This window comes from Meles meles, chromosome 7 (assembly GCF_922984935.1).
Source record: "Meles meles chromosome 7, mMelMel3.1 paternal haplotype, whole genome shotgun sequence".
Taxonomy (NCBI): Eukaryota; Metazoa; Chordata; class Mammalia; order Carnivora; family Mustelidae; genus Meles; species Meles meles.
In genome coordinates, this window is record NC_060072.1 from 104,878,386 (window position 1) to 105,015,856 (window position 137,471).

Sequence of the window (137,471 nt, forward strand, 5' to 3'; positions counted from 1 at the left end):
AGCCAAGCGTGCAGGGAGACCAAGGCTCCTGAAGTTCACAGAACTGAGGATCAGAGACAAGAAGGCCACAAAGAGAGAACTCCAGAGATCTGCAGGAGAGCCCTATGATTTTCTCACCCATATGTGAGAAAATATTCAAGGATAGAGGGAAAAAGCTGTATGACACGATTATATGGAAGGGTAGCAGGTAATCAGCAAGGGGGGGTGGGAGCGGGAGTGGGGAGTGCCTGATCCCACCAGCCAGACTGAATTCATGGGCATTAGGTAGTGGATACAGAAGGGTATTGCCTCAGGGGTAGGAGACAATTAGCCCCTAGATTAAATGCTACTCTGGTCTAACAAATGTCAAAAGCAAGACCCAAAAGGACCAAACTGTTTCCAAGTAACTTAACGGAGTCCCAGAACAACGCTCTAGAATATTTATAGAATTACAAAAATATCCAGCACCCAACAAGATAAAATTCACAAAGTCTTGCAACCAATCAAAGAATATGAAGCATATAAAGAAGCAGGAAAATATGATCCGTAATGAGAAGAAAAATCCATCAAAACCAAGCAAAAACCAACAGATGTAAGAATTAGAAGACTGACCGGACATTAAGACAATTGCTCTAATTTCACTGTGTGTGCTCAGAAAATAAATGTCCATTAGACACCCAAAAAGAGATGCTGAAAACACTATCTGATGTATAAATTTGGAGTTAAGGGGACAGGCCTAAGCTAAAAATGCAAAGTTTGGTGTCATTGGTAGGTATATAGATGGGTGTTTAAAGCCACAGGGGTCCAATAAAGGCACCAAGGGAGTGAAGATAGAGAGAGAAAAGAACCAAGGCCTATGCCCTGAGGCATACCATTATAAAAGTCTGGGAGAACAGGAAAAATCAGCCTAAGGAGGCTCACAAAACGTGACTGTTACAGAATAAATGTGAATCTCAAAATTCATACGTTAAAGCCCTGATTCCAAACATGAAGGTATTCAGAGTTGGGGTTCTAGAAGGTAATTAGGTTTAGGTGAGGTCATGAGAGTGGGAGAAGAAAGAAAGATCTCTCACCTCACACAGGCACCAAGAAAAGGCTAAGTGAGTGTGCAGCGCGGCCGCTGTATTCAAGCCAGGAGGAGGGACCTCACCAAAACAGAGTCTGCCAGCACCTCCTTCCTGGACTCCCCAGATTTGAGAACTGTAAGACGCTGCCACGCAGTCTTCCATCATAGCAGCCTGAGCTAAGACAGTGACCACCGAAGTAGGAGGGAAACCTGGAGAGTTCAGAATTTTGTTTTTGTTTTTGTTTTGTTTTGTTTTGTTTTGTTTTATAAACATATAATGTATTTTTATCCCCGGGGTACAGGTCTGTGAATCTCCAGGTTTACACACTTCACAGCACTCACCATAGCACATACCCTCCCCAGTGTCCATAGCCCCCTCCCCCTCTCCCAACCCCCCTCCCCCCAGCAGCCCTCAGTTTGTTTTGTGAGATTAAGAGTCACTTATGGTTTGTCTCCCTCCCAATCCCATCTTGTTTTGTTTTGTTTTTTTAAAGATTTTTTTTATTTTATTTATTTGACAGACAGAGATCTCAAGTAGGCAGAGAGGCAGGCAGAGAGAGAGAGAGAGAGAGAGAGAGGAGGAAGCAGGCTCCCCGCAGAGCAGAGAGAGCCCAATGTGGGGCTTGATCCCAGGACTCTGGGATCATGACCTGAGCCAAAGGCAGAGGCTTTAACCCACTGAGCCACCCAGGCGCCCCGAGTTCAGAATTTTGAACCCAAGAAAAGAAAATGCATCAAGGCAAAGGACTGATCAATTGATTGAGTGAGCAAATGGCACTGATAGGTCAAGATGAAGACTGAGGACTGATCCTGGGCTAGAGCAATGCCAAGGTCACCAGAGAGCTAGAAAAGCACAGTTTGATGGAATGATGGGGGCGAAAGCCAGACTGGAGTTGGAGAGAGAGTGGAAGAAGAAGAACTAGAGACAGAAAGTATAATCAGTTATTTTAAGGAATTTGTTGCAGGAGCGAACAAAGAAACAGGGGAAGCTATTAGAAGAACGGGAGCCAAAAGAATGGTTTTTTTTTTTTTTTTATTAGTTAGAGAAGTAAGAACGTGTCTATAGATTGATGGGAATCACGTAATAGAGAAGGGAAATGACGATGGTGGGTGGAAGTGGGGGAGAGACAGAATCCAGTTGGAAGCATGGGTGTGTTACCCACGCCAACAGACAGGCAAGCAGAGTCTAAGACGTTGGCATTTCACCATGGGTTCTTCTCTAATTCTTCGTTTGTCCTGGTGAAGTAGAAAATAAGGTTACTGGCTGAGAATGTGCATGCAGGATTTGGGGGTTTGAGGAGAGAGAAGAAGGAATGAAATAATCACCAAGGGGAGTGGGAGAGAGAACACATTAGGGAATTTTGGTTCCTGGGAACATTAAGGATCCCCTTGAGACTCATGGTCATGAATTAAAATGAGACGGTTCTTCTCACCCTTGTGAGACAGTTGTAGGAGGTGGGCTGTGTGCTTTCACCCTATCAGATGCACCAATAAAGGCATAGAGGATGCAGGTTTCATTTTGCCATGCGAATATATTGAAGCCATAGAAGGGCACAGGAGACCGGGTTGTATGCAAGAGAGCTATTCTATTGAATTTAAGCTGGGTAAAGAGGAGATCAAGTACAGAGAAGGTAATGGACAGTAAATATGCGGTAGGATTGATGTGTTGAGGGTTCCGGTATTGTAGGATATAGGAAGGGTAGACCTATAGGAATTGACCTGGGAAAATAAGAGGTGGTGGCAAAAGAACGGGGTATGCAAAGCTGGGGTAATAGAAGAGGTTGCAGTTACTGGTAATGAAAAGGTCTATCGAGGCATGACCATGGGGGGTTGTGGCTGGGGTAAAGTGGAAGACGAAAGCGTTGGAGAAGAAGATTTGTGGAACTATAAAGCCAAAGCTTTAGAAGGCTCACCTCTCTGTATTTTGAAATTGCCAAAAACTATGACAGGGATAGTGCTAGAAAGACAGTGAGTCAGGAACCAAGATCACTGAGAAATGAAGGGAACAAGCCAGGTTCCAGGAGACGGCTACAGCCATGAGTAGATGTAAATGATACAGTCTGGTGCCCTGAGCTTCAGCACTCAGAGGCCGGGAAAAGACGAGAATGGTCTGTACATGGTAATGAGGCCGAAGGGGTCACACTGCCAGGCCCTATAGAAAGGAGGCTTTGGGGGAAAGACAGTCCCCAACTGAGTAAGCTGCTAAAGGGTATGGTAGCTCAGGGAATTCGCTCTTGTGTCAAGGGGCCCGGTGTCTTTCTACCCATGGTAACTTAGCAAGCTGCTTAACCTCTCGGAGCCTGTTTGTCTCTAATAGTATCATTAGAGACAAACTAATGTATATTTAGTATATGTGTATATATATATGTATATATATATATATAATATATGTATATTTAGTACACATAAATATAAGTACATGAAACAGACTTCACGAAGTGCCAGGCATTATTGTAAGCTATGCTGGAAAGACGTCCTTCTGGTACCTTGCTGCTTTAACTTCCATAACCAGAGGGCAAAGTCTTTCTCTGTGACTGTGATCTGAGAATCACGCTTTTTACCCCTTTACCCTCTCAACACACCTTTCCCTCAGTCTGATATAATGCACTAAAAATTACTACTACCATTAAAGGTGTAGGAACAGGGAAGTAGTATGATTCGCAGGGTCTCAAGAAAATTTTGAGTCCCAGTGGGTTAAAGCCTCTGCCTTCAGCTCAGGTCATGATCTCAGGGTCCTGGGATCGAGCCCCACGTCAGGCTCTCTACTCCACAGGGAGCCTGCTTCCTCCTCTCTCTCTGCCTGCCTCTCTGCCTGCTTGTGATCTCTCTCTCTGTCAAATAGATAAATAAAATCTTTTAAAAAAAAAAAAAGAAAAGAAAATTTTGAGTCCCCCACATTCAAGAAATCCCTCCCATTTCTGGCTGGCAGTTGAAATGTCATTAACAAGGAGCAGAAGTCCTTCAAACCTTTCGATAGAGGTCAACCTGATGAGTTGATGTCCATCTATTTGCACTGAAGGATAAAAGATGGTAGTGAGGACAGTGCAGGATGCCTGAAGGGGATCCAGCTGCCGAGGACCAGCAAAGGAGGTTAGGGTCACCTAAGACAAACTAACACAACTTCATAAATTGCTGGGGGAGAGGGAATGTTTTTCATTCACAAGTAGAATGACTCCCCATCACACACCCCCAAAGTGGAAGTAGAGTTCACGTAGGCCCAACTGACATGATTATTGTTTTCTGAAATCTCTCTCTGAGTTCCTCTGGCCAGTCTCGAAGGTTCAGCTCTTCCCCACACTCACACCTGTGCTTGGTTCCATGAGAAGATTAGAGTCTCTCCTTTGGGAGTTCTTTGGGACATTGGCCTCTAGTGATTGCAGGATTTTTTGTTTCTTTTGTCCTGGGTTTTTCAACCATGTACTCAAGGACTATTTGCTTTTTTTTTTTCCTGGCGTCTATACATTTTTATTCTAGACATTCTCTCTCTCTCTTTCTCTCTCCCACTCTCTCTCTCTTCCTGTTGGAAAGCTTAGATTCCTCTTGTTTTTTATCTAAAAGAGATCAAGAAACCTTTTCATTTTACTCATGAATAGATGGATACTCAGAAAAACCTGAGCATATTATGCCAAAAATATTTCACAGTCAGTGCCAAAGAGCGAGGACAAAAAATAATAATAATTAGCTTACACGCTAAATATAAAGGGAAACAGAGATTGCAAACAGTCTGTTTAGAGTTCAGACTGAATTAAGTGACTAAAATTAGAACTAGTGCCTTACTGGCATTGTTGCTATCCTGTGTCCTTTATATTCCCTTGTAGTAAAATAGGCCCTGCACTCCAGGAAATAAGACCCATTAGGGAACTCTCACTCTAAGTTTCTGCTCTCCCCTTTGGAATTCCACCCACCCCCACCCCGTGGTTCCTGTTGCCACAATTTCATTGCCTTCCATCATTTATCTCGTTGCCCTCTCCCTCTGGCTGAAGGGTGGGCACACCAGAAATCCTATTCCTTTGGCTTCTTAGCACAACTGAGAAAGTCTGAATCTTTCAAAATTGTCTTTTTAATTGAAGAACAAAATTGAAAATAAAAGAGTGTGACTCTAAAGCGGCAGCCTAAAGGAATTCTTTGTGGTATGGAACAGTTCTGTATCTTGATGACACGGTGATTATGAATCTCCTCAAGTGACAATGTTATAATTTTGCAGTCTCACACAAGACTACACACACACACTTTGTGCGAATAAGTTTCCCAGGTTTGATATCCTGCTATAGTTACACAGAATGTAGCCATTAGAGGAAACTGACGGAGGCTACACAGGACCTCTGTATGTTATCTTTGCAACTTCCTATCAATCTATATTTCAAAAGAAGACGATTTTTTAAACCATCATTAAAATATAATAGCAGAGTTCATGAGTTTGGCCAAGATAAGTAAGTTTCTCTATCCATTTTCAACAACAGATCATCCCTAAAGAAAATCAAGAGGAAACATTAGGTCAGATGCATCCAAAAGACATTGACAGAACAACCCATACAACAGCAACAGGGTACACATTCTTCTCAAGCACACATGGACCATTTTCTGACACTGATCACGTGTTAAGTCACAAAAGAGGTCTTAATACATTTAAGGAGATTAAAATCAGGGGCACCTGGGTGGCTCAGTCATTAAGCCCTGCCTTCGGCTCAGGTCATGATCCCAGGGATCCCTGGGATCGAAGCCCGCATCGGGCTCCCTGCTCCCCAGGAAGCCTGCTTCTCCCTCTCCCACTCCCCCTGCTTGTGTCTCTCTCTCAAGTAAATAAATAAAATCTTTAAAAAAAAAAAAAGATTAAAATCATATCAAGCATCTTTATGACCACAATGGCAGGAAACTACAAATCAATGACAAGAAGAAAATTGAAAAATTCACAAATATGTGGAGATTAAACAACATGCTTCTGAATAACCAATGCGCCAAAGAATAAGTCAAAAGATAAATCAAAAAATACCCCGAGACAAATGACAATGGAAATACACCATGGCAAAACTTACAGGATGCAACAGAAACACTTCTAGGAGGAAAGTTCATAGCGATAAACGCCTACATTAAGAAGCAAGAAAGGGCTCGAATAAACAACTTAACTGTATGCCTCGAGGCACTGGAAAAAGAATAAACTAAGCTTGAAGCTAGTTGAAGGGAGAAAATAACAAAGGTCGGAGCAGAGATAAATAAAATGGAGACTAAAAAGGGCAAAAGAAAATGAAACTAGGAGCTGGTTTTTCAAAAAGATAAACAAAACAGACAAGCCTTTAGCTAGCTTTACCAAGAGAAAAAGAGAGAGGACTCAAATAAATAAAATTATAAATGAAAGAGGAGACATTACAGATGATTACAAGAACAAAAGATTGTAACAGACTACTCTGAACAATGTCTCGCAACAAACTGGACAGCCTAAAAAGAAATGGATACATTCCTAAAAACATGCAATCTACCTAGGCTGATTCATGAAGAAATAGAAGATAGGAATATACCAATTACTAGTGAAGAGATTGAACTGGTAATTAAAAAAAACCTTCCAACAAAAAAAGCCCTAAGACCAGAAGTCTTCATTGATGAATTCTACCAAACGTTTAAAGAAAATTAACACCAGTCCTTCTCAAACTCTTCCAAAAATAGAAGACGGAACAGTTCCAAACTCATTTTATGAAGCCAGCTTTACCCTGGTACCAAAGCCAGATAAGACAGTATAAGAAAAATTCAGACCAATATCCCTAATGAAGAGAGATCCAAAAATCTTCAACAGAATATCGACAAACCAAATTCAGCAGTACATTAAAAGGATGATACACCATGATCAAGTGGGATTTATTCCAGGGATGCAAGGATAGGTCAACATCCACAAACAAGTGGAATATACCACATGAACAAAATGAAGGATAAAAATCATATAATCATCTCAATAGATGCAAAAAAAAAAGCATTGATAAAATTCAACATCATTTCATGATAAAAATTCTCAAACTGGGTATAGAGGGAAGGTACCTCAAATAACAAAGGCCATATAGGACAAGTCTCTAGCTAACGTCATACTGAACAGTGAAAATCTGAATGTTTTTCCTCTAAAATCAGGAACAAGACAAAGATGCCCACACTCATCACTTTTATTCAACGTAGTACTGAAAATCCTAGACAAGGTAATTAGGCAAAATAAAGAAATAAAAGGAATTCATATTGGAAAGGAAGAAGTAAAACTGTCTCTATCTGCAGATGACATGAAATTATACTTAAAAACCCCCAAATCCCACCAAAATAAAATTGTTAGAACTAATTCAGTAACGTTGCAAGATGTAAAATCAACATACAAAAATCAGTTGTGTTTCTATACACTAACAACAAACTATCAGAAATTAAGAAAACAGGGGTGCCTGGGTGGCTCAGGTGTTAAGCATCTGCCTTCGGCTCAGGAATGATCCCGGGGTCCTGGGATTGAGCTCCCTGCTGAGGGGGAAGCCTGCTTCTCCCTCTCCCATTTCCCCTGCTTGTATTCCCACTCTTGCTCTTTCTCTGTCAAATAAATGAATAAAATCTTTTTAAAAATTTAATTTAAAAAAATAAATTAAGAAAGCAATCTTATTTACAATATCATCAAAAAGAATAAAAAACAGGAATAAATCTAACATACACTAAAAACTATAAAACATTGATGAAAGAAAATAAAGATACAAATAAATAGAAAGCTATTCCAGGCTCATGGATGAGAAGGATTAGTATTGTTAAAATGTTCTTACTACCCAAAGCCACCTATAGATTCAGTGTACTCTATATCAAAATTCCAATGGCATTTTTTACAGAATAGAAAAAAAAATCCTAAAATTTATATGAAACCACAAAAGATCTCGAATATCCAAAGAAATCTTGAGAAAGGAGAACAAAGTTGCAAAACCACTCTTCCTGATTTCAAACTATATTACAAAGCTATAGTAATTAAAACAGTTTGGTAGTGGCATAAACACAGACACAATGACACAAAATAGAGAACCCAGAAATAAACCCACACATATGGCCAATTAAGCTTTTAAAAAGGAGCCAAAAAACATACAACGGGGAAAGGATGGTCTCTTCCATAGATGATGTTGGGAAAACTGGATTGCCACATGCAAAACAATAAAACTAGACCATTCTCTTACACCATACACAAAAATCAACTGGAAAAAAGGTCTTTAATCCTAAAGATGAACATAAGACTAAAACCATAAACCACCTAGAAGAAAATGTAGGGGGTAAGCTCCTTGACATTATTCTTGGCAATGACTTTTTTCATTTGACATTAAAAGCCAAGACAACAAAAGTGAATATAAGCAAGGGGGACTACCTCAAACTAAAAATCTTCTGCTCAGCAAAAGCAAGCATCAACAAAATGAAAAGGTAAACTACAGAATGAAAGAAAATATTTGCGGGTGCCTGGGTGGCTCAGTGGGTTAAAGCCTCTGCCTTCAGCTCAGGTCATGATCCCAGGGTCCTGGGATCGAGCCCCGCATCGGGCTCTCTGCTCAGCGGGAAGCCTGCTTCTCTTCCTCTCTCTCTCTCTGCCTACTTGTGATCTCTGTCAGGTGGATAAATAAAATCTTAAAAAAAAAAAAAAAAAAATATATATATATATATATATATATATATATATATATTTGCAAGTCACATATCCAATAAGGGATTAGTATCCAAAATATACAGGGAGCTCATACAACTCAAAAGCAAAAAGGGAAGTAACCTAATTTTGAAATGGGCAAAGGACCTGAATAGACATTTTTCCAGAAGACATACAAATGACCCTCAGGTACATTAAAAAGTGCGCAGCATCACTAATCAGGGAAATGCAAATCAAAACCACAATTAAATATCACCTCACATCTGTTAGGATGGCTATGAAAAAGAAAAGACAAAAGATAACAAACACTGGCAAGGATGTGGAGAAAAGGGAACGCTTGTACACTCTTGTTGGGAATGTAAACTGGTACAACCACTATGAACAACAGTATGGAGTTTTTTTCAAGTAATTAAAAATAAATATACAGGGCACCTGGGTGGCTCAGTGGGTTAAAGCCTCTGCCTTCGGCTCTGGTCATGATCCCAGGGTCCTGGAATGGAGCCCCGCATTGGGCTCCCTGCTCAGTGGGGAGCCTGCTTCCTCCTCTCTCTCTGTCTGCCTCTCCGCCTACTTGTGATCTCTGTCTTCTGTCAAATAAATAAATAAAATCTTTCAAATAAATAAATAAAATAAAAATACACCTGATCAAGCAGTACCCCCTCGGGGTATGTATTCAAAAGAAACTAAACCATTATCTCAAAGAGGTATCTGTACTCCAATGTTCTTTGCATCATTATTCACAATAGCCAAGGTATGGAAAGAAGCTAAGTGTCTGTCAGGAGGTGAATGGATCAAGAAAATACGGTGTATATTACATACAATGGAGTATTATTCAGCTTTTCGTTTTTTTAAAAAAGATAGTATTTATTTAAGAGAGAGTGAAAGCCAGAGAGAGCACAGAGGGAGGGGGAGAAGCAGACTCACCACTGAAAGGAGAGCCCGATGCGGGACTCAGTCCCAAGACCCTGAGATCATGACGTGCGCTGAAAGCAGATGCTTAACTGACTGAGCCGCCCAGCATGCTTATTCAGCTTTTTAAAAAAAGAAATCCTGTCATTTGTGACAACATGGACAAATCTGGAGCGCATCATGCTAAATGAAATAAGCCAGACAAAGACAAATACTGCACAGTATTGCTTATATGTGGAATTTCAAAAAACTTCTTTTTCAAGTTAAGGTCATAGAATCAGAGAGTGGAACAGAGGTAGCCAGGAGGGGAGGTGTAGGGGAAACAGGGAGAGGCCGGTAAAAAGGTAAGAGCTTTCAGGTATAAGATGAATAAAGTCTGAGGACTCATGCATAACAAGGTGACTACAGTTGATAACACCACATTGTATAATTGAAATTTGCTAAGGGACTAGAACTTACAGTGTTCTCACCCAAAAAATACTTTTAAGCATGTGAGGTGACGAATTAATGTGATGGGGGGATCCTTTCACAATATATGTGTATAGGATATCATCACATTGTACTTTAAATATTTTACAGTTTTGTCAATTATACCTCAGTAGAGCTGAAGAAAAAAAAGCAGTTTTCTCATATTTTTAGTTAAAAAAAAACAGGCATGCAGAAAGTGTAACATCACATTTCTACTGAATATGTTGTCACAATAAAAGCGACTTTGGAGGGTCCCAAAATCCTGCCAGCGCCTTTTGTGCTGGTCCATTCAATTCCTTCCATTAAGTCCTTTGGCGCCTGGGTACCATCTTTTCTCCCTGGCATGAGAAATTGATCCACCAGTCCATTTTCTTCTGACCAAAGAAAGGTAACAATTCACCCGCTTTTAAAAGTTGTCTTTTCCTAAGTTTCAGGTGAAGCAGACACACATTGTTTTCCCAAGTGAGGCGTAAGGCCACATGATTGATATCCTTCAAGTCACAATGAATGATTCTCTAGCCCTTCTAGGCCTTGGTGATGAGTTCTTCCTGGCTCTGAAGTCTCTGATGATGATTCATTGAGAACCCCTCTCCGCCATTCACTCAGGGAAATGATCCTGTAGTGAAGTTAACCTTAACCATCCTGCTGCATAAGGCAGTATCAATGAGGGGATTCTGTCACTAACGCCCAGGTCATCTGCAAAGGAGTAACGCAAAGAGACTGAAGATCCTGGCATAGATGGATTTCCTTTATCTGTTGCTTGTCTGATTCCAGGGTATTTTTTCGTATTATCTCAATTATTTAAAAAGAAGGACAGTTTCTACATCATGAGGAAGTTTCTTACTATTTTTCCAATTCTTTTCTCTAGAGGAATCACCCTTCTCCCACCCAAAACATTGAAGTCCAGGTTATTCTGTCAATTCCATTGCATATGTAATGACAGGCAAGTAGACAAAGGTGGTTATGAGGTACACAGTCAAGGAATAATGGCTTTAGGCTCTTTGGTTGACTTGACACTGTCCTTCCAAGGTTCCTTATTATAATTCTCCGTTGATTCTTCAGACCTTTCAGTGACAGTCCTGTTGACTTCATCATGTGTTAACCGCCAGTCTAAGGTCAATCATTGAATGTAGCCCTTTTGGTTTACTAAAAATCAAAGTCCTTTCCTGATGGGCCCCAAATACACACCTCTTGGCTTCTGATGAAAACTGCTCTCTGAAAGCCTCTTGCCCCATTCAACAGACCAGAGAGAGTCCTCCTCTCACTCCCCATCCATGGCTTCCAGAAGACACCCTGTTGGGGGAACTGCCACCCTAGAGAGGCTTCCTATCCATGGTTCAAGAACTAATTAGCCTAATTATGTCATCATTTTTCATTACTAATCAATTTGTGGTGAAGAATAAGTTTTGTTTTGTTTTGTTTTTTTTAATTTCCATTCCCTTGGAAAAAAATAGAAGGGAGAGGCTTTGGGTGCATCCTCACCAGAATTTTCAGCTGTAACATCTTGGCACAGAGTTTAACTCAAAGAAGACATTGTTGTCTGATTGACAAATTGATCAAAACCACGAGGAAAGCAGATGAGAGCATGTTCAGTTTCTTTTATTTTTTTTCATTTTACTAAGTTGTAATACTGTGTTATGCAAAAAATATTGTATTATACAAATGTATTAAAAGAAAATTAATTTTCAAGAGACTTCAAAAGAACTTATACCTCAAAATTTTACACTTAAAGATCTTTTTTTATATACACTATTTTTTATTAACATATAATGTATTATTTGGTTCGGGGGACAGGTCTGTGAATCAGCAGTCTTACACAATTCACAGCACTCCCCATAGCACATACCCTCTCCACTATCCATTATCCACCAGCCCATCCCCCCCACACTCCTCCCATCCAGCAACCCTCAGTTTGTTTCCTGAGATTAAGAGTCTCTTAAGGTTTGTCTACCTCTCTGGTTTTGTCTTGTTTCATTTTTCCCTCCCTTTCCCTATGATCCTCTGTCTTGTTTCTCAAATTCCTCATATCAGTGAGATCATATGATAATTGTCTTTCTCTGGTTGACTTATTTCTCTCAGCATAATCACCTCCAGTTCCATCCACGTCGCTGCAAATGGCAAGATTTCCGGGGTTTTCAATGGCTGCATAGTTATGCTTAAAAATCTTAAACAGCCAGTTCTGTATGTGGACTTCTGAATGAGGCTCAGGTTTTTTTCATGAGCTTCAAAAGCAAACTATGGCACTTGTGTTGATGGTGTCCATGCTGATCTCATAAATCTCAGCTGGAAGAGGGGAGGAAATCTGAACTCCCTGTTTTCATGACAATGCAGTACAAGCTGCTAGATGCCTGAACCGCCACAACACAACAGTCTTTCATCACCCTTCTCTGTGGCTCAGGTCTTGATGCGGAATAAGACAAGTCAGCCAGAACTGGGTTATAACCATGATTTATTACAAGGAGATAGTAGACACTGAGTATAGTAAAGTAAATGGAACTTTGAACAGATAAAGGGGAAACAAAAAATCAAGGGTATGCCCAACAATAAATTTCAGAGTCAGAACTGTGACACCAGACAGCCATCAGGAAAGGGGAGTCCTTATGGAACAGTGTAAGATAGGAGCACCCTTCTCATGTTGTTATCCATAGTTGGTACCCAGGAGAGAAGACCCCACAGATTCAACCACACCAAATGACCCACACGGTGTAATGACCAAACACTACTTCCAGCTAGGTACCCCAATAATCAAGGTCTATTTAAATCATACTCCCAAGTCTTCATTCATTCACGGAGAAATAATGGGAATGTTGAAAAGAACGGACACCAACAGATTGGTCATAGCCCTTGGAGGGCCATGCAGCACATCTATGCATTAGTCCGTTCTGGGGGTACTATTTTCCTGTATTGTCTTCGTTATCCAGTCAATGTAGTTCTGCACTCGGGTATAGATTCCGTACGTTCCACACTGGGGGCCCCAGGACACCAGACCAGCTATGTAGAATTTGAGGGTCTCTTCATTGGGAACCCGTACAGCAAAGGCTCCGCCACTGTCCCCTTCACAGCTATCAACACCCTTCTCCCCTCCAGCACAGATCATGTTATTCGTGAACACATAGGAATTTATATCCACTTGGACATTTTTACCTTTAACCTCCCGGCACTTTTCTAAGGGAGCGATGGGTAACATTGCCCCTCGGAGCAGGATCACATGATCTCTTCCCTTTGTTCGGCCCCACCCTGAGATCAGTCCCAGGTCTCCCACTGAGGGGTTGTACTCTGAGGAGGTGCCTGGCAGGCAGATGGGGGAGACAGTGGGTCCCATTTTCACTGGCTCTCTAAGCTGCACAAGAGCAATGTCATTGTTGAAGTTCCTCCGCGTTTCGGGGGCATCCAGGAATACCCAACCTGGATGAATGATCACACGCTCAGCTGTGAGCATCTGGGCTTTTCTCAGTTCTGAGGTGACCACTGAGGTGGACCCAACGTACATGACCGGGTCACGGTTCCCCTCCACGACGTGGGCAGCTGTCAGCACCCAGTACTCATCGATAAGAGCCCCCCCGGCCCATGGGTTCTCAAAGAAGACTTGCCAGGGGAAGTTTTGAATCTCTGCGACGATTCCTCCAAATATCCTCTGTGTTCCTTTAAAGGGCTTACTGGGAACACCACAGACTAGGAAGGAAGAAGAACAAGGCGGAGAGAGAGCAAGAAATAAATTGTTGGCCTCCTGCAAACCCTCCAATCACTCAAAAACCTGCCAGGCTTCCGAATTCCCTAGCACCATACAGCCAACCTTGTATTCGGTCAGCTATCTCAGTATCGGATTCATCCCGAATGTAATCACCAAACAACTCACTTTTCCAAAGCCACAGGCAGGCCTGTGGGAGAGACGTGTTTAACCGAAGCAGTGTATGACTTCCTGAGTCCAAACGAGCTAGGGCCTCAACACTATGAATGGTCCCTCTAGAGGCACACTTCGTCCTAGCTTTGGCCCATGGGGACAGGGGCCCAGCTAGAAACAGTGCTAGGAAACTCTTTGCTCGCACAGACGGTGGGGGAGGCAAGCATGCCACCGTCTTCTGATGCCCGGATGGAGTGTTTACCGCCTTCTTTGCTGAAGTCCTAACGGCAGCTGAGTGCCTCCCAGCGATCCAAAGGAAAGAGGACAAAGAGAGGGTTCTCTTCTCTCCTCTTTCATCTCATGCCCCCACTGATTCCAGGTTTGATCACCTTGCCATCGCCAAATACCACTAAAATTGAATTTTATTCCAGAGGAAGTCAGCTTCCTAAAATCTCTCCGTAGTCAGCCTGGATAGACTCTGAAGTCAGCATAAAAGGCTTTGGACCCAGACAGACCTGGGTTCAAAGCCCGTTCCTGCCTCCTGCTAACCCTGTGACCTTGTATTCAGTTCACTCCTCTGTGAAATGGGGCTACTCATTTCTCAAAGGGTTGTTGCAAGGACTGGGATGAGATAATAAATGCAACTAACTAGCTCAGCCCTGGGTCTCAAGAACACTGTGGTTACTACCACGATCATTATTATTATTCCGGCTTTGCCCAAAAGCCTTCTATCCAATTCTGATCTGTCTGCAACTCCTTGTTTCTTTCATTGCTCCATATCTGGGTGCCAGATAGACATGCACATAATAACTGGGCAAGTCGGGCGTCTGGGTGGCTCAGTGGGTTAAGCCTCTGCCTTCAGCTCAGGTCATGATCCCGGGGTCCTGGGATCGAGCCCCGCATCGGGCTCTTGGGGAGCCTGCTTCCCCCCATCTCTCTCTGCCTGCCTCTCTGCCTACTTATGATCTCTCTCCCTCTCTGTCCAATAAATAAATAAAATGTTTTTTAAAAATAATAAATAACTGGGCAAGTCAGCTGGTCTCATTTCTGCGTGTAGATTCCTCACTCTCAATTTTTAGGTCTTGTTCTTAGGGATTACCAAACCTAACCCGCGCCAAATCTCATACCAACTGTCACTGGCTGATTTCCTATTTCCCGTCCGTTGGCCTGACTCATTGCGATGGAGGAATTCCCCAGCTCCTGGCAGGCCCACTGCCCAGTGCCGTCTCCACCTCACTGAGCTAGACTCTGTTAGGTCCAGATTGTTAAGTCCCTTCCCAAGAAGATTGCAGCGACTTTCATAGAGTAGCCCCACACACCAACCACTGTGCCCACACTCCCTCCCTGAGACAGGGCCCTGATTACCTGGAACACACTTCGGCAGCTCCGTGCCCAGCAATGTGTTGACCCAGCTCCCATTGCCAGCGCAGCGATACTCTCCTGGAAAAGCGCGAGAGACACAGGACACACAGTCACCACCACATCTCCGCTTTTCCATCCCCACTTTCATGCAGAGCCCCAGCTCCTCTGGGATCTGAGGAGGGGACCCAATCAAGTCAGCTAGAAGAGAATCTTAAGAACAAGTAAATCTTTAAAAAATAATAATAAATTACAAGCAATGAGGCGGTAGATATCTTGTCTCATCTGGGCCTTCATCTAATCCTGCCAAGGCCTCTCCCTTAAGAAGGCCAGTCCCACAGTATGGTGACTTAACACTGGAAGCATTGTTCCTGTAAGTTCTACGTTAAATAGTTGGTGAAAAGCTGGGTAACCACATGAAAATGGCTATTGGAGGGGGGGAATTCCCACCACAGTTGGGAAGCTGAGCTCAGTGACCTCTGTGGATTCCCTACGGAGGATCCTATATCCATCCCCATAGGCAAACCGTATCTTTAGACAAGAGGATAAACAAAGTCCATCCCATCACCTCCATTTCCCTCCAAACTCTCTCCCAACCCAGAAAGACTGTTCTGTTTCCTCTCCAGCACTCTTATTCTTTCTCCCCTTTTCTCTTATCAAAGAAACCTACCGCTTTCTTCATCTTCTAGGTAGTAATATGGCTCCTCACAAGTGTAATGAATGACAGAGCCATATAAAGTATGTTCTGGATCTTCGACTTTACCATTCCGAATGGGTTCAGGAGAGCCACAGTCCACGGCTAGAAGAAGAATGCAGGCAAGTGATGATCATGATAGCCACTTCCTTCTTGGAAGAGTCACTGAGCCAGCTCCATCCTCCCAGCTGCGTCCCTCACTCCTTCCCACACCCCACATCTGCGAGCCCACCTTCAAGGAATCTCCCCAGACCACTGAGTCCTGCCAGTTCAGACAGCCCCTTGAAAGCGACAAGGAGGAACCTGCTTCTCGGCGGTTGGTGGAGGCCTCTGAAGAAGCCAGGAATGGACTTCTACGGTGCTCCTAACTCTACCAGTCCCCCAGCCTCTTTCTTTGAAAGAAACCTGCTAATCTAGCCAGTCTGGGACCAGATCTGGGCTGGCTTCCCTTAAAAAAAAAAAAAAAAAAGTCCATGGGATGCCTGGGTGGCTCAATTGGTTAAGCGTCTGCCTTCAGCTCAGTTCATGATCCCAGGGTCCTGGGATCTAGCCCTGCATTGGGCTCCCTGCTCAATGGGGAGTCTGCTTCTCCCTCTCCTGATTCCCCTGCTTGTGATCTCTCTCTCTCTCTCTGTCAAATAAATAAATAAAATCTTAAAAAAAAAAAAATCCAACCCACTCTCTCACAGGCCTCAGAGGAAAACAAGAATTTGAATCTTAATGAACTGATCTTTTAATTCCCACCAAAGGGGGCAGAAAAGGAGTCCCATTTTTTAAAAAAAAATACATACGTTGACATTTCAGTTTGGAATTACTCCACTTTCCGTTGCTTTGACAAGTAGAATAGAAAGATGTCGAGCCAACACTTCCCTGGAGAATAATACACATCACCATTAATTTATAAGGAGAGACATGGGAAATCAAAATCAAAAATGATTGATCTCTGGCCTTGGATCAATGAGGAGTCCTGACCACAAGAAGCTTGGGGACATCTTAGCAGAATGACCCAAAGCACCCAGGAGTTGAGGCTAAAAGACAACTCTGCCCCACATATCAGAGCCCCTTCCCTAGGAAGACTGAGGTAGAAGGAGAGTGTCAATCTGGCCATGACTCACAAGGAAGGACTAAAGATCCTGAGGGGTTCTGTTTACAGAAAAGGTGTTAAATTGCTCAAACAAGGACATTCAGTAAACCATTAGACAATTCCAGTATGCTCATCCTGATGTAGGGATTAGGGAGAAGACTCTAATGGTACTTTACCTGTACAACTTCAAATCCTTCCAGACAGGTTATCTTTACCACATCTTTGAACACATATTTGGGTTTCTCAGGCTCCCAGAAAGAATTGGCAGTAACTTTTTTGGGACAAGGGATTGCTTGGAAAGGACAGGGGGGAAAAAAATTACCAAAGAGTTGGAGAATCTCAATTCTATTTATATCATCCTCATACTTTCTGAAATCATTCGATAGTCCTAAATCCTGGTGCCTAACATTCCAAAGGAGATGTCTAAAATAATATGGCATGACGTCCTCCTGGAAAAGTCACTGAGCCATTTCCATCCTCCCAGTCATGTTAGTACACACTAACTAGCCACCCCAAGTTGTCCGCACCTGCAAGCCAGTTGAAGGATTCCTAGAGTTTTGGGCATTTTTACAACCACTGACAGGTTTAGATCTTGCTGAAGAAGTTAAGTCTCTCAGGATACCTAGCCATATAACAATCTACCTATTAGGATTTTTACGTCATCCGAGGACTTTGATAGCACCAAAGAGCAAATTCTGGGTTACTCACGATCTCCACGGTAACGAAGTTTCCAGCCCTTTTTTTGCCCTGTTTGGTCAGTTTGGAAGATGACATTAAGAGTGTTACTCTTAGTTTCAATATTTAGTGGCTCAGGGAATCCATTTCCACAGTAGGGACCAAATTGCTTGTCTCTTGCAACAAACTAAAAAGAAACGAAATGATGAAATCAGAAGAGAGAAGGGACTAAAAGAAAGAGGTCTGATGGAGGGGATAAAAGTAAAGGAGGTAATAAAAGAAGCATCAAATAAGAAGGAGGGGAAGAAAAGGGGACAGAAAGAAAGAGAATTTGTCTTTGAGGAGAAATCTCTGCGTAAGATGGGAGGAAAACTAATCACTCATCACGCACAAGTAAACTGTCAGGGCAGTGGCCCCCCGAATCAGCTGGTTCGACATCAAAATCTTCCCTCCGCATAGTCACCACCACTTGGTATCCCTCCTCCAACAGGATCTGATATTCACACCTTGAGTTCTCTGGGTATGGATTGGGATAATTGGGACTTGCAATCTCCCCAATGAGTGTAGTGAATACATCCCCACTGCAATTGACTAAGACAGAAAAAGGAAAAAAGACAAATCAAATACAGAGTCAAGCAAAGGAGATCCTGCCCCATTCTATGACTGTTCTCATGAACTGACCATCCCAGACTGGAGCCCACACGCCACAATTACATACCCAATATGAATCAATAGAGATACCCAATGCCTATGGGGCTTCCATCACATTGCTCGTGATAGAGCCCCTCAGGCTTAAGAACAGTCCCAGGCAGACTCTCCACAGACATCTATCTCTCCTCTCCAATCATTTAACTTGGCCCTGTGGGCTTGTCTTCCTCCACTCTTGTGGCTCCTCCCTAGCTTATGGGTAACTAAAGATAGTGCCAAAGCAAGGCTGAGGCTAGTGAAAATTGGAAGGGTCAACAAAGCTGTAACCGAAGCCTCAAGCCACTCCAGATCCCAGGGACATGCACTCCACTTGATGCCAAGGTCACCTCCGCAATTCTTCATATCATCATGGAGGAAGTATTCTGGGGGGCAGGAGCAGAAGTAACCACCAATGAAGTTGTTGCAGAAGTGGCTACAAGGGGCATCTGCGAAGTCTGTGCACTCATTTATATCTAGGAAAAGTAGAGAAAGATTGAGGTCAGGAACAAAGACCTAGAAGGAAGAATGAGTTTCAACCCAAAACTACAAGGGTAAGAAGAAGTAGGAAAGGCCTGTTGCTAACGTGAATGGATGAACCACATCTCGGGATGGTATTATATTCTACATTACGCTTCTGAAATACGATTGTGGAGCTGTGCCCTGCCATCGCATGGCTATAAGGGATCTCTCAATGGGAGAGGCCCTTGGCCTTTCTCACAAATGGAGCATTTCAGCTCCAGAGACAACACTCCAAAGGCTGAACGTGATGAGATGCCTTCTGAGGGGAAGAACAATCAGTACGTTCACCACTCTAGAGGATTTGGGCATTTCCATCAAATCTAAACAATAGTTAGGCCTTATGAGATGATCTAACTTCACTTTAACCTGCAGTTAGGGGTAGAAGCACACCAAATTTAAAGGTTTGTTTACCATTGGGAGAGTTTGAATATGGTGCATTCCCCGTGTGATTCTTGGCAAGTTATTTAACCTCCCTGGTCCTCACTTTCCTTATCTTTAAGTGGAGATCATTACACTTACTTTGAAGGGCTGAGGTGAAGATTAAGTGAATATAGGTAAAATTCCTAATACAGTGCCCAGTGTATAGTGGTTCTCCATAAATTACTATTTATTTCCTATTTTTACATTATCATCATCACCACTGACATAGGATCTTGTGTTGGAATTTCACAAGGGCAATTCATAGACCCCAGTCCAGTCAACACTTCCTAAGAGTTACAATGAACAGAATTCTTATTCATGGAATCACTCAGTGTTCGTTCTGCTTCTAATCTTTTGGCTGGATCACTAAGGCACATAGAGAAGGCTGAGCCTTACCTACAGCAACATAGTAGGCAGCAAACCCAGTGAAACGCTCTTCATTGGAGAAGTCTGACTTAAAGACCACCTGGAGTTTGTTGTAGGGGACTTGGAACTCTTCCACAATTGGGGAGCTGGGATTCTTGCTGGTCCTCTGCCCACAGAGTTTCCCTTCTTCAAAGTCTCCTGACATTATCTAAGAGAAGAGTCAAAAGGAAGCTAAGAAAGGGTCATATTTCGGCATGGAGGTTGGAGAAGGGGACAGAGAGAATGGAACATTTCACCGCCACCACCCCAGCCCTGTCCTTTATGTGCTTATCATAATATACCTGCACTGAGTCATATGCGCAGTTCTCTGACAGCTCTATGTCCAGATGGGTGAAGTAGAGATGGATCCCATACCCTTCGGGAACTTCTATATCCCAAGATTTTTCTATCTCATTGGGGTACGCCTGAGGATAGTTAGGGGACAGGATCTCCCCATACATAGTAGGCTCAGCATAAACTGATGCCAAAAGGGAAAATATGACAAAGGACCTGGAAAAAAAAAAAAACATACATGGAGAGGGGTGACCCAGGTATTACTGGCAGACTAGTGTGGTGCCCTAGCATTTGTCATGGGTAGAAGGTGGGGCAAGGGAGGGAACTAGGTAGAAGGGAGCATGGCAGCAGCACACCGGAGAATCTTAGGCTGGGATAAAGCAAAAAGACCTAGGTCAAACCAAAACCTGGGCTTCAGATATGAGCTGTTTGCTTGAGAAGATAAAGGGAGTAGAGACCATGGACATCTCTGTAGGCTCGTGATCACTTACCACATCTCTGGAAATTTGTTCATCCCTGGTGAACAGCACGTCTCTAGGTCCTGGCTCTCTGCGCCAACGGACTTTGGAGCACAGGGGCGGTAGGGCTAGCCGTATTTGTCAAACAAACACAGGCACTGGCTTTGGTGGTGGGGGTCACCTGGGGTTCAGTGTCACCTTCATAACAGTAACACACAAGTTAAACAAAGCCACACACCGATCACCACATAATGCCTGTCCTCTCACACCCTCCCTGGTTCTACCTCAATTCATTTTCTAGACTAAAACTCAATCTTCTCCTTCTCACATTGCTTCTCTGGATCTTCTCCCAGTTTTTCTCCAAAAAAAATGAGCGCATTCTCCCAATTTTCTCCTCGTCCTCCCTCACCCCCACTGGTGACCCCTGTCCCCTCTCTACCAGTCTCTCTCCCACCCTCACAAAACAATATCGCCATTTCCACTCAGGTTTTCAGGAGTCTTTCCCCATCATGACTATCCATCAAGCACATTTCTCCCTCCTCTTTTGGCAAAGATCCCCTTCATCACTTCACACCCGCTCTCTTTACTACATTTATGATGGTGCATTTCTGTGGGCGCTCCCAATGACCACAGATGGAGGGATGAGCTGCTTTTACTAGGGGAAGGCAGTGACCTTGGGGAGAAGTGGTCTGAGACAGGGTTGGGTGGGGAATGAGACAAAGGGCAGCTGAATGACAAGAAACACAAAAGGAAAGGAAAGGTATCCCCTCAATTTCCTACATTAATTTTCCAGGGTTTGGGGTGTTTTCCTTTACTAAAAAAAGATGAGATATCTTTCCACAGTTCCTCAAAGAGTCTTGCCAAAAATGTTTCTAAGCCTGAAAACGATGGTAAGTAGTGGGGTAACAGCGACAGAAGGGAGGGGCAACCTAAGAGAAAGAGGTTGCCTATATTCTGCCCCTTTTATTTTGTTCCTTCCAGCCCTCCGTCTTTGCCCAAAACCTTCCCATGTGAAGTTCTCTGCCTTTCTTTTTCCTTCCATCAAAGCCCTGCTCTTCAATTTTTAAGGTTTTTACCTTCAGAAACGGGCGGTAACAAGTGGGTAGGTCCCTTCTCTCGTGCCAGTGGGCATGCTGGGCAATCCTGCCAGCTCCCAGGGAGAGCAGCACCGGGCCTGGACGCTCCCTCTGCAGGAACCACCACCGGCCTCTCAGTCCTGGTTCTGTTCCTATGATTCTCTATCCCAGTGTGCATGTCTGAAATTCCCTGATCTAAACAAAGAGGGGGCTGGGAGACCATGATAAGGGAAAGGGTAGCTCAGCCTTGATCTTGGAGCTCCCTCTGCTTTTGAAACAAGAACTGCATATTTTGGTCGTACCGAGGTCCCTCCATCCGGAGCTCCAGGGACGGAAAGGAGTGGGGAATTCCACCAATTGCTCAATGTTCTTTTCTAGCCAAAGGGTGTGTTAAGAGTTTTCAGGGAAGTCAGGTGATTTGTGGGAAAAGGAGGGGATTAGTACTGTGGGGGGGAAAAACCAAACCCAGAAAGTCCAACCCTCCAACAGTGTATGAATCATGACTTAAGGGAGAGTACTTATAAAAAATGCGGGTCATCTCTGCTCCTAAAACACACTTAACGGTTGGATAATGACTGAGACCTAGACCCACATCTCCAAACATCTAAATTCTATCTACCAGTCAATCCCCGGTTCAGATACAATCCAGAATCCCTTACCCATAACCCTTGGGTCCAAATGGGTTTCAAAATTCAGAATTTTACAGATTTTAAAAAGACATTGCAGTACGTGGCCCCAATATTTGGTAACACCTCCTCCCCTCTCTCCCCTCAAGGGCTGGAATAATGCTCCATTATCAAACATTAATATTTCTGCAGCTAGGGCGCCTGGGTGGCTCAGTCATTAAGCGTCTGACTTTGGCTCGGGTCATGGTCCTGGGGTCCTAGGATGGAGCCCCACATCCGGCTCCCTGCTCAGCAGAGAGCCTGTGTCTCCCTCTCCCACTCCCCCTGCTTGTGTTCCCTCTCTCGCCCTCTGTCAAATAAATAAATAAAATTAAAATTAAAAGTATTTCTGCAGCTATACATATTGATCTTCATGGTAACTAGAATAATTGAAATTATAATTTGGTTATAATTATATATTATATTTTGTATCCCTTATAAATTACTTCACATCAGTTTGGATCAGGTTTTGCTGACAAATGAGTTTTGGTGCCACCCTTGGGGGGGAAAAAAAAGCCTTTTGGAATTCAGACTTGTAGAGGCGACCAAGGGATGGGGGGCTGCACAATTCCCCCACAAAGTCTTACCTGATCTCTTGGATCACCTTAGGGCCCTTATTACTTTACTTCCTACTCCTATCTAATGACCGCATTCCAAGGACTCTACACCTTATCAATGGAATCTCTTAGTTTACATACCACTAGGAATAAAGAGCTGCCAATTAAACTATGATATACCATTGATTATAAGTTGCCTCCCGATTTGGGGAGCATTAAAATATCGGGAGGGAAGGGCGCCTGGGTGGTTCAGTGGGTTAGGGGTGAGCCTTCTGCTCAGGTCCTAGATCCAGTCCCTGAGTTGGGCTCCCTCTGAGCCTTCCCCCAATCCCTCTCTCTCTCTCTTTCAAATAAATAAATAGAATCTTTAAAAAAAAAAAAAAAAAAAAGTGGGGAAACCAGATGCCTTGGAATTATTTGCTGGTTGACTCACCAGCACTGGGCCTGGAATCAGAGGACTGGCTCCTTACCTAACTTTTTAGCTTCTTCAAGTATAAAATAGAGATAACATCCATTCTGCCTGCCTTACATGGCTGTCAGGAAAATAACAATAGTGAAAGAGCTTTGCAAACTACGGTGCCAAATAAATGTGCACATTAGAAGGAAGAGAATTATGAGTCTGTAAGGTCTCCGAAGGGTCTGATTCATCTGTCTTCACCAGGTGCCAGAACCCTGGGATCATGACCTGAGCCGAAGCCAGAAGTTTAACCGACTGAGCCACCCAGGCGCCCCAAGGCAGCCATATTCTGACCATTGTTCCTGCTGTGAAGCTTCCAAGCTTGGTGCTCCAGTGCTCCCGGCATGTCAGTGAACAATCAGTCCAGGATCCCTCTAATAAATTCCTCTTCTGCTCAAGTCTACCAGAGTTGGTCTCCGTTGCCTGCAACTATGAACAATAATGGCTGATACAACACACTCAATGAGGACCTGAGAAATGACTGACCAAATGAGTCAATGAGTTCTGACCATTCACTGCTGCTTTTGGGAGTGTGACCTTGGAAGAGTTACTTAGTCCCTCCGAGCTCCAGCTTTATCATGTGTAAAATGGGGATAATACTATCTTTCTCAGGGACACCTGGGTGGCTTAGTCGGTTAAGTGTCTGCCTCGGTTCAGGTCATGATCCCAGGGCCCTGGGATCGAGTCCTTCATCGGGGTCACTCCTCAGCAGTAGGACTGCTTGTCCTCTGATCTGCTGCTCCCCCTACTTGTAATTTTTCTCATTCTCTGACAAGTAAATAAATAAAACCTTTAAAATATATATGTATGTATCACTTCCCTCAGACACAGCTATCATTGTCAGTGAGTAAGGGAAGGGTTAAGGTCTAGGCAGGGAGACACAGGAGGCCCCTGACTCCTGACTAGGCTCACAGAAATCCCAAATGTGGAGAAATGCTGAGGTGTACAAAACCAGAGGAAAGGGAACCAACAAGCCCACCTGGTCCTGGATGTTAGGGAGGGTAGTTTTTTTGGGGGGGTGGAGCGGTTGCCAGCTTCTTTGTAATCGCAGAAAATGACCAGACCTCAGAGAAGGGAGCCATTAAGGACGTTGTCAGCAGTCCTTGCTCAAACCAAGACGGCACAAAAATTTCAAGGCCACAATCTTCCCAGTCAGCTCTCCATAAAAGACTCCAGCGACAGCCCACGGTGACCACCCATTCGGGACCCCTCTCACTCTAGGGAGTTCTTCTCTTTCCTTTCTTTTTTTTTTTTTTTAATTTTTTTTTTTCTTTTTTACAGATTGAGAGAGAGAGAGAGAGAGAGATTACAAGTAGGCAGAGCAGCAGCCAGAGAGGGGAGGAAGCAGGCTCCCTGCCAAGCAGAGAGCCCGATACGGGGCTCGATCCCAGGACCCTGAGATCATGACCTGAGCCGAAGGCAGAGGCTTAACCCACTGAGCCACCCAGGCGCCCCTTCTCTTTCCTTTCTGCTCTCACCTTCACTTAACAAACTGTCACTTCACTTCCCCCTTTCGTGTCTGTGAGATTCATTCTCTGACTCCATGAGACAAGAACCCTGCAATTCTGTAACAACAGGACCTACGGTAGCCATGACTAGATGAGAAACCTGATATCTAGCATATAGACATATATCAGTATGTATCTAGTGCTAAGTAAGCTCTTCATCAATAAACAACAACAATGTCATCTCCAAGCATCACCAGAGCAGCAGCAACAGGGGTCTCCTCAAGAGCTTCCCAGCATGCCTCAGTACACAGCAGGGGGCAGGGGGTGGAGAACATCTTACCAAATTGTCCAAGCTTGCTTCTCCTTTGCCTTCTGAATTCAACACTCACCATAAAAGTCAGTGACTCCCTCTCCTCACGTGTGTTTTGACTTCACCTCTTCAATTTTGCTGTCCAATGACAATATTTTATTTTTCTCTTTAAATCTCAAGAAGAGCGGCACCTGGGTGGCTCAGTCGGTTAAGTGTCTGCCTTTGGCACAGGTCATGATCCCAGTGTCCTGGGATCAGGTCCCATATCGGGCAACCTGCTCCGTGGGAAGCCTGCTTCTCCCTCCCGCACTCCCCGTGCTTGTGTTCCCTCTCTCTCTCTGCCTCTCTCTCTCTGTCAAATAAATAAACAAATAATATTTTAAATAAATAAATAAATCTCAAGAAGACAACAAATCACACATGAGATGGCATCTCTGGGCCTGGCCACCTTCTCCCATTCAGCAAAAGCACAAGCCAAGACCTCTCACAGTGACAGCCTTGAAACCGTTACATAACCTGCTCAGTATCATTGGGAGTCACAAAAATGGTGTTGCTCATTGTCACCCTCAGGGTCATCTGAACCCCAGCTGATGTGATAATGCGAATATACAAAGAAAAGTTAGAAATTTACATGTTAGTATTAAATGTGTATAAACATGAAAAGGACTTTTTTTTAAGATTTTATTTAGTATTTATTTATTTATTTTAGAGAAAGAAAGAGAGCAGGGGGAGGAGTAGAGAGGGGGGACAAGCAGACTCAGCACTCAGGTTCAATCCCACAACCCTGAGGTAACCAATGACCTGAGCCAAAATCAAGAGTTGGACACTTAACCAACTGAACCATTCAGCCACCCCAGATTTTCTTTTGTCCTTTCTTTCTTTCTTTTGGGCTTGAACTCACAACCCTGGGATCAAGACCCGAGCTGAGATCAAGAGTAGAATGCTTAACCCACTGAGCCACTCGGGAGCCCTAAGGAAATTTTATTTTTTTATTAATATTTTTTATAATGTTGTGTTAGTCACCATACAGTACATCATTAGTTCTTTATGTAGTGTTCCAAGATTCAATTGTTTACGTGTAACACCCAGTCCTAAGGCTATTTTAGAAAATAATCACTAGTGTTACTCAGAATCATAAATACCATATTCACAATGTCAGTTACCAGCCCTCTTTCTGTTCCAAGTTTTACAGAAAGTGAGAAATCAAACAAAACCAGCAAATGGAGCTCAAAATATTATCTTTAATAGCAATAAAAGCCAAGATAGATTAAGTAGCCTAGTGTAAAAGACAAATGATGGCTAATTAAACCCCAGAATTAGAATTACCCTTCTAGACACAGACAGTACTAGGCCAGGGAAGGCTTTCTCAAGCAGAGAACATATGTTCCCTGTGGGCAGCTAACTCCCAAGAGGAAGAAGGACCAAGGTAAGGGCAGCCCCCCCCCCATTTATTCTTCCCATCTTTACCAGTTAAATAAGCCACTCTTCCTCCCAGGGGCTAAGTGAGAGATGGAATGGAGTGGCCACAACAGTCCTATCGTGGAGCTCTCTCCATCAGGAAAGCTCTATCACCCCAACACTTCCACGGCATCTCCTCTTTAACCTGTTAGATTTGACAATTAAGCATATCATCAACTTAGGATGTGGCAGTCTACCCGGAAGAAAAAAGAACAGGAATCTAATTAGGGTTCCATAAACCCAGGGCCAACTGCTGTTCCTCTTTTGTGCCCTCCAGCACCCTGGCCCCAGAAGCCCCCAAAATTATTCTGAGCAATGCACTAACGTTAAATACATTCTGCACCCAAGATCGAAAATTCATCTCTTCCATTCCCATCTGCATTACATTCTTGTCAACCAAGATAGCTCTCGGAGTTCAGCAATGAGATTAAATGACAGTATTAAGAAATGCCAACAATGGGGTGCCTGGGTGGCTCAGTGGGTTAAGCCTCTGCCTTCCGCTCAGGTCATGATCTCAAAGTCCTAGGATCAAGCCCCGCATGGGGCTCTCTGCTCAGTGGGGAGTCTGTTTCCTCCTCTCTCTCTGCCTGTCTCTCTGCCTACTTGTAATCTCTCTGTCAAATAAATAAATAAAATCTTGGGGCGCCTGGGTGGCTCAGTGGGTTAAAGCCTCTGCCTTCGGCTCAGGTCATGATCTCAGAGTCCTGGGATCAAGCCCGGAATTGGGCTCTCTGCTCAGCAGGGAGCCTGCTTCCCTTCCTCTCTCTCTGCCTGCCTCTATGCCTGCTTGTGATCTCTGTCTGTCAAATAAATAAATAAATAAAAATCTTAAAATAATAATAATAATAATAATAAAATCTTTTTTTAAAAATGCCAACAATAAGCACTCCGGTCCTACAGCCCCCCCATCCCCCACCCCCCCCCCACCCTGTGCGCAGCTCAGCTCTGGGCTGTGGCCCCTAGCTCAGTGCAGGCCGCCTCTGCGCGCCCACTGGCCAGCGCGGAACCCAGCAGCCTGGCCTCCCTGCGGGACACGGTGCTGAGAATGTGGCCTCTCTCTGAGGCACAACAGTCCGGGACTCCGCCCAGATGGCCGAGCTGCAGCCGGGCCTTTGGCTCGTGGCGGGGGACTGGTGGTGCTCAGCTTCCCGGCTTCCAGTGCAACCAGTTCATGCATCAGGAGACGCCAGGAACGAAGAGATCCTGAATCCCCTTGAGTACGTCCCACCTGGCAGCGGGTTAGAGCCCACCTTGACACTTTTTGAGACGTAGAGGGGAACGGCTCACCGCGTCCTTGCCTTCCTGCGGGGACTCTGCCCTCCCCCCAGTGATCACACCACTGCGCTCAGAAGTTCATCACCTGGTCTCCCATGCACCCCAAAGAAGGCGCCTGGAACTTCGAGAAGTTCCTGGTGGGCCCAGAGGCGCAGGTACAGCCTCCCGCTTTCTAACCAAGGACAGTGAGCCTGACATCGAGCCCCAGCCGTGCTTTAGGGCACCGTACCTATCCCCACTGCTTGGCGGTCACAGCTTTACCTTCTGGGTCACAGCTTTACCCTCTGGGGATTTCAACGGCGAGGGCGAGGGTGTGAAATCTGCGTGAGTTAGGTCCTGCAAGATTTTGGAGACTGTGCTAGCTCCCAGGCCAACCTTTCCCGAGTCCAGTTTTGAAATGTCCAAAGAGTTCATGAGGCGCAAGAATATCACACCACCAGCCCCACAACCACAAAATGTCTAAAAACAGCCAACCCCAGACCCCAAAGCAAACATCCCAGGAAAAATTACAATTATATTTCCAAACCCATACTTAATGTTGCCAAAGACTGACGAAGAAATTCATGTGTATCTGAGGGTAGGAGAAAATCTTTTTTGACCTCACCTTAATGCCCTTAGGTTTATGCAAACCATTCAGAATCCATAGCTGGTGAACTTAAGCACAAGGGAAAGAAATCATTTAGACAGAGGTTAGTTTGGACACTCTATACTTACCATATGCGGGTCTTCCTGAATGGAACATTTCATTTCCAGTTTCTCCCTTGGTTCCAAACTTCTGGTGCCCAGTGTTGCACTGATAGGTGAGCTCTGCCTGCAATCCAGACTCCACAATGTAGAGGACAGATGGTTTCCTTTCAGTGGTTTTTGCCCCTTTTATGGAATCTCTAAAGACCTAGTCCCCATGTTTGTTTCAGCTAGAGAAAGGACCTCTAGTAGATTCTTGAAACCATAGTTCCTCCTGAAGTTTCAGAAGCCTGTGCCCTTAGTTTAAGGACCAATACCTCTGCCAGAGGCCCTGATGCCAGCTTTTCTTCCTCTTTTTAATTTCACTAACAGATTACAGTGACTTCACAAATTAGGGCACAGGCAATGCCACCAAGCCTACCTGCAATATGTATATGACCTTGAAACCCACCCAGCAAATTTTTGAGACTCTGCCACTCTCCAGCCTGTGAACAAGCCATCTCAACTCCAGATCAGTCAGTCTCAACGATTTCCTCCTTGGTCCTGAATATGGAATGCCATTGGCCAAATTAGCACTGCCTCCCTTAGCCAAGCACTCAACTCTGAAAGCTACAATCTCCCCCAGGGCTCTGTAGCACAAGTAGATTTCAGCTTTCTTAGAGGAGGATTCCTATAAGGAAGCATCAGGAGTCAGGAAGAGAATTCCATCACTACAACATACGGGGTATCAGCATTATTGTCAAAAACTCTTAGGGTGCCTGGGTGGCTAAGTGGGTTAAAGCCTCTGCTTTCAGCTCAGGTCATGATCCCAGGGTCCTGGGATGGAGCCCTATGATCAAGCCCCATATCGGGCTCTCTGCTCAGCAGGGAGCCTGCTTCCTCCTCTCTCTCTGCCTGCCTCTCTGCCTACTTGTGATCTCTGTCTGTACAATAAATTAAAAAGAAAAAAAATCTTTAAAAGCTCTAATATAAACAATGCTTGGCAAAATACCAACTCACTTATTGTTCAGTAAAACCAAACAGTGAAAAGTCCTGACATAGAAAAACCCTAAGAAGGGGTGCCTTCTAAGGGTGGGCTTAGTTCTCTTTTAAAAGAGCCCTGGGGGTGGGGAGAGACCCCAGATGGCTCCCCAGCCTTATGTGAGAACACCAAAAATTCTATAACACCAAAGAGGTCCCCCATCCAACCATGCTGGCACCCTAATCTTGGACTTCCAGCATCCAGAACTCTGAGAAGTAAATTTCTGTTGTTTGTAAGCCACCCAGTCTGTGGTATTTTGGTATAGCAGTCCAAATGGACAAAGACAGAAATAAAGTAAAGCCAATTTGGGGGGGGGGGGGTCCCTCTATGCCACCTAAACTGCCCCATTAAAGATACACATACTTATGGCTTTATAAAGCACAACATGCTATATTCGTTCTGTCAATATAAATTGATCCGAAAGAACCCTACTATGAGAAGAAAGAAGAGAGTTTTATTGGAGCCCAAATTAGGACAGCTGCCCGGAAAACAGTCTTCACAGGGGAGAAAGTGCTCCAGGGAGTGAACGGTTTTCACAGGGTTATATACTTTTTTTACATAAAGAGCCATAAATCAATATGTCAGAGGTACCATCTCTCAAAAAAGTTATAGATTACTATGTAGGCATAGAATATAGAAATAAGCATTGATCGACTTCGTAAGGACAGGAGGCTTTCCTTCAGGCTGCTCATTTGTAAAGTAGACGCTTGGCAGGCCTTAAATCAGGCTTTTGGTTTAAACGAAGTTTAGATAGTCGTGTTGACTTTGAAAGAAATTTTAAAAATGGCCTCCCTTACGTCAGGGCCTTTAGACAGTTTTTTTCTCATTGCTTCCCCATAGCACCCCCCCCCCAACTTTGATCAATAATCTTCTGGCAGAGGGGCGCCTGGGTGGCTCAGTGGGTTAAGCCCCTGCCTTCGGCTCAGGTCATGATCTCAGGGTTCTGGGATCGAGCCCCGCATCGGGCTCTCTGCTCAGTGGAGGGCCTGCTTCCCCTTCTCTCTCTCTCTGCCTGCCTCTCTGCCTGCTTGTGATCTCTGTCAAATAAATAAATAAAATCTTTAAAAAAAAAAATCTTCTGGCAGAAAGCATTGATGACCATTATTTTGTCCCTTAATGTCAGGGTGATTCCTTATCTGCCATGGGTCCATCATGTCCCTCGATGCTAGGCCTGATTGAGGTGGCCTAGGAGTCTATGTAGGGGTAGGGACAGGGTTAACAATACAGCTTTTAATAGGAATTATTACAGTTGATTTTTTTTTCAATGAGATCTGTCATGCAAACATTGTACATGTGCTTTGTGGTGAGTTTTTCCCTTTGCCTTTTTGTAACATTCATAACATAGCTATAGAAATAGTAATAAAAATCCAATTAATAATATTTGAAGCAACCAATAGGGAATAGGTACAGGATTAGAAAGACAAAAGATGAATCAAAAAAAAATCCCTTCCCGTAATTTCAATAATTTTTTTTAAAGATTTCGTTTATTTATTTGACAGAGATCACAAGTAGGCAGAGAGGCAGGCTGAGAGAGAGGAGGAAGTAGGCTCCCCACCGAGCAGAGAGCCCAATGTGGGGCTCTATCCCAGAACCCTAGGATCATGACCTAAGCTGAAGGCAGAGGCTTTAACCCACTGAACCACCCAGGTGCTCCGATAATCTTGAATTAATTTGAGTATCTTCTTTATCTATGGTTATGATATATTTGAGTTGATTGGCTTAAAATGGTAATTAAATTTTCTGTTACCTGTAACGATTTCTCCAGCCGGTTAATTTCCATAAATATTACATCTTGTGGTGGTTGTAATTCTCTCTCCCAAAACACTTGGTCATCAATATCATATCAGTATAATTTTTGCTAGCATCAGGTAATTCTGTTTGAGTTGCAAAGCCATATTATACCACATAACAGTAGTCTTATGATGAAAAGTACTCTTGTTACAAAATAAATCAAGGAGTACTACAGAAGTGTTCTATAAACCTTCCCAACACTGTAACTGTAAAACTCAGCTATCACCTTGACCAATTCTGTGCGGCTGGGGGATGACAAAATTGCTCCTTAAACCAGAGCATGCCCCCTCTATGGGATTAACTATGGACTTGTGGAGGTAATGGATGATCCCACTTTCTTTATGAATGGGTTGGATTATGCCCTTGGGAATGCCCTTGTCTCTTGAGATGAGTCTTCTCCCACTTGCCAGTGATTCCTCGTAATTAGGGCGTTGTTAAAGCTGGACCTCAAAGAGGGCTTCTCAATGATTTTATCCCTAGTCATGTTTATCCTGGAAGTCACCTCCGTTGATATAAAATTGCAAGTAAAGGCTTTAGCCAAGCATAGAGGAGCCCTCCTAGTAGAAAGAGCCTCAAAACTCACTATGGGACAGTCCCTGACTGTAATGACTTCACATAAGGCCAGAGTGTCTTAAAGACCAAAGGCCAACAATGAATGATTGGAAGTTGACTTATTAAATACCAGTCTATACTTATAGATATGCTTGAAATAGGGGTGCCTCAGTGGCTCAGTGGGTTAAAGCCTCTGCCTTCAGCTCGGGTCATGATCTCAGGGTCCTGGGATCAAGCCCTGCATCGGGCTTCCTGCTCAGCAGGGAGCCTGTTTCCCCCTCTCTCTCTGCCTGCCTCTCTGCCTATTTGTGATCTCTGTCTGTCAAATAAATAAATAATTTTTTTAAAAAGATATGCTTGAAATAATACTTAAACCTGGCAAACTTTTTTTTTAAACATTGTATCTATTTATTTGACAGAGAGAGAGACAGCAAGAGAGAGAATACAAGCAGGGGGAGTAGGAGAGGGAGAAGCAGGCTTCTTGCCCAGCAGGGAGCCTGAGGCAGGACTCGATCCCAGGACCCTGGGATCATGACCTGAACCCAAGGCAGATGCTCAATGACTAAGCCACCCAAGCACCCCAAAACCTGTCAAACTTTAAACCTAGCTACCTTATGCCTGGACCTGACTACCATATGTCTATAGAGCATAACTCTTCAGAGGTTATTGATCTTGTTTATTCTAGTCAACCAGCTTTAAAAGATAGCCCCATTTGAAAATGCAGATGGTTTACTGGCGGCAATAGTTCCATGGAAAAGGGAATAAGAAGCACTGGGTATGCTCTAGCACTCACTTGTGCCTTGCAATTGCCAAAGCCTTAAAAATCAATATTTATACTGACTCCAAATATGGCTTCCTGGTCCTATAAGCCCATGAAGCAATTTGGAAGAAAAAGGGATTATTATCAACCCATAACTCCCCAATATGGGCCTGAAATTATGACTCTTCTTGAGGCTGTATACTTACCTAAGGAGGTAGCCATAATTCACCTCAAAGGACATCCAAAGGATATGACCTTAGACTCTAAAGGAAACAATTCAGTAGACTGTGCAGCCAAGAAGGCAGCACAAAATCAACAAATATTAAGTCTTTTACCAGTCTTAATTCCAGTAAAGTCCATAAATCCAGTCTATTCAGACCAAGAAATTCACCTAGCCCAGGAAAAAGGATATTCAAAAATGCACAGGACTGACTTGTAAATAATGAAGGAAAGATCTTTATACCTAAAAATAAGCAGTAGATGGTAAGACAGGGTTTACACCAGGAGACTTATTTGGGTAAAAAGGCCACAGAGGTGACAAAAACTTTGCTAAGAGAAATTCCCTAGATTTGGATTCCCTTGGTCCCTACAAAGTGGCCATGGACCTGTCTTTTACTACACTAATTCAAAAGATGGCCCTCCAAAACAGAATAGCCCTTGTTATCTTGGCTACAGTTAAAGGAGGCCCAGAATTGGATGACTACTGTCTCCTAATGGGACCCAATGACTATGTGGCTCTAACTTGTGTCCACAGCTTCCCCCAGGCTGGATAGGCCACTGTACCCTGGGTTTTGCCTTTAACAAAACCCGTACTTTAATAAAACCACCTTTTTGCACCAAAGACGTCTCAAGAATTCTTTCTTGGCAGTCAGCTTCGAACCCCATCATCTTTCCTACATCAATTCCACCAGACAAAGAACCACTACCAACGGAGGTGCTTGCTGAAGGCAAAGAGAATACAGAATAGATAACAGAAGGTAGTTACAAATAACAGCTGTAACCATGTGAACCAGCTACAGAAACAAAGACTGTAATTGTCATGAATATTCCTGCTTATTTTATTATAAATATATACATATCAAGTATCTTTGGTTTCTTCCTTCTCTTATATCATAGTTTTTAAGTATTTTTAATTTTACATCATGTGTTTAAGTTATGAGATATCAAGGAGAAGAGTAAACATCACTCAATAACTTCACCTCCTCTTCTGGTGAAGAGGTTGGTGTGTTCTCAGTAGTACAGAGGACTGTTCTATTGTGTTAGGTAGAAATATAACCTTGCCATTGTCTTTATTTGGAGAATAAGTATGGTTTAAGGAGATGAATATGGATGCCAAGTGGACAAGAGATAGACTTGTGATGGTTAATTTTATATGTCAACTTGACTGGACCTAGAGGTGCCCAGACATTTGGTTAAACGTTAACCATAAAGGTGTTTGGAGTCCATAAAGGTGTTTCTGGATGAGATTAAAGATTGAATATGTAGACTGAGTAAAGCAGATTGCCCTCCCCAAAGGAGGTGGGTCTCATCCACACCTTTCAAAGTCTAAATGGAACAAAAGGCTGAGTAAGGGAAAATTTGCCCTCTCTGATTGTCTTCAAGCTGGCACATCAGTCTTCCCCTGCCTTCCCACCCACACTGAAACTGGAGGGGACGCCATTCACTCTCCTGGTTCTCAGGCCTTCAGAATCATTTACCATTGGCTCGTCTGGGTCTCCAGTTTGCTGACTGCACATCTTGGGACTTTTCAGACTCCATATTCACATGAGCCAATTAGATAGATAGATAGATAGATAGATCAATAGATCCTACTGGTTTTGTTTGTCTGTAGAACAGACTAATACAGCTGCCTAAGCATGTTCTTTAAAGATCTAAAACTATTAGAAAAATAGGTTACCCAAAAGTGTTTTTTAGGGGCACCTGGGTGGCTTGGTCGGCTGAGCATCCAACCCTTGGTTTTGGCTGGGGCCATGATCTCCATGTTGTGGGGTCAGCCCTGTGTGGTCATCGGTGCTTAGCGAGAAGCCTGCTTGAGATGCTCTCTCTCCCTCTCGCCTTGCCCCTCCCCACCTGCTCTCTAAATAAATAAATAAAATCTTCAAAAGTATTTTTTTAAGTAGGCCATCTAGAAAAATATTTTTTTATCTTTTTAAAGATGTTATTTATTTGAGAGCAAGCGAGCAATGGGGAAGGCGCAGAAGGAAAGAACCTTCAAGTAGACTCCCCACTGAGCATGGAACCTGAGACATGGGGCTCAATCCCATGACCCATGAGATCGATCAGGACCTGAGCCAAAACCGAGAGTCAGACATTTAACCACCTGAGCCACCCATGCATCCCAGAGAAAAATATTTTTAAATCAAAGAAGGAGGCTGCTAATAAAAATGGCAGATTGACTTACTTAAGATCCTGTAAAATAACAGTGAAGGATACAAGGGGGAAGATATAAATCTATAACAACAAAGTGAAGATGAAAGAGGACTTCAGCTACTTCCATTTTAACCTCAAACTTTCTGATTAAGTTCTTCTTCCCAGCTTATCTCTTAACTCAGACAAAAGACCCTGCGAACAATACATCCTGTGATGGGAACCAAAACTACCCCCTCAAGCAAAACCCCCAACCATCAGTGATTGACCCCAAGGTAATGACTGACCTGGTCTGCTCACCTGCGTGTACCGACCGACCCTTGTCCCACATTTGCCTTGTATAAGCCTAGAAGTAGCTTCAGCACTTGGGACACTGTCGTAGAACATTAGCCTGTGTCTGACTAGCGCTGGTCTCACTGAAATAAATTCCTTTCCGGTTTCACCACCACTCATCTCTGTGCCTTTGGATTTTGTCAGCTGCAGGTGGCTCAACCTGGTCTGTTTGGAACCCCCAGAACCGGGTGCTCTTGCAGCCCTGCACCCCAGTTTCGGGTGAATCTTTTAAATACAGTTTTGGAGAATGGAAAGATGGTCGGGGAGGGGAGCTAGATGATACAGCAGAGGGCAGTAGTTGACCAGGAGCCAAGTCGGAGGCCTGAAAGCCTAGACTCAACCCCCGTCCCCGACCAATCGCCATTAGGTAAATACCTAACCCCATCAGTAGCAGGCAGATAACTGATGGTATAATCTGAGAAAATGGATATGAGAAACTCTGGACTCTGGAACAGTAGGCACTCCAAAGAACAAAGGAGAGATATGGAGCTAAAAACAGGAAGATGCCTTCCTGGCAGAAGGCTGGCCAATTCCTCTGAAGAAACTGTAGAATCCTAAAGAATAAACCCACCACATGCTGACATTTGGGAGTTTCTCAAAGGAAAGGAGGGCTCCCAGCCCAATCACATATATACAATCCACATATATATCAGTCATTCCTATACCCAGTCAACTTTGTGATTCCTTGCTTGTATATGGAAGGACAGTCATCACCATAAAAGATATGAAAGAAACAAAGAGAAAACAAAATCCAGAGGAAAAAGGAAAAATGCAAGGAATAGAAGGGTAATGACAAATAAAGAAAGGAAGGAAGGAAGGAAGAAAGAAACAAAGAAAGAAAAAGAGAGAAAGAAGCGGGGTGGGAGGGAGGGAGAGAGGAGGAGAGGAAGGAAGGAAGAAAAGAAAGAAAGAAACCTTCCTCCAAAATCCCTAATTATGTTCTCAGGAGGCTAAGATAGCAGATTGTGTACATAAAACAAGAATGCTGGGAACCAGCTGGATCGGTCAGTGGAGTGTGCAACTCTTGATCTTGGGGTTTTAAGTGTAAGCCCCACGTTGGGTGTAGAGATTACTTAAAAATAAAATCTTTTTTTTTTTAAAGATTTTATTTATTTATTTGACAGAGAGAGATCACAAGTAGACAGAGAGGCAGGCAGAGAGAGAGGAAAGCAGGCTCCCCGCCGAGCAAAGAGCCCGACGCGGGACTCGATCCCAGGACCCCGAGACCACGACCCGAGCCGAAGGCAGCGGCTCAATACACTGAGCCACCCAGGCGCCCCAAAAATAAAATCTTTTAAAAAGAAAAAAAAAAAGAAGGCTGGAAAGAAAGAAGTTATTCCAGCATTAAAAAAAAGAAAAGAGGGGTGCCTGGGTGGCTCAGTGGGTTAAAGCCTCGGCCTTCGGCTCAGGTCATGATCCCAGGGTCCTGGGATCGAGCCCCACGTCGGGCTCTCTACTCCACAGGGAGCCTGCTTCCTCCTCTCTCTCTGCCTGCCTCTCTGCCTAGTTGTGATTTCTCTCTATCAAATAAATAAAATGTTAAAAAAAAAAAAGAAAAGAAAAGAGCTCTTGGAAATTAAAAATCTGAGACTGAGTAGAGAAAGTAAATATAACTATTAAGGAGTAGTTGGTGGTCTTTGGGTGATTAGTTTCATAAATGGTGAAAATGAATACCAAATTTTAATGAGAGCAAAAACTGGTGGGTTAATGTGTTAGTTAGGGTAAGTTGAAGCAGTAAATTTAAACCTTGGGGTTTAACACCACAAGGGTTTCTTTCTTTCTTTCTTAAGATTATTTATTTATTTATTTGTCAGAGAGAGTGAGCACAGGCAGAGAGAGTGGCAGGCAGAGGCAGAGGGAGAAGCAGGCTCCCCACCGAGGACGCTGGGATCAACACCTGAGCCGAAGGCAGCCACTTAACCAACTGAGCCACCTAGGCGTCCCAAGAAAGGTTTATTTCTTACTCAAGCTGAGTCTAGAGCTCCTTCTTCTAACAATGCCATACAGAACATACGGCTTCTGCAAGGAAAGAGAAGCAAAGGAAGAGAGAAATTTGGGAGTCACTCTGGCTCTTTACCACCTTGGCCAAGAAATGACACTTCGTTTCTACTTATAGTCCATCTGCCGTAACTAGTCACATGGTCCCAAGTTGCCTTCCAGGGAGTCGAGAAGTCGGAGGCACATGCGTGGATATTGAGTAAATACCAACCATCTCTGCCATGATGAGAATGCAAGATTGTTTTCACAAAATTATGGTAGGGAGGAAAAAGAAAAAGAGGGCAGTAACTTCAGAAAAAGCCAAGGTGTTCTAAGATGAGAAACCCTACTGATGATCATAGAGATCAAGGAGCCAATGGGAAGGAAAGAAGGAAGGGAAGGAGGGAAGGAGAAATAGAAAGACATACCACCAAGACTGCAGTAGAGAGAAGGGAAGGAATGAAGAGAATGTGGCTAACCAGACACTTGAGGAAAAAGGAAAATAGGCACCTGTTGCGTCAACATAGACACAGCCTCTGTCCCATGCCCACCCTTCTCTTGGAACACCAGAAGCCCAAGCAGGGGCAGACATGTTATCCAGTTGCATGACACAAACAAAAAACAACTTTCTACATTTTTTTAGACTTATTTATGTATTTGAAAGAGAGAATGTGTGCATGTGTGTGCAAGTGGAGAGAGAGGAGAGGGCAGAAGGAGAGGGAGAGAAAATCCAAAGCAGACTCCCCTGCAGAGCCCTATGGGTGGGCGGGTGGGCGTGGCTCAATCTCAGGCCACTGAATTCATTATCTGAGCTGAAATCAAGTCAGTTGCTTAAGCGACTGAGCCACCCTGGCATCCCACAACTTTCTACATTTTTAGACAAGGTCCAATTGACTAGATGCTTTAACAAATATATTTTACTTATTCAGCAAGTCAGATATTTTAAGGATCTTAAATAACATCTACCCAGACACTTCAATTCAACAAAATAATAAAGTTAAAAGTGTGCATAAGCTACAACCCATAATTCCCTTCCTGATTATAAACACTAGGGAGGTCTTTCCTCAGTGAGGATCATGAACTACCAGTAGGTATTGATCAATTTAGTGGATTCTGATCAGCAATTTTTTAATGAACTAAAATAGAGTAGAAAGTATCAGTATGGCTGTGTGTATTGTGGGTATGTTTGTGTGAGTATTATATGTGTTTGTTGTCTAGTGTATGAATATGTGTGTTTACTGGATAGCAATGTGTTTCATACAGGAGATCTCAATTAGTTAAAAAAAAAAAAGGTATGGAGTCACAGTCCTAGAGAAACTCTCACTCTTGCTTAAAGAATGCTCACTGCAGCAATGTTTGTCATAAGACAATACACAAATTAATAGGAAATGACCCAAGTATTCCTCAACATGACCATGAAAAGCTAAATGTAGTATGATCATACAATGGAATATTACATCACTGTAAATGAGTGGATTCGAACTACACGTGAAAACACTATATCTCAATAGATATTAAGCATAAAAACAACCTGCAAAATTATCCATTCACTGTAATCCCACTGATATAAAGTTTAAAAGCATACAAACTTACTGTATATTCTCTCTAGATGTACACATTATGTAAAGTATAAAAATAGGCATGGGACAGATAAATACCAAAGTCAGTAAAGTTTTGACCTCTGAGAAGGGAAGGAGGAAAATGCCACGGAGTAGGCATATATTAGGCTCCTCAATTGTATGTGAGATATTTGTTTCCTAATTTGGAGGGGGGTGTATCTTATTCTCAGCTGTTCTGAATTTTTTTTCATATTTTTAATTTTTTTCCTAAAAACGGGGGAGAGGAAAGTGAAATTTAACAGATTTCAGTTTAAAGTCTGTCTCTGCCACTTACTGGAAAAGGAACTTAGCAAGTTCCTTAATTTCTCCAAGCCTCTGCCTATGAGACGGAATCATAATAATTAACATCCTGTTTCACAGCCAAATTAAGTGAAACAATATGGCTATAAATGCTTTGTGAGGAGCAAAGGGCTAAAGAAGTATAAGCTATAAAGTACAAGATTGTTTCGCAAATTCCAGTTATTACAAGAAACTCAGTGTTCTTTTGTTACATACTCTTATAGCACCCTGCTCCTTTGCTTCAGAGCACTTACTTTTGCTTTCAATTACACATGCATTAACACTATGACCGTGCAGCATGCCCATTCCATTGTTTTGGGTTCATCATTATATTCCCCGGAGCCCAGCACAGTCCCAGGCACACGCGAAGCGCTCGGCACATTTTTGTTAGTGCAGTCCGAGCGGTGTTTACCCGTAGGAAGTAAGACTGGGAGGAAAGAACTCTTATTTTATGTCTCTAAACTGTTTGAACCTTTACCATTAACCTGCACTACTTACATAGTGACAAACTCGTTTATTATAAATGAAACCAACAAGGACTAAAACGGCATACGTTGGTTTCCTCGCCTCTCGGGAGAGGTGAGGGTTTAATTGCGCGAAAAGGGATGCGCAGTGAAGGCGGCGTGCTAACGGTCTGAGAACGGCCCGAAGGTGCCGTTAGGAGGCGCTCGCGAAGCCGCTCCAGGAATTCCCGCCCTCTCCGTTACATGCCCCAGTAACCCCGGCGCGCCGGCGACCGAGAGTAACCTTGCGGTCGGGTGACGGCCCCCCCCCCCCCCCGTCCCGACTCTCGCCTGCTCCCGCCTCAGCCAATGGGAAGACACCGCACGAGCCGGCCGGACACTCGCCCTCACCGACTCCTCCCCCAAACTGTTAGAACCGAGTTGTACAATCACCTCGCCGCCGGCTTTAGACTTTTCCAATCGCAACTCTAGTTCCCGATTCCAAGCCCCGCCCCCGGCCCGCCCCGCGCTCATTCTCGGCGGGAGTCACCTTTGCTTTACAAACGTTCAGACCCGCCCTCTGCCTACCTTGCTGCCCTAGGCCCCGCCCCCCTTCTCAGGCCGACCAATAGCCGGGGGAGTCTGGAGCCACTGGGCGGGCCCGCAGCCAATGCGCACGCCGTGGGCGGGCTCCGGGCCGGAATTGGGGGTGAAGCTACAGCCTTGTGCCCACATTCGGGGCGCTCGGAGCTGGGGGGTCCCTGGGGGACGCCCGGAGCAAAGATGGCGTCCGCAGCTGAGGGGGACGTGGGAACGGTGGCGGAGCTCGCGAAGGTGCTGCGGTGGGGTTTCGAGGAGCTGAGCCTTAACAAGTTGGCGACGTCCCTGGGCGCGTCGGAACAGGCGCTGCGGCTCATCATCTCCATCTTTATGGGTAAGGACCCTCCTGCCTCGCTCCGCCCCCTCGCGGAGTCCCCGGGGAATGGGGACGTGACCCCCCCCCTCACTTTCCGGAGCCACCCAGGAAGGCTTTGTGGGGTGCGGATGTGAATCTTCAATCACGCCGACCAGCTCTCGAGAGGAAGACAAGTCTTTCCTCGAGTCTGGGGGCGCCGTGCCCTCTGAACCCCTTTACCTTTCTCTGTGACCCCTGCCGTACCCTTCTGGCCCCTCATTTGGCGCCACCACCGTCTCATCATGCCATGACCTCCCCTGTGTCCCCACGACCTATCCTTATTTGTCTCTCTCTTGAGTTCCCACTCTTTGTCCATGTGTACTGCTGTCTGTTATTAATATCAACTCTCACACATGCGCGCTTCTTGTCGGTAGGGATAGGCTCCCTAACTTAGGTATTAGCTTTGTGGGCCCCTAAGCCCCGTATTCTGTATTTGCATGTTCGGAATCTTTTTCTGCATTGCCAGCTTGTATTACACTTACTTCTCTTCTCTCTGTTTCTGATGTTTTCTTCTTATACCTTGTTGCTTTTCACCCCCCCTCTTAACTTTACTCACCTGTCATCTATCCTGGAATATCATTTTAATACTGGGCTTGGGAAACAGGACTGACAACCCCCTTTAAAAACTATGCTACTCCAAACGTTTATTATCCATGTGGTTCAAAGGATGTGATGTGTCTGACTTTATGTCACAACAAGCTGTATTATAACTGCTTTATAGGCTTTTTTGCTGCATCCTTCCTCCTTGGTTTTTTAATACAAGGAAGCAGCATGGCACAATGAAAAAAAAAAGTGTGGACTTGGGAAGGCAAGCAAGTCAGACCCAGCCCTGCTGCTGCTGGCGGACTGTGGGACCCTGGGCCTCAATTTGCTTATCTATGAAATGAGGACATTAATGCCTACCTAAAAGGACAGCTTGTAAAGTCCTGTAGGAATTCAAAGGTCAAGAGCTGATGCATAAATATTCAGAAGGTTTTATGAAGGTTATAGGACTTCCAGTTAGGAGAGTAGGGGTAGGGAAGAATTAAGCAAACAGGACTAGGACAGGAGCAGATTAAAAAGATCAGAGTCATGAGAAGTTGGGGATAAAAGTTAGATGTGGGATGCCTTAAATGCCAGAAAGAAGTTTGGAATGTATCCAGTAGTCAGTAGAGACATTGAATATAATATCACCTAAGGGTGTTAACTAGATCTAGATAATGTGAGAGGCATTAATTTATATTTAAATAACCTTAGCAGCTGATACAATTGTTACTTGTCTTTTACATATAAAAGCAAGCTGATCGGGGCGCCTGGGTGGCTCAGTGGGTTAAAGCCTCTGCCTTCCGCTCAGGTCGTGATCCCAGGGTCCAAGAATCGAGCCCCGCATCAGGCTCTCTGCTCAGCAGGGAGCCTGCTTCCCTTCCTCTCTGCCTGCCTCTCTGCCTGCTTGTGATCTCTGTCAAATAAATAAATAAAATCTTAAAAAAAAAACCAAAAACCCAAGCTGATCTTCCTTTCTTCCAACTAAAGGTCCCCTTTTCCCTCCCTTGTAAGAAGTGTAAAACTTTCGAGGCAAAAGGCACCTCAGTATCTCTCAGATATAACCCAGATTTATCAAAACCCCCAATCCAGAGTTCTTCACACCACAGCAGCTTTGAACTTCTACTCCTTGAGACTTGTTTCTCACCCAGTTATTTGTTGGGGTTGTAATTGGGGTTGTAATTGGCAATTAAGAGTGTTTACATTCATTCATTTGGAAGCTCTCTGTTGATTTCTCGACTATAAATTGAGAACGTAACATAAGTAGCAACAAATTATTAGGGGTAACCTGTTGAATGGAGCTAGGGCTGAAATTAGGGCTTGGAATTTGTCCGTTTTGTGCTAATGTGATCGAATACTGCCAGTGCACTCCTGGAGAGCTACTGCTGTGCTATCGTGGAGCATAGAGCTGACTGGGAAATTGTTTTCTCCATATCATTCCCCTCTACTCTCCTCCCATTACCATCAGTCATCAAGCAATAAACACTAGGTGTAAAACATCTACTGTACTCCTGAACCCCCTTGCCATTCTGCCATTTCCCAGATCCCCCCTTCTTATCTCCCAAGTGCTGTTGCCTCCTATCAGGCATAGCTATTCCACATGGATATGTGTGGATTAAATATCTACATGCAGACAGAAACTGATAGGCTTGACACGTGCATGGAAGAAAGAGTGCACTCTGGTTGTAAATGTTTTCCTTACAAAGGTATTACCGTTTCTGTGTATTGTAACCTAGAGATCCGTAGCCTTTCCGCAATGGAGTTCCTGGAGTTCCTGGTTCCAGAACCCCCGCTGTCTTGGGTAATGGGGATACTAGAGGAAATCCTTGTCAGATGTACCAAGAAGCCCTGTAGTCCAAAATGATTCTGACCCACTTTTTATTAATTCACGATTAATGTGGGTTAAAGGCACTTATACAGACACCCCAAGGGAAGTTAGGTATATCAGACATTCACGTTTTAAAGTGAATTTTTTTTTTTGAGAGTTTTTGTTTTTTAGAGAGAGAGTGTTTGGGGTGGTGAGACGAAAGGGGCAGAGGGAGAGAGAGAATCTTCAGCAGACTCTATGCTCTGGCGAGAAAGGGGCTTGATCTCACAACCCTGAGATCCTGATCTGAGCTAAAAATCAAGAGTCAGATGCTTAACAAACTGAATCACCCAGGCACCCCTAAAGTGTGAATAACTTTTAATTAGACAGTCTCATTGCTATTTTCTTTTTTTTTTTTTTAATTTTTTTTTTTTTTAGATTTTATTTATTTATTTGACAGATAGAGATCACAAGTAGGGAGAGAGGCAGGCAGAGAGAGAGAGGAGGAAGCAGGCTCCCTGCCAAGCAGAGTGCCCGATGCGGGGCTCGATCCCAGGACCCTGGGATCATGACCTGAGCGAAAGGCAAAGGCTTTAACCCACTGAGCCACCCAGGCGCCCCTCATTGCTATTTTCTTAATATCTTATATTTCCTGCTCAAGTTCTGTGTACTGATCTTGGGGTAGGCAGTAATTCATTAATGTGGTAGCTTTCAAACCTTTGTGACTGCAACCCATGGTGAGAAATATTTAATCATGACCCAAATATATATATATATGTACATATATATATATATGTACATATATATGAAACAAAAGTTTCAGGGAACATTCTTTATTCTTATATAAGCTGTGTGTAGCTAGTTTCTGTTTTTTTCAGCACTGCTTATGTCCCACTAAATTAGTTTCAGGACCTATTAGTCAGTTACAAGTAGTTTGAAAAACCTGAGTTAGACGCTGTAATTTTTTGTATTCAGAACTTCAAGGAAAGGATAAGTTTCTGAGTACCGCTGCCTTGGATTACTTTAAACAGCCAGAAAACTCCATTAAAGGGATGCATGTATGTTTGTCTTTTGTAAGATCACAAGGAATTTGACAGAAGGTCAATTTTGATATGGTGTTTTGCTATGGTGTTGGAAATAACCTCCCCTTCAACACCTGGGGTCTTATTACTCTTTAGGATACTTAATGATATAGTTCTGGAATGTTGGTGAGGTCTGGAGCTAAGGGTCAAGAAAGCATTCTTGGGACATCTTTGCGCAAAAGGGTGTTTTTATCAAAGCACAGGGACAGGACTGATGGGCGGAAAAAACTTCCGCACCTGGGCTGTGAAGAGTGGCCAATTATATACTTGGGAGTTGGGAGAGGTAGAGAAAATGGGAGGTGTCCAAAAGGACTTTGATATGCTAAAGAAGACCCTCAGGTCACTGGATGCATTGCTATTATCAAGCTAAGACTGTTTTTCCCTCTAGGAAGCATTAACATTAAGATAGCTGGAAGTTTCCTGGAGGAATGTTACACCTATCCCACCCAGGAGTGAGGCGGGGGAGAGCTTGAGGGGTGTCTGCTTGTGCTTTGTCCTCAGCTAGCCTTCTGCTCCCTCATCCATAACACGAGTTGTTCCAAGTAAATTCAAGCAAAGGTGCCTACTGGGAGTTAAACCCTACAATGGGCCCTGCTGTATGAGTAATCAGAGCCAGGCACTCCAAAGTATTGTCTACAGTTCGGGGGTAGGGAATGAGCCGGAGATAAGTACTCTAACAGCCACAATAAAAGACAGAAATCTAAGTGCCATAAGAGAATTACAAATCTGTATGAGATTGAGAGATTGGACCTTTAATGAACTTTGAAAGCTGAATAAGGTTCCAGCAGACTGAGATGGTGAGACAGAAGGGAATACCGTGAACAAGGGCGTTGGAGTGCTGGACAGGGAGTGGACATGGTGGAACAGGAAGTAGTCCACAGGACTTAAATAGAGAAGTGGTAGAAATCAGACCGGAGGGGCATCTGGGTGGCCCAGTCGGTTGAGGGTCCAACTTTTGATTTCTCCTCAGGTCATGATCTTGGGGTCCTGGGGTGGATCCCCACGTTGGACTCTGTGCCGGTCATGGAGACTGCTTGGGATTCTCGCTCCCTCTCCTTTGGCCCCTCCCCCCCCATAAAAAAAAAAAAGAAAGAAAAGAAAGAAGACTGGAAAGGTAGATCATAGAGCCTGGAGAGCCAAAGCAAGGGGTTCATCCTTAATTAAGTCAGTGACAGGGAACCATGGGAGGTATCTGAAAGAGAAATAATGTGATCAGAGCTGTATTGGGAAAATAATGGGGTGATTATCAGCATGGGGTGATTTGAAGCAGACACAGACAGGAAGTAGGGAAGCCAATGAGAAAGAACAGTGATCCAGATGGTTATACGGACTGGGAGACAAGGTGGTTGCACCAAGAGGGGAAAATAGGGATCTCGTGAGGTATTTTAAGAACACGGAATCTTTTGAAAAGTAGCTTCTGCATACACTTGCATCTACAACTGCTCATGCCAGAAATCAAAGACTCAGCCTTGCACCTCCCTTTCAGCCTCTCCCCACATCCCAGTCCCCAAGTCCTGTCAATACCACCTCCAAATTGGGTCTCTAATATATCCCCTTTTCTCCATCGCCACAGCCACTGGCCATCTGTCACCAGAACCACACGAGTAGCCTCCCAACTGGTCTCTAATTCTGTTCTTGCCCCCCTCCCTCCCCAAGCAAAGTGGTCGGACCCGGTGCCTCTCCAGCTCAGAACCCTTCTGTACACAGTTAGTAAGCCCCTGCCTGCTTTACCAGCCTCATCTCAAGCAAGCTCACAACTTTTTAGCCACACTGCCTTCTTTTCAGTTCCTCAGAGAAAGGCATTAAGTGGTTTCCTACCTCGGAGCCTTTGTACCTGCTAATGTAGCTTCCCAGAATGTTCTTCATTCATTATTCACCTGACAGACTCCTTTCATCTTTGGGGTCTCGGTTCAGATTGTCACTTCCTGTGATCTGAGAGTTCTTTCCTGACTCTTTATGTTATTTTTTTAAAGATCTTATTTATTTATTCGACACAGAGAGAGAAAGCACAAGTAGGGGGAGTGTTGGGCAAAGGGGGAGGGAGCAGCAGGCTCCCCACTGAGCAGACAGCCAGATGTGGGGCTCCATCCAGGGCCCTGGGATCATCACCCAAACTGAAGGCAGATGCATAACCATCTGAGCCACCCAGGAGCCCCTGACTCTTATTTTAAATGATGTCCCCTATTGCACTTTCTCATACCCACTGAAATTTCCTCCCACGTGTATATTCCCATTGGTGATTCCGTATTTGTGGATGAGAGCAGAAACCATGTCAGTTATGCCCACCACAGTATTTCCCAGAGTGGAACACCATACCTGGCTTCTGAAAAAGGCAAGAAGTATTTATTGACTAAGTGAACATGTGAGTGTATGACTTGGCCGCTGATTAAATGGAGGATGAAGAAGCAATTGGTGGCTCAGTGGTTTAAGCCGCTGCCTTCGGCTCAGGTCATGATCTCAGGGTCCTGGGATCGAGTCCCACATCGGGCTCTCTGCTCGGCAGGGAGCCTGCTTCCCTCTCACTCTCTCTGCCTGCCTCTCTGCCTACTTGTGATCTCTCTCTGTCAAATAAATAAATAAAATCTTAAAAAAAAAAAAAAAAAAAAAAAACCCACTCAGTCCTTCTGCTAGAAAGATAATGATATCTCACAAATGCAGAGAGGTCAAGAGGAGCGTCCCATACTGTGCCCTGCCAGGCAGTGGTCTTGTTTTGGATTTGCTCTAGGTTCCCAGGCCACCTCCAGATGTCTTAAGAGTTACGAAACCCAAGCTTGAGCTCAGGAGAGAAGTTGGAATACAGATAGGGTTTTAGGAGTCAGTGTTGGTATCATAATGGAATCAGGGAGGGCTTGAAACACCATGGAGAGGCTTGTACAAAGAGCAGAGAACACAGTTCTTGTTGATGGAGTATGTTAACATTCACCACACCTGGCCTACAGTAACAATTGCTGACGTTCATGAAAGATTTGGTATGCCTACGACATCATCTGAAGTACCCAACATACCCCACCTACGCCTGCCAGGTTTCCCAGGAGATAATTAAAGTACTGTTATCCTCACCCTTATGTAGATAGGAAACTGGGGCCTTCAGAGGTTAAGTAACCAGTCGGAGGTCAAACCTGTTTCTACCCTGCTCTAAAGTCCCTGCTCTTACTCACACTGGGATTTCAAAGAGAGGGTGGGGTGGAAAAGATAAATGCCCCTGGTGTCCTGTTCTATTCACTTATGTGGGTAAGCCAAGATGGAGTCAGCACATGAAATACCTCTCAGCGGCCAAAGCCGGAGCTGGCCAAATGGACTAGATGGCCACGTGCTTAGTATGAGTGGTCTCCTCTAGTATTGGCCATGATTGTGGCTTGGCTGTTAGACTGAACAGAAATTGCACCTGGGCCGTGTCTGAGTGGTTCCATCGGTTAAGAGGCTGATTTTTTTTTTTTTTTTAAGATTTTATTTATTTATTTGACACAGAGAGACACAGCGAGAGAGGGAACACAAGCAGGGGTGTGGGAGAGGGAGAAGTTCGGCCCAATGTGAGGCTCGATCCCAGGACACTGGGATCATGACCTGAGCTGAAGGCAGATGCTTAACGACTGAGCCACCCAGGCGCCCCTAAGTGTCTGATTCTTGATTTCATCTCAGGTCATAGTCTCAGGGTCATGCCATTGAGCCCAGTTTTGGGCTCCCCATTCACCAGGGAGTCGGCTTCAGGATTCTCTTTCTCTCCTTCTGCCCCTCCTCTCTCTCTCCCTCAAATAAATAAATAACTATTTTCTTTTCTTTTCTTTTCTTTTTTTTTAAGAAGGAAGAAAGGAAGAAATTGCACTTGGTGGGGTAAGGATTCATTCCTCAGAGGTTCAGGTTAGCATGACTAAGGTTAATAACCTTTAAAATCAAAGTCGGTCCTGCAGTTCAGTTCCTCTTGGACCAAAGTCAGGTCTGGCCCTTCGGAACTAAATTTGTTATTCAGTGTAAAAAGCTTTCTTCAGGTAGCACTGAAATTATGATATAAAGAGACCAAAGCCAAGGTAGATGGAAATTAAACAGCATTAACTAAACAAATGTGAACTTCTGACCATAATACAAACGGGGTCCAGAAATTCTACTACTAGAATTCTACTAGAAAATGAGGGGGTAGTCTTAGATGATATTCAAGCCTTTTTCCAATTCTCAAAGTCTAGGTAGAGTCTACATTTTGAGACTTTATTCTAATTCATAGCCACAGATTTTATCATAATCTAAATCTTTCTCTTTGAAGATTTTTTTTTTTTTTTTAGAGAGAGAGGAGTGGGGAAGAGGGAGAGAGAGAATCCTGATCAGGCTTCACGCCCAGTGCCACATCTGACGCAGGGCTCCATCTCATAATTCTGAGATCAAGACCTGTGCTGAAATCAAGAGCCAGACACTCAACCGACTGAGCCACCCAGGCACCCCTGGCAATTTCTTTTAAATACATTCTTTCATCTCCTTTTTGTCTACACTCCGATATCTTACATTGCACAAAACTTCATGCTCTGTTTTATTTTTTGGTTTGTTTGTGTTTTAAAGATTATTTATTCACTTGAGAGAGAGAGAGAGAGAGAGAGCAAGAGCAGGGAGGAAGGACAGAGGGAGAGGAGACTCCCTGCTGAGCAGAGAGCCCAAAGCTGGGCTCAATCCCAGGACCCCAGGATTATGACCAGAGCTGAAGGCAGATGCATAACCAACTGAGCCACCCAGATGCCCCAAAACTTCATGTTTTGAATGCCATTGTAACTTTAATGTCAAATAGAATCATTCATTTACAGAGGCATGTGGAAATTTGGGCCCATGAGATTATATGCCCAACCTAATACTACAAAAATAATTATACACCCACTGACCTTAAATCTGTCTGGGCAGCCATCAGAACTCACTGGAGGTGTTCAGTGCAGCAGCCTTTCAAAAATGGGACTGGTCTTCAAAAAGGAAATGGTATTTCAGCTGGACCTTAAAGGTTATAGAAGATTCTAGTAAGGTAGAGATGAGAGAGGAATCTTTCTAGCTACAAAGAATAATGAACATACATGTGGAGATCGGGAAAAGTGAGAGAATCTGAGGAACAGCAGGTGGTCCAGTTTGATTAGAACAATAGAGGACCCATAAAGGAGTCAGAGAGAAAAACCCGATAGACCTTTCAGGTAGGTGGGGATAAAATGGCAGAATAAAAGAGTGGGATGTGCATTGTCTTCCAACACCCGCTGGCCCAGGTAGAGACTGTGTTCAGATTAAGTGTGTACTAGTTGCGTCACCATAGACTAATTATTAAACTTCAGCCATCCATTTCCTCGTGTTCCCGAAGGGCAGTTTCACTAAAGGATTGAGGTTAAGCATTAAGCAGTTTAATAGTTATTTAAATTGGATTTAATTCATAACAAGCAATATTTGGAAAGAGTGCGAAATATACGTGAATTTTTAAAAATAGTGTAGTCATCCAAGAAATGCCCGACTCCCAGAGAATCACTCAGTCATACCCGTGGCGCAGATGTGTTCATTCTCCTCTGCCCTGGAAAAGTAGGGAGAGCAAACTGGGAAGCTTAGTGGGACTGAGCGAGGGAAAATGTGTAAACCTTTGACCCAAAATAGTTTTGTTTCTTAAGATTTTTGTTTATTTGATAGAGAGCAAGTGAGCACAAGCAGGGGGAGCAGCAGGCAGAGGGAGAAGGAAAAGTAGGCTCCCGACTCAGGGCTCCATCTCAGGACCCTGGGATCATGACCTGAGCCAAAAGCAGATGCTTAACAGATGGAGCCACCCAGGCGCCCCCCGCCCCTGAAGTAGTTTTAAATAATTGTAATTAAATAATTGTTCCTTCCTTCCCTTAATAAATACTTATCCCTCCCTTTCCAAGCATGGTCTTGGGACCAGCAGCATGGGCACCTCCTAGCATCTCCTGGCTTGCGTCCTAGGAACTTGTTAGAAATGCCATTTGCTAACATCACTTGTTCTTCAAATATATTCTTCTTACTGAATGTTACTGTTAATATTATTATGTCAGTTAGATATCATTGTCATCTCTACCGTCTAACTCATATCTTTACCTCCACTGTCTTTCACACTTTTGATGAGAAGGTTAAATATGGAGGAATTTTTTCCATAAGGGGGTGGGACTCCTAGTTCCATCTTTCCCTTTCTGGCTTGCGTCACCTCCCTTGAGCACTCCAGCCTTCTCTTCATCGACTGACTCACATTTCTGAATACAGTTAATAAACTGTGACTTGTAGCTTTAACAAAAATGAGGTGGCCTAGTTGCAGCTGCCAGGAAAAACTGTTCTAGGCAAACTGCCCTTCTCAAGCATAGTGTTTAAGGTAGGTGTGTGTGTGTGTGTGTGTGTGTGTGTGTGTGTGTGTGTGCATGTTGACATTTTTCCAGCAACTGCTGAAGTCGGGGGCCAGGAGATTTAGGACCCCCCACCTGGAGTTCTCATGGTGAAGCCTCAGTAGTTCCCTAGAGACCTTCAAAGCCTGTCCATGATTCATGCAGCCCAAAAAATGTTGCATGTGTCTTTATTTCTGCCTGTTTTCAAAATGAGAAGGGAGGTAGCGAGTAAGGCACTAAAAATAAAGATAAGTAATTTCTGGGTAAGAATTGCCTTTGGGCTTAAAATGGACTGGTTTTTAAATCCAAGTTCCTCTCTATTCAGGCACTGGCTTTGAAGATAAAGTGAGATTCATTAAATTCCGGACACCTTGAATGAAGTATTCTATCTAAGCGCCATATGTACCAAAGTTGTTAGTAATAGAGGCTTCTGGTAGAATGTTACTGCTTTCTAGCTATAAGGACATTGGTCAGAAAGCAGGGCAAAGATCAGGCCAAAAAATGATCAGACCCAGGTTTTGTTCTTGGCTCACATGAAGTCATCAAGTTGACTATGTAAATACCCCACTCTGGGGCACCTGGGTGGTTCATTCAGTCAAGTGTCTGCCTTCTGCTCAGATCGGGGTCCTGGGATCAAGTCCCACATCGGGCTCCCTGCTCATTGGGGAGTCTGCTTCTCCCTCTCCTGTTCCCTCTGTTTGTGCTCTCTCTCTTTCTGTCAATAAATAAATGAAATCTTTTAACAACAAAAAAATAAATAAATGTCCCCAGTCCAAGCACAGGCTAAGTTTAAATGCAAAATAAAAAGCTTTTGTCCATTAAAGATGCTTTCAGTACCAAGTATTCATGTTGCTATGGCATTTTCATAAGAAAAGCCTACATGGTCATTGTGCTACATAAAATTATAAACAGTGAGATAGTAATTTTTCAGGCAGTTCACTGTAAAAGAAAAAGGATTCATGCGCACATATTGCGTGCAGATCTGAGGAGGATATGAGATCCCAGAAGGTTAAAGTTCTGATCACTGAATAGTTGTGTATGCTGTAATGAGACGTGGCATCCACGTAGGCATGGTAAATGCCTTCTAGCTCCTAAAGTGTCCGATTTCTGCTGTGGTAGCAATTCTAAACTCAGATGGACTTGGACTCCGCTCTGGATTGCTGTCCATAAATATAAAACTTCAGTTTGGAAGCCAGCAAGCAGGCCAGCTGGAGTTGTGCCTTGTAAGGCTCCTATGGTATCTACCTCTGACAAAAGGGGGAAAGATTGATTATAGTTCGAGTACCAGTATACTGGGGCCCTGAGAAAAAACGTTGAGCTGTAAGTGCTTCTAGAAATCCTCATTCTCTAGCCAAAGGATAATCTGACTCCATTTTTAAATTCTTCATTGGTTCTTCTGAAAGAGTAGTAAACAGGGGCACCTACCTGGCTCAGTCAGTAGAGTATCCAGTTCTTGATCTCAGTGTTATGAGTTCAAGCCCCATGTTGGGTGTGGAGATTATTTTTAAATAATTTTTTTAATGAAAAATGAAAGAGTAGTAAACAAAAGCAAAATTAGGAACTAGGAGCGCCTGGGTGGCTCAGTGGGTTAAAGCCTCTGCCTTCGGCTCAGGTCATGATCCCAGGGGCCTGGGATCGAGCCCCGCATCGGGCTCTCTGCTCCGCAGGGAGCCTGCTTCCTCCTCTCTCTGCGTGCTTGCAGTTTCTCTCTGTCAAATAAATAAAATATTAAAAACAAAAACAAACAAAAAAACTAGGAACTAGATGGCATGCATTTATATTATTTATACTAAGAACCTGACATAATTATGGGGACCTAGGTCATCAGCTCACCAAAAGTTCCCAGTTTTTTTTCAAATCTTACCCTTTTGTTTTATAAAGTATTTTTTTATTCTAAAATGTGTAATTTTTAGGGGTGCCTGGGTGGCTTAGTGGGTTGAGCATCTGACTCTTGACCCAGCTCGGGTCTTGACCTCAGGGTTATAAGTTCAAGCCCAGCATTGGGCCCCATCCTGAGTGTGGAGCCTACTTAAAAAAATTTTTAAAAATAAGGCTCCTGGGTGGCTGAGTTGGTTAAGCGACTGCCTTCAGCTCGGTTCATGATCCTGGAGTCCCAGGATCAAGTCCTGCATCAGGCTCCCTGCTCAGCAGGGAGTCTGCTTCTCCCTCTGACCTCTCGCTTCTCACTGTCTCTCAAATAAACAAATAAAATCTTTAAAAAATAAAAAATATATGGGGCGCCTGGGTGGCTCAGTGGATTAAGCCACTGCCTTCGGCTCAGGTCATGATCTCAGGGTTCTGGGATCGAGTCCCGCATCGGGCTCTCTGCTCTGCGGGGAGCCTGCTTCCTCCTCTCTCTCTGCCTGCCTCTCTGCCTACTTGTGATCTCTCTCTCTGTCAAATAAATAAATAAAATCTTTAAAAAAAAATAAAAAATAAATAAAAAAATAAAAAATATATAATTTTAAAATGTTTTTTAAATTCCTCCCAAATCTTCAAGTAGTATTGAAATGCTCGATATAGAAAGAAGTAGATCATTTCCAACTTTTGTACATCAGAGGATACTACCAAGAAAATGAAAAGATAACCCATCGAATTAAAAAAAATTTGTAAACCATATATCTGATAAGGATCTAGTATCCAGAATCTGTCAAGAACTCTTATAATTCAATAATAAAAAGTCATAACTCAGTTAAAAAATGGGCAAAGGATATGAATAGACACTTGTCTAAGCAAGACATACAAATGGCTTATTGCACACAGAAAAATGCTCAGCTCATTAGTCATTTAGGAAGTACAAATTAAAATCACAGTGACATACCACTTCATACCTGCTGGTATGGTTATTAAGAAAAAAACAAATGGAATAAGCAAGTGTTGGTGAGGCTGTGGAGAACTTGGAACCCTCGTGGGTCGCTGATGGGAATGGAAAACAGTGCAGCCGCCATGGGAAACAGTTGAGCAGTGTCTCAAAGTTAAATATTTTTTACAGCGTGACCTAGCTGTGCGACCCCTACTTCTGTACTCAAGAGAATTGAAGGTGTGTGTTCATACAAAAACATACACAAATGTTGATAGCATTGTTATATAAAGGCCAAAAAGTGGAAACAACTATTTGTGCTCCGACAGATGTTACCCTAATGTTTTTGTTATGTTAATGTCACGCTGAGAAATGGGCACATTTGGTATGATTCCATTTATATGAAATGCCCAGAATAAGCACATTCCTTTTTTTTTTTTTAAGATTTTCATTTATTTATTTGAAAGATCACAATTAGGCAGAGATTGAGGGGGAAGCAGGCTCCCCACAGAGCAGAGAGCCCGATGCGGGGCTTGATCCCTGGGATCATGACCTGAGCCGAAGGCAGAGGCTTTAACCCACTGAGCCACCCAGGCGCCACCCCCCCTTTTTTTTTAAGATTGTATCTATTTGTCAGAGAGACTGAGAGAGCACAAACAGGGAGAGCAGCAGGCAGAGGAAGAGGCAGGCTCCCCATCAAGCAAGGAGCCTGTTGTGGGACTCGATCCCAGAATCCCAGGATCATGACTTGAACCCTGAGCCAAAAGCCACCACTTAACTTACTGAGCCACCCAGGAGTCCCCGGAATAAGCAGATTCTTTTTTTTTTTTTTTTTTTTTTTTTTAAGATTTTACTTATTTATTTGAGAGAGAGCATGAGAGGGAGAAGGTCAGAGGAAGAAGCCGACCCCTGCTGAGCAGGGAGCCCAATGGGGGACTCGATCCCAAGACTCCTCGCTCAACCAGCTGAGCCACTCAGGCTACACCGGTGTAGGAAGATTTCTTAAAGACAGAAGGTGGGCTTGTGGTTGTGGTTGCCAGGGGATGAAAGGAGGGTTGAATTGGGAGTGACTGCTAGGAGGGGTGGGGTTTCTTGTCCGGGGAATAGAAATGTTCTGACATTAAGACACTGGGGATGCTTGCACAACATTGTGAGTAGACTAAAATTCACTGAATTCTACACTTAAAAAAAGACTAAAGAGGGACACTATGTATGATCTCAGGTAGAGTAAGAACCCAACAATTACACCTGTTCAGATTCATGAGGACAATTATAGGGTGTAATGCTGTTATCTTTCTTCTTGTTAGAATCTTGGCTGGAAGAAAGCATTTATTGTTTCATTTGCCAAAATGCCTGTTAAGGAAAAAGTCTCACCTTGTTTGTATTTACAAAGATAAGATTTGGCAAATCTAAAAACAAGAGAGAAATTCTCATGACAAGTATTTGGGAGGGTTGGAGAAAGAGCAGCTAATTAGCCACTTGGCAATGGGACAGGGCAACCCTTGGGCAGCCCTAGGCCAGATCACGTCACAACAGGAGCAAAGGGCCGTTTCTCCACTGAAGACCAGTGCCATGAATTAAAAGGGGAGGAAAACCCACGGTACTGCATACTAGCTAGACATTACTGAGAGAGAACCCATAACGTGTAAAATCCAGAAAGCATTAAAAATGGGGGAGAGGGGGCACCTGGGCAGTTCAGTGGGTTAAGTGTCTGCCTTCAGCTCTGGTCATGATCTCACGGTCCTGGGATTGAGTCCCTCAAGCTCCATGCTAAGCTAGGAGTCCCTCTCCCTCTGCCCCTTCTCCCTGCTCATCCTCTCTCTCTCTTTGACTCTCTCCCTCACCATGTCAAATAAATAAAATCTTTTTTTAAAGGGGGTTAAGATACTTCAGGCCTGTACAAGTGAAGGAAGAGGAGAAAACAGGAACGGAAAGGGCAGAAGAGGAAAAGAAGAGGCAAGAGGAGGGGCAGACCCATCAGAGAGGAGGGGAGGGGGATATGCTGTGGGAGCCCAGCCAGCCCACTGCTTCTCACTGTGTCCAGAAAGGGCCTGTTTTCCCAGGTGATAAACATCTCTGCTGGATGATTTCTGCAATCCTCTCCTCTCTCTTGGACTTAAACAGTGCCCCTGCTGTCTGAAACACACTACTTTAGCGTATGCAATATGGGCCACTTCATCCCACCCCCACCCCAGGGTCCCCCCCTTCCCTCCCTTCTCCCGCCCTAGCTCTGGCGGCATTCCCTTACCTCCTGTAGTCTCTTGATGTACACTGCATTTCAGCCTCTGTGTGTCAGACTGTTACTGAGCAAGGAAGAGGGGCTGTAGGCACTCCGTTACTCCACACACTCGCCTGGGGGTGACAGTGTACCCAAAGTCTACATTTGACAGTCTTTGTGCCCCTTCTCTTCCACATTTGCTTCCCACATACCACCCTTGCATCCCACACCCCAGCTGGTCTCCCTGCCTACCAGTCTCAATCCTGTCAGAGCCTTCTCAGCCTCACCCCTCCTCAGGCCTGTGCAGCCACCGACAGCCAGGAACCCCCTGCTGCCAAATGCCCCACCTCCACCCAGAACCCCCACTGGAACTTAGTTGGGGAGTATGCCTGTCATTTGGAAGACCTTGGTTGAAGCCCTGTACCCTGGATCCTGGGAGTAGAAGGCTTTTCTGACCAATGCCTCGTTTTCTTATGGTGGTTGTTTGTTTTTTTAAATCCCAGATCCAAATCTTGGATTTGGGACCTGAAGCTTATATAATCATGGGGACCTTTTTTAGGAAAAAGGATACAAAAATAGCTTATAAGTTTCACGGATACATATGACCACGTGAACTGGTCCTTAGCTCCTGCCTGCACCACCGCCCCATCCCCCGCCCCCCAGGGCCTTAAAAGGGACCTGTGCAAAGGAAGGGCCTTGAAGCAGAAGCTTAGTAGCTTTGTGGCCAATGGGCTTCTTCCTGGGAGTATGAGGTGCAATTTACAAACCTTTATTTTTGAAACTTGGTGTAGGTTTAATTTAGTTTAATCATAAGGTGGGCAGTGACCAGGCCAGTTAAAAGAAGCCTCGACTAAGTTCGGTATAGATAGGCTTATATAAAATATTTGCTCAAATGTCAATATTTTTAAAGTGGCCTCAAGGACATCCATGTGTGACACTTTTACAGGTATTTTCTCTTTTAATCTGTACCACAGCCTGCAGATAGGGCTAGTACTTTCCCTGTTTCACAGGTGAGATCCAAGAGATCTGTTCACCCCAGCTGCAGAGCTGAACTTCTGAACTAGATGACTTCTCATTCCTGAGCCCAGGGATATTCTGGTTGATCAGATAATCTGGCTGGAAGTTGTCACCATGTGGTGTATTAATTTACAAAGAATTAAAATGTGATAAAAGCGGACTGTTGGGACACGTGGGTGGCTCAGTCCGTTAGGCATCTGCCTTCAGCTCAGGTCATGATCCCAAGGTCCTGGGATCAAGTCCCATATTGGGCTCTTTGTTCAGCAGGGAGCCCGCTTCTCCCTCTGGCCTCTCTGCCTGTCACTCCCCCTGCTTGTGCTCTCTCTCACTGACAAATAAATAAAATCTTTTAAAAAAAAGTTTAGGGGCGCCTAGGTGGCTCAGTGGGTTAAGCCTCTACCTTTGGCTCGGGGCATGATCTTAGGGTCCTTGGATCGGGCCCGCATTGGGCTCTCTGCTCGGCAGGGATCCTGCTTCCCCCTCTCTCTCTGCCTGCCTCTCTGCCTACTTGTGATCTCTCTCTGTCAAATAAATAAATAAAATCTTTTAAAAAAAAAAAAAAGTTAAAAAAAAACTTTTTTTAAAAAGTGTACTGAATACAGGCGACAGGAGTATCATTTTATCTTTGCTCATTAAGGCATTTTGGTATCTTAAAGCACCTCAGAGTCAGTCTTGAACAGCTTTTGTCCCTGTTCCACTGAAAGGGAGAAATGCCAGTCAGCAGACTCTTTGAGCTTTAACATTCCTTCGGTCTAGAAATTTATGTAGATTAAGATTTAGGAAAAAACAGTTCTCTAAAGTAACTAACTCCATGACCATTCGAACAAACTAGGAGTACAGAAAAATACTATAACCAGATGTTCAGACCTGCAGATCACGTGCTTGATGTCCCTGTTGCCATCTAGTCAGACTTGAAACGCTCAAGAGGGCTCGCCATGATGGACAGCTAACTCCGGGACTAAGAAGCTAGTGACAACCTCTGTGTGTCTCATTTCCTGTGGCATGACACCAAACAACACTGGTGACATCAGAGTCAGTCTTGCATCGTGTCATAACTTTTCAGCTCCTGTAGTCGGTTTTACTAGTCAGTCAGCGTAGCGTGTGTGTCTGTGAACTTCAGCTGGCCTTGCTTCTTACTGAGAGCATTTGGCTTAAATGGAGCAATTAAAGAATTACTTTTGGTGAGATTTTGGGGCAGCTCTTTTAGGTGGTTTGGTTAGGTTAAATGACTAAAAAACTAGTATTTCTTAACCTTCATAGAAAACCCTTTTTTGTTCTTTCTCACAAGTAACAGCCATCCACTCATTTACCTTTGAAATGCCCCCTCTGTTCTTTTATCCCCAGGACATTTTGATCACTTGTCCCCGTTTTCTTCAATCCTGTGTCAGAGTTGTCAAAATATTTGAGATACTCAGCAGGAGGAGCCTTTCAGAAAGGAACTGCTGTATTCTTACTGTACTGCGTGAGGATAGGGACAGGGAGTCTGCAAGAATCAGATAAACAAAGCGAGTACAGGAGAGCACCTAGATTTAACATTAAAATGTAGTTTGGGGGACAGCTGGGTGGCTCAGTCAGTTGAGCGCCCAGCTCTTGATTTCTGCGCAGAGATTGTGGTCTCAGGATCCTGGGCTCGAGCCCCACATTGGGCTCCCTGCTCAGTGGAGAACCTACTTGTCTTCCTGTCCCCCTGCTCTTTCTCTGTGTGTGTCTCTCTCTCTCTCAAATAAATAAATCATTGGGAAGAAAATGTAGTTTTTAGTTGTTTTTAGATAGGAGGATAAGCAAACATGAACATGAGTGTGCCTGTGTCTGCAACCAGGTGCTTGAAAGTAGATGTAGCTTTAAAAGCACACAGCTAGTTCTGAGTGATTCACTTGCAGGTCACTGCCAAGTGCCAAGGCATGTGGCAAGAATATCAGAATGGAAATCAGGTGATGTGGATTCTAACTTGAGCTGTTCTCTCTTAACCTTGAACATGCCAGCTATCCGCTCTGGGCCTCTGTGTCTTATCTAATGAAGGTTTTGGAGTCATTGACTTCTAAGATTTCTTCAGATTCTAAGAATCCATATATCCCGTGAATAACCATTCAACGAATGACTCAGCCTGAGCTATACAAGATTGTCAGAGGGTGGAAGGTGTGTTGGCACCTTGCCCTTACTGTCAATAAGCTTAATCTGGTGAAGAGAGACAAAGGACCAGTTTTGAACAGATTCCAAAGGTGAGAGCTTCATTCTCACCTAAATATCTGTAATCTACAAGCACTCTTCAGGCTACAGAGTGATCAGTAACTCAGTGTAAATGACTCATCAGTTACCGATCCATTGACTAGACAGTGTCAGGCAGTGTCCTTCCTATTTCCATGTCTTTTCTTTTCTCTACATCGTTGTTTAGCACAAGGAATTTCCACTTTGATGGAAAAAGAATTGAGTGGCAGATCTTCAAAGTAGAAGTAATTATGATAAAATTTTCATGGGATAATATTTGATAAAATTTAACTACAAACAAAAATTACAAATAAGCCAGGTTCAGAAGCAGTCCTGTTTTATTTTCTGGTCTGGGAGTCTTAGAAAAATTTGACTGAAATTTGATAGATACTTCCAATATGGCCTTTCAGTATTGCCGAAAGCAAAATACCCATTATCTATGGTAACCCTCGATAGTCTAGAAAAATTACAACATCCAGGTAAAATAAAGATGAAACAGGTTTTTTTCAGCCATCTGTAACTAGAAATTCCAAAGAGTTGCCATAATCTTGTCAGTAAACAGTCCTTAAAAGCAGTGCTGAAGGCTGAGAAAGAAAGGGGTAGACAAGAAATAGAGACAAAGGGGCGCTTGGGTGGCTCAGTGAGTTAAAGCCTCTGCCTTCGGCTCAGGGCATGATCCTGGGGTCCTGGGATCGAGCCCCACATCGGGCTCTCTGCTCAGCAGGGAGCCTGCTTCCCCCTCTCTCTCTGCCTGCCTCTCTGCCTACTTGTGATCTCTGTCAAATAAATAAAATTTAAAAAAAAAAAGAAGAAATGGAGACAATGAGTTAAACCATGATTCTACGAGATTAACAGAAGGACGAAGTGGAACTGAACAGTAGCCAGAAGCAGCAGCAAAGGGACAGAGGTGGTGGTTGGCTAGAAGGGGAAAACCAAGAGCCTTTGCTGTTTGAAGGTAGGGGAGATCATTTGCTAGGGGCTTACTTAAGTCATGAACCTAGAGGTGAAACCAGAGGTTAGCATCCAACTGCGTCAGTTACTCGCTGATCAGCACAGATTGGTTACCTAACTGCTTTGATGTGTTTTTGCTCATTCAGACACTGAAGACAATAATATTATTTCTTACTTCAAATAGTTCTGAGGATTAAGTAGGATAATGTGTGTAAAGTGCTTAACTCAGTGCGTGACGTGTAGTAAGAATTCAGTAAAGGTTCCTTGATATTAACCGGTGTCAGTGACAATAATAAAGGAAGAAGGAAAGAATAAGAAAGCTAGCAAGAAAGACTGGAAGGGAAGTTCTGCAGAAATACTGAGATGGGTAGAATTCCAAGGATCGGGACCCAAGGGGAGGAGATATTTAAAGAGGAGGGAGAGACATCTTCCTCTGAATCTGGAGAAAAGGAGGTAAAAGCATAGATTTTTTTTTCTCTTAAAAAAAAAAACTTAAAACTTAAAAAGATTTTATTTATTTGAGAGAGAGAGAGAGAGCATGAGAGGGGGAAGGTCTGAGGGAGAAGCAGACCCCCCGCCCCTCACTGAGCAGGGAGCCCGATGCAGGACTTGATCTCAGGACTCCAGGATCATGACCTGAGCTGAAGGCGGTCCCGTTCAACCAACTGAGCCACCCAGGTGCCCTAAAAGCATAGATTTCAAGTGGAGCTTCTTAAGTTTTCTCCCAGGGCACCTGAGTGGCTCAGTCGGCTAAGCTGCTGCCTTTGGCTTGTGTCATGATCCCAGGGTCCTGGGATGGAGTCCCGCATCGGGCTCATTGCTCAGCGGGGAGCCTGCTTCTCTCTCTGCCTCTGCCTGCCTCTCTGCCTGCTTGTGCTCTCACTCTCTCTCTCTCTCTCTGACAAATAAATAAAATCTTTAAGTTTTCTCCCAGACAGTTGCGTGTAGACCGTGGTGGAAAACGCAGGAAATGTGTGCTCTCCGGCTCCGGCATCCTTAGCAAACTGGCTGTTCAGACAAACGCCATTGAGGTCACATGTTGTGTCTTTAAGATACAGGTCAGCTGCAAGTTCTGTTGTGTGTGATTTGTTTTCACTTAATGAAGTTACTTACCAGTTAAATTGCTTGGAATCCTTTCTGCGAAACTTCTCGTAGGGCAGATGTGCCATCCACAGCGCCCCAGTTGGAGCAGATCCTGTTCAGACAAGGATAGGCGTGAACTGGCAGTGATGGTTTCAGTCAGAAGTCGAAGGGCTCTGCCGTATTCCTATAGAATTGTGAACTTCTGGAGAAGGAGAAATGTTTCACAGCTGTGGACTTGCCCCCTGCGGTTTTTCAGTAACCTTCCCAAAGAGAAGAGACTAACCTCTGGGCGATGGATGCCCCTGGAATGGGCTGTGTTTCCCCTCCACCCACCCACTCCCCCCCATCCCCCGATCCCTCCCACCCTCCCCACCCATCACACCGTTCTTCCCAAGAATGGCCCCATCACCCCTTTCACTGAGGAGATTAAGGTTCTTTTTATGAACTTCAGCCTCCGCCTTCCATGTTACTTTGCCGGCCTTTTCTCCTGGCCTTCCAGCCGCAGGGAAAGAGCCAGGGTTCTTTCCTCCTTTCTGAGGTAAATCCTTCCTCCTGTAGCATACACAGTCTCCTTTTCATTCTACTGCTTTCTTCCAGAAAACACATGTGGACAGAATGGCTCTGTTTGAGGAATGGTTCCCTTCACTCAGCGGCCGTGCTCTCTGGCCAGTTGTCTATTGCCAAACTTCTCGTACTGATAGCCTTCATATCCGGCCTGCATTCCGCCTTTATCCACTCACTGCCTTTTTAACCCACTGAGCCACCCAGGCACCCTGCTCACTGCCTTTTTAACTGGCCACCTTCTCCTGGTCTCCACATCCATCAAGCTGCTGCCATTGCCGAGTTCCTAATGACGTCACTGTGACTTCAGTGACCTTGTCCTCTTCCTCACCCTCCCTGGGCTCTGTAAGGTCTGATGTGATTAAATTTCTTTCCTACTAAAATGCTTTTTCCTTTCTCACGTGTCCACCAACCTGATTTACCTCCTTATTTTCCTGTTTTATCTCCATTTCTTTTGCTTCCACTGCCTTGAATTACAGGCATTTTCCAAGACTCGGCCCCTGGCCCGCCTGTGTTTCGGGGCCTGTCCCGGGGAGAGCTTACCTTTTTCCTGGGCTACAGCTCTCACCAGCAGCAGCACCACCAGAGCCAGCTTCCCCCTCCAGTCTTTGTGTCTCTGACAGTGGTACTGCCTTCTTTTTAACTTCCCAGAAGAAAAACCTCAAGGTCAGGGGTCTTCGTGTTGGGGTATGTGTACTCTAGGGGTACACAAAGACTTTCCAGGGGGTACGTGGACATGGATAAGGAATCAGCTTCTAGATTTGCGGCTTCCACATGCGCTCTTGTCTAAAACAGATGTGCTCGAGACTGTCTGCTCCGAAGACACTCCTTTCCCAACTACCTTAAAGTCACCCTTTAGGCCTTAGACAAGGAGAAAAAAGGCATAGTAAGTTGCCCCACAGTATAAAAATCTCACAGGATGCCACAAAAGTAAAGCAAAGAGGAGCAGCCCCTTTATTTTTTTTAACTATTCTTTTTTTTAAGATTTTTATTTATTTGAGAGGGAGCACAAGCGGGCAGAGCAGCAGAGGGAGAAGGAGAAGCAGGCTCCCTGCCTGAGCAGAGAGTCCAAAGCAGGGCTCGATCCCAGGACTTCAAGATCATGACTTGAGCCGAAGGCAGATACTTACCGGACTGAACTACCCAGGCACCCCTTAGTTATTTTTATTAAGCATAATTTTTTTTAAGATTTTACTTATTTATAGGCAGAGAGGCAGGCAGAGAGAGAAGGGGAAGCAGGCTCCCTGCTGAGCAGAGAGCCTGATGTGGGGCTCAATCCCAGACCCTGGGATCATGACCCAAGTCGAAGGCAGAGGCTTAACCCACTGAGCCACCCAGGCGCCCCTTTATTAAGTATAATTAACATACAGCATGAGCAGCCCTTGTTTTATCTGACAAATTTGTGACAAATATGTGACAAATTTGTGGCAACTGTATCTACCCATCTTAAAACTAGAATTCGGAAATAAGATGGGCATTCTGAGGGGAACATATGAACATGTTTACCGGAACTTAAAAATGAGCTTAGACCTCTTTCGACAGGAAGTCTGATTGAGCTGATTAGCCTGCCATTGGCCAGACATTTTCCATGTGTACGTACAGCACAGCTTCAACGGACTTAGGAAAAAAAAAAAAAAACCACATCATTTGCTCTTGTTTAAGCTTATCAATGACAGATGGCGACTTAAAAATATGACAGGGCATAGAGAGTTGTTCATATTTTAGGGGCCGTGCCAGTAAAACTCCGGAAGACCATCACAGTGGTTCACTCATCTTCAGTTTGTCCTTTTCTGTTGTCCCCACATCCAGTCAATCCTATGGATATTTTTTTTTCCTATTGTGTCAGTTTCAGACTCTGCCCAGTTTCCCAAACCTTCCTGTCCGCTCTGTCATGCTGTATTACCCCTCTGCTAGCTGGCCCCTCTTGAAGTGACTCGTCCAGACTCTTTCCTACCTCCGTGTGTCCACATTACTGTCTTCCTTAACTAATTCGTCCTGACTACCCTGGTCTTTATTGCTCTCTCTCCTTTCTAACTTCTCCAGCATTGGCTGTTCTGTGTAGTACTTAGAGAACATCGGTGTTTGGTACCTCTTTTCTCTCTCTCTCTAAAAAGCTCCGTAAGAGTTATAAACCCTCTTCTAATTCTGCCACAGCCCCCTTTTGGCCTAATGCAGTGCTGACCACATAATGGCTGCTTAATCAATATTTTATTGACAGCCTAGAGAACAGAATATTCCCTCATTCAGTCTTTTGTTCAACAAAATTTTTTTTAAAGATTTTATTTATTTATTTGACAGACAGAGATCACAAGTAGACAGAGAAGCAGGCAGAGAGAGAGGAGGAAGCAGACTCCCCACCGAGCAGAGAGCCCAATGCGGGACTCTGTCCCAGGACCCTGGGATCATGACCTGAGCCGAAGGCAGAGGCTTTAACCCACTGAGCCACCCAGACGCCCTCAACAAATATTTTTGAGACCTTTATTGTACCAGGATTTGTGCTAAGCCCTGGCGTACAGCAGGGGGGGAAAATAGACAAAAATCCCTACTTCCAAAGACTGGTAAATAAATAAAACACATAGTGTGTAAAAAAGCAGTTAATAAGTGCTAAGGGGAAAAAGGAAAAGTAAAGCAGAGAACAGGAAGTATGTGTTGGTGGCGGGTGAAGGTTGGGGGGAAGCATGTGCAGTTTTAGATAGGAAGGTCAGGGAAGGCCTCACTGATAAGGTGACATTTTAGTAAAGACCTGAGCGGCTTGAGCTTATCTGTGCAAAGGGCATTTCAGGCGAGGAACCCGTTAAGGTGGTGGCTCTCGGTTGAACCTGCCGGACTACCCAGAAGGGAGAGCTTTGGCTGGGGCAGAGTGGTGGAGATGAGTCAGAGAAAGCTCAGGCTGGGAAGGGCAAACGGATCCCGTAGGTTCTGGTTGGATTTTGGCTTTTGCTCAGCGAGGTTGGAGGCCTTCCGAGGGTTTCGAGCAGAGGAATGAGCTGATCTAACTTAGAATAGAAGCCTTGTGGGTGCTGTGTTACGGTAAGTCAGGCAGCGAGCTATATGATAACACAGGCCAGAGGTGGTGTTGGCTTGGACCAGGGGTCAAGGTGGCCAGATTCTGGGTTTACTCTCAAGGTAGCCAGATGGGATTTGTGGACTGATTGGGTTGAAGCCAGAAGGCGGGCGGGTCAGGAATGGAGGCAAGGTTGCACGGTTTCAGTCCTAAGGGAACGAAGGCTAAGTTGGCATTTGCTGAAATGGGGCAGGCCAGGAGGAGGAGCAGCTTCAGTGAGGAAGGTAAGGCAGCAGTGCCTGTTGGATTTGAGTATCTGTTTAGGCTTGCGCCTTCTCGAAGTGTTGAGTAGTCCATACCAGTGTGGGGTCCCGGGGAGAGGTCTGGGCTGAAGACGAAAATTTGGGAGACATCGGCAAACGGGTGCAACTGGACAAGATCGCTGGGCCCCTCACCACTAAAGCAGGAGTGGGGCAGTCTCACGTTTACTGAGCATCTGATATGTACCAGGCTTAATGTACAAGCCCTAAGCTAGATACTCCTTGTGCTGAGGAACGAAAAGTTAACACAGACTGAGGACTGCGAGGTTAAGGATCAACCAGCCTGCGGTGACAGCTAGTAAGTAGCAGAATGGGGATTCAAACTGAGATCTGTCTTCACTCCAAAGTCCGCCTTCTTCCAACCATCCAGAGCCTTTATCCAGCACTGCATTTTGGAAAGAGTGCTCTTTGGCAAGCCAAAGTCAGTATCCTTATAAAATAAATATGCTATGACTCTTCTTCTGAAATGCAGATGGAAAGGAAATCCCTTAGTCATTTGGTTGTCACATGGAATGAAGATTAGATTCAGAAGCTCTGATACCCATTTCTCAGAAGAGGCCTGCTTTTCTTCCCACTACCTTTTTTTTTTTAAAGATTTTATTTATTTATTTGACAGAGAGAGACACAGTGAGAGAGGGAACAGAAGTAGGGGGAGTGGGAGAGGGAGAAGCAGGCTTTCCGCTGAGCAGGGAGCCTGACGCAGGGCTCGATCACAGGATCCCAGGAACATGACCTGAGCCGAAGGCAGGTCGACTGAGCCACCCAGGTGCCCCTTTTTAAAAAAAGAGAGAAATTTGAGCTAAGGAGTGTGGTAGGGTCTGGGGAGACAAGGGGTGGGAAAGGCCATTAGCAGAAAGGTGAAAGGTGTTTGGAAAACAAAGTTTGCCCCATTTACCTCCCTCTCACTCTCTGTGAATGTGTATTTGTATAAGTCTTTGACCACCTACAGTAGTTAGTTAGCACTATGCTAGCTACCTTATATGCATTGTCTTCTTTAGTCCTTAGAACAACTCATTGAGGCAGGTACTATCCCTAATTTTACAGATGAGGAAACCGATGCTTGAGTCCATTACTGTATCCATTACTGTTGATCGATCAAACAAAAAATCAAGTATATAGGTTAGTGTGCTATGGGAAATTCAAAGACATAGGAGGCCTTGAGGAAAGGAGATTGAACATGTAAAAAGTGTAATATAAAACAAAAATGTAAGGAGTGGCGTATTCTAGTATACAATGATTTGCCCAACAAGTCTTAGTCCTACTAAGTGCCATGTATATAAGGTATGAATCCGTAATACAGGGGGCCATGGGTTCATTGTGGTCTGAGGGTAGCCATACAGAAGGAAGCACTTGAGCTGGGTTTCCGAGAACGGGTAGGATTTCACTTGGTAGAGGAGTGGTTGGAGAAGGTGTTCACGTAAAGGGATTGGTGTGACCTAAGGTCTAGAGACAAAAGACGTAAGACATGTTGGGACAAAAACTAGCAGATCGGTTTTAGCTGCAGCAGAGAAACTAGAAATGTAGTTGAAACTCGGGCTTAGGGACTGGTCCTCTGGTGAGTAGTCATTTGGGGGTCAATGTTTTCTGAGCAGGAGTAGAAAGAAGAGTACTCTGGTGGAGGGTGGCTGGCAGCCTTAGGCTGCAGGAGAGAGCAGGTGGGAGGTCACAGCCGGCACTCAAGTGCAGCAGGAGTTCAAGGGCGAGTGCTTAAAGGCCTTCCCCTTGAACGTAGTACAGAACGCAAAGGAGGGGTGGACATTGGCGAGAACCATTGGAAAAGAGAGATGTCCAGGGAGGCAAAGACACCTTCAGGCTTTTGAATGTCGTTGTGTGACCTGGAGAATGGTAGCCCCATAAATTAAAAAAAGCAGCCAAGAGAAGGCTGAGTAGGGGGAAAGTTGTGTTTTCCTAAAGACCGTGTTTGAGATGGTATGAGATACCAAACTAAGAATGCCCCACCAGGAGGTAGGAAATGAGGAACTAAAACTTGAGAGGTTAGGATTAAAGCTGAAGATGTGTTTGTCTTTGGCATGAAGATCCTATTAAGGCACAGGAGAATAGTGCGGTTTCCAGAGAGGCAGTGTCACCGACAAGGTGCAGGGTCAACACCGAATCCTGGAAATCAGCCATAGTTAGGAGGAACCAGAAAAACAGCCTTCACTGAAATAGAAAAAGAAAGATAGGTCATCAGTGTGATCTATTCAGATTATAGCTGGCCACCCTTTGCCAGTCAAAGCAAGGTGAGAAAGTGAGAGCAAACGTTTAGGAATTTTTGTAGCCTGTGACTTTGTATTGGTCCACAACAAATGGGAAATTTGAAAGACTGGTCTACACCACCAACTGAGGTGTAGGGTTAGAGGGTAAAAGGATTGAGAGACCCACTCTTAAGTATATATATACCTAAGAGAACAGAAAATATATGTTCACACATAAACTTGGACACGGATGTTCCATTCATTCAGTACTACCCAAGAAGTGGAAACAACCCAGATGTCCATCAGCTATTAAAAGGATAAAGAAAACACGGTATATCCATACAGAGGAATATTATTTGGCCACAAAGAAAGAGCAGTGCACTGGGAGCATAGCTTCACATGGAGATGAGTTGGGTCACTATGTTGGTCTGAAACTGATAGAACATTGTGTGTCAACTATACTCAAATAAAAAAATTTAATGAAGTATTAATATGTACAGCAACATAAATGAACCTTGAAAACATTATACTAAGTGAAAAAGGCCAGACATAAAAGTCTACATATTTTATGACTCCATCTGTATTCAATTCCCAGAGTAGACAGTCCATATAGACAGAAAGTAACCCCAGCGCCTCCCAGAGTCTGGGGACTGGAGCAGGAAAAGCTATATCCATCACCAGGAGCTTGACAACTTCCCTGTTGATAAAGACTTGGCTGCTGGAAATCAGTGGTGATATTGAGAAATAGGATTTTTTTTGATATTGTATTCTAACAACAGAGGTCAATATTTGGGAGATCTGCCTAACTCAGTGAACCAGTATTTTCCAAATGACCAGTCCGTGGTATTACAAAAATCACTCCTGGGTAAAAGGTTCATTAAAACCACATGAGAGGCCAATGGATTTTAATGTAACAGCATGGAAAGTTAACCAGTTCAGTTGCAGGTTAACCTTTAAGAAACTACTTGTCCAGTTTTGGTATGGTATCAAAGAATCATATTCAAAACAATGTGAAAAGGCTATTAAGATTCTCTTTCCAACTGTATATCTGTATAAAGCCAGATTTTCTTCATATGTTTTAACCAAAACAACATATTAATGGACTAAATGCAGAAGCAGATTTGAGAACCCAGCTATCTTTTACTGAGCCAGACAAAGGCCAGAAATTTGTAAAAATGTAAAAGAGTACCACACTTCTCATTAAATGGCTTTATTGGGTTTTTTGGAAAACAGAGTTGTTCTCATTAGACATATGTTACTTACAATGTCTTCCGTTTACTGTTTTTGAATGAATTAGTAATTAAATACTTCACATTTTTCTTCGTTTTGTTTTCTCACACAGGAGATATTAATGGATAGCATCCACACTGACAAATGTCATTTGAAGTCCTCGGTTAGTTTTAAGAGCCGTAAGTGGTCCCGAGACCAAAATGTTTGAACAGTCCTGCGGTGCGCTGTGGATGTCATGTCAGCCCTCCGCATGGTGTTTGAGGTGGTTGTCTCTTTTGACAAAACTTGGTGTTAGTGTTGGGCTAAGCCAACACACAGCAGTTCTGTCTAATCCTTTCTTCGCCCCCACACTTGCCAAAAATGCTGTATTTTCTTTTCACCGGGGTGATATGAACCACTGACTGATCAAACAGGGTCATATCCTATTCCTCCAGAGTCCAGAAATAGCTATACAGGTTGAACGGTCAAAGAAATGTATCAGACTGGAATGTAAACAGCTCATTTCTCTTTCTTCAAACGAAACTTGGGAACCTGTAGGATTCGTGAGTAATTTCACAGCTAGTATACAGAGAATCAGGAGTGCCATGAGCAATCTAGGTTGTGACAGATCCCAGTTTCTGACTCAGCTGGCACCTGGACCCCAGTAAACATCCAGTGACTGGCTGGAGAATGCTGCTGGGATACTCCGAGACTCCCTGAGCCTCTGACTAGGACCCAGTTCAGTGTGCCTTGAGGTTCACAGTATTTTGGATGCCCTAGTTTTTGCCGTTGGAACATTCCCATTCTAGTTGGGGATCCTTGGGTTTAGCATGTTTGTTAGATCGGCATTCTGCATCTTCTGATAAGTTTCTGAAGCCCCCTCTTTAAAACAATAATCAAAGAAGAAACGGTTACAGAATAGTCAAGCAAGTTCTTGTATGTTTCATAAACAGGGCACCTGCTATTAGTGGCTGTCAAATAAGCATTTCTCAAAGGAATGAATGAGCCAGTAATCCACAGGATATCTAGAAAATTCACTAGTTGCATGAAGCTATAAATTTGTCTATAAAACAGGACATCTGGGGGTGCCTGGGTGGCTCAGTAGGTTAAGCCTCTGCCTTCAGCTCAGGTCATGATCTCAGGGTCCTGGGATTGAGCCCCGCTTCAGGCTCCCTGCTCCGTGTGAGGTCTACTTCTCCCTCTGCCTTCTGTTCACCCTGCTTGTGCTCTCTCTTGCTCTCTCTGACAAATAATCTTAAAAAAAAAAAAAAAAAAAAACTTTATAAAACAAACCTCTGTTTGTTTGGTGCTATTAAAGAAAGACCATAGGGCGCCTGAGTGGCTCAGTGGTTTAAGCCGCTGCCTTCGGCTCAGGTCATGATCTCAGGGTCCTGGGATCAAGTCCCGCATCGGGCTCTCTGCTCGGCGGGGAGCCTGCTTCCCTCTCACTCTCTCTGCCTGCCTCTCTGCCTACTTGTATCTCTCTATGTCAAATAAATAAATAAAATCTTTAAAAAAAAAAAAGAAAAGAAAGACCATAACCCCTAGTCAACAGGCTTAGAATTTTATTCTCAGGACCTAGTACAGACTGCTGCTCTGCCTTAGGATTTTTTGTAAAGCATTCTTTCTTAACCTTGGTTGCACATCACCTTCCCTCAGACCTACCGAATCAGACTCGGGGGCAGGGAGTGAGTGAGGAGGTGCTTTCGTTGGCCTTTTTTTTTTTTTTTTTTTTTTTTTTAAGATTTTACTTGACAGCGAGAGAAGGAACACTAGCAGGGCGAGTGGGAAAGGGAGAAGCAGGCTTCCCGCTGAGCAGGGAGCTGGATGTGGGGCCCAATCCCAGGACCCCAGGATCACAACCTGAGCCAAAGGCAGACGCTTAAGGACTGAGCCATCCAGGCGCCCTTTCTTTGGCTTTTAAAGATTCTTCTGGGGACTACAGTCATTATATTAATACTGGCTCCCACAGAAAAGCCTTAAGACTCAGAAACAGCTTGTAGGACAACACCCTCCTCAAAACAGCACATCCCTGCGGGGCAGCCAGGCTCCAAAGCCCGCTGAGCTGAGCAGCAGCCAAGACCAAGGTTTGGTGTTTACACACTCAAAATCAGCTCTGGGTTGTCCCAGCAACTCACCCCGCACAGTTCCTTCTTCCTCTCTGCGGCTTCACCCTAGGCTTTGCTGTTCTCCGTGATGATCTGAGTTTTTGGTAACCTGGCCTCCTGCCTTCTCATTTTCCTGCCAACCGCTCCATCTTCTATGTTTACTAGCATGCGCTAACCCTTCACTTACCTGTGTGGAACTCAGCAGCCCCTGTCTATCCCCCGCATATACCTGAAAACAGGAGAAAAAGGGCCTCGAGGGGCCAGGACAAATGTCACCAAGCCTGTGCCCTGCGTCTGTAAGGAAAGCATGCAAGACTCTTGCTCTTAAATCTTTTTTTAACACCTTTAAAACATAGTTATGGTTTCTGAGGAATGCTATGGTAAATTAGACATAGGGAAAGGAACTGTCCTTGGCAGGCACACAGAAAAAGCTCAGGAATTGACTCTTGATCCCTAAATAGCGAGGAAAGGGGCATAAACGCTCTAAGAGATGGATACAAGAACTCAGAATGCGGACAGTGGAGCGCCCACAAGGGTGAGAGCAAGCAGGTTTACACACCTCGGTAGGTCATGACTGTACTCTGGAGTAATTATGGCGCTCTAATAGAGAAGATACTAAATTATATTCAACTTCAGGAAGCAGAGTAGTGTGTGTTGTGTTTTTTATTTTTTTGTTTGTTTTGTTTTTAATTTCAAACATTCGAAATGGTTTTAGGGCTTCCAGTTGGTCAAAGGTCCTCATACCTAAAGGTAAACTCTTGGCTGTGTAGAACTTACTTATCAGTACTCTAGATATTTAAGATCTACCCTATTTTTTTTTTTTTAAGATTTTATTTATTTGTCAGAGAGAGAACACAGTCAGGTGGAGCAGCAGGCAGAGGGAGAAGCAGACTCCCCACTGAGCAGGGAGCCTGATATGGGGCTTGATCCCAGGATCCCAGGATCCTAAGATCATGACCTGAGGCATCCTGAGATCTACCCTGTTTATTGCTTCTATTCATTTATACCCCTGAGGGTGCCTGGGTGGCTCAGTCGGTCAAACGTCTGCCTTCGGCTCAGGTCATGCCTGATCCCAGGGTCCTGGGACAGAGGCCACTGTCGTCAGGCTCCCTGCTCAGCGAGGAATTTGCTTCTCCCTCTACCCCTGCCCCCTTGGGTGCATGCTCTTTCTCCGTCAAATAAAATCTTTAAAATAAAATAAAAAGCAAAAGATTTAAGGCTATCAGACCCTATTCTATATACTTTCTAGTACCTGGCTCTGGTTTCTAGCAAAACTTGCTGCTAACCTGCTGCTCTGTCTCTGCCAAATTTCTGCCCATGTGATATGTAATGAGACTCAATCCTATTTCTTTGCTCATTCGTCTGACTGTGAAAGGGTCATAGATGCCTCCCTCTCCCTTGAGCTAGTAATCCTATATCACTTCATCTCAGCTAGCGAGATAATAAACTGTTCTGTGCCACCTCCTCCCTCATCAAATGCTCTATAAACAGAACACTGGGCATACAGTAGGCATTTAACAAATGTATGTCAAATGAATGAGCCGGTGATGCACAGGATATCTGTAAAATTAACTACTTGCACGAAGCTGTAAATTTGATGAAGAGCCTAGCCCACCAGCAATCCAAGAACATGGGCAGATCTTGGCACCAAGGAGATCAGATAGTTGATACACTGTTACCTGAGGGGGGGAAAAAACATAAAACAAAAAACAGGATACATAAGTACCCAGGCTGTGTTGGTAAGTTAAAAGAAAAGAAGTATGAGAAAATGGACTACAAGCACATAGGTCAATATGTAACACAGTTATTTATCTTCTTGTTCACCTGATAAATAATTGAGCACTTTCTCTGGGTATAACACTTTCCTGAGCATTGTGGAGGTCACCAAGCTCCCCACCGCATTGCCCATGAAAAATTAAGTGTAGTCTATAATTTGACAGCAAGAATTGCAGCAAGTGTAAACCATGATCACTACTTATGCAGTGATGGGATAGGTGACGTGTCCTTCCAGAAGGACGCAAGGAGTCCAGTTCTTGGCACGCACACATTACTGCCATAGGGGTGTTCCTGAGCACAGGAGCCAGACTTCTTGCTAGAACACTGACTAGGAATATGTAGCAAAACCTCGGAACAGGCTCATTGTAGTTGAGGAACACCAAATGTTATTGACCCTTTTTAATTCAGTAAGCCACCTTTCGCCTGCTTTCAGCCCAGCCCGAGATAGCCCTTGTAGTTCAGTCATGGCCCTGGGACCGTGCTGGGAATCACAGCTGTAGATAACATTTTTCCAGGATATTCACACGGAATCATAACACAGTTGATGTCCAGACTTCAGTAGGTGAGGAGTATGCAAATGTATATGCAGGCAGAAATCCAACTTTGCAGCCTGGCATGAATTTACATTTGTCCTCTTAGTAAGCTGATCTTACTCTGCTAACAGATGAGGTAATGAAATCAGATAGATCATAAAGGTGTAAAATAGTGTCCCTGGGCATTGTTGGGCACTCATAATTCCTTGAATCATTTAAAAGAACACAGAGAAAATTCCTAACAATATTTAATTGGCTATAAGGAACACCTAGTCTGGGGACCCAGTTTTGTACCAACTCCATATATAACTCCTATCTTCAGTTTTAAAGTTATATTTGCAAAGAGACTTCTGATTCTTGGGGATGCCGTTACCGTCTCTGCCAATGTCCACAGAATGTATGGATTTTCCACTCTGGGCTGCATTTCATGCCAGCTAAACTTCTAAGACAAAACCAGGAGGGCATTAGGCCTCCTGGTTAGGTGAGTGGGTCACCATTAGGTGAGTGGGGCACCCTCTCACTGATTTTTTTTTTTCCCCTCTAGGTTACCCCTTGGCTGTGTTTTTTCGGCGTTACCTTTTCTTCAAGGACACCTACCTCATCCATCTCTTCCACACCTTTACAGGCCTCTCAATTGCTTATTTTAACTTTGGTGAGTAAACTCAGCAGTTGGCCTCGTGATTGGCCAGAACCCGGGAAGGAGCAGACTTGAACAGAATTTCTCCAGAGAATCCGAATGATAGGGAAGTGATAATGCTGTGCTTGCCGAAAGAGGGTTCGTGTGCACAGGAACAGCTTAATTCACCTCTTACGGACATTCCTCTCCCAGATGATATTTTGAGAGCGGCTGCCTTGGCGGGACCCCATCATTTTCTTGCCCGCACTGTCCGCTCATCAGCAGCACCCCTTTAGCTCAGACATTCAGAAACTCAGTAACTCCCTGCCAGTCCCTTCTATTGATACAATTCATTTCCTTTTCTTCCTCCAAAACATGAGTCTCTTTTTACTTTTCTTTTTTTTTTTTTTAAAGATTTTATTTATTTATTTGGCAGAGAGAGAGATCACAAGTAGGCAGAGAGGCAGGAGGAGACAGAGAGGGAAAGCAGGCTCCCTGCTGAGCAGAGAGCCCAATGAGGGGCTTGATCCCAGGACCCTGAGATCATGACCTGAGCCGAAGGCAGAGGCTTTAACCCACTGAGCCACCCAGGCACCCCATGAGTCTCTTTTCAAAGAAAAAATCCTCACACCCAAGTTTCTTCTGTAAATTTTAAATTCTCCTTGTGTTTAGAAGTTTCAGGAAGGGTGGGAATGCAAAAAAAACAACCCCCGACAACCACAGCCTAAACTGCGCTCCCCTCTGCCTGCAGGAAATCAGCTCTACCACTCCCTGCTCTGCATTGTGCTTCAGTTCCTCATCCTCCGACTAATGGGCCGCACGGTCACTGCCGTCCTCACTACCTACTGCTTCCAGATGGTAACCGCGCCACCCCCTGGGCAGGCTCTGATGGCGGGAGGCTTAGATCGCAGGCACAGCCGACAGCGATTCAGGGCAGCCGGGAGGTCAGGGACTGCGGTGCAGCAGAAGTGAACTAGGAGATCCAGTTTCTAGTCCTTTCTCCTGGCATCACTTTAGCAGCCCGACTTCGGAGAGGTCACTTTTCACAGGCACCAAGTGTCTCATCTCCACACGGCAGGCTGAGATGTTACCCGCCTCCAGGGAGGAGCACCAGCTAACCCCCTTTGCACAGGGCTGGGCCACTCGGGTTCTTTGGTGCTGATGGGGCTTAGCCCAGCTGACTGTCCATGAGGGGTGTCGTTTAAAGGCAAGACAGGAATTCAGCTTGGAATGAGCCATGGACTCTAAGCTCTGAATTCTCCGTTCTGCCCTCATTTTGCCAAGAAGCCTTGAGCAAGTCTCTTCCCCTCTGTGGGTTCAGTTTCTTTCATTTATAGGTACATAAATAAGCCTTTAAGGAGACCAGGATAAAGGAAAAATGAAAGAATACAGTGGGTTTCAGAGCAGGGAGAAAATAAACCCTAGCAGGAGCAGGTGGTAGAATAAGTTCTTCCTTCTCCACCACCCCCACCCCACCAGGCCTACCTTCTTGCCGGATATTATTACACAGCCACTGGCAACTACGATATCAAGTGGACAATGCCACATTGTGTCCTGACCTTGAAGCTGATTGGTGAGTGCTGGCTCACTGCCTTCCCCATTTACACCTAGGCTCCTCCCCGGTCCCACCGTAAACTTTCTTGCTCTGTGTGCCCTCTGGTCTGCTCCTGGCTACACTCAGTCCACAGGCCACATCCTCAGTGCCCTCCCTCTGCTCTACCCACGCCTTCTCTCTCTGCTCAGGTTTGGCTGTTGACTACTTTGACGGAGGGAAGGATCAGGTAAGTACCCATTCCTCCGCAGAGAGGTTAAGGAATGTAACCAGAGGGAAGGAGAAAGGCTGTTGCTACCAAAAGACTGCACCCAGCTGCCAGGAGCAGAGCCTCTCGCCCCTGCCCAGCCTGTGTGAGTTCTGTTTCAGAGAGCACTGAGCAAGGATCAACAAATCTAATTTCCCCGGATCCCGCTCGTGCACACAGTCCAGAGATCAGTGCCGGCCTGGCATTTGGAAAAGCAGCAGTCAGCTGTTGCTAAGTTACCCCTCATTTCCATGTGAAGCGGCTCCTCTTACCCATACCATGCCCTCAAAGAGATGGCTATCTGAAGAAGCCCGGTTTTGTGGGTACAAGGGTGGGGAATACACAGACTGGCTCTTGAGGGGAGATGCAAGGCTATCCTGAACCGTTCATTCTCTTCTTGGCATAGAATTCCTTGTCCTCTGAGCAACAGAAATATGCCATACGGGGTGTCCCTTCCCTGCTGGAAGTTGCTGGTTTCTCCTACTTCTATGGGGCCTTCTTGGTGGGACCCCAGTTCTCAATGAACCACTACATGAAGCTGGTGCAGGGACAGCTGACTGACACACCAGGGAAGATACCAAACAGGTAAATCCCCCTCTTGGTCCAGACCTCTGTATAGGTGTCTCACCTTATACAAAGCCACTTCTAGACGACTTCCAGAAGACCAGCCCTGGCCGAGTTCTCCAGCGTGGCCCTGGCTCACAGGCCTGGGCCACAGCAGGCGCAGGACTGTTGCAATGGGCACTCTATCCCTGCTCATTGTGGCCAGCAGGTCCTTTTCAGCTGAGGCTACTTCCAGCCATCCATTCTGACCCTCTAGTACAGACATAAAAATTCACTTTTATGCCATAGGATTTTGCCTGAACAGCCATGTCCCTGCCTTTAAAACCCATTTTCTCCATTTTTGGGGGGGACGGGGATGTTAAATGTATGAAAATACATATATATGTGTATATACACACACACACATCAGAGTAGAAAATTGAAGTTACTGGAAAAATCCCTTTCCTGAGAAGTTGCCTGGCCTGTGGCTGAGCCTTGATTTGGCCAGGGTAGGAAGGAGCAGATTGAGAATCGGGCATTCTCCTGTCCTCCACCTTGGCCCTTCAGGCCCAGTGTGGCCAGAGAAGGCCAGCGAGGCCGTGCGGTCCCACAGGCTCGCACACACTGCTCCCTTGTCACGCTGCCCTAGCCCGGGACTGGTGGGCTCCTGCGTTAACCACTCCTCAAAGCCAGCCACGTCGAGCTGCCTCTCCCTGACACGGACTGTTGGCTTGGCACCGAGAGCGCCTTGTCCCACACACTCTGAAACACTCCTCTGCGTAATTAAGGTCAGAGGGTGAAGGGACGAGGCTCTGCCCGCTGTGACCCTGCTTGTTCCTTTCCAGCACCATACCTGCTCTCAGGCGCCTGAGTCTGGGCCTTGTCTACCTAGTGGGCTACACTGTGCTTAGCCCCCACATCACAGAAGACTATCTCCTCACTGAAGACTATGAAGTGAGTGGTGACTGGTGCAGCAGCCGCATGGCCGTGTCCGAGTTAGAAATGAACAGGCAAGGATCCCTGTAGCTAGGCGAGAAGTGGGTAACACCATCGACAAATGCATGTTGGTTTTGCTCTTAGATCTGGGAGAGTTGGTGTGTCCATGCCAGCCGGGCCGGGACATGTTCATCAGCCAGCACTGAACGACCTTCGCGGGCACAGGGCTGTGCCAGGTGCACGTTGAGTGGCCCCTCCCCTCCCTCGGGAGCAGCTCGTAGCTTGACGTATCGCAGCCAGGGACTCCTTGGAGCCTAGTAGCTTCCGGTCCTCTCCAGCCTGTTTTCTTCTCTTGATAGATTGGGGGCTTCTAGGGAATTCAAAAACCGAGGGAGGGGGAAGTGCTGGCTTTTGCTCCTGCCCAGCTGAAAGGCTTGCAGCAGCTCCCTACGCACTCTGGGTAGGTTTGTCTCTTAAATTAACATTGACCGTGGATATCTAAAAAGTCCCTTAGTACTTGGTGTCCCAAATGCTCGGTGCTTTAGAAAGTTAGGGAAGAGGCTGTTTCTGGGACTCTCCAAAGAGAAAGGCGAACGGATGTCCGCTGGGTTCCCTACGTCTTCCTCTTACTTAGCCTGTGCGAAGGGCCACCCAGCAGACCGCCAGGTGGATGCGCCGCGGTCAGCCACGCGTGTGGAGAGGAGGAATGTTGAGGGAAGTTTGCCTTACCCAGGGAGCATCCCTAACGCGCAGCTGTTCTTCCTTCTCTCAAGAACCACCCTTTCTGGTTCCGCTGCATGTACATGCTGCTCTGGGGCAAGTTCGTGCTGAACAAATACGTCACCTGTTGGCTGGTCACGGTAAGTCACAAAATGAAAGCGGGTCCTCGTTCAACAAGCCGGGGGGGCATTGTGGCAAGGAGTGTAGCAGGAAGGCTCATGGAATTGCTCCTTCCCTCAGGAAGGAGTGTGCATTTTGACGGGACTGGGCTTCAATGGCTTTGACGAACGTGGGAAGGCACAGTGGGATACCTGTGCCAACATGAAGGTGTGGCTCTTTGAAACAACCCCCCGCTTCACTGGCACCATCGCCTCGTTCAACATCAACACCAATGCCTGGGTAGCCCGGTAAGCCACTGACAGGGAGGTCTGGGCCCTAGCTCCTCCTCCTTCTGCTTTCCCAGATTTGAAGGTACAGATGTACTGTCCATCTTTTCCCACTCTGGGTAGAGAACCTCCAGTCATCCTCACACCCACACACTCATACATAGTTTTGTCCCTGCTCCCATCCCCCCAGAACCCATTCCTATCATATCTGTAGGACACAAGCAAGACCCAGACATGCCTTGAGTTTTCTGTTTGTTTTTTAGAGGAAGAGAGAGAGGATGGGGTGGGACAGAAAGAGGAGAGAATCTTACACAGGCTCCATGCCCAGAGCAGAGCCCAACACGGGGCTCGATCTCACGGCCTCAGATCATGATCTGAGCCAAAATCAGCAGTCAGATGCTCAATCGACTGAGCCACCCAGGCGCCCTAAGTGCCTCGAGTTTTAATCCCACTTCTGCTACCCACTAGTTTTATGTTCCCCGTTGGCGTTGTTAACTTGTCCCCAGTGCACCAGTGGGAGCCGCGCTGGAGCTGGTCTGTCCTGCACACCCCTGTGCCCGAGGCATGAGTGTGCAGCAAGCACCTGGGCAGCTATCGACAGAGTGGCTTGTCCCGGCTCACCCGGCTAAGCTTGAGGCCTGTTTTCTGTCACCGAACTGAGCTGGAACTTCTCCTTTCATCTCTAAAGCTAATCCGATGGCACTCCCTCCCTTACCGGGGGTGGCCCCGAGCAGGAGCCAGCCACCACCACTGCACACCTCGGGGCGCTAGGAAGCCAGAGGCAAGATGGCTGCGGTGCATAGACTGGTCTGAGGCTCATCCCCACCCACCCTTTTCTCTAGTTACTTCTTCAAACGACTCAAGTTCCTTGGAAATAAAGAACTATCCCAGGGACTCTCATTGCTCTTCTTGGCCCTCTGGCATGGACTACACTCAGGATACCTGGTCTGCTTCCAGATGGAATTCCTCATTGTTATTGTGGAGAGACAGGTAGGCCTGAAGGGTGGTGTATGAACGGGGATTATGAGAAGGGGCCAGACACTGATGACCTCTCCGCTCACTCCCCAGGCTGCCAGCCTCATTCAGGAGAGCCCAGCCCTGAGCAGGCTGGCTTCCATTACTGTCCTCCAGCCCTTCTACTATTTGGTGCAGCAGACCATCCACTGGCTCTTCATGGGTTACTCAATGACTGCCTTCTGTCTCTTCACCTGGGACAAATGGCTGAAGGTAAGTGAGGGCCTACTGGCAAGGACGGGGGAGGAGGTGTCACTGAGAGCTCAGGCAGTAAGGGATAGTCCCTGCCCTGTGTCTGCCTCAGTGGCCTTTACCTCCCCCAGGTGTACAAATCCGTGTATTTTCTCGGCCACGTCTTCTTCTTGAGCCTACTCTTCGTATTGCCTTATGTTCGCAAAGCAATGGTGCCAAGGAAAGAAAAGTTAAAGAAAATGGGATAATCTGTTTCCCCGGTGAGTAAATACCGCTGTAGCAAAGCTAAACTACCAAGTGACAGGACAGGGCACTAGATTGGGGCTAACAGGCGGGGAGTATGAGACACTTGGGAGTAAATCCCAAGGCAGCCTGGCTTCTCGGAAACCCAGCGTGGGGCATGGACTCCTCAAACTTGGGCTTGCCAGGAAGAAGCTGGAAGGGCTATAGACCAGACACTAGAAGGAGGGCCTCTGACCAGCCTGCCCATCAAGTCTCTTTTCTTGCAGGTGGCCTAGAGCGGGACTGGTGCAGAGATGTTCCCTTTCCACAGCACTCCTGCGCCTCAGAGCACAGAACAGAGAAGCCAGGGGGCGGGAAGACACGGTACTGCGGCCAGCCACACCTCCACCTGGGGCCAGAGGGGAAGCTCTTGTGGGAGGAGCAGAGGGCCCGTGTCTCCCCTCGTGGCTCCCCCATGCACGTTGCCTTATCTCTCCCCCTCTAGCCAGGATCTGTTGTGTTTTTCTTCTGCCAATTTACTCTGATTGTATATGTGCCGTTACCACCAACCCCCCCCATGGGGGGGAGGGGAGGGTACCAGGCCCCACCTGCTCCACTTTTTTCTACCTTGGAACTGTACCAGATAAAATCACTTCTCTTTGTTCAGTTTTTCACTGCTAGCCCTGCTGACTGCTTTCTTACGGACAGTTCTCCAGGCGACAGTTCTCTGTGCCCGCCCTGTAGCTGAAGTAAGCAGGGCTGGCTCCTGGCCCTCGGCTATGAACCCTGTAACCTCACCTCTTTTCCTGAAGGCTGAGGAGAGTCGCCACGTCACACCATTAGCTGCTGCTCATTTAAAAAATCCTCAAAGAACAGCCAGGTCTGCAAGAACAGTATTTATAGGGTAAACAAATAGCAAATGTACAGCCTCGGTGCAAGAAGTTCCCCTCCGAGCAGTGAGCTGAAAGCAGGGTGGAGGGATGGCCACAGTCTCTGTCCCAGAACAGGGCACTACTGTCAGATGACCCCCCAGACTTCTTCAAAGGCTGTGGTGAGTTTTGCACAGGTGAGGGCTGCAGAAAGGGGGTAGTTGCTGATGGACACCATCTTCTCTGTATACTCCACATTGACCTAAAAGAGAGAAAGACTTCTGTGTGCTGGCTGTCACTCTCTTAACAGGGGAAGCCCTTCTTTGGGACAGGAAAAACACAGCTGAGCTGGTATTTCGCAGAGCTATTTAATACCAAATTTGTACAAAGGAGGAAGAAGGTCCTGACTTGTCACTGTCAAAAATATGCCAGTGGCCCTCAAAAGATACAGCCTGGGACAGGACAAGGAGGCCCCACTGGTCTCCCAGATTTGTTCTCACCCTGTATTTCCCAAGGTCATCAAAAAATGCCAGCTGTTCTTAGAATTCTGTATGAAGCCTCAGCTCTATGAGGAACCCAAGAGTTGAGCCCGGACCTTACCTGGCCATGGGCAAAGGCCCCCACCACAAAAACAATAGGGTCGCTGCTGGGTACCAACTCCCGTACATCACTGACGACCGGGATGGAGAAAGAAGTACCAATCTTCATACATCCAACTGGAAAGTGATCTGATACCGGATTCTTAATTACCTAAAGTAAGAAGGGGGGAGGGGGAATCAGCCCCAGAAACAGTCTCAGAACCCCACCTCCAACCAGTGGGGACCAGTACCTCACCTTCAAGAGCTTCTGGGGCCCATCAGCTGCTCGAACACTGAGTTTGTGTAAAAGCTGAACTGGGGGAGGGGAAAGAAAGTTCAGAGCTAGGTGGTAACCCGGTTTCTTCTGCCCAGAAATCTAACCAGAAAAACCCATAGTTAAAGTGGGCTCCCTATGTCCTTTACATCCACACCACGGTCCTAAAATGTTCTGAACGAGCAGCTTTGAGCAGAGGACTAGCTGGATGACAGTGAGTTTCCGCTCCCTTCTTCACTCAGCAAGGAACCCATGGACACCTGGGAAGATAATGAAGAGCCCCTCCCTGTTCTGGTGTCAGACATGTTCCCCACTCCCCGCCCCAGGCTTAAAAAGTTCACATTTCATTTATCCCATGTCCCCTTCCTCCCTTCTTCACTAGCGTAGAGTTCATTCCGAATGTTAAGTCCTAAAGCTCTCACCCATGAGGCCACAAAAGCGGTCAAAGGTTCTGGGAATTCGAGTCTGGGGGTTCACTTCAATCAGCACGTTCTTCTGTGTATGGATATAAACCTGTAGCAAGCCAGCTCGGTTCAGGGGACTGTCCATCAGCATCAGTAAACTCTGAGGGAGGCAGAACCGAGGCTCAGTTCAGACTGAATAGAAGCAGCAGCTGCCGGATCCTCTGCCCAGAGTCTCAGGGGTTTGCCAGCTCTGTCCCTGGAGTTACCTGGTGAGCTATGTCTGGTCTCACTTCCCCAGGGTCCCGTCCATTCTTCAACAACACAGACTTGTGCTTGTCACAGTTGAGTAGCTCATATGTCTTTCCTACCTGAAGAACAGGGACCATGACAGAAAGTAACATAACCTCCTTTTACCTAGACTAGTGGTTCTCAAAGTGTGGTCCCCAAATCAGCATCCTCATAATCACCATCTAGGAACTTGTTAGACAGTCAAATTCTCAGGTCTGCTCCAGATCTTCTGAATCAGAAACTCTGGAGATGGAACCCATCAAGCCCTTCAGTGGGTTACTATGTGGCCACTGACCCTTTCTCCCCTCCCACCATAACTGTTCTTAAAGGGAAAGGAAAGAAGGACACAGCCTGTGGTTTGACATGCTCTAAACTTCTGCACAACAAAGGAAACCAACAAAACAAGGCAACCTTGGGAATGGGAGGAGGTATTTGCAAATGACGTATCTGATAAGGGGTTAATATCCAAAATCTATAAAGAGCCTGCCTAACTCAGCACCAAAAAAAAAAAAAAAAAAAGCAATCTGATTCAAAAATAAGCAGAGAACCTGAACAGACATTTTTCCAAAGAAGACCTATAGATGGCCCATAGACACATGAAAAGATGCTCAACATCACTCTTCAGGGAAAGGCAAATCAAAACCACAATGAGATACGTCACCAGCCAGAATGGCTAGTATCAAAGGTGAGAACTTAGTGTTGGTGAGGATGTGGAGAAAAGAGAGCCTTGGTGCACTACTGGTGGGAATGTAAATTGGTGCAGCCACTGTGGAAAACAGTATGGAATTCCTCAAAAAATTAAAAATACAAGTATCATACAATCCTGTAGTTCCACTACCGTAGTTACCCAAAGGAAATGAAAATAGTAATTTGAAAAGATCTACACAGCCTTGTATGTTTACTTCAGTGTTCTATTTATAATAGCCAAGATTAGGAAGTAACCCAAGTGTCCCTTGATAGATGAATGGATAAAGATGTATACTGAGGGGCACCTGGGTGGCTCAGTCAAGCGTCCAACTCTTCATTTTTAGCCCAGGTCATGATTCCCTCTTCCTCTGCCCCTCCCCTCTCACCAGATACCTGTGCACTCTTTCAAAAAAAAAAGTATATTGAACAGTGGTTTTATATGAAACTGCTTTGTAAACCACAAGTTCCTCAAGTATCAAGCACAAAGCCAGAAATAATCCTGGAATAACAGGGGCATGAGTGAGGGTGGGATGTTATCCTGGGAACTCTTGTGTACACCAGAAAAGTCAGCAGCTAGAAGCGCAAAACTAAAGATCCGGTATGCTCTATAGCAGCTAAAAGAAATAATTGCAAATTGCAATTTGGGAGTCAAGGAGTATTAAAACGGTCAATAAAAAGTCTTAAAAACATACCATTAAATAGAAATACCAGATTAGAAAGGCTATATTTTCTGTGCATCAACAGAACATTGGTATATGTCTGGCAACAACTTGAGGATATGTAACTAACTGAAATGACAAAAAAGTCAGAGTAGGCACAGGAAAAGAACAAAGGACCGAGAACCACCTCCATGGGACAATCTTAGTTATCAAAGAAAAAGAACCTCTTGAATAGAATAACCCAGTTTCTACCCAGTAGTTATAACTAGCAGTTTTGTTCTTTTAATGAAATAGAGATGAAAACAGAGTACATGTAGTAATGGTAGGCAATGGTTTATGAAACTTCTAGTATTTTATAGTTGCCTTGTGTGTACCTACTTACAATGTAATTTTTAAATTGTGGTTTGTGGTTAATAAGCTTGAAAACCACTAACTAGAGTAATCAGAGAATGAACATACGTGTATTCATTTCCTATAACAGGTACTGGAGATAAAAGAATTTTTTTTAAAGATTTTATTTATTTATTTGACAAAGATCATAAGTAGGCAGAGAGGCCCGCAGAGGGAGAGGGGGAAGCAAGCTCCCTCCTGAGCAGAGAGCCCGATGCAGGACTCGATCCCAGGACCCTGAGATCATGACCTGAGCCAAAGGCAGAGGCTTAACCCACTAAGCCATTCAGGCACCCCGAAATATAAGAATTTTTAAAACCTTATTCCCTGCCCTCATGGATCCTTCTAGTAGAAGAGACATGAAACCACAACCAAATTTTGATGAACATTATGAAAAGTGAATCACTGGGTTCATTAAAGGATTAAAACAGGAAGGCCTGGGGAGAATCTTAAGCAGGCTCCATGCTCAGTGTGGAGCGAGATGCATTTTATGACCCTGAGATCATGACCTAAGCAAAAATCAAAGAGTCAGATGCTTACCGACTTGATAAAGAACCTAGAATCAGGAACAATAGTAGTAATTCCAAGTGACAGACATTAATTATTCTAAGCTCTTTACTGATTACTACCTCTTTTCATCCTCTCAACAACCCAGTAAGGTAGGTACTATCATCCCCATTGAACATATGAAGAAACAAGAGTCCCTTGTGTTTACAGGACATTCAGAATTAATGGGCTGGAAATACAGCAAGCAATTAAGTGAGGGATGAATAACAGATCCTATAATGAGAAATATCATTACTGATGGGGCGCCTGGGTAGCTCAGTGGGTTAAAGCCTCTGCCTTCGGCTCAGGTCATGATCTCAGGGTCCTGGGATGGAGCCCCGCATCAGGCTCTCTGCTCCGCAGGGAGCCTGCTTCCCCCTCTCTCCCTGCCTGCCTCTCTGCCTAGTTGTGATTTCTCTCTGTCAAATAAATAAAATAAAATAAAAAGAAATATCATTACCAGGACGCCTGGGTGGCTCAGTTGGTTAAGCGGCTGCCTTTGGCTCGGGTTATGATCCCAGCATTCTGGGATCGAGTCCCACATCGGGCTCCTTGCTTGTCGGGGAGCCTGCTTCTCTCTCTGTCTCTGCCTGCCACTCTGTCTACCTGTGCTCACTCTCGCTCTCTCTCTGACAAATAAATAAAATCTTTAAATATATATATATATCATTACCTAAGAAAAATGAAAAAAAAAAAGGGCAGGCTTTCTAGACTGCAAGCTTAGTATAGTAACAGTGGTTGAAGTAAAGATGGAAAAGAATCACAGCATACATTACTACCAAAATAATACTTCCAGGGGCGCCTGGGTGGCTCAGTGGGTTAAAGCCTCTGCCTTCGGCTCAAGTCACGGTCTCGGGCTCCTAGGATCGAGCCCCACATCAGGCTCTCTGCTTGGCAGGGAGCCTGCTTCCTTCTCTCTCTCTCTCTCTCTGCCTGCCTCTCTGCCCACTCGTGATCTCTGTCAAATAAATCTTAAAAAAAAAAAAAAAGGATGGGAAAACCCAATAAAATTTAAAAATAATACTTCCAAAAAGCACTCTCAAAGTATTAACCCCCACTTTATAAACTGAGGACAAACTTGTTTTCCGAATCAAGATCACACGCTTAAGTATAACAACCAAGATTAGGGGTGCCTGGGTGGCTCAGTGGGTTAAAGCCTCGGCCTTCGGCTCCAATCGTGATCCCAGGGTCCTGGGATCCAGCCCCTCGTTGGGCTCTCTGCTCAGCGGAGAGCCTGCTTCCTCCTCTCTCTCTGCCTGCCTCTCTGCCTACTTGTGATCTGTCAAATAAAATCTTTAAAAAAACACACACACACAAGATTAAAACCAAAGTATGACTTATAAACCCGGGCTGTTTTTTCTAGGCTTACTCACTGGACAAGTTTAGATGTAAAGGGTAAGTGAAATCAAGAGAATGAGAACATTGCAGTTTTAAGATAGGGAATTGCTGGATTTATTCAGGAAAACGGCCGCATGACGGTTAAAAACAAAAAAAGACTTAAAAGATAATATGACCCATTGTTTCCAAGTGGATAGTAAATCTAAAGGAGGGTGGCAACAAACACATGTAAACGAAATAAAACACAAAGTCCTAACAAGCAAAAGGGTTGGGCGAATTGAGCCGCAGCAACTACCTTTCTCCTTTAAGAACTTGTCTTAAGATACGGGATGACACTATGGACAAATCTCCTCTCCCCTCCCCTTAGATGACCTTATCACAGAAGCCTACTAAATCAATTGACAGCCAGAAAGGGACAGCTGCGGTGGGATTCAAGAAAGATGGAATTAGAGTGATGCCAAGCCAGGATCTTAAACCAAGAGACGGTAAACTACGCCACTCTTCGTCCAAGACGATGTTTCACTCTGCCTCCCCATCCACTTTGAGCCTCTCACCCTCAACCCTCGGGGGTCCCATCCTATCGATCTATTTCTCCACTTCCTTGTCCCAAATTACCTTGACCGTCTCCAGACTGGCCCCTTCCAACACCACAATAAGCCTTCGCCCTCCGATCTTGTTTCCCGCCCCGAGTCGGGGCCGCTTGGGAGGCACAGCATCCCAGCCCTCTTCCTGCTCCCCACCGCGCCGTTCACGAGGTTGGAATCTGCCATTGGGCGCAGCCATCTTGCCACCGGACCGGAAATTGCGCTAAAGTCCTTAAATTAAACCTCGGGCTGGTCCTAATCTTAAACTTCCTTCCCGCTGCCATTTTGAAGGTGGGCACTCGGAAATGGCAACCGCTAGCAGCCTCGCGCTACTGAAGCGCCTCTGGAAGGGCAGAGTTCCAGAAGGGGGCGGGAACTTCCGAATGCGTAATTCCCGTGCGCGAAGTTCGGGTCCGCTGTGGGCGATGGGGCGGGTTTAGACAGGAGCGCACTTCCGGTGCCCTTTCTCCCGCGAGCACGTCGCGCCCCGGACCCTCGTGTAAGGGTGTGATCTCTGAACTGGAGTGGGGCTGAGGTGGGCCGGCACCGGCTTCTGACCTGTGGTGCCGCTGGCCTCAGGATCGGACATGGCCCAGAACTTGAAGGACTTAGCGGGACGGCTGCCCTCCGGGCCCCGGGGCATGGGCACGGCGCTGAAGCTGCTGCTGGGGGCCGGCGCTGTGGCCTACGGCGTCCGCGAATCCGTGTTCACCGGTGAGCAACCTCTGCCAGCTCTCCGGACTCTTCTCATCCCCCCCAGATTCCCTGTCCTGTCCCGCCGGAGCCCCACGCACACCCACTCCCTCTCCCCGCCCCACCAGAGGCTAGTACATACTCTCAGCAGTGTTTTAGCCTGATCCCAACTCCTCTCCCCACAGTGGAAGGCGGGCACAGAGCCATTTTCTTTAACCGGATCGGTGGCGTGCAGCAGGACACCATACTGGCCGAGGGCCTTCACTTCAGGTAATGGCGGGCCCAGCGGACTGACCCTGACCCTTCACCCTTGAAAGCCAGCCCACCAGTGGCTGCAGTAGGACTTCAAAGAACTCCGCGCTGCCCTTTATTTCTCCTGGACATTGGGAGCTCCCCCAAACTCCTCTTTTCCAGAGGGGGAAGAGAATTTCTCCTTGTCCGTGGTTATTAAGAGGTGGAGCAGGCCAAGAAACACGTGGGGAGAGATACCAGGCAAAACTAATGGAACTGCAGGCTCCTAATACCTGTTCCTGTTCCCTCCCCTGCAGGATCCCCTGGTTCCAGTACCCCATCATCTATGACATTCGGGCCAGACCCCGAAAAATTTCCTCCCCTACAGGCTCCAAAGGTATGTCTGGTCATTTGGTAGTCCTTAGCAGATGTCTGCATAAAGTAAGCAAGGGAGCCTGGCAGGAGATCCAGGGGTAAGAGAATAGTGTCATATCTTTTGGGCCTTGGTTTCCAAATCTATAAAAAAGGACTATAATAAAAGTATCTGGTTTTGGTTAAAGCAATACTTTTTTTTTTTAAGATTTTATTTATTTATTTGACAGAGCACAAGTAGGCAGAGGGAGGAGCAGGGAACCCAATGTGGGGCTCAATCCCAGGACTCTGGGATCATGACCTGAGTTGAAGGGAGCCGCTTAATCGACTGAGCCACCCAGGCGTCCCCAAAGCAGTACATTCTTGACATACTGTGTGTTCAGCCATACCTATCAACTGTCACCTCCCGCTAACGTAAATTCAGTGAGAGCGCTGTTTGTCCTTTCTTATTCACTGGCTAGATCAAAGCCTTAGTGTAAAGCCTTGTCTTCTTTAACTGCTTGATTAATTCTGTCCACTAGTGTCCCCTGTCCTGGGCAGACTTGGTCCCACTTTTCACTGGAGTACCTGTTCCCTCCCTTTTAGCTGTGTCTTTGAGATTCCCTAGACCCCTTTCTCACACACAGGCATGTACACACTAATTCAAGTAGCTCACCTGTGCTGTACTGTTTTGTACTGTTTTTAGTGCAAATGGCTTAACATTCCCTGAATCCTAGGCCCTGGGGATAAAAGATTGATAAAACACAATTTTTATCTTCAAGTCCATATAGTCTCATAAAGAAGGCAGGTGGTTACCATGCAGTGTGAGAGAGCCTACAATAGAGGTTGAACATAGGACAGAAGCAAAATGAGATGTCAGCTCTACTGGCTGGAGAGCTGGCGAGTCAATAGGACTTTACAGTGCAAGAGGCTACATTTGGCCTGTCACCTTGCCCAGCACTGCGCCAGGTGTAGAGAGCGGCATGTGGAGGAGAAAACGCTTGGAGAAGGGTGCTTGGGTAAAAGGCCAGATGAGGACCCTGGAGCCTTGGCCAGCTGCTGCTGACCTCTCTCTCAGACCTGCAGATGGTGAACATCTCCCTGCGAGTACTGTCTCGACCGAATGCCATGGAGCTTCCCAGCATGTATCAGCGCCTAGGGCTAGACTACGAGGAGCGAGTGCTGCCATCCATCGTCAACGAGGTGCTGAAGAGTGTGGTGGCCAAGTTCAATGCGTCACAGCTGATCACCCAGCGGGCCCAGGTCTGAGCTGTCACCATATACGTGGCTTCCCACCTTCCCTCCTAGGCCCGAAGCAGTGCATGTTAAGAAGAGCAGCTTGTTAGAAAAGGGTCACAACGCTAGATCCCTTTTCACCTTAGAGCTGCACTGATGGCCACTGTGGGAAACAAGACGAGTCAGGATGGGTTCTCAAGCAGTAGGAAGCATGGTGTTTTCTCACACTAGCAAGGTCTAGAGGTACATATGTTGGGGAGAGTGGGAAATGAGGAGTCACTGACCTACTGGAAAGACTGGACCGAATCCCTTCCAACTCAGGTGTTGTAGTTGAAGAACCAAGAAAGGATTGTTTTCTGCCATTTTCTGGAGCTCTGATATACAGACGATCACAGCAGTAGCCCTCCCTTCCAGTTCTCCAATCTTTTCATTCCACCCCTCCCTGACCCCCAGGTATCCTTGTTGATCCGGCGGGAGCTTACAGAGAGGGCCAAGGACTTCAGCCTCATCCTGGATGACGTGGCCATCACAGAGCTGAGCTTCAGCCGAGAGTACACGGCCGCTGTGGAAGCCAAACAAGTGGGTGAGTTACAGGAGGACTCAGGCCAGGGCTTCTGCAAATCCAGGAGGCAGAATGGGGTCCCTGAGACCTCACATCTGTGATCCCCCTCCCCCGGACTCTCTCCCACCACAGCTCAGCAGGAGGCCCAGCGAGCCCAGTTTTTGGTGGAAAAAGCAAAGCAGGAGCAGCGGCAGAAGATTGTGCAGGCGGAGGGTGAGGCTGAGGCCGCCAGAATGATATCCTGCTGCTGAGAGAGGTCTCTGCCCAGTCCCTGGAGCGTGTTGCTTCCCCCTTCTCCCTCCTGGGCCGGCTGATGACACTAAGGCGAATGCGACTCCGTGCTGTCTGGTCCTTGGCTCCCTGGGGCTGGAGGTTTGGAATGGGATCTGAAATCTTAGTGGGGTGCCCGAGGCGTGGCTCCTCACTGTAAGGCAGATCCATAGCACTGCCGGCCTTGCCTCCATTTCTGCTGCTGCCTCCAGTTTCTGGCAGCTGCCTGCAGGGGGGCCCACAGGTGGGGACCGGGTGGGACCAGGCACCAGGTATCTGAGCGCAACCTTGGATCTGACAGCCTGGAGAAGGGCTGCGGTATTAAGACTGGGCCCAGGGGCTCCGACTGGACTTTGTGTGAACCCTTAACCCCAACCCGCTCACCTGGGAGAAGCCCTGAGTAAGAACCCTGGCTATATCAAACTGCGCAAGATCCGAGCAGCCCAGAACATCTCCAAGACGGTGAGTCTGGGAGCCCCGCGTTCCCCAAAAGGCAGCTGTGGGTCTGGAATCGTTTTAAGTGAAAACACATTGGAGAGGTTCCTGGGTGGCTCAGAGGGTTAAACCGCTGCCTTTGGCTCAGGTCATGATCTCAGGGTCCTGGGATCAAGTCCCACATCGGGCTCTGCTCAGCGGGGAGTCTGCTTCCCCCTCTCTGCCTGCCTGCCTCTGCCTACTTGTGATCTCTCTGTTAAATAAATAAATAAAATCTTAAAAAAAAAAAAAACCACGTTGGAGTGAGGGGATTAGAATCTTGCTCATTGGGGTTTCAACTCAAACTGGCTTCTCCAACACGCTTCCTCCATCACCCGTGATTCCTGTGGGCTTCCTGGCCTTTTTCTGCCTCTGTTATGGAGCTGATACATCACAGTTGGCTCGCTGCTCTGAATCTTTGCGAGCAGAAACCAGGCTATCGCTCGTTGCCGTAGCCCTGTTCCTAACCCACGTGTATTCAATCAGTGGTTCTTCAGTTGCAGGGTTGGGTCCAGGTGTGAATACTAGCATCTGTTTTTTATTTTCGGCCCTACAGATTGCCACATCACAGAACCGTATCTATCTCACTGCGGACAACCTCGTTCTGAACCTCCAGGATGAAAGTTTCACCCGGTAAGACACGTGACTGATACAGTGGGGTGTCACAGAGCATGGGACCTGAGTCTGGTTGCTTGAAAGACACTCTCTGAACCAAAGTTACAAATGTGGGTGGTTGACAGTCGCTAGCTTGACTCTCCTAAGATTGGATTTTATGGGATCAAATAGGATTATTTTTGTCAAAAGCATTCGAGCTGTGACGTTTGGTCCTGAACAGTAGTGAAAGACAATACCCCGTACTTACTCGGAAGCCCTAAAATTGCTGATCAAGGGCGTGGAAGGAAGCTAGAAAGGAGAGGTGGGAAGTGGTTATGGCCAAGGGAACCAGCCTTTTCTCGGAGTGAGATTCCTGGCTTCCACCCATTTGTCTTTTTCTCTTGGGAGCAAAGGAGGATTTAGAGCAGGTGGGACTTGAAACTGTCAAATCACCTGTGTGTTTCTCTTCTCTTTTGTTTCCCACTCGTCTGGTGACCTGGTATCCACAGGGGCAGGTAAGGTGTTGACGCCTCCTTGTTTCTCTGGGTTCTTACAGCTCCTCTCCCAGTACCTGCCTCTTTCCCCACTGCATCATCACACATGCCCCCTCAGGGAGGAGGGAGTGGCCAGAGGTGCTCTGCCTCTCACATTTATGTTCTCTAATAGTGTCGTCTGTCTGTCCCATTTCCACAGTGACAGCCTCATCAAGGGTAAGAAATGAGCTTGGTAACCAGGAACTCCACTCCCGGAGAAGAAGTGGATCTGTTCCTCCCCTGGTTTTCGAGGAGCCAGCTTGGGGTCCAGCACACCCCCCATCCCACCCCCAGTATCACGTGATGGTCCCTCCTGCATCTGTCCTCCCAACCCGTCTTGGATGAACAAAGCCTGACCAGTTTTCGGAGCAGTGATACTGCTCCTCCCTGTGTTTGCCGGAGGTGTTGGGACAGTGTGATTTCAGAGTGATTGCCTACAGTGTTGGTTCCTCCCTCCAGGTCGGGAGGTAATAACCATCATCCCAGGAATTCTCAATAAATTTTTATTACTTAAACTGAAGTCTTTTTGCGTCCTGTGTCAGTGGGTGAGGTGAGGCACGCATGCGTGGGTTCAGATCACGCACTCCTGATCTTTGTATCTGCCAGCAGGGGGCGCAAAGATTCTAACCGTAGCGGTTAAGAAAGCGTTAAGGGCCAGACAGAGCCCTGCCGCTCACCCTCAAAGTCCAGCTGAGTCAAATCCAAAACAGGACCCAAACTGGGAGCAACAGGTCCTCGGATCCCGTGGCCCAGCTGCCCTTTTCACTCCACCCTCCACTTCTACCACATCACCAACGTTTATTCACCAACATTTCCTTTTTCAAGGCTGGAGCAGCTGTGGCTTTGCTGAGCTAGACCAAAAAAATCTGATGACCCCAACAAGAGCTGCTTCGTTGGTAACAAGTTTCCATGTAGCTGTGGGGGAAGCTATCTGCGCCTGTCGAGGGACTCCAAAAGCCTAGCGGATCATGTTTCTTGCTGGGGGCTACTCACATCTGATTTCTCAGTTGCCAGATGTGAGAAGCTGTTTGTGGAACAAGGTTTTACCTACGGAAGTGGGCTCTTCATGCCGGTAGCCCTGGGCTCCGAACAGAGCATGTACCCCTTTTCAGTCCCTAGCCGGCTGCCTCATACCCGTCCCAAGACACCGCTTGACAACTCAAGCACCAGAGAAACGAAGCCACGGCTTCCCATCTCTTATCTTTATAGGGAGACAGGGAACATTGGGAACCATTAGCACTGGGGGTGAAAGTATGTACAGGAATTAGAGTACATGGTGGGGGAGGACTTGAGTCTTCCAGGGTTAGGGATTCGTCTTCCGCTTCTCCCAGATTGTTGAAGAAAATTAGATTACCTAATGTTCCCTGCTCTGCAGGTAAGTGTCATAAAAGGGACAGGGAGATGAAGCACGTATGGCTTCCCACTCCTCAGGAGCTAGGAGCCCAAGACGAAATCGACAACTAGACAAAAGACAGGTCAAGTGACCTGAATCAGTCTACCACGAGTTCCTATGCACACTTTATTTCTTTCCCCTTCCCAAGGCGGGAAGGGAATGCAGGTACCCGGTGAACAGCTATGTTTCCAAATCCTGCTGCGGCTCCAGGGGCAGCCATTTTGTCTCCTCCCCATTGTTCCCCCTTTCTAGTGATTTGTACCCCCCACCCAGAGGGGTAAAGGTCAGAGGTGGTTCATCAGGAGGCCTCCATGGTCTTCAGACCCTCCCTGAAGGTCACTGCCGAGGGAGCCGGCCCGGGGGCCATCTTTACCAGACAGTGTTAGGAGCTTCACGATTAGACCATCCAACACTGTGCTGGAAGACGGACCCAGAGCCGGCGGACACGAGGCTCCCGGCCACAGCTGACCCGTTGTTACCGTGACCCTGGCTGCAGGCCAGGTGAGGTCTTTTGAGAGGGTGCGAGCCAAGCCCAAGGTTAGCGGTGGGTTCTGGATCCACCAGATGACAAATCCCACTGGCGTGGGGGAGGGGCTCAGGGCCATTGTGTCTCTTCAGTGGGCAGTCAGCCAACCCGACAGTCACCTCTTCTGCAGCACCCTTCACTCAAGATGAAGGGCCTTCCACGGTGTGTGGGGAGGTTCCGGAAAGGGGATTGAAGCCATCGGGAGGGGCCCGGGGGGCCTGAGGCGATAGATGTCGCTGACACGGAGACAGGGGCCTCCATCATTACCCGGCAGTATTAGAGACTCCCAACCAGCACCCAAACACTGCTGGGTAAGACGGGGGCCCCCACCCAAGCTGCCCACCTCCGGGCCAGGCAGTCCGGCCCAGGCCCCCTGTGGAGAGGCTGCAGAACCTTGGCTCCCATCCCCCCACCACCCGAGTCCCTGGAGACACTTCCGGGTGAGCCCCGCAGCCCGCCACCAGCCCCACCCCAAGCTGCGGAGCCACGGGGACCCAGGCTGGTCTTCCTCAGCCCCCTGCCCACCTGTTCTCCGCCTTGGAGCCCCTTCCCCCGCAGCCCGCACAGCTTGTCCTGCACCCCCCCATACACACACTAATTCATCGGCCCTCAGCCCCGCTCTGTGGTCCCTAGCTCGTCCCCAAACTCCCTCTCCCAGTGGCCAGTTACCTGTCACCGGGCCGCCTGGCCCCACAGAGTGAGTGCCGAGGAGAGGAAGGGGAGTCAAGGCCCAAGATTCAAAGGCCTAGAGCCCGCCTGCCCCAGCCTCCACTCTTCCTCCTTCCTTCTCCGCCCGCCTGGCAGCGCAGGCTCCTCACCTGGGCCCCGCCCGCCGCCCCTGCGCACAGGTGTGTCCTCCTGCCATAGGCTGCCCCCCCACGGCCTTAACCCCTTCCCTCCCGCGGCTAGCCCTAGGCGCCTCCTCCGAGGCGCTAGCTAGGCCTCACTAGGCCTCCCACCCTTTTCCACACGTCCCTTCTCTCCTACCTGCCTCCTTTGCCCCTGGGCCTACATTGGGAGCCTGGTCTCCGACGGGAAAGGAGAGGGGCTCTCTTCCAGCTCCTTTGGCCTCTCCCCGTGGCTAGCCCCTTCGTCTGAGGCCTCCCACCCAGCCCATGGCCAGAGAGCCCTGAGGTCAGCGAGTGTTCAACTCCGCGGGGATTGGGTTGTGCCCCCAGCCTGTGCTGGGCATCCCTGCCTGTTGAAGGGAAGGCAGGGCTCAGCGGGGCGCCCCCTGTCCTCAGCCCTAGGGTTGGGGAGCCCACCCCTCCGGGAGGCCAGAGCTGGCCAGGAGCACCAGCGCGGAGCCTACCCATTACAAACCTCACAGGCGTCCTGAGGGGAGAAACGGCCACTGCTGTGGGGGAGGGGTACGGCGGGAGTGGGGCTCAGTGGGGGCGGGAGGGATGGGCCGTGCCCCTTCAGGGCAGAGCTGTTCCTGGACCCACCTCAGTGCCCTGGGTGCAAGTTCCAGCCCACAGGCAGTTAGCCCTGGGGTGGTTAGAGGGGTGGGACCCGCCTTTCTTTTGTGCAGCTCTAGCGGTTGCTGGGAGAGGAGCCCTGAGGCTCACAGGTGATGCCCCACCCTCCCACCCCCGGGAGGCCAAGGGCTCCAGGGCCTATTGTGTGGCCCAATCCAAGCTTTCCTCTCCCGCTCTCCCTCTGTCTCCTTTGTTTGCGTCCTTGTTAACACCTGTCCATACGTATCTGCTGCCCGTGGCCCGTTTCTGGGTCTGTCTCCTAGCTCCGCAGTGATGGGAACTGTCGTGCCCACACCATGCCCCCAGGACGGCTCCAGTGCCTGGGACACACTGGACACCTGGTAACACAGCATATGCCGAAGGACAGTGAGGGGGGACTGTCCCTTGGCCTCTCCTGCAACAGGGACCCTCACAGGCTTCACGGGCGAAGAGACGGGCCTTTCCAATCAAGAGAAAGCCCAAGGACAGAATCTCTGGTGGCTCACCCTGGACACGGGACAGGGAGGAGGGGACGAAAATAAAATGGTCGGTCAGGAGCTCAAGGGTGGAGGCGGTGGCTATGGAGAAGGGAGGAGAGTGACGCTCCGCCAGGAGCCCCCAGGAGCCTGGGGAGGGAGGGGCGGGGGCAGCAGGGGCTGGGACTGCGCTTCCTGAGCTCTGAGATCTAGAAGTCAGGGCGGGAGGTGTGCACATGTGTCCACTCAGGGGGACCCCAGCTGTAGCTCCAGGAGCGTGTGCTCTGGAGCCAGACGGCCTCACTGCTCAACAGTTCTGTGCCTGCGAGCAAGTCATGGGTGGTCGATCTGTGCCTCAGTTTCCCCCGCGGTGCAGTGGAAATCGCACAGGAACCTAGATTGAATGTGTAGTCTTCGAAACAGTGCCCCAACCCATGGCAAGTGTGGAATGAGTTATCGTTGCCAGTTGCAACCTTCGTCCCTTATCTCAAGGGTCTTCAGGACCGCCCTGTCAGGAGCATCGTGCTCCATTTTATTGTATAGATTTGTGGGGGCTTTTTAATTTTTATTTATTTATTTGACAGAGAGAGATCACAAGTAGGCAGAGAGGCAGGCAGAAGAGATGGGGGAAGTGGGCTTCCCGCTGAGCAGAGAGCCCAACGCGGGACTCGATCCCAGGACCCTGAGATCATGACCTGAGCCAAAGGTAGAGGCTTAACCCACTGAGCCACTCAGGTGCCCCAGATATGTATTTTTTTTTTAATTGAAATACAGTTGGCACAATGTCACATCAGTTTGGGGTGTACAACATAGTGATCCCACAAGTTGGGACAGCAGGCTATGCTCCCCACAGGTGCAGCCACCACCTGTCACCACACAACTATTACGACACCATGGACTGTATTTCCTGCACTGTACCTTTTTTTTTAAGATTTTATTTGACAGACAGAGATCACAAGTAGGCAGAGAGGCAGGCGGAGAGAGAGGAAGGGAAGCAGGCTCCCCGCTGAGCAGAGAGCCTGATGCAGGGCTCCATCTCAGGACCCTGGGATCATGACCTGAGCCGAAGGCAGAGGCTTTAACCACTGAGCCACCCAGGCACCCCTGCACTGTACCTTTGATCACCACGTTAAAGGAGAGACTGAGGAGCCTGGCCCTTGGCCACACTCCTGTGTTAAGCAGTGTCCAGAACTGGGTCTGACTGTGAAGGCTGAGCTTTAATGTAGGCACGTGTGAAAACACACACACACACACACACACACACACACACGGCTCCCTGCTCACCTCCCCCTCTGTCCCCTTCCAAGCCCCTCCCATCCAAGCATTCAGAATTAGAGACCCCCACACACAGTAATCCTAAGGGCTTTATTTACAAGAGTAAAGGGCCCCAACACCGCCTGAGGCCTTGCTGGGCTATATACAAGTCAGGAAGAGGGAAGTAGGGACGCAGACATTTAAATTACAATAGAATGGGGGCGGGTTCCTAGGTTCCGGCTGTGGCTTGGTCCACCGAGGCCTCTTCAGGGATCAGGCCTGAAGCTGCAGAGAGAAGGGAGTAAGAGGGTGCCTGGAACCCAGAAGGGGTACAAGAAGGGTCTGGAAAAGCTGGGAAGAGCAGGGTGAGGTGGTTGCCACCCTATCCCACCAGGGGAAAGCGCCGGATCCAGGGAACACTGAGGGCAGGGCAGGCAGGAGCCCGAAGGTTGGGGGTTGAGGGATTGGGGGGGGAGCGTACCCTGGCTCACTTCCTCTTAAGGGAACCCTTGCTCTTCTCCTTGTCTGCCGACCGCTGCTTCTTCACCTTCTCCTCCTTCTTGTTCTTACTGTGCAAGTTTTCATATACATCCTCCTTGTGTCTGCAGTGTGGTAGGCAAGTGCGTGGGGGCAGTTGGCACAGGTCAGAAGACAGGGCCGATGCCCCAGCACCAGCACCCCCCTCCCCCCATTTCACAGATGAAAAACTGAGGCCAGGAGAGAGGAGAGCGGGTCACTGTCCTTTCACTAGACCAGAAGCTCCCTGCGGGGAGCGGCTATATCTCCCACATTAGTAACACCACCGGTGCCCAGCACAGGCCCCACAGAGAGGGCACTTGGGAAATACTTGTTCACACAGGTAGGAAGAGCCAAGCTGGAATTTGAACCCAGATCTCCCTAATAGCGGCCCCTGTGTTCTCTGGAAAGGGAAGGCCAGGCAGGGAGGAGGGACAGGCAGCTGCGGGGAGGTGGCAGGCAGGGGTCACTCACTTGGAGGAGGTGCGGGAGGCCTTGGCATGGGCATTCTTCATGGCTGGGGGGTAGGTGATGTTCCCGTACTCTGACTCCCGGCCCTTCTGGGACTGTGGGCAGAGGTGGGGTGGAAGGGCAGTGGTCCCAGCGGCATACGGCGAGACCCGCAACCCGCCAGCGCCCTACCAGGCCCTGCTCTGCACCCACCTGCATGACCTCCAGCTTCTTCTTGGTAGTTTCAATGAACTGGGCGATGGCCACATAGATGAACTTGTACTGTGCCTCTGTCTGCACCATGCCCGAGCGCTGCGCCCGCACCATCTGGATGGTCTTCTGAATGTCAATGTCACAGTCCAACCCTGGGCAGGCATGGCAGTTGGACCCCAGGCCCAGAAAGGGGTGGACACCGAGGGGCCGCTCACCCAGCCCCCTCCCCCACCCGCGTCCCCCACAAGTCACCCTCACCCTTGGTGGAGATGCTCTCCATGAGCATGTCGATGACAATGATGGTGCCCGTGCGGCCAATGCCTGCGCTGGGGAGGGAAGGGGGTGCCATCAGAGGCCCAAGCCACGCCTCCCTGGGAAAGGGGAGCCCCAGCATTCAGCTCCGGCAGAATCCAAGGCTCCAGCGAGAAGAGGTGACATGTCCAGGGTCACCGGACACACTAGCCAGAGGTAGATGCTGGCCGGCTTGTGCACCTGTGCTCAGCGCTTCAGCCCAGGGATCTGTGGGCGGGCCTGGCTGCCCAGTGCCCCCAAGCTGGATCCCACCCCCTCCCCCCATGCCGCCCCCCTCTTCCTTCTTCCCAGCACCACACTCCCCCACTTCCTGCTTCTCTTCCTCATTGCTGGCTGGGGGCTACTCCCTACTCTGGAAGATCTAGGACCCCCCCCAGTCCCACCAGCATCCTGCCTGCCTCCCAGGCACTCTGGGCCTCCGCCAGCTCTCTCCCAAACCCTTGGTCTGAATGAGGCTTTCCCTGCCAAGCCCCTCCCCCACCCCACCACCATTCGAAAGTTTTATTTAGAGCTTTTAAGAAGGTTTTGTTTCTTCAGACCCTGAGGACAGGGAAAGGGCAGCCTTCAAGGCAGTAGGGCACAAAGGGGGCTGGGGTGAGGAGATGCGGGGTGTGGAGGCACTGTGAGGCATGAGGTCTCCCTTCTTTCCTCACCCTCTGCCACATCCTGGGGCACACAGGTCCCGGGAACCTCAGGATCCCTCAGAGGCCCCAGTCCGGCCTCTTGGCAGAGCTGCCAGGCTCATGGCCTGAGTCGCACTAATTTCAAACCCAGATTGTCAAAAATAACCCCCCCTTACCCACTTCCTTCCTGTAACATCTAAATAAAGGCCATGGGGATTTCAAGAAGTAGAAGGGGAGTAGAAGGAGGGTCCTTCTTAATGATGGGCCTACCCCTGCCTGCAGAGAGAGTCCCTTAGATGACAGGCAGGGGGCACCCCCAGATTCAGCCCACCCAGCCCTGCCCCAGGACTAAAGTCACTGGTGGGAAAAAGGAAGATGTGAGGCCCTCAGCCTGGGGTCACTGAAGGGAAGTAGATGAAACAGGCTCCTGTTTCCCCATTCCCTGCCTGATGTGTTATTAAACCATCAATAGCTCCCATTTCTGGAAGGATTATTGCATTCCAGACACAGGGACAGGGTCTCAGTGAATCCTCACAGCAAGCACAGGAGATCCTGAATTTACAGATGAGGAATCTGAGGGTCAGAGAAGTGAAGTAATTGGTCTGTGATCACACAGCCAGCGAGCAGAAGATCAGGAGTTTAAACCTACTGGTCTCTGTCCAGGAACCTGCACCCACAGCGTCCCATCGACCCAGACCAGGCCAGCTGGGCAGGCCCATCTCCAGGACTCTAACCCTCAGAACTGAGGTGCCCCACACTCCTCCTTGCTGCCCACCCCCACCACCTAGCAGGAACAGGGCCTCCTGATCATGAACTTGATGGAGCTAGTCATGCAGCTGCCCCTCTGGGAAAACATCTCCCATCCCTGCACCACCCTGGAGGCTGAGCTGGGCTCCCTAGCTGGGAAGGCGGAGAGAGAGAAGAAGGCTAAGCACCCCAGGGCTACAGATTCGGAGAAAGAAAACGTTAAGGAGCCACACTGACCCCAGATGGAAGGTGCCAGGGCCAAGAAGAAATACAGGCTGAATAAGCCTGTGTGAGAAAGCAGGAGCGACCAGTGAGAAAGCAGTGAGCACCCGCGCAGACTCTCCCACGGGCTGGCTGGCAAGTCACCAGGGTGTCTGCTCATCTGTATTCGGGAAGGTTGGGGGAGGTGGCCCATGCAGTTAAGTCTCTACAGAAGCCACCCGCCCCCCACCCCAAGCAGAGGCTCCATCAGCAAAGTTGCTACAAGCTAAGTTTCTGCCTTGGGTCTGGAGCCATGCAGGAGCCCAGAGGCAGCTGGGATCAGGGGGAGCACTGAATGTGTGAACGGGAAATGATCCTTTACAAGAGCACATGGCCCTCAGTCCCCAGTATTTCCAGCCAGCGACTCTTTGGATTACTACTGCTAACCTCATTATTCTCACCTGCAGTGTACAATGATGGGTCCTGCGTGAGGCAGACTTTCCTGCCGTTGGTTGATCTGGTCCAGGAAGCTGAGGACACCCCCAGGCTCACTGGGGACCCCATGGTCAGGCCAGCTCAGGTACTGGTAGTGCCAGATCTCTCGAACCAGGTCCCCCTGGGTAGAGCGCATGGGGCCAGTGCCCTCTGTTCCCACATGTCGCCCCATCCCCCACCCCAGGGGGCAAGAGCAGATCCAAGGAGGGGGTCCTGGGGAGGGGAGCGAGGCGGGGCTGGAGGACACTCACATTCTCCAGTGGGGAGACATGTAAGGTCCGGAGCTTGTACTCCGCTGTGTCGTGTTCCCTGCAGTTGGTGACCACATAGGGTCCGTAGACACGTTGTGTGCCCACCTCTGGCCAGTATGGGACACACTTGTTCTGCAAACAGAGGGTGGAGGTGAGGATGCTCAGGGGCCTGTTCCAGGCCCTTTTCGAGGTCCTGTGTCCCCAGTGCTGGCCCAATCAGCTGGATGAATGGATGAACTGGCCTAGAATCTGAGGCGAATCCGGTCCTGGCTTAGCCACCAACACGTGGTGAGATCTGACAAACCCCTTGACCTTACGGTTCACTCAGTAAACACAGGCTGGTGCACACATTGTACCTGAGCTAGCCTGTGCAGCCCAGCCCGGACTGGGGTCACAGACACAACGAAGATGCAGCCTATGCCCCTGGGCCTCCACCATCCACAGAGAGACAGGCGAGCAGGGGAAACAGAGCCGCAGGAAGCACGGCAGAAAGGGAGAGACGAAGCCTCCCTCTAGATTATGGAGGAAATCAGAGGTGGCTTCACAGAGGAGGGAGCGTTAGAGCCGGGTGTTCAAAAACAAGGAGTCTGTCAGGCAGAGATAGTGCAGAGAGAGGAAGTCCTTTCCCAGCAGAAAGTGCGCTCGCGTGAAGGCGTGGGAACCTGAGGCAGGCGGTTGCAGGGAAGCCACCAAGCCTTGAGGGCCGGCTCTTAGAGTGGGACTGGATCCTGAAGACAACTGGGAGCCACAGGAAGATTCTCAGAGAAGGCACAACCTGACACAGTGCGTGTGCTCTGAGGGGGACCCCTCTGACTCCAGGGGAGACGTGCTGTCGATGGGGACAGCCTAGAGGGAAGCCGGCTGGGCGGCGGAGTGAGGGTGAGGACTTAGACTTAGGACTCCAGAGACTTAGGAGGCAGAGAGGACAGGAGGGCTGTTGCTGGAATGGGGACAGGTGGGAAGGGGCATGTTGCTTTGAGACACTTTAAGGAAGAAAGCCCATTTAAACCCTGGGTCTGGGGGCACCTGGGCAGCTCAGTCTGTCGAGCATTTGACTTTGGCTCAGGTCATGATCTCAGGATCCTGGGATCCAGCCGGGCATTGCATCAGGTTCCGAGCTGAGTGGCGAGTCTGCTCTTCCCTGTGCCCCTCCCTCCACCCCACTCACATGCTTTCTCTCTGTGTCAAATAAATAAAATCTCTAAAAAAAATTTTTTTAAGGTTTTATTTATTCATCTGAGAGAGAGATAGCATGAGCGCGAGAGTGGGGAAAGAGCAGAGGGGGAGGGAGAAACAGGCTCACCCCTGAGCAGGGAGGTGGATGCAGGGCTGATCCCAGGACCCCAGGATCATGACCTGAGCCAAAGGCAGATGCTTAACTGACTGAGCTGCCCGGGTGCCCCTAAATAAAATCGTTTAAAAAATAATTAAAAAAATAAAACCTGGGTCTGGTGGTCAGGAGAGCCCCAGGTTGGAAGCAGGGACCTGGGAGACAGTGTGTACCCAAGATGGTCTCTATGCCTCAGTTTCCCAACAAGGGCTGGACCTTGCCCTCTGAGGTTCCTTTCTGCCCTGGCACCTGGATTCTCTTTGGTTTCATGGTGATGGGTGTTATACCCTGGGGAGGAGGGCTGTGGGGGTCAGGGGCACATGGGACTCAGCCTTACCCGGCCCTTCTCCACCTCTCGGGTGGTCATGACGATGACGCGGGTGTTCTCCTGCCATACCATCTGCCAGAAGTCATTGACCGTGGCCTCCAGGCAGCCCTGGCTGGCAATGTAGGTCTTAGTGTTCTCATCGGGGCCTAGCAGCTGGTTCTGGAAGCAAGTGTAGAGAGCTGCACCCCAGGCCTGTGGGCCCCCGCATCCCCACCCCCCTCACCACCTAACTTGTCGGCTGTGCCTACGTGACTCTGGATCCAGTGCCCCTGTGAATGGGGAATCCCCAGGGCCCAGGCTCTCCTCCCTCGACGAGCAGGTACCACCAACCTTGACATAGTTGGCATTGATGTAGTCAGACCCAGGGATGTTACTGTCTCGTCCCTGCAGGATCACTCGGGTGTGGTCAACTGGGAGTGGGTGGGGAGGAAACGAGATGGGCCTGGGTCAGCCAGGCACTCACCAGCCCCTGGGGCAGACCCTTCCAAAGCTCACAGGCCATTCTTGTCTCTGAGGCCAGGAGGCTGTCGGAGCACTGTGGGCAGCTGGGGAGTTGGTGGGGCAGGGATGAAGGTTTCAGAGGAAGGAGGATGGTGGATATGGAGTGTGGGGAGGCTCCATTGTGTGGGGCAGAGGCTTTCTGGAGGAGGGGAGGCTGGGTGAGGAGGTGGACCCTCCTTGGGCTGGGGGTAGAGACCGTAGGAGATTGGGGGAGGTTGGCTCAGGGAAGGGGAGTCTCCTGGGTGACACTGCCTGGGAAGGGGGAGGGATGGAGGCTGCCCCGGGGGTAGGGTACTCACACGGGAGAATGTTCTTGTAACGGTTCTTGCTCTTGTTCTCTGGCCTCTGCCCTTCCAGCCGCTGATGCAAGTTCTTTACCTCCTGTTTCTGCAGACTCTGAGGGGCGAGGGGAGGAAGTGAAGTGCTGGCCCCTGGAGGGACATCCACGCCCAGAGGGAAGGTGGGGCAGACCAGTGTAAAGGGTGGGGAGAGAGGGGATGGGGTCTGGACCCCACACCAGTCACTCTGACGGCCCCACCATGCACCTCAAACTCTTCCCAGAAGCCAGCTTTGGCTGTGTCCTCCGACTCCTGCTTCTTATTGAGTTCCAAGACCCGATTCTCAATGTCTGCGGCATTCACCCGAGTGGCATAGTATGGCTGGGCAGGGAGGGGCAAGACATCAGCGACTCGAGATCCCAAAAGCTTCTGGGTCTGCGGGATCACTCAGGAAGGGGAAGGAGGCAGCCAGGCCCGCCCCTCCTACCTGCCGCAGGTAGACAAAGGCCCCTGAGGCCTCCTCGATCCCTGTCTTCTTGAAATGCTCCACCAGGTCTGTGAGACTGTCGAAGGTCTCTGAGCCGCCCACAGTGTACCGTCCACCCTGAGGGATGCCAAATCAGGCCATTCTGCACGATCTGAGTCTCCCTCCCTGGACCCCCAGCCTTGGACTGAAGCCCAGGCTGACCCATGCCACCACCCCTGCTCTGGGTATAGACGGGAGCCCTGGCAGGAGGCCCTATCAAATGCTTGGCTGCCTTACCTCACACATGACCTTGATATGAGTGACTCTGAGCGGGGTGCCTGGGCCAGCCTTGGGCTGGTCGCTGAGCACAGATAGCACAAAATCTCCAGGCTGGCTGAGACTCTCACGCACAAGGAATGTCCAGGGCTCCCCCTTGGCCTGCAGCAGTGTCTCTGCCTGCCCCCCAGACATGTGACCATGGTACCACCTAGAGAAGGCAACATAGGGGAAGGGACACCTAAGCCCAGGGGCAGACGCTGAGCAGAGACGTTCACAGAGAGGGACACGGCCAGGCACTGTGCTAGATGCTTTCAAATCCACCACCATATTTTTTTAAAAATATCTTTTTAAAGTCATCTCTACACCCACCGTGGGGCTCAAACTTACAACCCCGAGATCAAGAGTGGCACGCTCCTTCAAATGAGCCAGCCAGGTGCCCCTCAGATCCAACACGATGTTTAGGTCTACTGCTCTCACAAGAATGCTGAGAGGTAGGTACCATACCATTGTACAGATGAGGAACCTGAAGCTTATCGATCACACTGGCCCAAGGCCCTGAGCTGATAGGGAAGCCTTGGGAGTTCTAACCAGGTCTGCCTCTGAGAGCATAAGACAGAGGCAGAAAGGCAGGCTATACCCTGAAGAACTTTAGGGGAGAAACCAAGGAAGGGTCTCAGGAAAGCCAGGGGTGCACTAGGAAAAGAGGAGGGAGACCAAGAGAAACACAGAGGCCAAACCACAGAGAGCAATGGAGATGGGAGTCATGAGGGAGTCACAATGGGGACAACTCCCCCTGGGTACCAGGGAAAACAGACAACCCTGGGGGGTGGGGGAAACAGTGGTCTGGGGGACTCTGGGGTAGCCCAGAGATGGAGATGAGGCTGGGGCTCAGAGGGGCTCAGAAGGGCAGAAAGCAGAACTAGGACCTTTCCCCGAAGCACACCCCCTTCCCAGGAGGAAACTGTAGCCCCACAATGCCCAGCCCCACAGGAAACCACGTGATGGAAAAAACACAAAACTCCTTCTGGGGAGAGAGTGAGAAGTGAGGGTGTGAGGTTTCCTCAGCCCAGGGACCAGGGGAGGGGGCATTTTCCAACCGCAGGGATGGGGGGAGGTGGGAGGGGCCGGTCTGACTGGCCCCAGCTCACTCTTGCCCTGTCCAGAAGCAGCACCTGGCGGGGGGGGGGGGGGGGGGGGGGTGTCACCCCATCCCACCACTCAGGGATAGACCAGAGCTCCCCCCACCCCCACCCCGCAATGGGGAGGGGGCTGACCCTGGTCTCCCTGGCCCAGGATGAGGAAGTTTCCATGCAAATATCAAGCTGACCACAAGCAGAGAGCTAGCCATTGGCGGGACAAATGCAAATTCCCTCTGAAGAGGAGGGGCAGCGACTAGGGCAAGGAACACAAAGGGAGGTATGGAGAAAGCCTCCCACACAAAATCCCAGGGTCAGGGGTGAGCCGGGCATCCTGGCATCCTGGCCTGGGGAACCAAAAGGGCCTCTTAGAGTCAGCTAAGCCTTTGCTGCTACTTCAGTCCTTCCCTCTCCCCCAGCCGCCAGCTCTGTCCTTCTCCTGCTTCTCCAGGCCTCAGGCTCCCCCTGGGGGGGGAGGGGGGTCTGCCCAGCTTCTCCTTCCCTCTTCAGCTCCATCCATTCCTGCTCCTCCTCTAGGGCCTCCATCAACCCACCCTGTAGCAGGGCAGATGCTGACATTGGGCAAAGAGGAAGAAAGGACACGAAGAGTTCAAGAGGGCCTGGGTGGCAAACCCCCATGAGTGTGGCAGGCCGGGCAAAGGAAAAGGGCAAGAGGGAGAGGATAACAAGCAAGGACCAAGAAGGGCCACCATGAACAAAGTCACCCATGCCTGGGCCTCACTCCTGGAAGAGGTGGCTCCAAAGGGAACGGATCCATGGCTTCATGCTGGCTTGGAAAGTGGCATCAAGCGGCCATGAAGCCCTGACCTCAGCCTCACCCCGTTCCAACTTTTAACCAGTGACTGGTACAAAGATGTGAGTTGAGCAGCATGCCTCTCAGATAGACTGAAACCTGGCAGAACCCAGGGCCACAATCATGACAACAATCAACACACCCATACAGGATAAGGCAAGTTGCCTTGGCCCCAGGAAGGTGAAAAACAATGGCCCTGGAATTATTCGGCTGCCCTTCATTTTGATGGAGCCGTCTTTGGGACACAGCCGCTAAAAGAAGCCACTGTGTGATCCTGAGGATCTGGGTCCCCCACCCCCACCCATGCTATAGGGAGACCATACGTGCTGCGGCCCGCCCAGTCCTGGGAACCACGTCTTTGGAGAGGGACAGGAGGGAGGAGGGCAACGCCTTGAGTATTACCCGGTGCCCAGGTACCAGGCCGCTTGCACGTGTAACCCTGTCACACAGTTTTCCACGGATCCGTGTTCTAGTCAAGGGACTGGTCAAGCCCCACGGAGCCCCCACAAGCAGACCCATCATCGTCACTGCGCTACTCAGACAAGACATTCAATGTCCGCCTGTACAAGTCCCTGTGCCCCTCCTCAACAGCCTCTCAGTGAGAGACCATTTACAGCCAGGCAGATTCAGCTCCACAGAAGGAAGAAGAGCTTTCTAACAACAGAGCTGGCCTACTACCAGATGCAGCCACTAGGCCCTGCACCCCCAGGAGGGCCTGGGGCACCAGCCGACTAGGACCCTGAAGGAGGGCAAGGCCATGGCCCCTGCTTTCTCGGGGGGTTGAGGGAAAGGGGTGGGAGGTCCGTCCCCTGAGACACGGGCCCGGGATCACGTGGAAGAAAGGGGCCTGCAGAGCGCTGGGAAGGCAGTGGGGCAGCCCTGGCAGTGGGAGTGGGCCAGTAAGTCCCTCACCTCTCGCTGGTGGGGTCGGAGCAGTTCAGCGGATACTTGAGGTGGATGATGGTGCCGTCTCGGTCCTGCAGGACACCCTGCTGCTGGGTGTAGTACTCCACGAGCTCTGTCAGCGTCGCGAACTTCTCCCCTCCATACAGATCATAGAAATCGCCCGAGTTCTGGATCCGAATATGGGTCACCTGATCCCCCACCCTGCGGGACACCCGGTGGTGAGGCCAGTGGGTGCAAGAGTAGAGGTGGGGACATAGGGGGGATGGGCTGGGGCGCGTGCACGCACACACACACACACACACACAGGGATGGGATGGGCACAGACAGACACAAGGGTGGGGGACACATCAGTGCTGGAGTGGGGGGCCGGGGGAGCAGGCACTGCCACGAGGGAACCAGGAATGAGGTGCCGAAACACTTGCCCAGGCTGGCATGGAGGGCCCTTACCTGACAGAGAGGGAGAAGTCCCCCTGGTTCTTGCGACTAGGCCGAGCCAGGAAGCTCCCATGGACCCCGCGGCCCTTCAGCAAGGTCTCGGCGTCCAGCCCGCTGAGGTCTCGGTGAAACCACCTGCAGGCCCCCCGGGGAGCAGTGAGGAGATGGCCCTCTGGCTGCAGGGCGCCCCTGCCTCCTGCGTCCCCATGGGTCCCAGGACCTTACCTCACCATCCTGGGGGTGCAGGGAGTGAGGTGAGCAGGGCAGTCCTGGCAGGCCGAGCACTCTGGGGCTAATGGTTCAGTGCGGCTTGGCTCGGAGCGCCCAGGCCACCTCACAGCCCTGGCCTCCTGTCCTGGTGCTGGGGCTGCCACTCCACAGCCCGGGGGCAGCCAGCAGGGCGGGGACAGGAAGGGGCGCGGCCGACCCCTTGGGGGAACTCACTGTACTTCTCGTTTTAGAGCAGAGCAGAAGAGACTGCAAAGCAGGGTGGCAGTGGGGGGTGGGGATGGGCCCCACTTCCCACACATCTGCCATCGGATTCGGGAGCATGGCACTCCCAACCGTGACGACACACAGAATACGGACACAAATGTGCCTTGCGCCCTACTGGTGAAGGCCGTGCTTCCTAAATGTGAACCCACACGGTCACACGCCATCTCTTCTTCCCCCGCCCTGGTCCACACTCCACACTCATGATGACGGTGACAGTGACAAGTCTCATTTCATGGAGTCTCACTCCATGCCAGGCCACTGTGCTATGATGTCACTGATGTGCCTTAGCCGATTTATTTCTCAGAAGAGCTCTGCAAAGCGGGTGCCTCTGTCTCTCCCTTCTACGGCCAAGGAACCTGACGCTCAGAGAATGTAGGGAACTTGCCCGGGGCTGGCCGTTCGGTACACGGCAGCGCTGGGATGTCACCCACACAATGGTTCCCAAAGCCGGTGACTTGAGCTACTGTGTGCTGGCCCTGGGGGCTTCTGAAGACAGAGGCTGGGAGCTCAGGGCCACTGGGGGTTGCAGGGAAGGGGAAACTTTTTTTTTTTTTTAAGATTTTATTTATTTATTTGACAAGATTACAAGTAGACAGAGAGGCCGGCAGAGAGAGAGGAAGGGAAGCAGGCTCCCAGCTGAGCAGAAAGCCCCGGATGGATGCGGGGCTCCATCCCATGGCCCTGAGATCACGACCTGAGCCAAAGGTGACTGAGCCACCCAGGCGCCCCAAGGGGAGACTTTCTAACAGCCAAGGCCAAGCAGGTGCTTACAAACCATACAAAGGTGCTCTCACCTCCCACGACACAGTTATCTGGAGGAGCCGCTGGGACAGGCGGACAGACAAAATGACCCCGCACAGCTGTCAGACTCACACCTTTTCTACTTCTTGTCCCAAGTCTTTTTCCCACTGCGCCCTAGCCAGGCAGTGGAGCCAAGCAACAGAACTCGAGGGCACGCAGCTCTAGAGAAGCAGGCGGGGAGTATAGCCGCCAGCCCCCTCGGTGCTGTCCACCCTGTGCCTGAGCCATAGGCTTTCCTCCAGGGGCCTGCTCTGAATCAGCCAGAGCTCAGGACTCTGACCAGGGGCCTGTCCCCTGAGGGCTAGGGACTGAGGTCCGTGCCATGGTTCATATTCTCCGGGCTGGTTGACCTTGAGAGCCCTCCACACCAGAAGCTTGTGATGCTCCCCGTGCGTAATTCCACATACAAACACAAACACTACCAAACCAAAACAAAAGAAAAGTAACCTGACCAAGGATACACAGAAAGCTCGAATCGGTGGCTTCCGCCCCAGGGAAAGAGACTAGGTGGCTGGGGGAGAGATCTGGGAGCGACATTTACTTCTCCCTTATACCTGTTTTATGTTGTTGTTGTTGTTTTTAATATTTTATTTATTTGACAGAGAGAAATCACAACTAGGCAGAGAGGCAGGCAGAGAGAGAGGAGGAAGCAGGCTCCCCGCGGAGCAGAGAGCCCGATGTGGGGCTCGATCCCAGGACCCTGGGATCATGACCTGAGCCGAAGGCAGAGGCTTTAACCCACTGAGCCACCCAGGCGCCCCATGTCTTTTGTTTTTTAAGATTTTATTTATTTATTTGTCAGAGAGAGAGAGAGCATGAGCATGGGGAGTGGCAGAGGGAGAGGGAGAAGCAGGCTCTCCGCTGAGCAGGGAGCCGGATGAAGGACTCTGTCCCAGGACCCTGGGATCATGACCTGAGCTGAAGGCAGACACTTAACCCACTGAGCCACCCAGGCACCCCTATACCTGTTTTTTTTTTTTTAATTGAAGTAAAGTTGACACCCAACATGCCATTAGTTTCAGGTGTACAACATAGTGATTCAACAAGTCTACGCGGTATACCACTGCTCACCATGGCACAACTACCACCTGTCACCATCAACATTATTACAATACCTCTGGCAAGGGGCATCTGGGTGGCTCAGTCGGTTAAGTGTCTGCCTTCACCTCAGGTCATAATCCCAGGGTCCTGGGATAGAGCCCCAAAGTGGGCTCCCTGCTTAGCGGGGAGCCTGCTTCTCCCTCTCCCTCTTCCTCCTGCTCAAGCTCTCACTCACTCTCTGTCTCTCTCACATAAATAAATAAATAAATAAACAAACAAATAAATAATCTTTTTAAAAAAATTTTTTTAAATACCACTATCTTCCCTACACCATGCCTTTCATCCCCATGGTTCATTCACCCCATAGCTGGACGTCTGTACCTCCCACTTGCCGTCACCCATTTTGCCCCTCTCACACCCACCTCCCCTCTGGCAAACCATCAGTTTATTCTCTGTGTTTATGGATCTGTTTCTGACTTTTGTTCGCATAGTAACCCCTCAGTCCATCCCTGTTGTCAAAAATTGCAAGATCTTATTCTTTTTACGCCTGAGTGATATTCCATTGTATATGTACCCCACATCTTCCTTACCTATTCATCTGTCAACGGACACTTAGGTTGCTTCCTTATCTTGGCTACTGTAAATAATGCTGTGATGAGATAGGGGTGCCTATATCTTTTTGAATTACTGTTTCCATTTTCTTCGGGTAAATACCCAGTAGTGGAATTCCTGGATCCCCTGGTATTTCTACTTGTAATTCTCTGAGGAAGCTCCATACTGGTTTCCACAGTGGCTGGGCCAGCTGACGTTCCCACCAGCACCTTTCTTTACATCCTCACCAACAATTGCTATTTCTTATCTTTCTGATTCTAACCATCCTGACAAACGGGAGGTGCTATCTCAGGGGGTCTGATTTGCATTTCCCTGAGGATGAGCGATGTTGAGCATCCGTGTCTGTTGGCCATGTGGATGTCTTCCTTCCCCCATATCCCTTTTTGAAAGTTGTCGCACGGGTATGTATTTCATGAAAATAAAGAAATTGCCTGGGAGATGGCAATTTGTAGGAAACAGCTGGGGTGCTGGGAACGCTGGCTGGTGTACGCACAGGTGGATGAGACGTGACGTTCATCAGGCCGTATGTTTAATTCAGGTTAAGCGCTCACGGTAAGCATTCATGCACGTTATGTATGCTATTACCTCAATAAAAAATAAGGCAAAATAACAACCGAGTGTTAAAGCTCAACTAAAGTCTCTATTGCCTACGATGACTACTTTATTACTTTTTCAAATATCAAACATCAATTCTCCACCACCCGCCCTGAAATGGGGTCTCCCCCTCCCTCTTCCCTCTGGTACCTGGGAAGCTTGGTCTGTTTATTGGATGACCTAACCCTGACTACCCTTTCCATCTTGGATTTTGAGCACCACCGAAAGACCACAAATTCCCTCCCAGAGCTATAGGAGCAGAAAGAGGAGCTACATAGTGGGATCCACCCCAGGGGGTCCACAGCCCGCCCCTGCCCCCTTCGGGAGTTCAAAGGCTGACACAACACCTTAAGCAGAGTGCAGAGTACGGCGTCCAATAAACAAGCTCATCAATGGCCATGCACAGGCATGATCAGCTTCCGGTCCTGCACACACACACCCTGATTGTCATACACAGATGAGTACACATGCACATGCATACACAGGCCCACTACACATACCTCACCATCCACATCCATCTACACGTCTCTGGCCCAGGGCAGACACCCACACGCCGACACACCATCCTGCCCGCACATGACGTTTCGGGTCTCTGCCTTCCTCTCCCCTGCTTTCTCTGCGCACCCTGTCATTGTTCCCGTGTGCCCACAACAGGGCCTCTGCCCATGGGCACCACATGGCTGGCTCTGCCTCATCATCCAGCTCTCAGCGCCTGTCCCCTCCTCCGGAAAGCCCTCCTGGATCCCTCCAGTTAACAATGCCATTGGCACCCCAGATGCTTGCTGACACCTGAAGCCGTCTCATTTCATGACACTTCTGAGAATCTAAAATTAGTCCTATTTATTGGGTTCTCTGTGTCATCTGTTGCCTCCCGCTCGAATGAAGCTTTCTGAGAGCAAGGACCGTGTCTGTCTTCTTCGCTAAATTATTGTCAGCACCTTACTAAGTACCTGGACTATAGGGGATGCTCAACAGTGTGTGTTGCATGAATGATGCGTGGGAGGGGGAAGGGAAGAGACCCTGAAAGAAAATGGAGCGAACCCCGGATGCTGGGAAGTTCCGTGGGAAGCGGGGAGTTTTCTCCGGTTTGCCTTTCAGACAGGGTATGTTTCAGGTGATGGGTGATGTGTGCTACCCAGGGGTTGGGGTAAGCAGACAGCAGAAGTGGGGGACCAGAGAGTGAAGGGAGACAAGCAAAGAGAGAAGAAAGATGCGTCTGTCACAGGGAAGGTGCTAGAGACAAGAAGGAGGAGGCAGAGGGGTATAAATGAGACTGGAGCTCCTCACATCTTGAGGCAGGGACAGGAAGAAAACCCAGGCCAGGGGACCAGGGTCATGCTCATGGTCCCACACCTGCCAGCGGGGAGCATACACTCTGCCCCTCTCTCCCAAACTAATAGGAGACTGTGGCACCCGCGGGGGGGGGGGGGACCCGGGGACTTACCCACGGGACAGCATCTCCCCAGATGGACGGGGGAGTCACAGGCAGAGGGCCACAAGGGGTGGGGCCCAGTATGGGCGCAGCTGTGCACAGCAGCCCAAACAGGTGAGGAGGAACACAGGGAGCTCAGCGACTTCCTCCTCGATGCAGCCTGCCAAGCCAATGGCACCACAGCAGCGGGCCCCTGGTTTAATGATCCCTGGAGAAGGGACAGGTGGGAGGGGCTGGCCTTAGACTGCCCACAGCCGCAGGCCTCTCCCTGCAGTCCCACTGGATCGTCCACGGCCCGCCTGTCCTCACTCCTTCCCCTGGGAGGGGAGGAGCCACCTGGAGCTCCACCTGGAGCTCTAGCCAACAGAGCTGATGGAAGTGGGTGGGGTGGGGGCAAAGACCAGGAAGTAACCCCAGCCAAGGGAGCATCGACCAATGAGGGAGCCTCCCAGCTCCCAGAAGCTGGGGGCTTCCAAAACAGCCCAGGAGGCCCCTCTCCTCAGAGGAGGTGGCACCTGTGCAGGCTCACCACACAACCCCCCCTTCCTCCAGGGTATTGAGGGGTATGTCCTTCCTCCCATCCTGCCCCAGGGCAGAGTCGTTCCCAGCAGGACGGGGAGCTGAAGCAGCCTGGAATGGCGGAGGGAACCTGGGGCCAGAAGGTGGGGGTTGTCAGGGTCACAAAAGACTGACTCCGAGGCTAAGTCACAGGCACGTTTATTATCCTCTGGAACATTAAGGTCTTCCCTGTGCGGGAGGGCCGACCCTCAGGAGGCAGCCACACTGCTGCCAGAAGCAGGACCATGGGGAGGCAATGTCATGGGGGGCAGGAACAGTGCCTTCAGCTTGCCGGACAAGCTAGCAATCTCGGGATCCTGGGCTTCGTAAGACTTGACCAAGCGGGCAAACTTGAGGACACCTGCAAGGGGAAGTGGAGCATCAAGCCACGCCCTCAGGGGACAGGTGTGCCCAGACATGGGGGGCGGGCAGCTTGAGCATGAGTCACTGGCTGTTCCCCCTCTGGTCAGGTAGCTGTCAACAAAACAAGGCACAAGCAGGCCTCTGCCCTGGGTGGTTTGGATCCACCATTTCCTGGTCTAGACCAGGCAAAACAGTGAACGAAATACCCCTAAGCAGCCGGCCTCTCGTGATCAGGTGAACCGTTCTGGCAATTTACTCACAAGAACCCTTGGTATGAACATGCATAAGGTCCCAAGTCTATAACCTGAACACAGGAGGGCCACAGGTCAGCCGGGCTGAATCAATCAGCAACCCTGGGGAACACCATGATCTCATCAAGGAAACTGACCAGCCCTCCAAAAGAGACGAGCTAAAACCCCCTGGAGGGGCTGCAGAAGCATACTGCCATGCAGACACCCCACTAGAACTCATCAGAAGAGGGTTCGGCTCCAGCTCTGCTGTGACCTCGAGCACTTAGTTTACTACTAGAGTCTGTTTCCTCATCTGAAAGTGGAATAACAGTATAATTACTGCTAAGTACAAAAAGCACTTAGGACTTCACCTGGCACAAGTTCAGAACAGACTCCCGGCTCCTACAGCCAATACTGTTCGTCGGATTGTGGCTGCCTCCGTGTGGCGAGGCAAGGGAGGACGGCTCAGGGACCCAGTGGGATCCAGCGCCCTCTCCCGGACCCACGCCACCCCCGACCCTCGTCCGACCCACCTTCCCCGTCGCAGCTGAAGCCATAGGCCTTGATAACCTCCTGCTGAATCTGCGTGGCCACAGGCAGCACGAATTGCAGCATTTTGCCCATGTCGTTGCACGCGTTGTCCCGAGCCTCGTCCATGCGCACGGCGTTCTCCGGGGCCGAGAACGCCTGGATTACCTCCGCCAGGACCACTGCGCCGTAGACGCGTCCCCGGGTAGGAGTCGAAGCACGGCGGGCCGGCCCAGCCGAGAACGCAGGGAAAAGGGCAGGAGATTAATGGACTGAAGCCAGAGTAACCCGATAAACTCGACCCAGATTCCCTCGCTCTAGGACCCCTCCTGGGGGAGAGAGGATGGAACTCTGTGCCCCCATTTCCCGGCGGTGCAACCACACCCCTCGCTCTGTCCCCTCCGCCCGCGCCCTTCTCCAGCAGGAAGCCCACGCGGTGGCCAGAATATGCTTCTCACCCTTGGCTTGCTCGGCGCTCAGGGCCGCGGGTGGGGCCGAGGCGGACGCCATAGGGTAACAAAAGCTGCACGTGCAGCAAACCAAGGATATGCTCAGGAGAAACGGGATGCCTCTGAGTGGCTCTCAAAACTGATGGAAGGGAAGCAGCATCAGCCGCAGCCGGAAGCCGGGGAAGCTTGTGGACGTAGCGCAGCGCGCCACAGACTCCTAGATGCTTTAGAAAAGACAGCCGCACTTACGCGGACCAGCGAACGTCTCAGATAATCGAACTAACAAAACTAAAAAAAAAAATAGGTCTATTGTTATATACGCAGTATAGGGAGGGTCTTCCGGTAAAAAACCGGAAAACCTGCTAGACAAATTCTAAAAGAGCTGTAACACTACAGGAAGTAGCCTGGAGAGAACATGGGGTGTCCAGGAACGCCACTATTGGTGAGGGTGAGCTCAGAGTGGCCTTTTCTAATTCCTATTGCTGTATAAGCAACGGGGGACTTTACAGCTTTCAAAAGGAAAAACGGGGGGGCGGAGAAACTTATTTAAAGTACCACTGCTAGAGTTTGGGAACATTTGATTCGAGCCTATGCAAATGAACCCAAAGCTGATTGGCTGGGACGGCTGGTCACACCCCCTTCAGTTTTTGAGGACGTAGTGATTCGCAGCAATGAACGCTGAAAGTGAAGGCGGCTCTCGTGCTCTCCTAAAATGGCCTTGTGCCGCCGAGTGTCCGCGCCAGCGTAGCGCCTTCCAATTTCTCTCCTAGGCATTTTAAATGGTCGGCCACTCCCTCTTCAAACTAAGGGGTACTTATGACTCCGGAGTTCTAATCGCTTTAACCCAATGGAACTACGGCCCTGCACCTCCACTTCATAACCCTTTCTCAATCTATTCGACAAAAAGGCTTCTGGACTCTGGTGGCTCCTAGCTGTGGGGTCAGCAGCAGAAAGGCCTCCGAAGTCTGAGCGGCTTCCTAGGTCTGACCCTATCAGAGGCGTGCCTGTTTTCCCGCACCCCACCCGGGCATCTGGACTTCCCTGCACTGCGAGGCAGGGAGGCACTAGCTCCGCAGTAACCCTCCAGTGGAGCCCCTGGGTCCTGCCGAGAGCTCCTCTGCGATTCCACATCTCTACACCCACTGTGTCCTGTTCCACAGCTTTCTCTCCAGGAACTGCTCACCCCCCCAGGTCACCCCCAGCTCCGCCCCCAGAGCCCGCAAAGAACCAGTCACAGCCATCTTCCTGGGGAGTCGTGAGGATGTTTTTGTTTGGTTTTGGTTGGGATGTTTTTTAAAGAGCGTCATATAGATATTTATATATATAAATTATTAATGTGGGGGAGGGGCAAGGGGCATACATCGCAGAAGGGGCGCGCGCACAGGGACTGGGGACGGGCAGGGGCAGCACACGATGCTACGCAAAACAGCCACATCTAACAGATGAAATCATCACACCAATGGGGTGGGGGAGGGGCGGTGGCCACCCAGGGCTGGGCATGGGGGAGGAAGAAAGCAGGGGGACAGGAAAAAGGGACCTGGTCCAAGATACTGTGCGCTTTCTGCCTCCACCCTGACACCACCTCCCCACCTCTGCCTACCACAGGAGCCTTGGCCTTCCTCTGTCCCTTCCTCCCTCCCTCTGCCCAGCTGCTGAAACCCTGCAAAGGAGCAGCACCCCTCCCTCCTCAGCTCTGGGGGGCAGGCTGGGAGAGAGGCCTTGGAGGTCCAGATGCAGGCGCCATGGGTGAGCTCTTGATGGCCGGTCCTACAGTGGCTTGTCGCTTTCCTTCTTCAGGTGACTGGTGGAGAGGGGATGAAGAGCAGAGCCATGAGATTGAGATCAACCCTGTCCAGGCCCCCTGTCACAGAGTTGGATGGTGGAGCTGGGGCTCCCCCACCACTACAGGAACCAGCAGCCTGCCCCTCCACACCCCAGGAAGCCAACGCACCTGTAGTAGTCCTCCTGGGCAGGTAGCGGCACACTGTGCAGCGGGTGGTGGGCGTGCAGCCACTGCTGCTGCTCCAGGGCCAGGCGCTGCAGCTCAGCCGACTGCGCGTGCATGGCCTGCAGCTGGTGAGCTGCGGACATTGGGGCAGAGAGGGAGGCTGGCAGGTCCCGGTAAGGAGCAGCTGTGGGCAGGAAGGGCAGGGGACACAGGACCGATGGAATGCTGAGCACTTACTCTGGGCCAGGAGACAGCTAGCCTCCCTACCTACAGAGGCGATGGAGACTAAAACACTTAAAGGGAAAAGCCAGTCCTGCAAGTTGCCAGCCATGGAGAGGATTCAGACTTCTGCCTGGCACTCAAACCTGCGCCTCTCTTGGGCAGGGCCTCAGTCCTCCTTCTCCTATTCCTAGCTCCTCTGGGTACCTCCACATCCCTCCCCAATCCCAAAGAGGCCCATCACACCACCCAATCTCCTCCTTCCTGCCCTTATCTCATCAGAACCTCCCCACTCCCACCTTCATCCTTACCAAAGAGCTGGTGACGAAGAACTTCGTTCTCGTGCAGAGGGTGAGGAAGAAGGGGGTTGGGGAGGGTCCCAGCTGGGTAGGGGATCCGGGTAAGGTGAGACCCTGAGGCCAGGGGGTCAATGAGAGGGTGCACCGAGGCAGAGGCTAGAGGGTAGAGAAGAGGAAGGTGTCACCAAAAGGCAAGTTTGGAGAAAACCACACACGTGAGTAAATGGATTCAAGCTGGGAAGAGATGGACAATCAAACACAGGAAGACCCAGTGAGGAACAAGGAAGAGCAAAGGAAGAACTAGGGGACTGGTGGGTGGCCAGGACAAGACCTTACTGGACACAGGGACACACGGAGGCCAAGTAACAGGAGATTAGTTTGTCAGAGGGCTCTGAGGAAAAGGAAAGAGACGTGGACTGCTTAAAGGAGATAGAGGGGACTAGAAAGTTTAGGAAGTAAGACAGGAAGAGACAGAGGAGGTTAAGAGAGAAAGCACAAGGGAGCCCAGAATGACCAGGACTGTAAGGTTAGATCAGGCGATTTCTGGACAATATGGCAAAAGGACAGTAAATAAAGCTCATTAGTACCTAAGATACCCCCAGCCAAAGCTATAAGGGCTCTTTCTGGAAGGCGGTAGATCTAGAGATGGGGAAGAACATGAAAACACCTCCACTTGGGAGGAGAAAAGATGGCAAAAAATGGTAACAGAGTTTAATCCAAAGGAGCAAGGAAACAGGTATGTGAAGGGGGTTAGGGGTGTGGTCTGAGGGAAGAAAGGTAGCATTCCCTCCAAGGTTTCCTCTACCACACGTGGAATGCTAGACTCTGAAGTGGGGTAGGGTGTGCACTATTACAGTCCCTGTGGCAAGGCTGGGGCATGAGAAGACGGGGGATGACAGAGAGGGAAAGATCAGGGGAGCAATCCCCGGAAAGAGGCTCATGCCAGACTTTAGAGGAGGGAAATCTTGGCCTGAGGAATAGAAAAGCCCAATCACTTGCCAGGAACCAAGAGAAAGTAGTAGGAGTCTCACCTGCATGGATGGCATCCTGCTGGTGGAGATGCAGATGGGAGTGGATGTGGGAGTGCTGGTGGTGATGGGGGGTCACATTAAGCATCTGCAGCCGGGCCAGTGGGTCATTGCCCAGGGCTGCCACTCTTTCTGCATGCTGCCTCTCAGCTGCCAGACGCTCCGCATAGGACATGTCAGGCCGCAGGGCTGGCCCAGCTGCCAGCGCTAGACGTTCTCTCTCCAGGGGCCCCAGACTCGGATGAAAAGGAAAAGGGTGCAGGCCAGGTGGGCCAGGCTGCAGAGCCAGGCCCCCATGTCGGGGGAAGGGATCAAGGCCTGGCCCTGGGACCCCATGTAGGGGTTCCAGCTCACTGGGCTTCACCTCAAAGCCAGGCTTGAGGCGGTCACGGAGGTCTCGTTCACGGGCTTCCCGCTCCCTCTCCCGGGCTGCTGGGTCGCTGCTGTACAAGGCCGGGACGTTGTAACCCAGGAGCCCCGGGTCCACTGCCCCTAGGGGCACGTAGAAGGGATGGTTGCGATTGCCAGGAGACATGACGTGGGGTCGGGCGTATTCACTGAGCGTGCGCAGGGCCGGAGTGTCAGGACCCAGATAGGGGGGCACTGTAGCTACAGCGCTGCCCGGCTCAAACGGAGGGCGATGGGGCACAGGGCCCAGAGATGGGCACTCCACTGGCGCCCGGCCCTCCTGAGCCAACTTCTGTGGGATACAGGGGAAAAACAGTGTCAAATCGGCAGGTCTGGAAAAAGGCAGCTGGTCCTGAGCTACTCACTTGTCTTGCCAGCTGAAAATCAAAACGCTTCGCTTTACTAGAACTCAGTTAAGCAGGAATTTCCCTAACCCTTTCTCCTGGACTTTGGCTCCCCCTACCATCTGCAGATACTCTGATCTCAATTTGTCCTCCCCCAAACCCAGGAATGCGAGGATTCCTCCCGCTGGAATCCTTCCGTCTCCATTTCCCGGCTGCTGTGCCTCCTCCTTTCTGACAGGGGGCGCAATGACACGCCCCCCCCAACCCTCCCTGCGAGGCGCAGAGGGCCAGAAAGGCGGATGGCGCATGTGGTGACGCACTCACCACGCTGCGTTCCAGCTCACGCTCCTTCTCGCGTTCCCGCTCCTTCTCACGTTCCCGCTCGCGCTCGCGCTCCTTCTCTTCGCGAGCGCGCTGCTCGGCCTCGCGCCGCACCTTCTCCACCAGGTCGGCCCGCTTCTTGGCCAGCTTGGAGCCCTCCAGCGGTACGAAGTACAGGTCGCTGCGCGCGCACGAGTTAAAGCCGCGGTCCAGGTGTTTGTTGAACCTGCCGGGCGCGAGGGCGGCGCGCGCTTAGCAGCCGCGAGCTGCCAGATCGGCCCGGCGGTGACCCTGCCCCCAAGCCCGCCTGCGCAGACCGTGAGGGCGAGGCCAAGTTCTGGAGTACTTCAGAAAGCACCACGAGAACGAGTGGGGTTCCCCCGCACCGCTCTCCGTTGCCTCGCTCTGTCGTTCCCCATTCCAGACCCAACCGCACCCCGGCCCAGAGGCTCACCTGGCTGACTGGCTGGCATGGCTGGGCACGTCTACCACCTTAGGAGGGGGCGAGGGGCTACGGGCGGGGGGCACTGGGCTCTCGGGGGTCTCATACTCTTCAGCGGGCTCTTGCTTGATCTGCGTGGCGTTCAGGGGCGGCCCGGAGGCAGGGGCTGCAGGCGGTGGAGGCAGGGATGACAGGCCTGAGGGCCCGGCAGGTGGCAGGGGCCCTGGCCCCACAGTGGGCGAGCCTGGCTTGAAGGTCCCTGGGCCCGCGGGTGGCGAGGCGCCTCGGTAGCCGGGTGGGGTCCCTGTTCGGAAGGAGGGAGGCGACCCCGGCTTGTATCCTGGTGGGGTGGCTGTCTTGTAGGCCCCTGGGGACGGGGCTCTCTTTCCATAGGGTGGGGGCCCAGGTGGGGAAGCTGTTTTGTAGCCTGCTGGCGAGGAAGCCACTGTGGCAATGACCGTGGAAAGCGTAGCCGAGGAAGTGGTGACCGGAGGCACCGGCGGGAAGGGGTAGGGCGCTCCTTGGGGGCCCTGGGAAGGGGAGGGATGTGAACATGGGTAGGATCCTTGAGAGGAAGAAGAGGAGGAGTTGGAAGAGGATGAAGAGGCGGGGGGGCCGTTGGGGCCTGCTTGGCTGTAGGACACCTGGCCGTGAGGTGGGGGCAGGTGTGCTGGCCCTGGTGGGTAGGGCCTCAGAGACCCCAGGGAGGGAGACATGGCATAAGGATGGGCATGGTGGGAGCTGCTGCTCTCCAGGGGGTGGGGATATGCTCCAGGTGGAGGGGGCCCAGAGCTCCCATGATGCTGCTGCTGCTGTTGCTGCTGTTGTTGTTGCTGCTGCTGCTGCTGCTGCTGTTGTTGCTGCTGCTGCTGTTGCTGTTGCTGCTGCTGCTGGTGGTGATGGTGATGTGTTGGGGCTGGTGGGTGGCCTGTGGATTGGCCTCCAGTTGAAGGAGGGAAGGGACCTGGGTGGGCACTGCTGTTGGCTAAGAGACGGCCATAGGGAGGAGGTGGTGGGGGACCCTGGCTCCACACAGCCTGGGATGGAAGGGAAGGCTGAGTATACTTGGGTGGCTGATTAGAGACAGTCAGGCTTGTCGGGGGAGGGAAGGAGTGGGGATAACTGGGCAGTGCCTGGGAAGCTGGGTACTGGGAGGCAGAGGAAGAAGATGAAGAGCTGGAAGAGGAGGCCGCTGCAGAGCTACCACCAGAGGATGAATATGGATACCTCATTGGGGGGGCTGGGGCAGAAGAGGAGGAAGCAGGTGGCAGAGGATGGGGTGAGGGAGCAAGAGTGGGGCCCTTCTCTGGGCCAGGAGGAAGTCCACCCATACCCTGCCCCATGGCATGGGGAGACGGCAGATGCCCAGGTAGTGGCTGGGCCCCCAGGCCAGGAGGAGAGGCTGAGGCATTGTTAAGGGGTCTCAGGGCAGGTGGGGGAGGCAGGTTCGGTGTCACATGGGGGAAGGTGGCTGGTGGTGGAGCAGAGGGCAGGTTTCCACCACCCACTGGAGTGTTAGGTGGCTTTGTTGGAGGAGCACCACCAGCCCCAGAGCTTGATATTGAAATGGGGGTGGTTGGTGGGGGGTGCTGTTTACCCCCAGTAGGAGCCCCCACTGAAGAGGCAGCCCCTCCCCCTTTGGAACCCATTGGGGGTCCAGACAAAACTCCTCCACCAGTGCCCCCAGGGTAGAGCTGTGGATGAGGGGGAGGGGCCCCAGGAGGAGCCTGGAACATTCGAGATGTGGGGGGCTCCATGGGAGCATGATATCCAGTGGGTGTCACGGAAGGATGGGGCTCAAAGCCAGGCTCTGGCTGTCGGGGGGTGCTGTCTTGCGGTGAAGGGGAGGGAGGAAAGAGTGGAGGTGGGTGGTAGGGGCGGGCTGGGCCCTGGGACAGGCCAGAAGATGAGTCGGAGTCATTCTCCACACTTCCAGGGCTGTAGATGCTGGGGGACGTGCTTCGGTTATCTTGGTCAATATCCCTAGGGTCACTGCTGCCATCATCATTGAGGCTCCGCCCATCTAAACTATCCAGATCGGAGGGAGACTGTGGCCGAGGGAGCTCCTGCTGCAGAAGAAGGAAGACCATTTTTTTTTTCTTTTTCCTTGCTCCCCCTGCATTTGGGGCCTCCCTTGCACAAAATCATTTCTCCCAACATACCGCTGTACCATGTGATGAATACTCTTGCTCAAGCCCACCTACCATGTGGGGATTCCCCCATCTCCCCACATTCTCAGCCGGTATTGCTTCCCTCCCTGGGAAACTCCATTCTTTCCTCAAGTGTCCATCTCAAGCACCTTCTCCCCATCCACAGCTAAACCCAAATCCCTGTCTTCCACCAGCTGATATCCACCCTCTTCTCATCTCCTTTCACCCCATTAACTACACATGCCAGAAACCCCTGGTTTTTAAAAAGACCACTACTGCATTTTCCTTTTGAGACCTCTCACCTTTAATCTCCTCCCCAGCCCCTTCATGAAAACCAGGACCTGGGAAAAAAGAGCCTAGAATCCCCCACACTCCCAGTCCCCTCTGGCCCTGCCTGGTCATCTAGTGGCCTGGATACATCCCTGTCTGACATATTACAGACAGGACTCCTTTAATAAGCACCAGGTCTCTCATATCCCAGGCGAGATTACAGTAGGAATCGTGAGTGAAAGGAAGTTTTTTGGTTAACAGTGGTCAGAAAATGGGTCAGGATGGCTGCTAGGGTCTCCCACCTCAGTTTTGGTCTTTTTTGGTGCATTGGTCTCCTCACTTTCACTCTCTGAGATCTCCTCACTCCGGCCCTGCTTGCTGACCTTTGGGGTGGAGGCTTCCTCGACGCGGGCCTTCTGTTAGAGAGAAAAGAGAAAATCCCTGTCTTCTACCTCCCAAAGCCTCCACCATCACCCTCTGCCAGACAGGAAGTTCCCCCACAACACACACACATACACCCTCAGCTCCAGTGCCTGGGCATCCTGTGGGAGGACCCTAGGACAGAATACCTTGGCTGTCTGCCTAGACTTCTCGGCTTTGCCATCACTGCTGGACGTGCTGACCCCTCCAGGGGAGGCCCGGCCCCTCGATCTCAGTTCTTCCCGGGGCCCAGGGGCCTCTTTCTTCCGTCCACTCCTCATTGACATCTAAGGGAGAAGGAAGGAAGCACCTAACTTCATGGTGTGCCTTATTTCTGTTCTACTTCTCCAGGCCCTCACCCCTAGTTCCTCCACCCTTCATCATTCACGTCTCTCATTTCAGCTATTACTCACTGAATCTTTATTCTGTCGTGTCTTCATTCTTCAGGCTGTGGAGACCCCATTCTCCTCTGCCTGGGCAGCTGAATACAGAAACTTCTCTGCTTCCCCCAAGTTCCCCACAGCTGTGGTCTGGGAAGCAGGCAGCAGGATCTCCCAAGTGTCCAGTACAGGCACCTGGAACTTGCAGGATCTGTTTTCAGTGAAGCCTGTTAGAAGAGACCACCAGAGTCTCCAAACTGGGGAACAGTGTCTGAAGGGTATATCACTGGGCTTATCGCAGCCCAGCCCTGGGCCTTTGGGCCAGGAGGCACAATCTCCCATAAGACATTGCTGGCCTGCCCTGCGGGCCACCCAGGCTATCTACAAGTGAAGCAGACTTTGCTTGCAACATCATCTCTTTCATCTCTGGTGAAAGTAGAAAATTCAGATGGACCTGTGAGGTCACATTATTTACCCTTCATGATACCTAGGAAATACCTGTGTGTCCATGAGTTCCACAGAACCTTACCAGGGAGTATAAAGAAATGTAGCTCAGAGCACCTGCGTGGCTCAGTTGGTTAAGCATCTGCCTTTGGCTCAGGTCATGATCCCAGAGTCCTGGGATCAGGTCCCACATCAGGCTCCCCCTACTCTGCAGGGAGCCTGGTTCTCCTTCTCCCTCTGTATGCCACTCCCCCTGCTTGTGCTCTCTCTCTCAAAAAAAAATTTTTTTAAAGATTTTATTTGACAGAGACAGTGAGAGAGGGAACACAGCAAGGGGAGTGGGAGAGAGAGGAGGCATCCCGCTGAGCGGGGAGCTGGACACGGGGCTTGATCCCAGGACCCGGAGATCATGACCTGAACAGAAGGCGGATGCTTAATGACTGAGCCACCCAGGGGCCCCAGTCAAATAAAATCTTAAAAAAAGAAAAAAAAAAAACAACAACAACAAGGTAGCTGAGATCGTAAGTAATTTACTAAGTGCTGTCTTATGTCAAGCCCTTACAATTTTACTGAATACTTAAAACCAACCCTCCAGTATTCTTATTTCCATTATATAGGTGGGGAAACTGAAGCTCAAAGACTGAGACTGTGACTTGCCCAACTTTGTGTGATGAATACACAGAAGCCTGTGACAGCACCAGAATCAAACCCACGTCTCCCTGACTTCAAAGCCCATGCTGTTTCTTCTAGACTTTGCTATAGTCTCATCAGAAGCTGGTAGGGAGAATTCTCAGAAGGCTCAGATCAGTCCCAGAGATATGAAAAGAATCTTTTCACATCAGAGTAGGTGGAAGAAAAATGTCCCGTTCTCTAACACAAAGGCACACAGTCCTACCAATCCCAAGCCCAAACCCGGGTATTCCCAAAGTGCAGAACTTTATTTCTGGGAGCCCCCCTGAGGCCCCCTGTCTAGTGCTTGGGTTCCCTTAGGCTAGAAAGTCAGGACTTTCACTTTACCAACCCAAGCAGTGAGGATCAGTGAGCACAGAATACAATAATACAAAGTTACCAGTTTCTGAGTCTGTACCCCAACTTGGCTTCGACAGGGACACACACCTCACCACCTGTCTATATCTGTACCTGTACCTACAGACAGCTATTTTCACTCACACTTGTTTGTTTTTCTAGCTAAGTGTCACATCTCTCCATTTTAGGGACCATGAAGTCTTTTGAGAGCAAAAACAGTATCTTCCCACCGTTTTCTTCCTTTCCCTATCTCCCACTGGTGTCACATATATATAGTGACATATATATATATATATATATATATATATATACTCTTTTCTGTCCTTGCCACTGACCTGTAAGCCCACTCACTTCAGTAGGTCTTTTCGAATAAAATGCTGCTGGCTTTGGTGGGAACAGGGTAAACTTAGCCACCTATTACTGAGGCAGAGGCCTGGCTGGGTAAATGGCATTTTCACAGTCAATAGCATGTTTTTCCCAAGGAATACAGAGTAATTATCACTCATCTCCGCTGAACCCTACTGAGACAGGCGGTGAGGGGTGAACCTAACCTTTCCAGAAAACTTAAATAATGATTTACTTAGAGTCACAAAGAGCTCAGACACAGCTCCAGGTCTTCTGAACTTAGAACCCATGCTCTGCCCAGCAAACCAGCCATCTTTCTTCAACTACAACTATTATCACATTTTGGAATTGTTTAGATGGGTTTTAAGACATTGTCAGACCCCCTCAAAATCCAAAGAACAAAACCCAACAGAAGAGAAGCACAGCAAAGATGACTATTTGTGACTGGTGTGTCTTTGCCAGCCCCACTAGAGGAGAGTCCCCATGTCTCACCCCAATCTCAGAATCCATTCAAGTCAGTTAGAGGGAGGAGATCCAAAAGCTCAGAGAAATGCATGAATGGAACTGAAAAACACAGCAATCAGGATGCCCTTCCCCCTACTGCCACTGTTTCAAACAGAAGAAATCTGATAAAATTATCAGTGAGTAGCTTTGCAGGAGAAAAGCAGTCATAAAAGCGTAGGTAATCCTGAGGGGAAGGAGTGGCAATGGGAGAGCAGTTAGGGTTGGGCTGTACATGACGTTTCTGAACTCAGAGCATGCTTTAGTATCAACAAGGTGAGTTATACTCCATCTTTGCCCTAACAGCCCGTCAGTGGAACTAATACTTCAAGAACACCTACTGTGTATCTGGCAACACACTATGCACATTCCCCTTCACAGCCTTACTGCAAAAGAAAAATGACAAATACCAGACTAGGGAGATGCAAAAGTGAGAAAAAGGGAGTCTCGAAGAACAGGAAAAGAAGGGAGAAATATGAGAAGGACGTCAGAGAGAATACACAATCGAGGCACAAGGCTTTCTGGGAAAGGCTTGCAGGGTGAATTTCAGGATCGCTGCCCCAGCCCCCAACGTCATTCCAGACCTGCCAGACTAGCAAACCAGTCCAAAGGGACTCCTAGATAACAATGCACCAAACTAAGCCTTTTTAGAATGCCAGGTTGTCAGAGGGGCCTCAGAAATCATCTTATCTATAAGCCCTTCATCTTACAACAAAGCCAAGACTCAAAGAGAAGTGACAGACCCAAGGCCACAGTTAGAGGTACAGCGAGGACTAGACCCAGTTATCCTGGCTCCTGTTCCAGAGTATTTCCACTGCCCTCTCCCCTGGGCCACCCTCACAAGGGATGGGCTGGTTGGAGAGCCCAGACCCTCCCACAAGGTCAGGGAAATAGAAGGTCGAAGGTTAGCTGAGGGCAGGGGTCACTGTCGTGATGTCCAGGAAAGAGGCAGAGGGAGACTTAAGGAGACTCAAGCTTAAGAAAATGTCAGAATATCAGTGCAAAGAAGCAAAGACTACCAAATACAAAAAGTTCCTACTAATAAGGTAGGCAGAGGCCAGAAAGAACTACCAAAAGATGGTTTAACTTGAACAGGAGCATTTCCATGCTCTCACCATGCCTAGGGGAAGGAATCGGGAGCAACACCTATGACCTGAAAATAACATGTCTACCTGTTCCAACAGACTGCTGGCTGGAAGGCGGGTGGACCCCCTGGGGAACCTCTCATCTACCAGCAGCACCAGAAACACCTTCCAGAACAAGCCAAGAGTCCCAAGGACAGAGTGCAAGGCTGAGGTCCATCAAAATCCTGAACCCCCACCTATAGGACATCCCACTGGATCACTACTATGGCAACAAAATGGTAGAACCTGCCCCTCAAGAGTCTATCCCAGGAGTCCATCTGCCAGCCACTCCCCCTCCAGTTGCCAAAGCAACTCCTACCCTTCCATGGCACCCTCGGGGAAGGGAGCTGGAGAGTGCCTGCCCCCGTGGAAACAAGCCCATGCACAAAGAGCAATCTCTGAGCTCGGAACAGAAATGAAGATATGACCCCCTCCACAGAAACCACAGCTCCAGGGGCAGCCGCTGCTCTAGGGATTTGAGGGAGGAGGACACAACTTGCCTGGAGTGCCTATAAGATTGTTCAGTTCTCTCCTCCTCCTCCACCCTCCCAGAAACCCTTTCTCCCTAACTCTCCCTTCAATGGTCCCATCTTCCTCCTCATTAGTTCTAGGGGGACCACACTACTCGGCCCCAGTGTGCTCCTCTCAAAGAAGTAACTGTGGCTGGGATTGGAAAAACAAGGTCAGAGGTGGCTTGAAGTGGGCGAAAGAAAATCGAATCACAAAGGCATCCACTTCCCACTTCCACCCCGTAACACCTCTGCTGCTGCTTCTCGAAGGTGGACCTCTCCTCGGCCCTTTCAGAGCCTCCCTTTCCCCAGGTTCCATTCTCCCTCATCAACTACAATCCCTCTCTTTCCACCTACCACACCCCTTCCCCATTTCTCACTTCCCTTCTATACCTTGTACCCCCAGCCCCGAGTTCTGAAACCCGGGCTCTGGGCCTTTTCCTGGAGCACTAATGCCCCACCTCGCTGCCATATCTCCATTCCTTTTTTGCCTTCGCCGAAGCCCCCTCGCGGGCATCACCCCTTTTTCCTCTGCCAACCCTCCACCTCGGTGCTTCTCTTTTGGTCCCGGGGTCCTGGCTACCCTCTTGCCCCATCAGCCCTCCTCCTGAGACCCTCCCACCTCCCTCCACCTTCCCGGTCCTCCGGGTGCCCGGGCCCCCATCCCTCCTCCGGGTCCGGCCCCACCCCCTGAACCCCCCCAACCCCAGCCTCAGCCCGGGCAGAGCCCGCAGTGGGGTACCGGGTCGGGAAAATAACAAATGGAGGCGCCGGCGGCGGCGGGAGGGGGAACTGGGAGGGGTGGGGGTGGGGAGCCGCGGGCCAGAACCCGGGCGGGCCCGAGGCCGGGGCGGCAGCAGGTCTTACCGGGTCGTAGCTCGGGACGGCTGGCTGGCTCCGAGCGAGATTCCGGGCTCCGGCGCCTCCGGGGGGCGGCGGCGGCCGCTCCCCCGCCCCCCTCTCCTCTTCCCGGCTTCAGTCGCCGCCGCGACAGCGGCGGCGGCGGCCCCGGCCCCCCCGGAGGGCGGCCCCCATCCCCCCCGCCTTTTCCTCCACCTGGCCCCGATCGCCCGCCTGCCCCTCGGAGGAGATCCCGGTCCGCGCTCTCGTTCAGCCCCTCCCCAGGCCCGCCACCTCCCCCCGGCCGCCCGGAATGCCCGGGCCGCGCCGCCCGCCCCCGCCGCGCCGCTCGCCCCCGCGGCCCGGCCGGCCCTCCTCGCGGCTCTGACCCGCCGCCGCCCGCCCGCCGCCCGCGCCCGCCCCGCGCAGCCCGCACTCGCGCGATCCCCGGCCCCCCTAGGCGGCCTCCGCCCGCGGCCTCCGCCCCTTCCCGGGCGGTCGTCCCCCCCGCCTCACCCCCTCCTAGCCCCTCTTCGAGGCCAGCGGTGCCCCCTAAATGGGTCCCGGCCCGAGGCCCCGGCCCGACGCGGGGCTGCGGGCGGGCTGGGCGGCGCGTCCGGCGACTCGCACAGGAAAGCGGACGGCGAAGGGAGGGAGCTTGGGAGAGGGGGATGGGAGAAGGGAGGAAGAGGGAGAAGGAGGGAGCGCGGAGGAACGGAGGAGAGAGGGGCCAGGAGGGAGACGCGAGGGAGGGAGCGCGAGGCAAGCTGCGAGGGGGGAGAGAGGGGGATCCGGAGAGGGGGAGGCGCTGTGCGAGTTGGCCGAGGCCGGCCGAGGGGGCTGGGGCGCGGGGAGGGGTTCGCCGAGGCGGAATGTGGGGAACCGGAGAGGGCTAGGTGGGAGGGGCTGTCGGTTTTAAGGGCAGAGAAGGGGGAGACTGGAGAAGTTTGGGGGCCGAGGGGGTCTGTGGCATAGAGGAAGTGGAAGGTTGTTGGGTGTGTGGCAGAGATTGGTCTAATGGGGGTACATTGCGAAAATGGAGCTACCTGGGGGCCTTGGGCGGTGAGGTATGTGACGAGGGGTGACTAAAGCTTGGGGTGACACGTAGCAGGAGAGGTGGGGGCGATGATGCAGGAGAATGGTATGGAAGCTTGAGGTCATGGGGAGGGGAAGAAATTGAAAAGATGTAGACATATATATATGCAGATGGGGTTTACTGGAAGAGAGTAGTTTGGAGGTGATAGGTGTTGGGGAAAGAATAGAGAACATAAGGAGGGGTGCCGATGGAAAGCTGGAGAAAGTCCAGAAATGTCTGCATGGAGAGAAGGGGAAAGGTGAGGAACCTTAAGATGGGATGAGGGAGGTGGGGGCAGAGGCATATTCTTGGGGACCTGTAGAGCTGGGTGGGAGAGGGGTGGGGAGACACCAGGATGGCTGGATCTGGAGATGGGGGGTTTCCAAGAGAACTGAAGAGGGTTTGGGTTGGCCAGACAAAGGTGGAGACAGTGGGGTGGGGGCAGAGGGGGAAGTGGGTAAAGAAGATTAGAAGGAAATGTAAGATAAACAAGGCCTTTGCTGGCTGTATGGAGGGAGGTCAGTGATGGAAAGACCAGAGTGGAGATGGGAAGGGAAAGCAGTAGAAGGAAATGATAGAAATGGGAGAGGGCAAGCATACACCCACCCCCCCCCCACCCCCGTGTAGGGAAGGGGTTAATTTATAGGAGTGGGGTACCATCTTCAGGCCCTTATGTCTGGTGGTGGCTCCATTTTCATTCTCAAACCTGTTCAAGTCATCACAGATTGTACTCTGGGCCACAGGGAAGGGGTCCAGTGGGGATTAGGCTCAAGGTGGAGCCAAATCCCTAGGTACCGTGGTCCCCCAATCCCAGTCCTCCTACTGTGGAGACAATCCCCACCCATCCCCAGACCACAGGTTCTTCCTTCAACTCTCCCCTGACTGTCAGCCAGCCAGCCATTTCCAGTCTTGCAGCCTGAAGCCAGCACCCCCACCAGTCCACCACCAGTGTCGTCTTCTGGGCTGTCTCCCTGGCCCCACACCAAGCAGCAACATCTCCCAGGACAAAGGACACCAAGACACTGGGTGATTTTTGGCAGCTGAGATTGGGAAGGCCAGAGAATGGGAGGGAGGCAGGCTGGGAAACTGGAAGAGCTGGAGCTGGAGCCTGGATTGGGAGCCCTTACCAGTTCTCCAGATTGGGGGTGGGAGTAGGGCATGTGAGAGGGCAAGCCAGCTAGAGGCCAAGGATGGGCCCTGAATGGTAGGATCCCACAGGCTTCTGGGAAGGAAGGAGGTTGGATTTGTAACAACTCAGTGGGTTTTGCCTCATATTTCCTTGGGCCAGGCCCAGCCAGGTTCTGAAACTACCAAAAAGCTTCGACAGATTCTAAAGCCCTGGAGAACCCAAGCCAGAAGGCTTCTGTGGCCTAGCAGTGAATCACCACTCTTCTGCAAAGCCTCTGAATTGGCCACTCACTTTTCTACCCTATGCCCACCTTTTTTATCCCTCAGGGCCCGCCAGAGACCAGGCCAGCTCCCTATCTCCCTCTCCCCATGATCCCTGCCCTCCCTTCCTCAGTGCCCTAGAATGGCCCCAGCTTCTTCTCCCCACCCCCACAACTTTGTTCCAAGACTCCTCCTCCTCACCCTCCATTGCATTTCCTCTCTTTCTGCACTTCTCAGTTCAGTCTCCCACTGGGCCCGTGGCCCAGGCCCTTCCCATCTCCCTTCTAGGCTGAACTGCTCTGTCTTGTTTTTTAACCACTGAGGGATAGGCTAGGGTGGTGACACACCTGAACCTAAAAGAAAAATTTAGGCAGAGGTAGGAATGGAAGATAAGGAGCGTCAGAGAAGCCAGGGCCTACCACCTCCAATTCCTCTCTGACCTGAGGACCAGGCTCACCTCTCAGCTTTAGGGTGCATCACACACACACACACTCCACCATCGCACATCCCAGCTCCCTGTATGGCCCCAGCCCCCCACACCCCACTGGTATCTAGGCAACGGCACAAAGGGAAAGTGGGGAGAGGGGCCTGGGAGGCCCAGACAACTAGCTGTAACCCAATCCAACCCAGTACCTGGCGGAGGCGGGGGTGGGAGCCAGGGGTGGGAGCCAGGGGTGGGCATGGCTGCCAGAGAAGGCCACCGACCAAGGAGGGAGGAAAGGGCAGAGGTCCAAAACAGTCCTGGTCAGTCCAGGAGTTGGAGAAGAAAGATGGCTATCATGGACCCCAGAGAAAACTGAGAGGCCCAGAGAAAAGTACAGTGTGCTCCAAGGGAAACGGGAAGGGGCGCCAGGAGACAGGAGAGAAGGGAAAGATGAGATGTCCACACTGAAATTAAGAGGCATAGAGGAACAGGGGCAAGAAGCTCTTTGAACTGAAAATGGCTGAGGTGTCAGTGGCACAGAAGAACAGAGAAATGGGTCTTGCCCATACAGGAACAAATCCTCTTCTAGTCCTGGAGCTGGGCAGAATGGCAGAGAGCCCAGGACCAGAACTCGGAGTAGAAGCAGTTTAGGAGGCCCACCGAGGGGACAACCTTGAAATTCCTCCCATCCCACCCCTAGCTCAGGGTGAGTATGGTGTCCAGCGGAACCTTGCCTCCCTCTAGTGGCCACAGCTCCCCATGTGTAGCCCCTACATGCCCGGCTTTCTGTATCCCAGCCCTAGGAGAGAGGGTTTCTCCCCCTGGGTGGTTGCTGGGCCCCAGTCAAAGTCAGTCAGGGCCCCCTTGGAGCTCAAGAGTGATAGTGGGTCTCCAGCCGCACATGGGGCCCCTACCCAGGCCAACCCAGCACTTGTGGTTCTGACTCCCCAGTTTACTAGAAGGCTCCATTTCCTCAGACCCTCCTCTGTGTCCACAGGTTCCACTCTTTTCCACTCCTCTCTCCCTAGTTCCCCATCTCACAGGTGATGCCCACACAGTGCTGGTGCAGCTCAGAATGGCCCATGGGGAGAGGCCTAGATAGGAACTACTCTAGTCCACGGCTTGGTCTCCTCTTTGGTCAAGGCCTACAAGAATCTGAGAACACTCTAAACCCCTCTTCCTAAAAATGCACATGCACAAAATCTTTGACACTTCTAAGAATTCTCAAACTCCCGACTTGAGAACCCTTCATTTGCCCGGGTCCTGGGGCCAGGCTTCTGCTGGCAAGGCAGGGGAAGCAGGGTCCCCACCTGGCCAGGGAGGGGTAGCCAGTGCCATCATCTTAGCCATACTTGTTCGGTTTCCTCCTCTTTTGGGATCCTCCCCAGCTCTGCTATGCAGGTTCACCAACTTCCGGGTGCTCCATCTTTCTTCCCCTCATACAGACTAGAGTAAGACTCTTCAGACACAACAAAGCACTGTGATTCAGACTTTAATGGTGGTGCTCATTTCCACACCACAGAGGTGGTGGCAACTGTGGAATGTGGCACAGGGGAGTGAGACATTGCTCTGGTGCAGCTGGAGGAAGAACAGGGAAGCCGGGGCTGAGGAGAGAGTTAGGGGAAAGAGCCCCGGGGCCCACAGCCCTACCTCTGGACCAAGCTGGCTTCGGTTAAGGGCTGGTGGACACAAAGGAGCTGATGAGCAAGGCCCTTTTCTGTTACCCTTCCCATTCCAGCAAGACCTCCCAGCCCCAGGCCATCTCCGAATCTCTGGCCACATCACACACACACACACACACACACACACACAAACACACACACTCATTTCCAGTCAGGCCAGGTTTGGACACCAGAGTTAGGGAGAAAGGAGGAATTGATTAAGGTGAATGAACAATAAATAAATGAATAAATAATCCACTAAGAGCCCAGGCACGATCACGCCGCCAGCATGCCCCTCCACCTTCGCTGGCCGCGCCTCCTGACTCCTACACAACATGGAACACGGGTGGAAGCGACACACACAGTGACACGCACCTCACCAACCAGCCCAGATGCACCCTTCCCAGACCCTGACTGTTCTTCCATGGACTCCCTTCTAATCCTCAGTCCCATGGCCAGTTTTTGAGGAGAGAGAATAGAAAGGACAGAGAAGCGGAGAGTGCGGAACCCAGAGGGGGAAGAGCACACAGCTGGGGCTGGACAAGCCAAGGAGGAATGCAGCAGGTCAGCCAGGGGCTCCGGGGAGAGATGTCACAGAGCAGAACAGGAAGAAAGAGGTTCCAGGAGAGTGGCAAAGGGGTTCCAAGTCTCCGGGCAAGGAGAGGGATCACAGCACGCTGGGATTGCGGAAATTATGTCCAGCGAAGCGGGCTTCGTCCCCCAGCTCTTCTTCAATCCTGAGAGAGAGGAGCCAGAGAGGAAAGAGTCAGGGAAGCAGGGAGGATCCTGCTTCTTTTTCCGGGGGACCCTATCCTCCAAATCTGTCACAGCAGCTGCTTCGATGTCCTGGCCCAAGCGTGGGCATTCCCACATGATTATGGGAGCCACTGATCAGTAACGCCATCATTCCAAAATAAGTATTTTCTGGATAGCTACTGTTTTCCAGGCCCTGGGTGCTGGAGGTGGGATGGTGGGCAAACAGAGCTTCTAACCCTCTGGGCCCTGGGCTCCCAGCCCCCAGGTATCCTCACCTCATGAGCTGGTTGTACTTAGCCAGACGCTCTGAACGGCATGGGGCTCCAGTCTTGATCTGAAACGTGCCCAAAGATAAGCAGCTCAGTGGCTGCCCCCCGTCTCCTATAAGAAAACTTAACACTCCTTTGACATTCCCCTGACACCTGAAAACACTGGAAAGAGAGACCCAGCCACCTGACCAGAACCCACCAACTGCACATAGCTCTCCCTTGCACTCACCTGGCCTGTGCAGAGCCCCACCACCAGGTCGGCGATGAACGTGTCCTCGGTCTCTCCAGAGCGGTGACTCACCATGACCCCCCAGCCATTCTCCTGGGCCAGCTTGCACCTGCAGCCACATACCAGCACTGACCCCCAGCCCCTCACGCAGGGCACTCCCTTCCCAGCCCCAACACTGGTCTGGCACAAAGCTCCCTGGGAGGGCCAAAGACATGGGGTGGAAAGTGACTACAGGTTCCCCACTCTCTTCAGCCTCTGTGCCAGGACGAGGCTGGGAGCACTTGCCGGAGGTTTCCTGTAGCAACGGGCTGCTGGGTCAGGAGGAGCCAGAGGACACTCACGCTTGGATGGCTTCAGTGACCGAACCGATCTGGTTGACCTTGAGCAGCAGACAGTTGCAGGCCTTTTCCTCCACGGCCCGCTCAATACGCTTTGGGTTGGTCACCGTTAGGTCATCACCCACAATCTGGATCCCTACATTGGCTGTGAACTTCGACCAGGCAGCCCAATCATCCTGGTCAAAGGGGTCCTCAATGGAGACCACTGGAGAGAGAGCAGGAGGGGCTCCGCATCAGGCAGGAACACCTCCCCACTATGGCTCCCTGAAATGGACAGATTCCCCTGGCTAACTGAGCCTGCCTATCCTTGCCTCCCTACCTCCAAGATAAGCCTGGCCAATTCTCAGCTTGATTCTTTCAGAAAACCTACCAGGGGCACCTGGGTGGCTCAGTTGGTTGAGTGTCAGACTCTCGGTTTCAGCCCAGGTCATGATCTCGGTGTTGTGGGATTTAGCCCTGCATCGGGCTCCAAACACTCAGCATGGGGTCTACTTGGGATTCTTTCCCCCTCCCCTTCTGCTCCCCCAATCCCCATGCTCTCTCCCTCTGAAATAAATAAAATCTTTAAAAGAAAAAAAAAAAAAAAGAAAAGGAAAACCTTCCAAAAAACCAATGGTTCAGAGTCTTTCTCAAGAGACTCTCACTCTTTTGCTTTTTTCCCACTTTCGCTACTGGGAAGCTTTTCCTCAATGCTATTCGAAATCCTTCATTCTGCATTTATGTCTACTTTCTCTTGCTCTGTCTCAGGGAAATGGAAACCAGCTTCCTCCATGTGGGGGTCACAGCCCCTGTAGTCTTGGAGAGGGTAATTCGGCTCCTCGTCAGCCTTTCTGTTCTACTCTCACAGCGCCTGCCGGTCCACTCAGCATCCACAACTTCATCAGTCAAAAACACTGACACATACAAGTTCCCTGCTGGGCCCCGTCACCCTCTCACCGCCACTGGTTCCTTCCAAAGCCCTCCCTGTGATCCTGGTAACTTTGGAACGCATGACTTTAATTAGGACAGAAGTAGATAAAACAGATTCACCATGGGTACCTGCAAATTTAAACTACCTACAAAGCTTGTCTCTGCTCTTGGTCTCAGGACCGGGCTCCTCCCCCCAGTCGGTCCTAATTCTCAGGCTCTTCTTAGACCTCTGCCTGACACCTACCAGCACCACATACAGTCAGTCCAGAGTTGCCCCACACATCCCTGCCTGCCCCTTGACCCTCACGCTGCCCTTCCTCCCACACCCCTTGTTCTCACCAGGATAGTCCCTGACAAAGTCCTGGTAGAGGGCCCCCAGCTGGTCTCCAGTTATGTATCGGGAAGGATCAGCAGGAGACTTGAAGTCCAAGTCGTATTTGCCATCACGATGAAACTCCGAGGCAGCGACATCCATGCCAATGACAATCTTTTCTGTGTAGCCAGCCTTGTCGATGGCTTCCTTCACCAGCTCCAAGGCTGGGGATGGAATACAGTGAGATTACCAGAAGGAAGGGTGGGCAAAGAGGAATGAGAGTAAGAAAGAAATTCAGAGCCCCGGTGGAGGACTGTTGCTGGGGAGAAACCTGACTACAGTTGCTGGTGGGGTCTTCCCCAGGGCTGGGAAGGGCAGGCCACCTTCTAAGATGGCAGAGGAATGCAATTCTGTTCATAACAGGTTGTTTGTAAATAGCCATCCTTTATGGAGGGCTAACTATGTCACCTAAGTACAATGATACTAAGAGGTAGATACCGTTCTTATTCCCATTTTATAGATAAGAAAGACAAGCACAGAGAAGTTAAGTAAGAAAGATCACCAGCCAGTAACTCTTCAAGTCAAGGTTCAAATAGAGGCAATTTGGCCCCAGAAACTGAACTCTCAGCCACTTCCTGTTATTGTTTTTATTCACCATACAGCTCCTGCCAAGGCAGAGAAAAATTAGGGATCTTAGAGGCTCACTGAGAGATTGGCGTGGAAATGGGATAGACTTAGAATAGAATCCATAGAGTATGATATTATCCCATCAAACTGAGAGTCCTATGAAGTTCAAGTCCAGAATGGATCCTACAAGGCACCTAGACCACTTCCCAGCATTTCCAGGGCCTTCAGTAAGAACTTAGAGTTGCTAACAAGGGGCACCTACATGGCTCAGTCAGTTAAGCGTCTGTCTTCAGCTCATGATCTTGGGGTCCTGGGATAGAGCCCCACATCAGGCTTCCTGCTCAGTTGGGAGTCTGCTTCTCCCTCTCCCTCTGCCCCTCCCACCACTCATGCACGCACACGCTCTCTCTCTCAAGTACATAAAATCTAAAACTATATATATATAGATAGATACAGATATATTATCTATCTGTCTACCTATAAATAGATAGATAGATAGATAGATAGCAAATCTAGCTGGCTGGTGAAGACTGTCCTCTTAGGCCTGCATGTGAATGTGGCAGGCCTTCTGAGACCCAGTTCCAGTACTGGTACCTCTTAGAGCTAGCTCAAGGGCCACCATACTCCTCAGGACCTGGTGAAGTGTGTGGCCCTTCCTGATGTCCCAGGACAGAGTGAAACTACAAGCAGGGAGTGGGGCTCCTGGCCTCACCTTCACTGTTCTCCAGGATGTTGGGGGCAAAGCCGCCTTCATCTCCCACATTGGTGGCATCCTTGCCATACTTGTCCTTGATGACGCCCTTGAGTGTGTGGTAGACCTCTGCCCCGAGTCGCATGGCATCCCGAAAGCTCTCAGCACCCACTGGGAGGATCATAAATTCCTGCATGGCCAGCTTATTCCCAGCGTGAGAGCCACCATTGATCACGTTGAAGGCCTAGGGGGGCCACAGGACAGAAAACTCACAGAGCACTTCCCTCCTCCACCCTGAAGAGTGTTAACCCGAGAGTGTCTGCCCCCACTTCCCAGACTCAAAGTCTCCTGCCCCCATACTTTCTCTTTAGCTGCCTCAATGCACTCTCCCCCCACCATTCCTCACAAGGTCTCATGATTACCCCCCCACTACGCCCACCCCCTGGAGAAGCCCAGGCAGGGCAGGCACAGCTCACCGGCACCGGAAGGATGAGGTCCGAGTTTCCGGCCAACTGAGCAATGTGGCGATACAGGGGCAATTCCCGCTCGGCCGCCCCTGCCTTACACACGGCCAGGGACACACCCAGGATGGCATTGGCCCCAAACTTGGCTGGGAGATTATAGAGGAAGGCACTGAGCAAAAATGGCCCTATCTTTTCGAGCCCCGGCCTCCACCTGCACTCCCAAAAGGAGCCAGTAAAGGAGACCCCCTCCTCCCTCTCCACTCCTGCAACACCTCATCAGTGCTTCCCTGAAAATAGCGGGGACACACACACACACACACACACACACACACAAACACACGTTGTGATGGGAAAGGGCAGAGAGCTCCACCTATTTCTAAGCATTCCGAGACCACAGGCTATCTCCTGCCAGCTTGCCCTCTTCGAGCTGCAAGGAAGTTCTTCCTTCTGTCTAATGTCACTCCCTCCCACTGCCGTTAAATTCATCTTCTCTTATTCTGGCTTTGGGAGGAGAATGGAAGCTGGGCTAACTCCTGACAGTCCTTCCTAAGGAAGCCCCCATAGTGCTCCACACTATGTGCTCCACACGTCCTCCCCCTCCCGCCTCCCCACTTTCGCCCAGCCCAGCTTACATTTGTTCTCAGTCCCATCTAGCTCCAACATGAGGTTGTCCAGCTTCTCCTGCTCCACCACAGAGATACCCTGTGGACAGAGCCGCCATCACCCCAGGCCAGCGTGGAGGCTGGGCCCTAAGGCAGGTTCCCCTCTGGCCAGGGTTCCTGGGAGAGCAGCCTGTCTGGATTAGAGGACCTGAACCCCACAGGCGCAGGGAGCAGTAAAGGAGTCTTCCCACCCTTCCGTGGTAACCATGATTCCCAAGAGGTGGGCCTTTCTCCCCTGGATCCCTTCTCCCCTAATCCAAGATTCCTTTAGGACCATGGTCCTGCCCACCAGCACCCCAGTCCACCCCCCACTTCCCCGGCCCCCAGCAAAGAGTGGGACTCACTGAGCTGATGAGGGCAGGAGCGATGGTGGTGTTGATGTGGTCCACTGCCTTCAGGACACCTGGGGGAGAGGCAGGGAGGCCCAGCTGGGTCAGGGTGGAAGGGGCCAGAAGTGGGGGGCATGCAAAAAGGAGGTTGGGAGCTGGTGTAAGGTTAAGAGTTAAAGCTGAGGCATGGGAGAGCCTGGAAAAGAGAAAGGGCCTCACCTTTGCCTAAGTAACGCTGTTTGTCCCCATCCCTCAGCTCCAGGGCCTCATAGATCCCAGTGGAGGCTCCACTGGGCACTGCAGCCCGGAAAAGACCTGGGAGAGGAACATCAAATAAGGAGGGGCACAGAAGGATACTCAGGGGCCTAGGGATTCCTTCAGCCTTCCAGCTCCAAGCTGCCTGCCACATCCAGGCCCATCCCCACACTGCTCTCTAACACACACGCACGTGCACACACACACACACACACACACACAGAGACAGTGGCCTCATCTGTGCAGCTGAGGTCCCAAATGCACAAGGAGGACCCCACAGACACGAAGCTGTGCTGTCAGCACACACACGCCCCCATGCCTGGGACACGCACAGACATGCAGAGGAACAGTATACTGCATACACTGAAACAGGACACACAGATTGGCCTATCCTGGCTCCCCTGGACAGAGAGGATGCAACCCCCATAATCCAGGCTTGTAAGCCTGGCCCAGCACCCCATCCCCACTAGGAATCAAGGCGTCATCCCCTCCAGGGCCAGGGGAAACCCCGACTGAGGGCTGTGGGAAGACCCCAGGCCAGGCTCACTACCTTTGGCAGTGTGGAGATCCACCTCCACCGTGGGGTTCCCACGGGAGTCCAGGATCTCCCGGGCCCAGATCTTCTCTATCGACATGATGGCTGGCTGAGATCTCGGGTGGAAGGAAAGGAAGGAGAAAGATAAGAGGTTTAGAGAGGTGGAGCCTGATCAGTGGGAGGGACCAGAGGCTGGGAGGGATGGGAAAGAGGTTACTGCAGTGGGTGGGGGGTGGGGAGGAGCTGGCTGCAGTCCTGGCTTTAGAAGGGATCCCCCCCCACCCCATGGGGAGAGAAGGTCAATGCGGTGAGGAAGGGGAGGTCACTGCAGTGGGGGGAGGGGGAGGATCAAGCGGTGAGAAGGGAGGACACTGCAGTGAGGAGGGAGGGGCCCTGGGAGAGGTTCCCTTGCCCCCTCAGTAGCTCCAGCAGCCCACTGGTGGGGTTCCCCCAGAGCTCAGAGTGTAATGGCTGCCAGGCTTGCATTTCTCCTTGGAGCCAAGAGGAGGATGGGCTGTCTGGGTACTTGGGGCCTCTCCTCCAGAGCCCTCATCCCACCCTAACTTAACACCCCAACCCCCACTCCAAGATCCTAGCCCCTCTCCCAAACATCTGTCCCTTCTCTTCCCAAGAGATGTACAGTGGAGAAGTCTGGCCAAAGGGTCCTGGGGAAGCCCTCAGTCCTTGGGAGTTGAGTGCAGAGGGAGAAGAGATCTGGGGGAAGAGGCGAGGCGGGGCCCATCCTCCCCGCCCCCCAACACCCCCCTCCCCAACACCCCCACCCCGAACCCCACCCCACCCCCTAGACAAATT

The 137,471-nt window shown here is 49.2% G+C and overlaps 8 protein-coding genes, 2 non-coding genes and 1 pseudogene across 14 annotated transcripts in view; 4 read left to right on the forward strand and 7 right to left on the reverse strand.

Annotated features, from left to right (window-relative positions):
* Positions 1–12,478: 12,478 nt before the first annotated feature.
* Positions 12,479–21,729, reverse strand: C1S (complement C1s). Of its 2 annotated transcripts, none has more exons than XM_046013332.1 (12): positions 21,559–21,729; positions 20,516–20,614; positions 20,033–20,240; positions 19,722–19,899; positions 18,734–18,859; positions 18,091–18,290; positions 17,733–17,886; positions 17,201–17,316; positions 16,732–16,810; positions 15,917–16,045; positions 15,253–15,327; positions 12,479–13,718 (listed from the first exon to the last, which is right to left on the reverse strand). In XM_046013332.1, exons 2-12 carry the CDS (start codon positions 20,536–20,538, stop codon positions 12,919–12,921), a joined length of 2,088 nt encoding a protein of 695 aa, XP_045869288.1. In that variant the 5' UTR covers positions 20,539–20,614; positions 21,559–21,729; the 3' UTR covers positions 12,479–12,918. The 2 variants fall into 2 exon arrangements, with proteins under 2 accessions (XP_045869288.1, XP_045869287.1); XM_046013331.1 differs by having other exon boundaries at positions 20,516–20,680.
* Positions 21,730–26,909: 5,180 nt separating this feature from the next.
* On the forward strand, positions 26,910–39,988 carry LOC123946466 (annotated as a pseudogene).
* A 259-nt stretch (positions 39,989–40,247) lies between these two features.
* Positions 40,248–79,334, forward strand: LPCAT3 (lysophosphatidylcholine acyltransferase 3). The gene is made up of 13 exons (XM_046011646.1): positions 40,248–40,488; positions 72,777–72,884; positions 73,600–73,706; positions 74,328–74,421; positions 74,592–74,629; positions 75,054–75,232; positions 76,036–76,144; positions 76,900–76,986; positions 77,087–77,253; positions 78,075–78,222; positions 78,301–78,459; positions 78,570–78,698; positions 78,948–79,334. Exons 1-12 carry the CDS (start codon positions 40,338–40,340, stop codon positions 78,684–78,686), a joined length of 1,464 nt encoding a protein of 487 aa, XP_045867602.1. The 5' UTR covers positions 40,248–40,337; the 3' UTR covers positions 78,687–78,698; positions 78,948–79,334.
* A 209-nt stretch (positions 79,335–79,543) lies between these two features.
* EMG1 (EMG1 N1-specific pseudouridine methyltransferase) lies at positions 79,544–85,626 on the reverse strand. Its single transcript, XM_046011648.1, has 6 exons — positions 85,309–85,626; positions 81,052–81,153; positions 80,804–80,945; positions 80,364–80,422; positions 80,130–80,279; positions 79,544–79,791 (listed from the first exon to the last, which is right to left on the reverse strand). The coding sequence occupies exons 1-6, from the start codon at positions 85,474–85,476 to the stop codon at positions 79,678–79,680; spliced, it is 735 nt and encodes a 244-aa protein (XP_045867604.1). The 5' UTR covers positions 85,477–85,626; the 3' UTR covers positions 79,544–79,677.
* A 98-nt stretch (positions 85,627–85,724) lies between these two features.
* PHB2 (prohibitin 2) lies at positions 85,725–90,736 on the forward strand. Its single transcript, XM_046011647.1, has 10 exons — positions 85,725–85,991; positions 86,156–86,240; positions 86,519–86,598; positions 87,631–87,815; positions 88,242–88,371; positions 88,483–88,586; positions 89,005–89,082; positions 89,651–89,727; positions 90,198–90,203; positions 90,382–90,736. The coding sequence occupies exons 1-10, from the start codon at positions 85,865–85,867 to the stop codon at positions 90,407–90,409; spliced, it is 900 nt and encodes a 299-aa protein (XP_045867603.1). The 5' UTR covers positions 85,725–85,864; the 3' UTR covers positions 90,410–90,736.
* On the forward strand, positions 88,657–88,920 carry LOC123947841. Its single transcript, XR_006819869.1, has one exon. It is a non-coding gene; the product is annotated as a small nucleolar RNA U89 (small nucleolar RNA).
* Positions 90,737–95,422: 4,686 nt separating the features above from the next.
* On the reverse strand, positions 95,423–110,757 carry PTPN6 (protein tyrosine phosphatase non-receptor type 6). 3 transcript variants are annotated; one of them, XM_046013010.1, is made up of 17 exons: positions 110,599–110,745; positions 105,837–106,088; positions 105,624–105,746; positions 105,183–105,377; positions 102,339–102,528; positions 102,063–102,179; positions 101,843–101,956; positions 101,597–101,693; positions 101,127–101,206; positions 100,806–100,955; positions 99,139–99,270; positions 98,854–99,008; positions 96,768–96,835; positions 96,510–96,661; positions 96,321–96,412; positions 95,812–95,932; positions 95,423–95,615 (listed from the first exon to the last, which is right to left on the reverse strand). In XM_046013010.1, exons 2-16 carry the CDS (start codon positions 105,842–105,844, stop codon positions 95,818–95,820), a joined length of 1,788 nt encoding a protein of 595 aa, XP_045868966.1. In that variant the 5' UTR covers positions 105,845–106,088; positions 110,599–110,745; the 3' UTR covers positions 95,423–95,615; positions 95,812–95,817. The 3 variants fall into 3 exon arrangements, with proteins under 3 accessions (XP_045868966.1, XP_045868963.1, XP_045868965.1); XM_046013007.1 differs by lacking the exon at positions 105,837–106,088 and having other exon boundaries at positions 110,599–110,757; XM_046013009.1 differs by lacking the exon at positions 110,599–110,745 and having other exon boundaries at positions 105,837–106,216.
* Positions 110,758–111,287: 530 nt separating this feature from the next.
* Positions 111,288–113,092, reverse strand: C7H12orf57 (chromosome 7 C12orf57 homolog). Its single transcript, XM_046012552.1, has 3 exons — positions 112,724–113,092; positions 112,271–112,447; positions 111,288–111,505 (listed from the first exon to the last, which is right to left on the reverse strand). Exons 1-3 carry the CDS (start codon positions 112,773–112,775, stop codon positions 111,354–111,356), a joined length of 381 nt encoding a protein of 126 aa, XP_045868508.1. The 5' UTR covers positions 112,776–113,092; the 3' UTR covers positions 111,288–111,353.
* On the reverse strand, positions 113,045–113,107 carry LOC123947810. The gene has a single exon (XR_006819842.1). It is a non-coding gene; the product is annotated as a U7 small nuclear RNA (small nuclear RNA).
* An 854-nt stretch (positions 113,108–113,961) lies between these two features.
* Positions 113,962–126,108, reverse strand: ATN1 (atrophin 1). Of its 2 annotated transcripts, none has more exons than XM_046012222.1 (10): positions 125,760–126,108; positions 120,977–121,170; positions 120,713–120,850; positions 120,446–120,559; positions 117,736–119,789; positions 117,285–117,507; positions 116,212–116,908; positions 115,193–115,336; positions 114,666–114,846; positions 113,962–114,515 (listed from the first exon to the last, which is right to left on the reverse strand). In XM_046012222.1, the coding sequence occupies exons 2-10, from the start codon at positions 121,001–121,003 to the stop codon at positions 114,482–114,484; spliced, it is 3,612 nt and encodes a 1,203-aa protein (XP_045868178.1). In that variant the 5' UTR covers positions 121,004–121,170; positions 125,760–126,108; the 3' UTR covers positions 113,962–114,481. The 2 variants fall into 2 exon arrangements, with proteins under 2 accessions (XP_045868178.1, XP_045868180.1); XM_046012224.1 differs by having other exon boundaries at positions 117,736–119,792.
* A 3,988-nt stretch (positions 126,109–130,096) lies between these two features.
* The window catches only part of ENO2 (enolase 2), a 7,981-nt gene continuing 606 nt past the window's right edge, over positions 130,097–137,471 (reverse strand). The window contains exons 2-12 of the mRNA XM_046013541.1: positions 136,674–136,774; positions 136,088–136,183; positions 135,884–135,942; positions 135,510–135,579; positions 134,890–135,023; positions 134,435–134,657; positions 133,122–133,319; positions 131,877–132,078; positions 131,536–131,644; positions 131,313–131,371; positions 130,097–131,018 (exon numbers count right to left, since the gene is read on the reverse strand). Coding sequence (XP_045869497.1) covers positions 130,949–131,018; positions 131,313–131,371; positions 131,536–131,644; positions 131,877–132,078; positions 133,122–133,319; positions 134,435–134,657; positions 134,890–135,023; positions 135,510–135,579; positions 135,884–135,942; positions 136,088–136,183; positions 136,674–136,758 — 1,305 coding nt within the window. The 5' untranslated portion in view covers positions 136,759–136,774 and the 3' untranslated portion in view covers positions 130,097–130,948. The remainder of the gene's footprint in view (positions 131,019–131,312; positions 131,372–131,535; positions 131,645–131,876; positions 132,079–133,121; positions 133,320–134,434; positions 134,658–134,889; positions 135,024–135,509; positions 135,580–135,883; positions 135,943–136,087; positions 136,184–136,673; positions 136,775–137,471) is intronic.

Bases quoted from the DNA above. Each gene is read 5' to 3' on its own strand.
- C1S (XM_046013332.1), bottom strand. From the start codon at position 20,538: ATGAACAAATTTCCAGAGATGTG. The intron at 17,887-18,090 runs GTGCGTGATGAG...GTTTCTTTTTAG, and splicing joins ACTGCCCTGACAGTTTACTT to TTTGTTGCAAGAGACAAGCA. The intron at 13,719-15,252 runs GTAATCAGGGCC...CTTCCTTCCTAG, and splicing joins GCTGCCGAAGTGTGTTCCAG to TCTGTGGTGTTCCCAGTAAG.
- C7H12orf57 (XM_046012552.1), bottom strand. From the start codon at position 112,775: ATGGCGTCCGCCTCGGCCCCACCCGCGGCCCTGAGCGCCGAGCAAGCC. The intron at 112,448-112,723 runs GTGAGAAGCATA...TCTACGGCGCAG, and splicing joins GAGCGCCGAGCAAGCCAAGG to TGGTCCTGGCGGAGGTAATC. The intron at 111,506-112,270 runs GTGGGTCGGACG...TTCCCCTTGCAG, and splicing joins CTTCAGCTGCGACGGGGAAG to GTGTCCTCAAGTTTGCCCGC.
- PTPN6 (XM_046013007.1), bottom strand. The intron at 102,180-102,338 runs GTAAGGCAGCCA...GGCATCCCTCAG, and splicing joins ATATCAAGGTCATGTGTGAG to GGTGGACGGTACACTGTGGG. The intron at 99,009-99,138 runs GTGAGTGTCCTC...CGCTCTACCCAG, and splicing joins ATGTCTCCCCACTGGAGAAT to GGGGACCTGGTTCGAGAGAT.
- EMG1 (XM_046011648.1), bottom strand. From the start codon at position 85,476: ATGGCTGCGCCCAATGGCAGATTCCAACCTCGTGAACGGCGCGGTGGG. The intron at 80,946-81,051 runs GTAACTCCAGGG...TGCCTCCCTCAG, and splicing joins GACCAGACATAGCTCACCAG to AGTTTACTGATGCTGATGGA. The intron at 80,280-80,363 runs GTGAGGTACTGG...TTCTTACTTTAG, and splicing joins GGCCCCAGAAGCTCTTGAAG to GTAATTAAGAATCCGGTATC.
- ATN1 (XM_046012224.1), bottom strand. From the start codon at position 121,003: ATGAAGACACGACAGAATAAAGATTCA. The intron at 119,793-120,445 runs GTGGGAGACCCT...CTTCTTCTGCAG, and splicing joins CAAAAAAGACCAAAACTGAG to CAGGAGCTCCCTCGGCCACA. The intron at 115,337-116,211 runs GTGAGACTCCTA...TCTACCCTCTAG, and splicing joins GCAGGATGCCATCCATGCAG to CCTCTGCCTCGGTGCACCCT.
- LPCAT3 (XM_046011646.1), top strand. From the start codon at position 40,338: ATGGCGTCCGCAGCTGAGGGGGACGTGGGAACGGTGGCGGAGCTCGCG. The intron at 40,489-72,776 runs GTAAGGACCCTC...TTTCCCCTCTAG, and splicing joins CATCATCTCCATCTTTATGG to GTTACCCCTTGGCTGTGTTT. The intron at 78,223-78,300 runs GTAGGCCTGAAG...CTCACTCCCCAG, and splicing joins TTGTTATTGTGGAGAGACAG to GCTGCCAGCCTCATTCAGGA.
- PHB2 (XM_046011647.1), top strand. From the start codon at position 85,865: ATGGCCCAGAACTTGAAGGACTTAGCGGGACGGCTGCCCTCCGGGCCC. The intron at 86,599-87,630 runs GTATGTCTGGTC...CCTCTCTCTCAG, and splicing joins CTCCCCTACAGGCTCCAAAG to ACCTGCAGATGGTGAACATC. The intron at 88,372-88,482 runs GTGAGTTACAGG...CTCCCACCACAG, and splicing joins TGTGGAAGCCAAACAAGTGG to CTCAGCAGGAGGCCCAGCGA.